General features: G+C 36.8%; 12 protein-coding genes across 19 annotated transcripts; 3 read left to right on the top strand and 9 right to left on the bottom strand.

The window, feature by feature from the left end:
• Nucleotides 1-245: 245 nt before the first annotated feature.
• synprb (synaptoporin b) lies at nt 246-7,763 on the top strand. Of its 2 annotated transcripts, XM_039689039.2 has the most exons (5): nt 252-432; nt 2,786-2,904; nt 4,710-4,908; nt 5,533-5,724; nt 6,461-7,763. In XM_039689039.2, the coding sequence occupies exons 1-5, from the start codon at nt 409-411 to the stop codon at nt 6,776-6,778; spliced, it is 852 nt and encodes a 283-aa protein (XP_039544973.2). In that variant the 5' UTR covers nt 252-408; the 3' UTR covers nt 6,779-7,763. The 2 variants fall into 2 exon arrangements, with proteins under 2 accessions (XP_088990458.1, XP_039544973.2); XM_089134332.1 differs by lacking the exon at nt 2,786-2,904 and having other exon boundaries at nt 246-432.
• A 7,433-nt stretch (nt 7,764-15,196) lies between these two features.
• LOC120491469 (green-sensitive opsin-4) lies at nt 15,197-20,686 on the bottom strand. Its single transcript, XM_039689332.2, has 5 exons — nt 16,836-20,686; nt 16,540-16,708; nt 16,076-16,241; nt 15,749-15,988; nt 15,197-15,610 (listed from the first exon to the last, which is right to left on the bottom strand). Exons 1-5 carry the CDS (start codon nt 17,194-17,196, stop codon nt 15,497-15,499), a joined length of 1,050 nt encoding a protein of 349 aa, XP_039545266.2. The 5' UTR covers nt 17,197-20,686; the 3' UTR covers nt 15,197-15,496.
• A 95-nt stretch (nt 20,687-20,781) lies between these two features.
• LOC120491271 (green-sensitive opsin-3) lies at nt 20,782-22,934 on the bottom strand. The gene is made up of 5 exons (XM_039688990.2): nt 22,559-22,934; nt 22,256-22,424; nt 21,845-22,010; nt 21,518-21,757; nt 20,782-21,393 (listed from the first exon to the last, which is right to left on the bottom strand). Exons 1-5 carry the CDS (start codon nt 22,917-22,919, stop codon nt 21,280-21,282), a joined length of 1,050 nt encoding a protein of 349 aa, XP_039544924.2. The 5' UTR covers nt 22,920-22,934; the 3' UTR covers nt 20,782-21,279.
• Nucleotides 22,935-23,410: 476 nt separating this feature from the next.
• LOC120491273 (green-sensitive opsin-2) lies at nt 23,411-26,178 on the bottom strand. The gene is made up of 5 exons (XM_089134331.1): nt 25,724-26,178; nt 25,480-25,648; nt 25,135-25,304; nt 24,805-25,040; nt 23,411-24,624 (listed from the first exon to the last, which is right to left on the bottom strand). Exons 1-5 carry the CDS (start codon nt 26,082-26,084, stop codon nt 24,514-24,516), a joined length of 1,047 nt encoding a protein of 348 aa, XP_088990457.1. The 5' UTR covers nt 26,085-26,178; the 3' UTR covers nt 23,411-24,513.
• Nucleotides 26,179-27,058: 880 nt separating this feature from the next.
• On the bottom strand, nt 27,059-29,255 carry LOC120491272 (green-sensitive opsin-1). Its single transcript, XM_039688991.2, has 5 exons — nt 28,885-29,255; nt 28,634-28,802; nt 28,385-28,550; nt 28,050-28,289; nt 27,059-27,861 (listed from the first exon to the last, which is right to left on the bottom strand). Exons 1-5 carry the CDS (start codon nt 29,243-29,245, stop codon nt 27,751-27,753), a joined length of 1,047 nt encoding a protein of 348 aa, XP_039544925.1. The 5' UTR covers nt 29,246-29,255; the 3' UTR covers nt 27,059-27,750.
• A 1,058-nt stretch (nt 29,256-30,313) lies between these two features.
• On the bottom strand, nt 30,314-40,245 carry LOC120491270 (green-sensitive opsin-2). Its single transcript, XM_039688987.2, has 5 exons — nt 31,385-40,245; nt 31,137-31,305; nt 30,838-31,003; nt 30,516-30,755; nt 30,314-30,429 (listed from the first exon to the last, which is right to left on the bottom strand). The coding sequence occupies exons 1-5, from the start codon at nt 31,743-31,745 to the stop codon at nt 30,316-30,318; spliced, it is 1,050 nt and encodes a 349-aa protein (XP_039544921.1). The 5' UTR covers nt 31,746-40,245; the 3' UTR covers nt 30,314-30,315.
• A 210-nt stretch (nt 40,246-40,455) lies between these two features.
• On the bottom strand, nt 40,456-53,345 carry slc6a22.2 (solute carrier family 6 member 22, tandem duplicate 2). Of its 2 annotated transcripts, none has more exons than XM_089134330.1 (15): nt 53,256-53,345; nt 51,656-51,849; nt 50,567-50,701; nt 50,342-50,482; nt 50,182-50,263; nt 49,899-50,031; nt 49,085-49,219; nt 48,872-48,975; nt 48,634-48,758; nt 48,318-48,430; nt 48,094-48,231; nt 47,895-47,997; nt 47,544-47,644; nt 47,125-47,295; nt 40,456-40,536 (listed from the first exon to the last, which is right to left on the bottom strand). In XM_089134330.1, the coding sequence occupies exons 1-15, from the start codon at nt 53,261-53,263 to the stop codon at nt 40,528-40,530; spliced, it is 1,692 nt and encodes a 563-aa protein (XP_088990456.1). In that variant the 5' UTR covers nt 53,264-53,345; the 3' UTR covers nt 40,456-40,527. The 2 variants fall into 2 exon arrangements, with proteins under 2 accessions (XP_088990456.1, XP_039544919.2); XM_039688985.2 differs by lacking the exon at nt 40,456-40,536 and adding an exon at nt 44,487-46,119.
• Nucleotides 53,160-57,797, bottom strand: trub2 (TruB pseudouridine (psi) synthase family member 2). The gene is made up of 8 exons (XM_039688986.2): nt 57,525-57,797; nt 57,013-57,147; nt 56,730-56,804; nt 56,587-56,648; nt 56,309-56,390; nt 55,753-55,825; nt 55,510-55,646; nt 53,160-55,407 (listed from the first exon to the last, which is right to left on the bottom strand). Exons 1-8 carry the CDS (start codon nt 57,640-57,642, stop codon nt 55,025-55,027), a joined length of 1,065 nt encoding a protein of 354 aa, XP_039544920.1. The 5' UTR covers nt 57,643-57,797; the 3' UTR covers nt 53,160-55,024.
• A 5,140-nt stretch (nt 57,798-62,937) lies between these two features.
• On the top strand, nt 62,938-71,628 carry entpd8 (ectonucleoside triphosphate diphosphohydrolase 8). Of its 2 annotated transcripts, none has more exons than XM_039688984.2 (10): nt 62,938-63,089; nt 63,374-63,501; nt 64,498-64,615; nt 64,698-64,848; nt 64,957-65,116; nt 65,775-66,005; nt 66,132-66,398; nt 69,904-70,014; nt 70,166-70,300; nt 70,574-71,628. In XM_039688984.2, the coding sequence occupies exons 2-10, from the start codon at nt 63,376-63,378 to the stop codon at nt 70,766-70,768; spliced, it is 1,494 nt and encodes a 497-aa protein (XP_039544918.2). In that variant the 5' UTR covers nt 62,938-63,089; nt 63,374-63,375; the 3' UTR covers nt 70,769-71,628. The 2 variants fall into 2 exon arrangements, with proteins under 2 accessions (XP_039544918.2, XP_088990455.1); XM_089134329.1 differs by having other exon boundaries at nt 63,367-63,501.
• Nucleotides 71,035-90,590, bottom strand: rab44 (RAB44, member RAS oncogene family). The gene is made up of 10 exons (XM_089134328.1): nt 90,120-90,590; nt 74,111-89,412; nt 73,933-74,015; nt 73,725-73,837; nt 73,519-73,632; nt 72,611-72,692; nt 72,414-72,528; nt 72,165-72,263; nt 71,977-72,053; nt 71,035-71,874 (listed from the first exon to the last, which is right to left on the bottom strand). Exons 2-10 carry the CDS (start codon nt 89,408-89,410, stop codon nt 71,790-71,792), a joined length of 16,068 nt encoding a protein of 5,355 aa, XP_088990454.1. The 5' UTR covers nt 89,411-89,412; nt 90,120-90,590; the 3' UTR covers nt 71,035-71,789.
• Nucleotides 90,591-91,091: 501 nt separating this feature from the next.
• srsf3a (serine and arginine rich splicing factor 3a) lies at nt 91,092-101,922 on the bottom strand. Of its 4 annotated transcripts, XM_039689294.2 has the most exons (8): nt 101,781-101,922; nt 100,612-100,684; nt 99,210-99,255; nt 98,844-99,054; nt 97,032-97,166; nt 91,799-91,837; nt 91,560-91,646; nt 91,092-91,474 (listed from the first exon to the last, which is right to left on the bottom strand). In XM_039689294.2, exons 3-8 carry the CDS (start codon nt 99,214-99,216, stop codon nt 91,447-91,449), a joined length of 507 nt encoding a protein of 168 aa, XP_039545228.1. In that variant the 5' UTR covers nt 99,217-99,255; nt 100,612-100,684; nt 101,781-101,922; the 3' UTR covers nt 91,092-91,446. The 4 variants fall into 4 exon arrangements, with proteins under 4 accessions (XP_039545228.1, XP_039545230.1, XP_039545227.1 ...); XM_039689296.2 differs by lacking the exon at nt 100,612-100,684; XM_039689293.2 differs by lacking the exons at nt 100,612-100,684; nt 101,781-101,922 and adding an exon at nt 99,762-99,921.
• Nucleotides 100,905-117,898, top strand: fkbp5 (FKBP prolyl isomerase 5). Of its 2 annotated transcripts, none has more exons than XM_039689292.2 (11): nt 100,905-101,012; nt 108,376-108,508; nt 108,709-108,853; nt 111,791-111,933; nt 113,421-113,535; nt 113,625-113,781; nt 113,956-114,046; nt 114,416-114,499; nt 115,514-115,699; nt 115,793-116,032; nt 116,723-117,898. In XM_039689292.2, the coding sequence occupies exons 2-11, from the start codon at nt 108,392-108,394 to the stop codon at nt 116,816-116,818; spliced, it is 1,374 nt and encodes a 457-aa protein (XP_039545226.2). In that variant the 5' UTR covers nt 100,905-101,012; nt 108,376-108,391; the 3' UTR covers nt 116,819-117,898. The 2 variants fall into 2 exon arrangements, with proteins under 2 accessions (XP_039545226.2, XP_039545225.2); XM_039689291.2 differs by lacking the exon at nt 100,905-101,012 and adding an exon at nt 105,479-105,686.
• Nucleotides 117,899-121,896: the final 3,998 nt, after the last annotated feature.

The following is a 121,896-nucleotide window of genomic DNA, read 5'->3' as shown; positions in this document are numbered from 1 at the left end:
GATTCCCCTGTAATCATTTACAATAATTAAAGACTATAGGGGGCCGTTATTGTGGCAGATTAAATTATATTCATAATTATTTATGTTCGGCATGTTAAACACAGATGTAATGGCTGTAAAATGGCCAGGATTACGTACTTATTATGCGCTTAATATTTTTCAATGATTGTGTATGTATAGAATATGTGCATGGATCTGCATTGATGCCAGGGGTTTGCGTGTGTCATTGTGTGTGTGTGTGTGTGTGTGTGTGTGTCTTTTCTCTGACACAGAGCAGGCACACACAGTTTCCCTGTAGAAGCATCTCCATGGTGTCCACTCGCTCAGTATCTCTGGGTTTTGGCTGGCAGAGGAGCTCAACACTCCTACATAGATAGACAACAGGCTGATGCTTAATCCGTTTCATCAATGTGTATGGTCATATTTGCTCCGGTAAGACCTCTTTCTCTAAAACCTTCAAGTATTGGTTCATTTTAAAGCATTAGGAATTCTATTTTAACAAGATGCACTGGCACAATTATAGCACTTATCTGAAACGTCACTAAGCTAACTTAACTAAAAAAATGTTTGTTTTATAAATTATTAAAGTATTACCAGAATAGAAATATAATATGACTATTAAATTTGTCACTATGCAATTGGATTTGCCCATAATTTGACAGTAGCAAGGACAAGTGTCTAATAAAAGTAAAGTCCTGATAAAATGTAGTGCAGTTTCTCATGGTTGAATTCTTAAAATAGCCTTTCAGGCATGCAGATACGTCTATCAAAAATCAGGTTTAATTATTAGCTGGTCTTTGGGGTCACAGCATCGGCTCCCTGTTTGTAGTCTCTCTTGCTTGAATAATTCATCTGCTCTTGTTGAAATGTGCAAAAGATCGATGCCATCTAGCTCTTTGACAGCCTTTACAATAATGAATCTGTGTTGTGATAAAAACAGCACAATTGCATATTTGTATTTGCATTGTATATGCATATATGTGTGTGTCTGTGTGTGTAAATGTAAGGTAATTAGTGTGTGTGTGTCTGTGTTTGTCTGAATGTGCTGCAACCCCTGGGTAATCTTTGCATAATTCACTGGGTCTCATTTGAGACTCATCAAAGAAGCTACCTTTTTTTTTTCTTCTTCTTTGCTTCATTTGTTCTGTCTATGCATGTTCTAAAGATATTATTTTATTTATAGGGGATGTCTGTATGTGTGATACTTTTTAAATATTCACACAGTTTTTGGTTAAGTATTTTTTAGTACACTTAGAAATAAATAACATAATACATTTTAAAAAATCTGCATTCTCTTTCTATTACTGTCTCAGTCTTCTCTTGACACACACCGACCCAAACGCTGAAGTATCCGAGACAGTATTTCATTTGTATATACACAGTAAAGGCATTAAATCTTAATTGAAAGGAGCCGCATCCTTTCATCTGCTGTAGTATCGGAAACAGAGAGAGAGAGAGAGGAAGGGATTGGGGGAAAGAGAGAATAGCAGGAGACTTGGATATATTTCTTATCTAACACCTGTGTCCACAGAGAATAAAGCCCTGGCACTTCTGCAGTAAACCCCCAGCCCTTTCATTAATTATGCCAAACACAATACAAAACCTGTGAAAAATATTCAAATTGTGTCAGACAAATGTGTTGATGCCTGGCATCCAGGTTTAAAACAACTGCAGGGGTATTAGTGCACTTAAAAATCATCTGTGTCTAATTTTGTCCAGCAGTAGGATGAGAGGTCATTTAAATTGACCTTAAATCAGAAAACTGGAGGAGAATTAAAACAGAATGTTTTAAAGGGTTAGTTCACCTTAAAATTATGTCATGAATGACTCACCCTCATGTCGTTCCAAGCCCGTAAGACCTCTGTTCATCTTCGGAACACAGTTTAAGATATTTTAGATTTCTGTCCCTCCATTGAAACTTGTCCTTGTCCGGAAAGGAAATAAAGACATCATCAAAGTAGTCCATGTGACACCAGTGAGTTAGTTAGAATGTTTTAAAGCATCGAAAATACATTTTGGTCCAAAAATAACAAAAACTACGACTTTATTCAGCATTGTATTATCTTCCAGTTCTGTTGTCAATCCACATTCAGTGACGCTGATGACGTGTTATCTGGTGTGTCCGTGTATTCGGGTTCAAATAAATATGTCTGGGCAAAAAAAATGCAAGTCATCCTCTGTATAGAAATCCGAAAAGATATGCAAAGATTGTTTTGTTTACAGCGTGCGTCTCCCCCAGACTGTAAACAAAGCTCGGGCGCACTGTTAACACGTCATCAGCGTCACTAAACGTGGATTGACAACAGAATCGGAAGACAATACAATGCTGAATAAAGTCGTAGTTTTTGTTATTTTATCGACCAAAATGTATTTTTGATGCTTCAAAACATGCTAACTAACTCACTGGTGTCACATGGACTACTTTGATGATGTCTTTATTTCCTTTCTGGACAAGGACAGTATATTGTATACATTTTTAATGGAGGGACAGAAAACTCTCGGACTAAATCTAAAATATCTTAAACTGTGTAAGGATGAATGGAGGTCTTATGGGCTTGGGACGACATGAGGGTGAGTCATTAATGACATCGTTTAAAAAAAGAAAAAAAATTAATGACATCATTTTCTTTTTTGGGTGAACCAACCCTTTAATGTTCTATGAGGTTAATTTGTCTCGACTTTGTCTGATGAAGTAAAGCTTCTGTACAGATGGGGAGTCAAGAGAGCTGATCTTATACTGCATCATCAGGGCACTTAATTAATATTTAGCTTCCCCTCCCCCCAGCTTTGTGCTGTTTTAGCATTTGCAACATGTGGGGGATATTCTGGCCAGATAATGGTTAAAGTGGAATGTTTGGACAAAATCCAAAACAACATCAGCATCAGTTTCGACTACCCATTCAGGTAAGTGTTCTTAATTACCACAATGCAATTTAAGCATTAAAATGTGTTACACTTTAATTATGTATTATCCGTTGTATTTGTTGTACTGTGTGGCGAGCAGGACAAGGTCGAGGGCTGGAGGATGTCGCGAGGCCGTGCCGTGATTAATGATGAGGTACACTTGCGCGACACACCGGTCTCGTGCCATCCTCCCACGGCCCATGGCCGTCCTGCTCGCCACATACTGGTTCAAACTCTCTTCACATCCTGATAGCAATCAATACTAGAAATGGTCTAAATATAAAAATATTTACATTCACAAAACATTTACTGTGGAAGTCTTTGGACCAAAAAAGTTTTTCCAATCATCACACGTCATCAGCGCATTCCATGAGGCAATGCAGAGTTGTAGACAGACAACAGCCGCGGTTTCATTACAGATTTAAAACTTTTGTGATATTTTCTGTCGATAAAAAACTATCGCAAAATGGCGGCGTTTCCATTATGCGATGTTATGCCACTAAAACGTCTTTTTTTCTCTCTCGCAATTAGTTGTTTCAAAATCATGGCAGTGGATGTTGATAGGTTTACATGTATCCCAGTCACCGCACTATTCATTATTTTTAATCGAATGAGACGTAGACGTGTTATCCAAGCATTAATGGCAACTTGGCAAGGAAAGCCTTTATTTTTGGAGCGGCTCATGTAAGGTGTTTCTGGGTGTTTCTCCCTAAAATATGCTTTATGGGCTTGATAAATTGCGGCATTTCTTTGCTGTTTAGAATCCAGTATTCCTGTAATTCTGTTGTCTTTTATGAGTTTAATAAAGAACTCTGTCTTGTCTTTTGTCCAAACATACCACGCTATGTCAGGTGACATGCAAAAACTGTTTCTATTGCAGTTTTGCGAAATATCACCTTTTCGATTTGCCTGAAAAACCACCTTGTGCGAGCGTTAACATTTTCTTTTGCGATAGGGGTCTTTGTGAAATTGACGTGTTTTCATTGGCCGTATTTTCAATGAGCAATTTCAATGTCAAAAGGTAATGGAAACGTAGTCACTGAGCGGTGCAAACAAACAGCAGCTACCTATTTACAGTTCCTCCTGAAGCAAAACAATGAGCTTATGCTGCGTTCACGCCGACTCGGATTTATACATTTCTATGTTAAGTCTATCAACGCTGAAATGAATCTGCAGCAGTCAGGTGTTATGAATAAGAACTCTTAAGTTGTTTACTTTCATTATTATTGTCATGGGATCATATGTGCAGTGTGTAACTCACTGGTTGTTTGTGCTAGATCTCTCAAGCTTTGATACATGGTAGCCACATCTGTCTAAATAAAACTCACTTGGATGTGTACTACACAATCACAGATTATGTGAGTTAATGTCAAAACATACCCCACTACTGGGATTTTGAATTCATATATGACCAGCCAAATGCTATTTGCTTTATCTCAGTAACCCTGAGTAATTGGCCACTTGCGCTTGATGAGAAAATTAGTCATTGCTAACTAGCAAACGTATATTTTGTCAGTAATTGAAATTGCCCGATATTGCACCAGTAGTTTTCAGTTTAAGTGCAAGGTCATACTGACAACAGAGAAATAGTGAGTGCATCTAAGGGTCAAGACAGGTAGAATTAAGTCCTTACACTATCCACAGTCAAATCTAAAGTAAACTATGAAGTGAGTCACTATTTTTAGAAGAAATTTGACACATTAGTGGCATCCCATTGGCACAGTCGACTTATGAATGATAAAAAAAAGCTATATTTGTGCTTGAAACGTGTGAAAGAGCTTAATTACTATATTTTCTCTCCCCAGACTTCAACAGGCACACTTCAGTGCTCCTCTGTGTGAAGGAACTAAGAAAGAGACTCTCTTTCTCGAAGGAGATTATGCTTCATCTGTACAGTTCTTCGTCACTGTGTCAGTCCTGGCTTTCCTCTATTCCCTTTTGGCCACAATTGTTTATTTCTTCTACCAGAACAAATACAGAGAGAAGAACAGAGGTCCAGTAGTTGTGAGTGCATTTCAAAATTTTTGTAAGAAAAAGACTGAGAGCACACTGTGCTGAAAAACGAAATATAGGTGTATATTATTTTCTTTTTTCTTTTTCGGCAGAACACATAACAGATTTGTAATGGCATTGAATAGTACCCGAGTTTTTGATGCACCAAAAAGCGCATTCATCCATCATTAAAGTAATCCATAAGACTCCAGTGGGTTAATAATTGCCTTCTGGAGCGAAGCGATGGGTTTTTGTAAGAATAACATCTATTCACAACTTTATAAACTATAATCACTGGTTTCACTATAATCACTGGTAGGACGTACATCAGGTCAGAGGGAACCCGACTCTCTCGTGAATGCTCATATAAAAGCCAGCGATTATAGTTTATCAAGTTTTAAATATGGATATTATTCTTACAAACACCCACTGGAGTTGTGTGGATTACTTTTATGATGGATGCGCTTTTTGGAACTTCAAAAAAATATTAAATTACAAAGCTGGGAAGAACCAGGATATTTTTAATGTAAAACCGATTGTTTTAAGAAGAAATTTTCATTTTTGGGTGAACTACTCCTTTAACCGAATCACCAAGACCTTCGTTCTGTTTTCTCTTCTTATTTTCAATCGTCATAGGACTTCTTGGTGACTCTAGTGTTCTCTAGCTTGTGGCTGGTAAGCTCAATTGCCTGGGCTAAAACTCTGTCTGGGGTGAAGACAGCCACTGATGTGCATCAAATCCTGCTGTTAATGTCTGCATGCAGAGCCCAGGAGAACTTATGTGAGGTCTTGCAGGAGCCCATCTGGACAAATCTCAACATGTCTGTGGTGAGTAGATTTCTTATTTAGCATCGGTATTGGAAAGAGAATATAAAGGAACTTGTTTTGCAATTGATATACACTACCATTCTAAAGTTTGGAGTCAGTTAGAAATTAATATATTTATTCAGAAAAGATGCATTAAATTGATCAAAATTGACCGTAAAGATATTTATAATGTTACAAAAGATAACTGTTTCAAAGAAATGCTGTTGTTTCTAACTTTCTATTAATTAAAGAATACTGAAAAAGAATTATCCATGTTTGCACAAAAAAATATTAAGCAACACCAGCGTTTTCAACATAGGTAATAGTTGGAAATGTTTCTTGAACTGCTTAAAACATTTAAAAATCTTACCGACCCCAAACTTTTGAACCCTTTACATGTGAATTAAAAATGTGCCTATATTAAAAAATGCATTTATAACTATTGTTTTATAATTATGCTGGCTTCACAAAATTTGGCACAGTCCTTCATCCTGTTGAATCCCTTAGTAACCAACTAGAATGCCACAACTGCTTAACAACTAGCCTAGAAGTTCCTTAGTAATCACACAACACCCTAGCAACACCCTAGCAACTACTAGTGTCTGTCAGGCCCATATAGCTCAGACTTTTAAGGTTTTTAAAAACTTTCAAGTCTTGGTAAAGGACTTGACAAACTTTCTTTTCCAATAAAAATGACCAATTTACAAGTAGACAATGTTAAATCCCATATTTCTAATTCCTCCTTGTCTGCTTGCAGGCCTTTGGTTTTTTGAACTTTTTCCTTTGGGCTGGTAATATTTGGTTTGCCTACAAAGAGACGGGTTTGCATAAGTCCACCCAGCGCCATCCCTCCAGAACTCCCTCTGAGAAACGCGGCAGCTTCAGGCAGTACAGTCAAACCAGTTTTGATCAACCTGGAGCTGGTTTTGGCCAGAGGCTCTACAACCAGGCGAGTTTTGACTTATCAAGCGGAGGCTTCAGTCTACCCCAAACTAATCTAGGACTGCCGATGCTGTACGGACAGGCGGGGAGTCCCACATCCAGAGGCCCTCTCATATTTGTCAATGAGATGTGAGAGAGACTGTGACTGTGGAGAAGAGAAAGAAATTTGAAATAAATAACAGCCGACTCTGATGTTTTCTCAGTGATAACACTGATCATTTGTCATTGTGAATTTGATATTTCTATCATGAGACGTAGAAATTGTGGTATTTTTGTAGAGATCAGTCCGCATACTGTTGTTTATTCGTTTACTGTATAATTAAGTCTTGATTCTAACTTTTACCTGCCCTTATGAAATCACAGTTCTTGTAAATGTTTAACTGTAGCATTTGGTACAGCAAGGCTGTACTTACCATTGGTGGCTCCTCATAAGGCCAGTGTTGACTTGTTTCTCTTTTTATTGACCTATAGCATTTGTTATAAAAAATAGCACCTACAAATTTAGAAATAACTATATCTACAACATGCCAGTTGGAGTCTATTGTGAAATGTATTATTATGTCACATTGAACTTAAACTTTAAGACCTTGATATAATTATCTATCTATATACATAAAACCTATTTTGCATTTGACTTTACCGTGTCGTATATGGCTGTTGATAAATTGTGATAATTCTACAGTATTTGAATGGCTTTTTGCATTGTATGCCTACATTCTAACAGTCTATGTTTGCCGTATACTTTTCAACTTCTCCAAGGTACTTTAAAGGATAACATGGTATAACTATCATGATAGTGTCAAACAGCATGGCGTTATCACGGTAGCGTGTCCAAAATACCATACTACATTATTATATGTGGGTTTTTTCAATGTTCTGCAATGAATTATGATTAATTACCAGTGGACGCCTGGAAAAAGCAAATGGTTTGAGTCAGAGATTAATCATTTTTCATTTAACCTTACACAGGTTACATGTGAAATGCATGCAAAAAGAGTGCTAAAATCCAAGTCACTCTGTTGTTCCAGTGTATTATAGGATTTAAAACTGTACAAATGTTATATGGAAACTGATTGCGTCTTAAAATTAAGTAATAAAATTATACTAATCCCTCTAAATGGCTCTTTTATGTATTTCACCATAATGAATGCTATCATTACCATTTCAGTTTGTTCCTGGAAGAACAATGAATCTGAAATTAACTATCTTGGTCGAAATGACAAAAAGGAACATTCAAACAGAAACAATCCCATTTGGAGACTCAAAAGTGAATTATCTTATATTCTATCAGTGCTTCTTTGTTTGCAGTGTCTTTTACAAAAGAGACAACATCCATATCTGAAGCTACTGTGTTTTCCCCATTAAGCCTTTTAATGAAGGGGTGTAAGGGAGCAATTAGGATCTGTTGGCCTGTCAGAGCCCTATCAGAGCCATGTGGTTAACATCTCTATATCTGCAGAGTATATCCAGCACTGCAGTGAAGCTAACTGCTTGCAGCTGCCTAGGATCCAAATTGCAGCTTTTAGGTGATCATGAGATTTTAGCCACTGGCATGTTGCGTGTGCCAAATGAAAGGTTACCACTGAGAAACTCTACAGCTGTTCAATTACAGGCCTAGGACTAAAAGAGTGCAGTGAGCGTGATTTAAAGAGCTTGATAGAAAACAGAGAGATACGATTATGCAAGGCAGTAATGCACATATAATTTTGATTAACAAGTATCAAACAAGCTTTACTGCAGTATTTTTACAACATTTAACAGTAAATTAATACTGTACTAAATTATAGTGTAAATTCACACTAACATACACTGTAAGGCTAGTTAAGAAGTGTTAAAATGGCCCTAAGAGAGCTTACGCAGTTAATTAAATAATCATCTTACATGGTGACATGATGTCGTAGTGGCACTTGTGTTTTACTCTAGGGGACAGAGTCTCAGATATTCATAGACTTACCCGAGCAAATGAAAAGACGTCATGTTGTTCGATATTAGGAGGTACAAGTGAATGTGAAGAGGAGGCTGGACTGACCCTCACTGTTCCTCTATACTGCAGTCCAATCTTTGTCATTCTGTTCATCCATCTGTCATCTCTGGCTCTTAGACAGGGTCATGGTCATAGGCTTAATGATAAAGCATGAAGCTACAGCTAAACACAATGCATGCATTTGATTGCAGCCACCATGACCTACTAACTAAAACCACAAATAAATGCTTGTCCTATTGGGGATTCATATAAATAATTATTGCGTGTCATTATACAATTCACAGACTAAATGTATGCATTAAACTTTAAAGCAACATCAAAACATTACAGAATATATTTAAAATATATAAGACAAGGCCACAGCTCCAAACACAGGTCAATATTTACTTATCTATATTTGATTTTATATTCAATTATACATTTTCTAAGGCAGCCAAATCAAATAGAAATAGTACCCACTTTTATGACCCATGTAGAAAACAGGAAACTATCAAAAACATGCACACATAATCATCAAAACATGGGGCAAATGCTGAGGGCCACAGATTACAGTGCATAGCAGGATGCTGGCATAAATGGGCATCTTTCACAGAAGGGGATGAGAAATGAAAAAAAGCTTTTTTTTCCCCTTCCCGATTCCTGCTGCTCAGCTGTGACCATGTTTCTCATCATAATAATAACCTTTATTTTCTATTGTGCATTTAAATGTACATCTCAAAAGCGCTGTATACAAAAACAATTAACCTTCAAATGGTCTTCGTTTCCTGTTTAAAATTCTGGGCTTCGGGGTCTATCCCAACAATTGATTGAGTAATTGTACAAAAAATATATACATTTTTAATCATACAAATATAATATATCATTTTTTGTTTTTTCACATTTCCCATTCATTTCAATGTGGGGTCATATTGACCCCGAAGACCAGAAGTGTAGAAGTTTACCCTCAGAACAACCTAATCAAGCCCAGTTTTTTTGTGTGTATAGATAGACAACACTATCTCACGACCAATTCGTACGAATTCGACGAATGATTAAAAAGTCTAATTCGTACTAATTCGTACGACCTCACTCGTACGAATTCGTACAATTTGTCTAAACCCACGTGATGGGTAGGTGATGGGCACTGCCACTCCGTTGAATCACCGATCTTGATGGCGAACTGAGTTTATTTATACGGCATCCCTGGTAAATTAATCTGATTCACTAAAGTGCCGGCTGAAAACAAACGTGCTACCTTGTATTATTTAAAATTTTTAATCCAGTTCTTCCTTATACTCAATTCAGTCGGGAATCCATGAAAACTTACGTAGGGTTGGCGACGTTGTTGGTTAGATTTACAAAGTGGAACAGAGCAGTGACATAGCCTTCGTCTCAGCCATTGTTGAACTGCGTCGGAAGTGGACATGCCCGGAAGCGTGATAATCCCTTATTAGCTATATAGACACTTTTTAATCACTCGTCGAATCCGTACGACTTGGTCGTGAGATCGGGTTCAGATAATGTATGAAATATACATAATGTACATATATACATACATAATGTAGGAAAAGTCACAGTAAACTTGTCCTTCTTGTCCTTTACCCAAATCCTCTTTTTGGTGCATTCCATACATTTTCATATGCATCCTTGTATTTTACTGTGGTGTTAAATTATAGCTTGCTGCTCAAATCTATCTCAAATAGAAAAATGTTTAATGATGGCTTTAAAACTGTTTATGAGAGAGAAAGTAACATATGAAAGTTATTATCTTAAAATGACAATTCTGTCATATAAAACTTTTTTTTTAAATATAAAAGGGGGTTAAAGTGAATGTTCTTGGTGTAAACTGGCCTTGCACATCATTGCATGGTGATTTTCATCCCATTACTTGGGCTAAGTAGATTATTATATTATAATTTTTATTATTATTAGAAATTAAAAAATGCAAACATTCCGGTCACAGTAGCCTACTTAGTACTTCAAACAAACTCAACATCACATATCCATTGCATGTCGTTTCCACCTGCCACCTAGAAGTGTCGCCAAAGGAACGTCAGACACACACCACTCTCTCCTCCGAAACAGGGGAGGCTGTCTGATTCAGTCAGTCAAGGTTACCTCCTGTGAAAACTCGGCTGTAGTGAGACGGGAGTTAGTTTACTAATAACAATGATGATGGACTTTAAATAAAAATCGAATCGAATGCCTGGTAACAAATACATGTATATAGGCTATATATTTTTTTCTATAATATTATTTTCACTACCCTACCTCATTCTGACCCTCTGTCTGAAATGATCAATTTTTAACCCTCTGGGCTTCCTAAATGGTTTACACTTAGCTTCCTCTCGGTCAAAAAATACTAAAAATTTAACTATTTTTTCCCCCATGCAGGAAAACCAATAAAATATATTTTTGTTCAATATTATTTTCTTATTATTATTTAGAAATTTTTAAGATTTTTTATAGACTTTGCATTAATTATATAATTTTTATGAGCTATTTTTCCATTAGAATTAACCATTTTATTATTAATATTATTATTATTTTATTATTATGATTTATTTATTTTTAATAAATTTTTTTACGCACAACATTCAACCCGAAAATAGTCATATAACCATTGCAATAACTCTGAAGCTATTCTGTTGAAGGTAAAAAAAACCTGCAGCTTCTTTAACTGTCAACAGAAGGTTCTTTGCGAACTCTCCACACTGTGCCTTGTTTACAAAACATCTGTGGTTTAACTCTCAGAATAAACATATTTCCCTGACGTGATCCAGGACGCCTCGAACATTCTTTTATGCTTTATCCACTAGGCACCCAGACAGCAACACAGTGTCGGCCCAGATCCGGGGCCACATCTGGTACATGTGGATTCCACGCGTACTAGATGTGGGCCGGATCTGGTGTGACACTCTGTTGCTGCTGGGCAGCGTCAGTGATTTATAATGCATTCTATTTGCTTTTGATGCAACGCTTGCAGAGGCTGCAGTTTCAGGACCACATTTCTAGGACCCTGACAGTGCCATCTAGACAATTTTTCTCCAATTTAGGATTAAAACTTCAAACAAAACATTCTAACATTCTTTAAAATATCTTCTTTTGTGTTTGACAGAAGAAAAAAACTTTTAAGGGTGGGTAAGTGATGACCAAATTTTCATTTTTGGGTGAACTATCCCTTTCTTTTCTGTAGCAAAAATGTTTTTGGTGATAATAAATCAATCAAGCAAAAAAAAAGTCAACAAGCAAAAAAACAAACAAACAGGAATTTGTCTACACACCAACTTTTCCATACTTTGTCTCACTTTAACAGGACTTTCCGAATTTTTTACGTGTTTATTTTTATGTATTATAGTTTTGTTAATGTTGAAAATGCACTTTTTTCTATTCACTCTTTCTGTCTCCAGAACTTGTCCTCATTTCTCCCCGCAGTCATATCGTGTAAGTGTCCAGCCAGTTCACCCTCCTCGACCTGACACAACTAACTCTAACAGGATTACGAGATCAGGCTCTGGTAGTAGGAACGTCATTAACTTATCTGTGCATGGGCACAACTCAACAAGATAAAGATCAGACAAAAGATCTGCTTAAGCTCACCTGCAATACTGTACACTAACCTGCCAGCTCTGGCTAAATGAATAATGGTTTTAAACTAATTGGTTAATCCCTCATGGTGAGAAGCATGCAGTCCATTTACATGTAGTTCCTTTCTGTATATATTTTGTACATAATAAAAACACTTTGAATGTATTACAAGACATGAACACTGTATCTAATTCCACTTGATTCCACTTAATCCTAACACACCAAAGCAACATTTTTGTATCAATTGTGAAAGAAGAAAACAGTAATTAGCCTTTTTTGAGCAGACAATTGCTTAAATATGCTTGGTCTGAAAATCATAAAAAGCTCAAATGTTTTTATGAGACTGACCATTGGGACTGACAAGAATCACACTACCTACACTGAAAAAAATAATATGCTTTATCTAATCAATAAAATTGTGGCAACATATTACAAGCAATATTATTAATTAAATTGTATGATTTAGAATTAATTAGAATGTTAATTTGATTAACTATTACTCAATTCTAATTTGTTCAATATAATAAATAATATTGCTTGTAATTTGTTGCCACAATTTTATTGATTAGGTAAAGCAGCATTTAGTCTGATAAACTGGATTAGAACGCAGCAATAAAGCAGAGAGTTTTATGAAATAAAAGACTTACAAATTACACTTGACATGATTTTGGAGCATTTCACCCTTTGTCGCTATAACAGCTTCAACTCTTCTGGGAACGTTTTCCACAAGGTTTAGGTGAGTGTTTATGGGAATTTCTGACCATTCTCCTAGAAGTGCATGTTGGAACAGGAAGGGGCCTTCCCCAAACTGTTTCCACAAAGTTGGTAGCATGAAATTGTCCAAAATGTCTTGGTATGCTGAAGCATTAAGAGTTCCTTTCACTAGAACTAAAGAGCCCAACAACAGCAACCACTAATTCTCCTAGCAACCACTAAACACAGACTCGTCCGTCTGATTGCCAGACAGAGAAGCATGATTCTTCACTCCAGAGAACACGTCACCACTGCTCTAGAGTCCAGTGGCGGTGTACTTTAAACCACTGAATCCATCGCTTTGCATTGAATTAGGTGAAGTAAGGCTTGGATTAAGCTGTTCGGCCATGGAAACCCATTCCATGAAGCTCTCTGCGCACTGTTCTTGAGCTAATCTGAAGGCCTCACAAAGTACTTTGGAGGTCTGCAACTATTAACTTTGTATAAAGTCGGCGACTTTTGTGCAAGCAAGCAAGGAAGGAGGTGGCCAGTCTGGTGTCATGGTGTGGAGACAATAATCTCATTCTCAACATGGAGAAGACGAAGGAAATAGTCGACATGAGAAAGGAGAGGAGTACGCATCAGCCACTGTTCATCTGGGAGCTTGAAGTGGAGAGGGTGAGCAATTTTAAATACTTGGGTGCCCACATTAGTGAGGACCTCACTTGGAAACCACACGTCACGCAGCTGGTTAAGAAGGCCCAACAGCGGCTGTATTTTCTGAGGAGGTTGAGGAGGTTTGGCATGTTGTCAAAGATCCTCAACAACTACTACGGCTGCGTTATCGAGAGTGTCCTGACTAATTGCATCACTGTGTGGTACGGCAGCACTACTGTCATGGACCATAAACGCCTACAGAGAGTGATAAAGACTGCACAAAAGGTCACCAGGACTCCATTGACCTCTTTAGAGAGCATATCACCATAGGATCGCCAGGAAAGCTGCTTCCATCCGACCCCTCCCATCCCCATCCCATCAATGTGTGATTCGGTCCGAATGCAATGATAGAATGTCATACCTGCCTGTCTACATATATGTATTTCCATACCTCTCCGCACCAGACATTATCAGCATGTTCTGATGCAATGCAGAGTTGTAGACAGACAGTCTGAGCTGTGTAAACAAAAACAACAGCCATCTTTTACAGTTCCTCCTGAACCAAAACAATGAGCTTATGCGGCATTCACACCATGTCATAACTTTACTTACGAGATCACAACCGTGACGTTCTACCTGAAGCTGTTCAGTTTTAGTTTCTATGTAAATACTATCAACTCTGAAATAGATCTGCAGCAGTCAGTTGGGACAAGTCAAGCTCTGTAAGATGTTTATGTTCATTATTATTGTAATGTAATTTAATGCCATCCTGTGTGATGCTTTGCAGACTCTGCTGTGTGCGCTCATGTGTTTTGGAGGAGGTGTGACTTCGTAGAGACTCTGAAGGTAGGGTGGGATCTCATGCTTTCAAAGCTAGCTTGCTATTGCTCGCCTTTCCGAAATTGCCTACCCTACCTTTAATATTAAAAATTCTTGTAGCTTGATTTACCCTCTTGAAAGTTTATTGTATATTATCTCCCCTACTGTGAATGGTTAGGTTGGGACAGAAAATTGTGCTATCAAACTGCCTAATGAGTACACTAAACTGAACAAATAATCTACTCTCTTTTATTTATATGGATTAAAATTAAATAATGATAATGCTTGCTTTTATATATATATATATATATATATATATATATATTATGAAGGTTTAAAAACTACATAGTGTTACTTTAATGGACCTCTTGCCAAGCTGACCTTGTTTATCTTTGAGAAAACACATTCCTGGAATTGTAGCCATTAATGTCTGTGCCTGGCCAATAGCCTTGTGTGTTCAGTGTTAGCACCATGGAGCCACATAAGGACATTTTGGCAGGATCAGAATAGTACAAGAAATTGGTCATCCAGCTGATCTCTCATAAAAATAGATCAATCCACAATCTACAACAATTCTAACAACAAAATAGCTGAATTACCATGTTTACTAATGTTTCCTTATTGTTCCTGGGTCTGCCATACAAAACACAATATGATTTATGGAATGTATACATTATTTGTGTATTCCATATTTTTGTGTACATTTGTAAACTTTATATTAAAGACTGAACATTATTGTAGTACTAAATGTATAGTCTATCTCTCGATTTAAAAATATGATATGTATGTTGGAGCAAACATGCACAACATTCATTAAATTCATTACAAATGGAAACTGAAACAGTATTTAATGCCAGTATTTATTTCTATGTATTTCTTTTTCATTATTTACAAAATATATGTACATTTTCGGCAGAAGATATAAATGCTAGCCTTCCGGCACATAAAAATAAAACCACAATTTCAATGTTCACTGATCACCCAATAAACCCTGAGCTCTAAATTCATTTAATAGGATAGTGAACGCAACCAGAAACTAATTCAACTGTCTTTTTTTTTTTTGTCTTTTTTTTCAGATCCCCAAAATTGGTCAATGACTAAAAGAACATAATCTGTGAGAGGTTCAAATGTCTATGCTGGAGATACAGAGGACACCTCCGTCTTGCTGGTGGACACAGTTGAGGACTCGTCATCGCCAAGAGGATTCTTTCCACAGAAAAGAGTGGTCAGCATGCAGTTCCTGAACTGAAAAAGACAGAGTTTCATTTAGAACTTTTGGGCAGGTTATATTGCTTTTTATTGATAGCCACTAGAGAGCGGAGAGGGAGAAGAGCAGGAATGTGATGTCTGGGATATCCTGGCAAAGTCTGATATATGATTTACCTGTTTGTTTAGAAGCACATAGATGACGGGGTTATATATGGCTGAGGTCTTTGAGAAAAAGGCAGGAACAGCCATGAACTGGGCACTGAAAGCAGCTCCCTTATTAAAGAAGATCCAAGCAGCAACAGTGGCATAAGGGGTCCAAGCCAACAAGAAACCAAAAACCATCAGGACTACCATTTTTGTCACTTCCCTCTCAGCCTTCTGGGTGGATGCTGAGTCCTGCTGTTGAGCTGCAGCCTAAGAGAGCAAAGCAGACAATGTTTAATACAGCTAATATTCCAATAGTTGAGAATTTGCAGCAATGTTTAAAGAGACATTTCATACCGCCTTGACGGTGCAAACAAGCCGCCCATAGGTGAAGAAGATTACGGTAACCGGAAGTATAAAATGGCAGGAGAACATGTAGAGAACGTATGATTCATTGTTGTATCCAGGACTCAGAGTGTAGTAGTCTGGTCCACATGAACACTGCATTCCCTCAGGAATATATCTATTAAAGAAAAACACTTGATGTTAAGAAAACTTAAATTAGAGTAGTCTATTGGACTTTTTTGTTGGATTTGAAAAAGACAGTACAAACTATGCTAAAAATTTGCATCAAAACTCAATGTGAGTGTTACACTGGGACAAGCCTTATTTACTTTTCTACATTGAAAGTAAGCATTCCTGTGTATTGATAAACAAATTGTGTTCAAGAAAATTGAAAATGCCCTTGTTTAACTGAAATGTATTGTTATAATCACTGCACTGGAGAACAAATTATTTGAATAATGTCTGATTAGACCAACCTGGACCAGCCAACCAGAGGGGGAGCCGCACATGCCATGGCCATTACCCATGTAAATGCGATTCCTGACAAAGCGTGGGTGCTTGAGAATTTGAAACTACCCATTGGCTTGCAAACCACAATGTATCTCTCTATGGCCAGAACCACAAGTGACCAAAGGGCAACTTCACCTGTGTGGCAAGTGAAATATACAATTAATTTACACCCTACATTTACAGCTAAACCTACTTTTAAGATTCGCCCAAGTAATTCCTTAGAGCATTCAAAGTAAAAAAAAAAAAAAAAAAAACTTCTCACCTCCAAGTGTGGCCATGAAGCCCTCAACGGCGCAGGCAGTTGGACCCAGAGCAAAGTAGCCGTGAATTGCTGTGTAGAAAGTGACCGTGAATCCAAAACAAACCATGATGGTGCCGGCCACAGCCAGGTTAACCAAAATGAAGTTGAGAGGTTGCCTGAGCTTTTTGTGTTGAGCTGTAACCAGCAAGGTAAGGACATTGATGGGAAAACCCAAGCAGATGAGGAAGAACATGTAAACAGCAAGCACTTTAAACTGCCACGGCTCAGCAAGATAATACTGTGGATATTCGAAAGGATTCCTCGCTAGCCCTGTCCTGTTGGACATGGGGATGTAGAAGTTGTTTCCCTCAGTGCCATTCATCTTTGCCAACTAGTGACCCAGACCTGGAAGAGGATGCGATCTGCTGTGTTGGATCTGCTCTTTATTTGCAAAAGTGCATCAGGTGAGTTTATATATCCCTCTGTGGTTCCTTATAAGGGATAAATCCAGGAGCGTAAGATAGGGAGGGTGTTTCAATGTGGGATTTGATTGAGAAGAGCAGACATAATCACTTTTGGGTTAATCAACTGATGAAGCTTTGGATCTTTAAGTTCTTTCACCTTTTTAGGACCTTAAATTAGGGCATGATATTGATCAACAGTACAAAGTGAGTAAAAGAAAGCTTTATTTATTTTATGGAAAATATATATCAAATGAGATCATTTTCTGATGTAGTTCAGTAGTGATAGTAACACAATAACACATTAAAATAACAAAATGTCACCTCGGATGTGCGTTTTATTTCAATATAACAATTTTAACCTGTCACATTTGTGGCCATTGTTGCTAATGGGGCTTGGGTTGGGTCGACGACGTGCATGTGTACCCCCAAAATCAAACACCCACCGCATAATGTTTTACGTCACTCTCATTTGCAGTATTAAAAACTATAGCATATAAGATGTTTATAATTTAAATGTATTTGAAATCATGCATGCTGCGATCGGTTATGCACTCGTATTTCTACAGAACCAGAGGTGCATGAGAAAGTCTTGTCTTTACCCACCCAGTTTAAATGTAAACGATATGGGCGCTGCGGAGACCCGCTTAGTGATTGGCTGAGTGAAGAACGAATTAAGGTGTCTAACACAAAGCTATAATGTGGCTTAAGAAAAAAGTGAAATAGAAGGCACGAGTCATGGTGGAGCCTAACTGTTGTGAAAGGATATAGCCTATAAACACACTCACATTTTTAATTTTTTTTTTATATATTAATTCTATTCTGTGGGAGCGAGAGAGACAGGTAGGACAGAAAGAGACGGGTGGACCACGAGGCTTTGAACTCGGATCACACGAAACAATTGCACAGCGTGACGGAGCGATGAGACTGTCGGGTCAGACACCCGTTAGCCTAAACACTTTATGGATTAGTAATGAGCAACGTGAATATATTGTCTTCCACTGAGCAAAATTATACAGGGTGAGTAGGCTAAAATAATGACAATCTGAGTGCAGTCTATTTATTAAATTTTTTATTAAAAGTATTTATAAAAGCCTCATAAAGTAAACGTTTCCATAATTTTCGAATATCAAAACGATGAAATAACACAAGCTAAAAAAAAACACAACTGGTATAGGCTAATAGGCTATGTAGGCTATTAAACAAAAATATTAAACAAATACTTGATCTTTAGCAGCTCTGCACTCTGAACATTCTCTCTCAACCAACTTCATACGTGCATCCTTGGATGATTTTTATGAATATGTAGGCAGGCTTCAAATTTTGTAACATATTTCTTTGTGAGACTGAGATAGCAGATGGCAGTTGCTTTCGTGAATGATGTGAGCTAGGTTAGGAAGAAAAATCATAAGGCTACATCAAGTCTTTTATGGGTTATTTTGCTCAAGTTAATATGAGTCTGTGACTGTTTTGTCAACCGGACCAACTGAGGCATAAATTATCTAAAATGTCAACGCAAAACATCTAAAAGAATTACAAAATATAATAATATATTTATTAATTTTGATTTTGGTGTGAAATAGAGACTGAAATAATAGGTAGACTATGAGCGCTATAGCTCCACAGCTCAAAGCGCTTTACGCAACAGTAGCTAATCAGATCAAAACAATAAACATCAAACACCTCACAATTTTCAGAAAAGTCAAAGTCGAAAGTCAAATCGCATTCCGAGTGAATATGGAGCAGCATGTGTCCGACCCAAAAGTCCAAAACAAATTCAGTAAAGATAAACTAAGAAATGCGTTGCAAAGTGGATACATTCTCGTCGACTCGCATCTCACATGCCATCGCCGAGCCAACTCCAGGACCCCAAACGGGAACACACGAGCAGCACCACCACACCGGCAAAGATGCAACCGCTCCGTCCGCAGCAAACACCAACAGGCAGTCAGGCAGGCTGGAGTCAGGTGGGCAGATGAAACAAAGCAGCAGACATGGAACGAAGCTGACCGCGAACACAAATGAAAGTTCGTCGAGATCCAAAAATGTCAGTTTTATGAGTATGAAACGTTTAAAACAGAAAATTTACAAAATACAATCACAGCTTCAAGTGGTAGCCAAACGCGCGCAGCACTCAGTGACCGGATGTTGTCCTCATACAGTTGAGCTGAAGAATTTGTCAGCCAAACTAACTGGAAACTGTATTAAGGCATATCTAAATCAAACAGCAAATTATCCGAAATTAAATTGCCCTATAAAAGATCGTGAGCATGGATTTCCCAATTGCATTCTTGTGGAATTGCTGCATGACTGATTCTCAAATTTACCTTAGAGCAATGCGATGCATAAACTGAGCCAACAAATTATTATAGGGACTATTAATAAATAATAATAAACTTTTTACCCTTCTTGGGTTCTACAAAGTAATTTGATTGACAATAACATAAACCATTGCCAAGACGCTGTTGACCTGTTTGCTCTAGCCTACTTTGCATACTTGGAGTTGTATTTGCTTATGCCTGCTCTTGTACCTGGCCAATAGTTCTTTGTCTGAGCATCATGCAGGTCACATTAAGACCTTTAGGCAGAGACTGGACTGGAGTCAGAATGGTTAGATAACGGCTGGTTTTGCAGGGTCAGATCAACCTGAATATTCTGGGTAAAGTTTGTGGGTAACATACTTTAGTTTAGGCTTCAATTCTCACTATCAGTCCGTTGGTTATTAACATATGATATTGGCTGTTTATTAGTCCTTATAAAGCATATTAATTCCTTATTCTGCACCACCATGTTCTAAATCTCTTAATCCTATACCCAATATCTAAACTTAACACCTACCTTAGCTATCAGTAGTTTGTTAAGGCAAATGTTGTAGCCTATTTAATAGTGATAATTGGACCCGAAAACAAAAAAATTGTTTTAATCAACAGCATTTGTGGCATAACATTGATTACCCAAAAGAAATCTTCTTTCTTTTCATAAAAAGTATATTCTGAAATTATGACTAGACGTTTGCTTTGACCAAACCCCATTCTTACTTGACACTATAGCAAAATGTACATAAGTAGGTCTACTAATTACTGCTTCACACTTTGTCTGCCATACAAAACACAATATAGTCAAGGAAATATACATTTTCTATATTACAAAGTTTTGGAAACTTATATAAAATACTCAATTAGCCAATAAATGGTTGATTAAACATTGGAGACTTTAAAAGAGCTCAGTCTCTACAATATATTCCAAACATATATCTGGCCTTAATGAGAGGATTGTTAAGCTCAATGTAGGGTGGATTGGATTGGATATTAACACTATGTGGGTTGTATGTTTAAAACAGTGTGTACTAGCTATATTAATGCTAAATTATGGTAAACTAATTTCAGTTTCAGTATCATACAAAATGTGCAAACAACCCAAAATGAAATCAATTGATAAATAATGGAAACGAAGACATCTCTTTTAATGCCAGAATTAATTTCTATCCTTTTTTATTATTTACAAAATATGTACACATTTCAGGACAAAGATATAAATGTTAGCCTTCCAGTTAATAAAAAATAACCACTGATAACCCATTAAATCCCATTAAAGGGTTATTCACCCAAAAAGGAAAATTATCCCACAATTTACTCACACTCAAGCCATCCTAGGTGTAGGCCTACAGTATATGAGTTTTTTTCTTTTTTCTATATTAAAAAATATCCTGCCTTTTCCAAGCTATATAATGGAAGCGAGTATCGCCAGATATTTTTAAGATTAATCCATGGCTCCAGGGGGTTAATAAAGGCCTTCTGTATGATGAAATATACCTGATTGTGTTGGCTGAAAGAAGAATATACACCTAGGATGGCTTGAGGGAGAGTCAATTATGGGATATAATTTTCATTTTTTGAACTATCCCTTTAAGCCTTTTACTTATTTGTGAACACAACCTTATGAGACGCAGACGCATCACCTAATTCAGCTTGTTTTTTTTTCTTTTCTTTTTTTTTATTTTAAGTCTATGCTGGAGATACAGAGGACACCTCCGTCTTGCTGGTGGACACAGTTGAGGACTCGTCATCACCAAGAGGATTCTTTCCACAGAAAAGAGTGGTCAGCATGCAGTTCCTGAACTGAAAAAGACAGAGTTTCGTTCAGTACACTTTTGTGGACATGTTTAATAACTGAGGGAGTAGATAGGGAATGGGGTGTGTAGGATGTTAATTTCCATTGAAGCTAGTCTGATATATGATTTACCTGTTTGTTTAGTAGCACATAAATTATAGGATTAAATATGGCTGAGCTCTTTGAGAAAAAGGCGGGAACAGCCATGAACTGGGCACTGAAAGCAGCTCCCCTATTAAAGAAGATCCAAGCAGCAACAGAGGCATAAGGGGTCCAAGCCACCAGGAAACCCAAAACCATCAGGACTACCATTTTTGTCACTTCCCTCTCAGCCTTCTGGGTGGATGCTGAGTCCTGCTGTTGAGCTGCAGCCTAAGAGAGCAAAGCAGACAATGTTTAATACAGCTAATATTCCAATAGTTGAGAATTTGCAGCAATGTTTAAAGAGACATTTCATACCGCCTTGACGGTGCAAACAAGCCGCCCATAGGTGAAGAAGATTACGGTAACCGGTGTTATAAAATGGCAGGTGAACATGTAGAAAACGTATGATTCATTGTTGTATTCAGGACTCAGAGTGTAGTAGTCTGGTCCACATGAACACTGCATTCCCTCAGGAATATATCTGTTAAAGAAAGTCACTTGAAATTTAGATTACCCTCTTCTTGTTTAAAATGTCAAGAGAATGTCATTTATGCCAAAATGTGTTGAGTTGGGAAAAGTACATTTCACCTCTTAAAAGTAAGCTAAAATTCTTGTATATTAATAAAATGAAATAAAAAGTCTCATATTCAGCTGAAATGTTTGTTGTTCTCACTTCTACAAGACAATGGAGAACTAATTAATTGCATAATGTCTGATTAGACCAACCTGGACCAGCCAACCAGAGGGGGAGCCGCACATGTCATAGCCATTACCCATGTAAATCCAATTCCTGACAAAGCGTGGGTGGTTGAGAATTTGAAACTACCCATTGGCTTGCAAACCACAATGTATCTCTCGATGGCCAGCACCACAAGTGACCAAAGGGCAACTTGTCCTGTGTAGCAAATAAAAAATAACAATCAATTGCACCCAAAATACAATATAGCTAACTATACCTAGTGACCAAAACAATCCAAAAACATTTTCTATAATAATTTCATAATTAATTTAATAATTATTTTCTCTCACCTCCAAGTGTGGCCATGAAGCCCTCAATGGCGCAGGCAGTTGGTCCCAGAGCAAAGTAGCCGTGAATTGCTGTGTAGAAAGTGACCGTGAATCCAAAACAAACCATGATGGTGCCGGCCACAGCCAGGTTAACCAAAATGAAGTTGAGAGGTTGCCTGAGCTTTTTGTGTTGAGCTGTAACCAGCAAGGTAAGGACATTGATGGGAAAACCCAAGCAGATGAGGAAGAACATGTAAACAGCAAGCAGTTTAAATTGCCACGGCTCAGCAAGATAATACTGTGGATATTCGAAAGGACTCCTCGCTAGCCCTGTCCTGTTGGACATGGGGATGTAGAAGTTGTTTCCCTCAGTGCCATTCATCTTTGCCAACTAGTGACCCAGACCTGGAAGAGGATGCGATCTGCTTTTGAATCTGCTCTTTATTTGCAAAGGTGCATCAGGTGAGTTTATATATCCCTCTGTGGTTCCTTATAAGGGATAAATCCAGGAGCGTAAGATAGGGAGGGTGTTACATTGTGGGATTTGGATGATAAGAGCAGACATAATCACTGTTGTGTTAATCACCCGGTGAGCTTTTGGATCTTGACTCTATTTTGATGTTTGAGATTCTTGTATTAAAAACAATATATTGTTTGTCAGTACAGAGTGAGTATACACAACACTGTATTTAATTTTTAAAAAAATGTGATTGTTGTATGAAGTTTGTTATTTATTATACACAATATACACTTGTTTCCTTATTAGGGACAATAACACACTTAAAGGGGATTTCCTGTCAGATTAAGATATTTATTAAGATAAAATCCCATAATTTTATGTTAGTTTATCGTGAAGGTTAGAGTCCTAAAGGTCTAATAGTTTTGCTAAGCACTTGTTCTGTGGCATCTTGTATTACAAAGTTCACGACAATGAGGTTGATGGACGATTAATTCAAAGATTACTTGGATTAATTTCAATTAAAAGTCACTCCAATGTATCCTTTTTTTCTCAAAATGTTGGAATAAATACTATTAAAAAGGTAATTGTTTCAAATAAGATGAAGGGTTTACAAACAATGGAGAATGTAGTTTTCATTTATTTTCTTGAATATATATATATATTATTCTTATATTTTTTCATTCATTTCGGATTTCACATTTCACACATCTGAGGTCATCATTTAGCATATGCATTTCATTCAAATCGCAAAACAGAATATAAATCATTAAATGAATCGCAAGCTCCACATCTAATCCAGTTGAATTTAATGCCATGTTTTAGATTTAGTTCGAGTTCATGTCAATGTGCAGCTTTATGTTTGTAGATCTTAACATGGTTACCATCAGTCATCAAATAGACACACACAAATCACCAAAAACAATGTTTGCATGCATGTATTTATTATTCTACTTTTCAATATGTATAACATTTAGAAAATATATACACAAAAAGCTGACAAATCAGCCAAAAATAATGAAATGAATAGAATAGTGCATCGTGTCATTGACTTCTGTATATGTATATCCTGTATATACTGTTATGCTTCTCACTTAACCTTGGTTTAACCAGTTCTGGCCATGACCCTCTGATGTGATAATGTCCAGAAAAGAGGCTTATGCTAAGATTTAGTGGTGACCTATACTTTGTGTTGAAGCATTGGTTGAGAGACATGAGATAACCCATAAGTTGGTGCAAACTAATCTACCCATGCTCTTTTTATTGAAGAGAATAGAGGCTAAATGTGGCATTTATCTAGTCCGCATTGACAAAGTAGGGTCAGGTTAAAAGTCTTCTTTAAACTAAAATGTTCCAAGGCAGAGAGAGAGAGAGAAGAGGTACATGGCCCAATAGGATTATAAGTACAGAGATTTTCAAAGCATTACAGAAACTGATCCATGGAGGCTTATGCTTGTTGAAGACAGTGGACTCAAAAACATTAAAAGAATCATCGAGAAAATGTAGTTGGCAAATAATCCTATGCCGGAGACACTGAGGACACCTCTGTTTTGCTCGTCGACACCGAGGACTCCTCATCACCAAGAGGGCTCTTGCCACAGAAAAGGGTGTTCAGCATGCAGCTACGGAACTGAGGATTAGAAAGAGGAATAATGCTAGAATTGAAATAGCCATTTCATTCCATTTACGTCTTCATAGTGCAGGCATACTATCTCATGGTTAACACAATGGTCTCAGGCTAAAATAATGGTTTGTCATTTATTCATTTATGGATAAAAGCATGCCTACTTAAAAGTCCAATGTCGCTCACCTGTTTGTTGAGAAGCACATATATGATGGGGTTAAACAAGGCCGAGGACTTAGAAAAAAAGGCAGGAATAGCCATAGATTGTGCTGAGAAGGCAGCCCCCCTGTTCAAAAAGATCCAGGCAGCAAAGCTAGCATAGGGAACCCAAGCAAACAAGAAGCCCAAAACCATCAGGACGACCATACGTGTCACTTCCTTCTCAGCTTTCTGGGTGGACGCTGAGTCCTGCTGTTGAGCTGCTGCCTGAAAGAATAATATTTGAAATTTTTTTAAATTATTTCAATGTATTTAAAAGTCAATACATATTGCAAGGATGTGTGGTGTGATGTGCACTCGCCGCTTTGACTGTGCAAACAAGGTTTCCATAAGTGAAAAAGATGGTTGTAACTGGAATGCAAAAATGACAGCTGAACATGTAAATGACATAGGATTCATTGTTGAATTCTGGGTTCAGGGTGTAATAATCCGGTCCACAGGAAATTTGCATTCCCTCTGGGATGTATCTGTATTGAAACAATGATTTACAAATAATTTAGTTGACATCAATCAAATGGTTAAACATTATATATACTGTTTGTTAATAACTATGAAAGTTAATGTAAGAATTGTTGTATTACTATTTGAGCCTTAATCTCCTTTCCACTGATTACAAGTCTCTAATGAGCATGAGCGACTTACCTGGACCAGCCCAAGAGTGGGGGCACTGCACAGCTACTGGCCATGACCCATGTGAAAACGATGCCTGTTATTGCATGGTTTGAGGAGAATTTGAAGCTCCCCATTGGCTTGCAGACCACGATGTACCTTTCAACTGCAAGCACCACCAGAGACCAAAGAGAAACCTGGCCTGTATCCAAAAAGAAAACGAGTCAAACATGGAATCCCAAGCAACAAACCATATTGATCAATGCTGAAATCTTACCCCCGATTGTAGCAAAGAAGCCTTCAATAGCACAACCTGTGGGACCCAGAGCCATGTAACCAGCCATGGAGCAGTAGAATGTAACCGTGAATCCAAAAAGGGCCATAATTGTTCCAGCTAAAGCCAGGTTTACCAAAATAAAATTTAGAGGTTGCCTCAACTTTTTGTGCTGGGCTGTGACCAACAGCGTCAGCACATTGATCGGTAGCCCAAAGCAAATCAGCAAAAACATATAAAAACCAAGTGCCTTAAATTGCCATGGATCTGCCAGGTAATACTGCGTATATTCATAAGGATTCCTCACTAGCCCTGTCCTGTTGGACATGGGAATGTAAAAGTTGTTTCCCTCAGTGCCGTTCATCCTGCTGCGGAGGAGCCGAGAGCAGAGGTGTTGCAAGTTTGCCAAGAGGACACCAGCAAAAGTGTACTCCACAAATACTTCCAGACACCTGCTTTTATACCTTTAGCAGAGTTCCCATTTAAAAGAGGTGTCACCATTAAGAAGATTTGGCGGACACTAGACTTCATAACCAACTGGAAGGCATCTACTTGGCTCATTACCAGGAGTGATATGATATCCATCCCCTCTCCTGAGGATTAGGTTTCAAATCTTTGACCGTGTAATCTTTCTCGTAAGTAGGAGGCTGACAGGGATTATCTGTGGGCTGCATACAGCACTCAGATTTTCACATGCCCCTATATGCACACCACTCGAATCCTGGACGTCTTTGAACACCACAGTCAAGAGTAAACAGGAATAACAACTATTGACATTGGAAAGAATTGACTATGACAATGAAGAATCAAACAATTGATCTATGACTGCAGTGATGCTTAGAGGATAGTCTTTATTTTTGAAATAACTGACTGGATTTTGTTTCTGAATTACTAAACGAGGGAGAACTAAGTATTAATCTACTTGCATTTATTTTATACCTATGCATAAGTTGTGGAAACTGTTTTAAAGCAGTTTATGAGCAAGTGCACAAATAGCATGAAGCTTATTCTTCATGAAAACTCTATTAGGAAAATATCTATGTATTTAGTAAATATTAAGGAAAGAAAAAGGAAGCAAACTGTAAGTACATATATATATATATATATATATATATATATATATATATATATATATGAAGAGCTTGTATATATCAAGCTAGTATATTTAAGTTAAATTACAATTAATACGTAATCTTCATTGCCATTTAAGTGAAATTACTGAACTTAAATATACAAGCTTGATAAAAAATGATCATTATAGAAGAAAATTTCAAATGGCACTTCAAATGCATCTGAACTCTTCATATATATATATATATATATATATATACTCTTTCATGAAGAACCTTTAACATCCGTGGAATCTTTCTATTGCACAAAAGTTTTTTTTATAGTGGAAAAGAGGTTAAATGTGCTTCACAATTAGAAAAATATTGAACTGATCACTGAAAGGTTGATATATCTTCATTATAAAGGACAGAATATATATTTTCTTTTAATATATGAGTTCTTTTAAAAAAAAAGTAACCAGTTAAAACAAGGACAATAAACAATAACACAAATTTTGAATGCATGCTTTTATTTAAATATACTAATCAGTTTATAAAATATTTACAGAAACTGACCTGATCAAGCCAGAAAAGTTCATGAAGTACAGACAATAGAATGACAATATATATATATATATATATAGAATTATGACCTCATTCAGAACACAGAACAGAAATGATATTGGTACATGGGTAGACAGGATATTGTGCAAAACACTTTGCATGCGAGTTCAAATATGTTTTATTGAAAGAAAATCCACCAAATTAGAGGAGTAGATTAATCCATCCATCCAGTAAATAACATTTTTCTTTAACTTTAGAACCAGTCATTCTTGAATGATATTGATTAAATGCCATAAAATGGATGTGTATGGTCTTGAAAATTGCCCATTTAGCCATTTGGTCAGCGATACGCTGCATGTCTGTGAACTCATTCCATTTGTATGATGGTGCGCAGAGTGAGCAGATAGGAGGATTAATCTATGCCGGAGACACTGAAGACACCTCTGTTTTGCTTGTCGACACCGAGGACTCCTCATCACCAAGAGGGCTCTTGCCACAGAAAAGGGTGTTCAGCATGCAGCTACGGAACTGTGAATGAGAAGGGAAAGTGAATTCATTCCATATTTAAAGTGCAAAGGGAATCCTTACGTCATACATTACACAACATCAACATATTTTAATACTTTAAACTTCTTTTTACTTTTTAAATGTGGAATATGCTGTGAAAACATATGTAAAATAACTTTAGAAACATGTTGTAAAATAACATTACTCGCCTGTTTATTGAGAAGCACATATATGATGGGGTTAAACAAGGCTGAAGTCTTGGAGAAAAAGGCAGGAACAGCCATAGCTTGGGCCGAGAAGGCAGCCCCCCTGTTGAAAAAGATCCAGGCAGCAAAGCTAGCATAGGGAACCCAAGCTAACAAGAAGCCCAAAACCATCATGATGACCATACGCGTCACTTCCTTCTCAGCTTTCTGGGTGGACGCTGAGTCCTGCTGTTGAGCTGCTGCCTGAAATTTTTGAAGAACCAGTTAGGGATGTAGTGTGACCATCTAGTATATGTGGAAACTATTTTTAAGCATTGATGATTTAAACGTATACATACAGCCTTGACTGTGCAGACCAGATTGCCATAGGTAAAGAAAATTGTGGTTACAGGTATACAAAAATGGCAGCTGAACATGTACAAGACGTAAGATTCATTGTTGTATTCAGGATTCAACGTGTAGTAATCTGGTCCACATGAAGTCTGCATCCCCTCTGGAATATACCTGAAAGAACAGCACTGATACTAAGCAACAGTAAGCAGATCAAAGTGTCAAAGTCATTCTGCAAACTGTTTCAGTGCAATTACCTGGACCAGCCCAAGAGTGGGGGCACTGCACAGCTACTGGCCATAATCCACGTGAAAGCAATGCCTGCTACCGCATGGTTTGAAGAAAATTTGAAACTCCCCATTGGCTTGCACACCACGATGTACCTTTCAACTGCAAGCACCACCAGAGACCAAAGAGAGACTTGACCTATTGACAGGAATTAGAAGTTAGTCCACTGGAATGCACCGTTTTAAAAAGGAATCCAAATGGATTGTCAGTCATCCCTTACCTCCAATTGTTGCGAAAAAACCCTCCATTACGCAGCCAAGCGGACCTAGAGCCATGTAGCCCACAAATGAGCAGTAGAAAGAAACTGTAAATCCAAAGATGGCCATAATTGTGCCGGCAAAAGCCAAGTTGACCAAAATGTAGTTGAGTGGCTGCCGAAGTTTCTTGTGTTGAGCTGTAACCACCAAGGTTAGAACATTGATGGGTAATCCAAAAATGATCAGTAGAAACATGTAGAAAGACAGAGCCTTGTATTTCCATGGTTCTGCTAAATAGTACTGGGTGTACTCAAAAGGATTTCTCACAAGCCCAGTCCTATTGGACATGGGAATGTAGAAATTACTCCCTTCTGTCCCATTCATTCTGCCCTTGTTTAAATTAGATCTAAAGTTAAGATATGAACAGCAGCTAACTCAAGAGATGGTCAGCCCCAAGTGGACAGCAACAGGCATGCTTATATACTCTTCCAAGGAGGCCAAAACTGGAACCGGGTGTTACCAAAAAGATTTATTTGGCTGAGCTCAAAGTTCATAACAACCTCAGATTGAACCTCGGGGCTTGTCCCTCCCTTTAAGCATGATATCCATCTCTTCCTACAAGGATTAGTTTTTAGCTTTGCACAACTCTTAAGCAGCATCTTAAGCCAGGTAAGCTGAAAGTCCAAGTGTGCTCACAATTCTTCATCTCAATCCTGTGACCTTGTCACCTCAAGCATTCATACACTACAAGTTCCTTGAATGCCTTTAAGAATGGCTTCATGAACTGACATGTAAATTGATTTATTAATTAATAGTTTGTTTGCCAACATGCAATTATCCAGTTGGGAAAATAAGTATAAGAGGATTTTAGAGAAGATAGAATTGCAGGCATTATTTTTTGGTCTTCTTTGAAGCCAACTAAAACCAAATTACTGTGTATGCTATCTTAAAATATTAAGAGAAAGAAAACAAGAGTTCAATGTTCTTTTTGCAAGCATGCATTTATTTATTTATACAGCTATTTAATACAAGTATCCAAAGAATATTTACATAACAATGTGTGTATGTGATAAATGTGCATATGAACAGAAAAATAAAACTTTTTTAAGATCCATCAGAATAAAGTTGTGGAGTTCTAGAATTGGGAACGGATGTTTGCTTTTAAAACTGTAAAAATTCTTAAAAAATATGAATACATGCAAATAAATCAATCTATATATTTGACAAAATGTTTGGTGGTTTTTATAATTGCTTTTTTTTTTTTTGTTAAGATGGGGAAAAATAATCCAACCAAGCCGTTGATTCCAACAATGATGAGCAGAGTTGGTGAGTTTAAGTTTGAAATTCATTGAAGAGAACGAACAGATAAATATCCACATGCTTCATAAATACAACTTGACAAGACCAATCTTCATTGTTTCAGCAGGACTTTTTGCAGAGGCAGAGAGGCGCGTTTATGCTGGAGAAACTGAGGACACTTCTGTTTTACTGGTGGACACGGTTGAAGACTCCTCATCTCCAAGAGGATTCTTTCCACAAAAGAGGGTGGTTAACATGCAGCTACGGAACTGAAAAGAAACATAGAATCATTCATGAGCACATGAACATAAAATGATTCCAGGCTTCAGCTAAGACATAATTTAAGAGCATGTACCTGTTTGTTGAGCAGCACGTATATGATGGGATTAAACAATGCAGAGCTTTTGGAAAAAAAGGAAGGAATTGCAAAGCCTTGTGCCGAGAAGGCAGCGCCTCGGTTTAAAAAGATCCAGCCAGCAAAGCTAGCATAGGGAACCCAAGCAACCAAGAAGCCTAAAACCATCATGATGACCATACGTGTCACTTCCTTCTCAGCTTTCTGGGTGGACGCTGAGTCCTGCTGTTGAGCTGCGGCCTAAAGATTGGATGAAAACACGAATAGTGATACATTAATGTTCATGACAGAATTGAAATGTAAATGGACTAAGCAAACTTACAGCTTTGACCGTGCAGACAAGACTTCCATAGCTGAAGAAGATTGTAGTGACAGGTATACAAAAATGGCAAGTGAACATGTAGATGAGATATGATTCATTATTGTACAATGGATTAAGGGTGTAGTAATCTGGTCCACATGATGTCTGGATACCTTCAGGGATATATCTGCGTTAAAAAAAAAATGTTAGAAGATTTTAGCTCATTTACGTTTCCCAAAGTAATCACAATATTAACTCCCATTAGTAATCACAATAAGAAACCTCCTGTGGGTTACAATAGTTGGATTAAAGAGATTTACCTGGACCAGCCTAAAAGTGGGGGCACAGCACAACTGCTGGCCATGATCCATGTGAAAATAATGCCCGCCAAAGCGTGGTTTGAAGAAAACTTGAAGCTTCCCATTGGCTTACACACAACAATGTACCTCTCAACAGCGAGCACCACCAGAGACCAAAGAGAGACTTGACCTGTTAGTACAGGACGAGAGAGTAAATTTAACAGTATATCACAGTTCTTGGGACCAAATTGGTTTTCTTTGCTTCTTACCGCCAAGAGTTGCAAAAAATCCCTCTACCATGCAACCAATGGGCCCGACTGCCATATAGCCAACGCATGAGGAGTAGAAAGAAACCGTGAATCCAAAAAGGCCCATAATTGTGCCGGCAAGAGCCAAGTTGACCAAAATGTAGTTGAGCGGCTGTCTGAGTTTCTTGTGTTGAGCTGTAACCAGCAATGTGAGCCCGTTGATAGGTAAACCGAAAATGATCAGTAAAAACATGTAGAAACCCAAAGCCTTGAATTTCCATGGTTCTGCTAAATAGTACTGGGTGTACTCAAAAGGATTCCTGACGAGCCCAGTCCTATTGGACATTGGGATGTAAAAACTATCACCCTCTGTGCCATTCATCCTCAAACTTGATCCTCAAGTTTAAACTTGAACCAGAAGAGTCCAGTATGACAAGTTAAGCTACAACACTCATCTGCGTCCTTATATACTTTTCCCAGGTGAAACATTTGGCTATGAGGAGGGCTTTCCAGTGGCCAATAAGGAGATTTGTCTACCTTCTTAAAAAAAGTTATGACCTTACCTCCTGTTAAACCTTCTTTTTTAATATGATATCTATCACCTCCTGCTCAGATTAGTTGGAAGGATTAGAAAGATTCTAAGTGGCCCTCTGACCAAGCATAGCATACTCATCTGATAATACGCTGTCTTATGTCATGATCCTGTTCAAGACCAAACACAGTTCAGTTCAACCTAATGATTGATTTTAAATGTTTTCTTCTCTTTCCAAAAAGTTGAAAATGTTACTATTTCACAGAAAAATAATTGTATCACACAGCCGTTCAAAGAAATTCATCACTGTTCTTTATACCACTCTTTGCGGCACCATTTTTTGAATGAGGTACCACTTTGTTTTAACAGTTTCTCTGCACAAAACGACATGCCGAATATATAAAGTTTGGGTCTATAAAAACGGCTTAAGGTGCCTATGTCTAAACCACAAACCTGCTTGATTTGCATTTTGAAATCCTAAAATCAAAACGTAGCTTAGAAGCTACGCCCACACAATTTTTGCTTTACGTCCACACTGAGACAGTGTGTTTTTTAAAGAAGCTCTCCTAAGCGGATGAAAAATTGAAAACACTGTTTTCCCGTTGACTGTGAAAACTAGGGTTTTCGAAAACACACATTAAGGCTGTATCAAAATAGCTATACAAATAAATCATTACAGACTTAAAAATTCAAGCAAATTAACAATCATTTACAAGCTCTACCTCTCATTTCAACCAGATGATCCCACACTAGCTGTATGGATCACAAGCTGTCTGGTAGACATCTCGGCATGGATGAAGGAATATCACCTGCAGCTCAACCTGGCTAAGACTGAGCTTCTCATCTTGCCTGCCAATTCATCTCTACAGCACGACTTCACTATCCAGCTAGATTCTTCCTCAATTACCCCATCAAGGTCAGTCAGAAATCAGCTGACCTTCACAGACCACATTACAAAGACAGTTCGATCATGCAGGTTTGTTATGCACAACATCAGGAAGATCAGGCCTTTTCAAACTGAGCATGCAACACAACTTCTCGTCCAGGCCCATCTAAAGTTTGCCAATCACCATCTGGATTATCCAGAGGAGCAATGGAGACGGCCATGTGGTCTGATGAGACAAAAATACAGCTTTTTGGTCTAAACTCCACTCGCCGTGTTTGGAGGAAGAAGGATTAGTAAAACCCCAAGAACCATCCCAACCGTGAAGCATGGAGGTGGAAACATCATTCTTTGGGGAAGCTTTTCTGCAAAGGGCAGACTGCACCATATTGAGGGGAGGATGGATGGGGCCATGTATCCTGAGATCTTGGTCAACAACCTCCTTCCCTCAGTTAGAGATTTGAAGATGGGTCGTGGCTGGGTCTTCCAGCATTGACACCAACCCAAAACACACAGCCAGGGCTACTAAGGAGTGGCTCGGTAAGAAGCATTTCGAGGTCCTGGAGTGGCCTAGCCATTCTCCAGACCTGAACCCAATAGGTAATGTTTGGAGGGAGTTGAAAGTCCAAATTGCCCAGAGACAGCCCCAAAACGAGAAGGTCTGTATGGAGAAGTGGGCCAAAACCACTGCAGTTTGTGCTGGTAAAGAACTACAGGAAACGAATGATCTCTGTAATTGCAAACAAAGGTTTCTGTACCAAATATTTATGTCTGCTTTTCTGATGTCTCAAATACTTATGTCATGCAATGAAATGCAAATTAATTACTTTAAATTATACAATGTGATTTTCAGGATTTTTTGTTTTAGATTCTGTCACTCACAGTTGAAGAGTACCTATGATAAAAATGACCGACTTCTACATGCTTTGTAAGTGGAAAAACCTGCAAAATCGGCAGTGTATCAAATGCTTGTTCTCTTCAAATTCATCAATAAAATAAGTTCTTGGTGTGCATTGTTATTTTAATCTTCAGCCTACTTAACTTTATTGAACTACTTCATTTGCTGGTTAATAGTAGTTTTACTAATCAGGCACCCATTGGAAAAGGGATGATAGCAGGTTTGATTTGTTCAGGGGATGTTTGAGTGTTTGTTTAGCCTGCAAGCTCTGCGGCAAACAAATGCTGAAAATTAGGTAATAGGTTTAGAGTCTTGTTTGGGATTCTGCTCACTAGGGATGCACAAAGATTAGCCAGTCCTTCTGAACTTGCACTTGCCACCCTGAGTTAACCATAGAGTGTGAATACAAACTCTAGTCCCAAAGCCAATGGTAGTCTTGACCGATCGGCTGGATGACAGACTGGCTAAATAGCAAATTAGACTGAATACATAAATTTAGTACTATCTAAAGCTATGTCCACATTAAATTTGAAAATGCACATTTTATCTGCATTTTGGCCTTCTGTCTACACAGAGACACCATTTGTGACCAGCTTTTTAAAATCACTTTCCCAAGTGAATATATTTGAAAACACTGTACACATTATAATGTGGACTGGAAGGTGTTTGATATTCAAAAATTAATCATCTAACACAAACATGTAATCCATTCAACCCAAACAGTGAGCTGGCAGCCCATGTTGTATTCCCATTTCTTGTTGTGTTGTTAAAGGTAAATGTTACTTTGTACAATCTTCATATTATATTCCTGCAAATCTGCCTGACAAAAACTAGGGGATGACCGAAGGAGATGAGGTGGAGAGCCAGTGGAAACTAACGACATCGCTGGTACTGTAGACCGTGGTGACGATTATCGAATGCAGTGTGAGAAAACTCCTGCTGAGTAAGTTTGAACACCAGCTTTGCTAATTTCTGAGACCATTTCCCTTGGAGTTCTAGGGTCACCTGCATTTCCATTTGCTTTGTTTCAGTGTCTCTACCTCTATGGAACCCACCCCCTTTTGAAATGTATAAGAATAGTTCTGTATTTCAGTTTGTTAGACTATTTTTGAGAAGGCTACAGCGACGAAATAAAGAACTTCTGCGTAAAAAATTCCTCAAAGTCTCCTGGTCTGTTGCGTGGAAGAAAAATTTCACTACAGGGGCATCTCACCTTCAATTGCAGCCAAAACAAAGGACATGCTCATTGATTTTAAGAAAATTCCAAACACAAGAAATTACATCAATCAATCAAAGGTCAAACTGTTAAATGTGTGCAATCATATAAATCCTGGATGTTAATAGACTCAAAACTTTCAGTCTGAACCAGGAACTTTTGGAAAACTACTTAAAACTGTAGTGTGAACAGAGAGCATGCATTTCGTAATAAAAATGCTATGTTTTAAAATATATCAGGATTAAAGGGATAGTTCACTTTGAAAGTAATTTTTGATATGTTTTAGCTTGCCTCAAGGGCATCCAAGATGTAGGTGTCTTTGTTGCACAGTATTTTCAATTCTGAAATTTTTCGGTCAAACCGTTCTTGTCTGTCAGTTATATAATGCAGGTTTAGGGGGCCCACCTCAAAGAGCATGCACAGAGAAGTCAAAATTAAACATGATTTAATGACTCGTGAATGTAAGTATACACTGATGGCCTAAGACACGAAACGAGCGGTTTGTGTGAGAAAACGAACAGTATTTATGTAGTTTTTACCTCTTGTAGCTAAAAAGCTATGTCGAACTGATCTGAATCAGATGTCCAACCGTGACTGAACCGTGTCCAACGTTATGGCAGAAGTGATCTCTCGTCTACGTCATGAATTGTTTACACAGCGATTTCCGAAGTTTTACCTTTCACTAAACATATTTAGATATATACCGAAATCGTCTTCCATTGCGATTTCCCGTAATATGATTCAAAACATGAGGGCATTTATTCACTTATAGCCTGGTTTCAGTCAAGTTCAAGTTGACTTAATCTTTACTATAGTCTAATTTAAGAAAGTTTGCTTCTTTTTGTAAGCCTGTAGTAGCTTGACCATGCTACACTTCTGAAGTAGCTCCCCAACACTGGTTTCAAGCCAGGTGGTAATAAGTTTAAGCATCCTTGTTAAGACTGCTGGCAGTAGATAGAGTTAAGCCAAGTACACCAATGTCTACAGTCCTTCATGGCAGTAAATGATTTATCCATACACATCTTTTTTTTTTTTTTAATTCATGTGCCCTCATAATCTTTAATAAAAACAACTTTCCCTCCCACTTCCCACTTTACGCTTTTTCTTTGAGAAGCCGTTTCACTTTACATAATGATAGGGAAGAAACTACTATCACAACTTTGGTATTATGCTGACTTTATGGCCTCTACCAAACAGCACAAACCTTTAGTCTGTTGTTCTAACCAATCAGACTGCTGACTAGCAACATTTCCAAAAAATCTCATAGGCTCCCATTGAAAATTGCTAATTGTAGTGTCCAATTTTTATAAATCCTATCCAACCATTAGTGCTGCATAAGCATACACATTTGAATATTAAAATATTCAGATTACATTATACCTCTTCAAAGATTTTTAAGATGTTAAAATACATGCACTTTTAAAGCTCAGTTTCCACACTTACATTTTTGCTTTTGCACTTAGCAATATAGTTTTCCACATACACGTATAAGTAAACTTGAGAAGTTTCTTCACTTAACATACAGCCTTGTTGAATTTTACAGGTATCTTTTGTCTATACAACACCATGTTGTAAACTCTTAATCAGGATACTCCAGACTTGGCAAATGCCCTGGCATGCTATAACACTGGGACAAGCAATCCTATGTAGAAACTGTACCTACCTACTTGAACTCTAGTTGAACTTTTGTAGCTGGCATCACATAGGTTCCCATGAAAGTTGAGACTACATTGAGACTTTTCATATACAGTACATTTTGCCATTGAAGTATTACACATGTAACATGTATCCTTGATTTACTTTATTCGCTAACCCTGTTAGTGTAACTTGGGGGCTGTTTACACCTGGCCAGTTCATGCGTTCTCAGATCGGATAGCTATCTGATTTACCAAAACAATTCCAGTTACTATACAACTGGTCACATAAATGTGTTTTTGCAAAACAGATATAAGTCCGATCTTCAATTCCCGTGCTATATGCAGATTTAATGGAGTGCACGTCACCGAAAGCAAAATATGTTGCTGCAGTTTATTGATCATCGGCTAATTTCAAATTCAAAGATGCCAATAAGAGAGAGCTTTAAAGGGTCATTCCACCTCTGGAAAGATGAATGTGTATTTAAAATGGGTAATTTATGTAGAAGAAATGTGAAATTATTTTTGAATTTAATAATGATTGACGATTTCACATTTGCCTTTCTAATGATCTAATCCAATCTAATTTGTGCTCCTGTTACTGGCTAAGAATATTCTCAATTTAAAAGCTGAAAGCTACCAGATTATGAGGCCAAAGGGTCTATGAGGTCTCACCAAAGTCATATGGAAACACTATGAAGCCAAATAAGCTGTTTTTCTGTTGACTTCTTTCTTGAAATGCAAACAATGCACATTATAAAATAAGAAATAAAATTAATGTTAGTGAGGTTTATACTTTTTACAACTATTTACAAATAAATATTCAATGGATAAAGATAACACACAAAATATACTTATGTATATAGTATACAAAATATATAGTTTCCTTTTCCTTTTTAAATAAAAGCTTCCCCATATATTCCCAAATATATCAATGTAAAAACTTGATTAGTTTTGACTGAGATTGTTTTATCATGAAATGTAATTGTCTGCAGCTTTTAGCAAACTTATTCTTGAAAGAAAAACATGCTATGTGCTTGTAATTTGTTGAGGCAAAAATTCAATAAACAGACATCACTGCATAAGAGACACCGAGTCAAATTAATAAAAGGAAAAGAGGTTTATTATTCTTGCAAGAACAATAAGGCTCAGTCACCAACACAGATTACTGTGAAGTGAAATGACGTGCAGAACACAGGCCGGAGTTCATTCTTATATCTCTCTCAAGGTTATTTACTTCAGGCCCAGACTTCTCCGTAAAATTCCAAAAGCCATAGGACTCATTAGCTGGGTTAGATTTACTGCTAACCCCCTCTATCCTCCCCAGTCTAAGATGACCTCTGACCCGGCCGGTTCTCTGATGCCTCACTCCACTAAAGAAAAGACAAATTACTTCCTTCACGGATAGCTAAACCATAAGACATTCCTCCGTTATTACATATAGGAGGTGAACAGATAATATAAAATAGAAAAACATAAGACCCATTAGTTATAATGTGAGATTAAAAATTCCCCCAACAACTTACTACAGCAACACCTAGAAACGTAATGTCAAATATCACTCTAAAATATTTTCAGTTAAATATTAAGTTAATTGATGCTGTTTTAACAATATTTTTCCTGCATCAAAACAAACTATTATATAATAATTAAGAATGGGGTTTGTCCTGGAATGAAGCCCTTTTTTCCTTTGTACTTTTTGATTTGCGTGCTGCCAAATATGTCCTATCAAAAGACAACAAGAATGAAAACTGTGCAGATTTAAAACATATAAGGCCATTTCAGTGTAGTAGTGCTAATTCCCTTACCTTGAGACTTCTGGCAAAAGAACAGTCTTTGGCAAGAATAATAGCTTAGATCTAATTATCTCCTTTAGGAGAACTTTATTGAGAGTGAATTGTTTTAACACACTTATCTTCCTTTCTCAAATCTTTGCCAAAAATCAGCCATGCCTCAACCATTCCCAGACAAATAGAGAGGATGTAGTGAGGTGCGGCTGAGGGTTTCTGAGTTTGTGAGAAATACATACATACTGTATAAGTTTTTGACTAAAAAAAACGGAATACTCTTTTTCGAGGAGAATAATTTGAAAAATGCTCTTCACAAATCAAGATTACCGTATTGGGTAAGGTCTGTGCACGTGCCACCGATGACTTTAACTTTCTGGACTGTTAATATTATTATGAATGTCTTATTGTAAAAGACATTTCATTCTTATACAGATATTGGTGAAGATTATGTGTTATTTGTATTGACTTGCAGATGAATTGATCCCTCAGCTTATATCGTCAGCAATAAGACTTTGTGGTGACTGAGCTAATGTAATTAATTGATGATGTCTGGCTGAGGAACAATTCCCAAGCGGAGTTAATTAATAGATCTTATTATCCAATTCCAGTTAATTTTCCCACCCACTCCCTTCACTCGCTCTTTTGTAGCCAATCACCTGTTGCTTGAGAAATGACATGTCTTCTGGGTAAAAGAGCAAAGGGCTTGATGTTGTTTTCCAGTTAGTGCTCAATGTCAGTCAAGAGTTTATTGATTTAGCCTAAGCCTCCTTATCCAAATCAATGCTTCTTTAATGCATATTTCTGCAAAAAAGGTACGAATTGGTTAGCCCTTCTAAATATTATTTGCTGATGTCATAGAAATCAATTGTTTCCCATTTTTTGTGATATATCAATATTATCAAAACAATTTGTTTATTAAACCATAACTCACTTTGAGTGGCTAAAGTAAAAAAAAAAACTAAAACAAAATCTGATGTCTCCAATGTCTAAAGTAAAAGATTAATATTAACCCAAAAATATAATTAAAAGTCTTATTTGATGCAGATGTGTGGAGGTTTCGTAATTTGTGATCATTGATTTGGCTGACAAATTGTAGTCAGTATAGCAGCTTAGTCCATGTTGGCAACACCTTCATATTCCTTTGCCCTCTTCCCTGACCAAACTCTTGGGATGTGTTTTAACTATAATCCAATTCAACCTGTTACAGCCCTTTACAAAGGCCTAATGCCATTACAAATTACATTTGCTCCTCAAATGTTGAGTGCCTTTATTGTATTACCAATACCTTCGCTAAAATGTACTCCTTTAACCAACATTTTTGATAATTAGGTAATTAGATAATGCTGAATTGGTTGATAATCACCTAGACAGATTAAACCATTCATTCATTCATTCATTCACCATCCATCCTATCCATTCAAGAGCCCGATCTCATGAAAGTTCGTATCTATATCACGAATGTCATTTCTCGTTCAATTTATACACCAAAAATAGTTTTTGCGTGTATATGGTATGTGTTTTTCAAGTGCATATGATACGCACTTTATGGAGTATAATACGCACGAACTCCCCACTCCCCCCTAAACCTACCCAAGGGGTTTTCAGTGCACGCAAAAAACATATTTGGCGTAACAATGGCACGAGAAATGACATTCGTGGTGACATTCATGCACTTTCATGAGGCTGTGTTGCCATTCAACCACTTGTCCTTATAGGATCACAGGGATGCTTGAGCCTATCCCAGCATCTCAGGGGTGAAGGAGGAGGAAAAACCTAACAAACAAGTGCTGGGACACACACTCCACACCAAAGGGGTTTTTAATTCTGTTATCTTATTTTTTGAACCATCAACACATCGAATGAGGTTCGCATCGAGTGAGGTTCACCTATAAAAGGATCAGTTGACCGTAGTATAGGTGATGTGTGCTTTTACATATTGAAATCTTAAAATGACGTATTTAGCATTTTTTATAGTAGTTATTTGAAATAACAACTGCAACAATTAATAATTAATTGTTAACATTAACACAGTTCTATGTTTTACATTTTTGGTGCCAGTGTTTATTCTGCATTTAAAATATTATATATTGTGTGTAGATAGAGAAACAGACAGAGAGAGAGAGATTATTGTCAATATCTACCTTTTCTGATGCTCTTGATGCACATAAAATGCAACACTTTCGTGTATGATAAGCATCATGCTCTTCGTCATCAGTTTACCTGAGGGCATCCCAAAAAACAAACATTAATACATTACATTGTTAACCGTTATAACAGACTTAATCAGTTACAAAATTTGATCAGTAAATTAAACATGTCTTAAATGTACAAAAAAGCCACAAGAGCGCCTCTGTTAACACTGACTGTGTGTGCAGTGTGTCAGTAAGGTTTGTAGGAGAATTTAAACAAAAGAACAAGTAAATGGAGGAGTGATGTCATTACAGTGATGGAATTACAGAGGCTCTTCTGTTAGTGCCAAAACATCCATCACTTTACCTAGCAAAATTGTCTTCCTAATTAGTAAAGTCAATTACTGAATTAAACACTTAGTAGAGATGGCTGCCGTACTGATAAATGTTGACCCAAGGATTTTAAAATAATGTCTAAAACTTTTGCAAGAGTATGATTTGTTTTGATAACCCTTGCAAATTAGCAGGTTTCGTGCCTGTGAGCTTGATATAGAATCCAATAAACACACCCAGCTCACGCGTGTAGCTCCAGAAATGTATTGTTTTTGCAATTGCTATTGTGAAACCATGAAATCTTGTATAATCAAAACATTACACATTTTTTAACATTTGAAATATGCATTGAATGTTCTTAAATGAGACATGCACACTCCCCATGTATTGCATGATTAGCTAAATCATGACAAACTTCAACTTGAGTATGTTTTTAAATAGTAAACCTCCATGTTTTACAATTATACATTTTCTACAAATCAAGAATCCCACAATATTGACCTCATTCCCTGACTTTTGAATGGCTTTTTAAAGGTCAAAGCTAAAGAAAATGAGTTTCAAGCTTAAGCAGGACATTGAGTGTGAACAAACAGGAAGGAGCCTGTCCCATCTGTCAGATTAGCATCTCTGAAGTGTGTCAACACCTTCAAGGAGGATTTCCAGCCACAAGTAGCTTGTGATTATCCCATTACAGGCACTAAAAGGCCCTGACAAGCTGTTAACACCATGGCTGTTTGCATCCTCTCTTAATGCTTCAATCCTGCCTGATTGGATTCACACCTTCTACGCAAGTGCAAAGCCATGTTGAAGGACCAGAGCCAAACCAAAGCATGAACATGCATGGCATCTGTTCCCCTTGACTGAAGCAATGTCCTCTAGAACACACACACACACACACACACACACATCCACAATCCTTCACTTGAAGAAAGATTTTTTTTTATAAATATATATTATTATAACATTAATATATTTTGCAATTAAAATGAAAGCAAACAACAAGAATTATTTGCCGTAACCAAAAGCATGTTTCTAAAATAAAAATGGCCCCTCTTTAACCCAGGAATGTTGACCTAGATGTTAATTGCATGGTCCTTCACTGGTTTGCGGGTGATTATTTTCCAAATAATGATATATATATATATATATATATATATATATATCAATTTAACATAACTTATCTAATCATATGGAGTTGGGAGATAAAGTTGTAAATAAAACAAAGATTATCGGAGCACAAGAGTACTATTTCAGTCTTCCTAGATCAAAATTTCATGTTTAATTCAATGTGTTACTTGCCATTTCATTTTGATTAATTGTGAAATTTACTGGCAATTTCTGAGTGAAAACTGTATACACCAAAAATTCAGTTATAATCTCATGTCATTTACTGTACAACTTTTATGTCCGCTATATATTTTTCTGAATTGCTCTGTTGAATATTGGGATCTACATATAAAAAGACAAACTCATTTTAAGGCATTTAGGTCATTGTTGGTAGATGTTATGATGTTTATGTATAAAGCATTTTTAGATGCATCCAAAACCATTTTTTTATTTATCATGATGATAAAGTCTTGGTTCCATAATTTAGTCACACTGTCCCCCAAAATACCCCTTATACCACACCAAATAAATCAGCAAACATTGTGCTGAAAAGAACAATTTTTGTATTATTCCAAACTTAGCATAGACTAGCTTTCAAAAGATTCTTTAATGTTTTTAAATGAAATTCTTCATTGAAATGAAATGATGTTCATCCGGGCTGCATTTATTTGATCAAATATACAGTACACTCTAAAAAAAATGTTGGGTTATTTTAACCCAATTTTGGGTCAAATATGGACACTGGGTTACATTTTTAAATTACATTTTTTAACCCAATGTTTGAATTCATCCCTATTTAACCCAAAATTGGGTTAAAAAAAACAGCATTTTTTAGAGTGTACAAACACTATTGTTAAATTATTACAATTTAAAATAAAAGTTTTCTATATCCATATATTTTTTTAATGAATTTATTCCTGAATTTTCAGCATCATACTCCAGTCTTCAGTGTCACATGATCCTTCAAAAACCATTTTAACATGCTGATTTGGATCTAAAGTAAGATTTCCTATTATCATGCGGCTCAATATGAAATTGTTTAGTTTTTTTGTAGCAATATAAATGTCTTTACTTTTGCTTTTATTAATGTGAACTAGCTAACTGAAACTATAACACAGTGGTGTATATTGAATGTTTTTTCACCTTGGTGTAAATGAGATTGGGAATGAGCTTAGCAGAACCGTAAGAAAAGGATAGTTAGGTAGGCGTGGAGGGAGTGTGAGGTTAGAGGCGTGAAGAGAATGTAAAAAGTCACACGTCACTTAATAAGGATTAGCCTCTAAACAGTGTGTTTGGCATCTTAGCGCCAAAGGGCTTATCACAGATCCGGCACTGGCTTGAAAAGAGACTGTGGAAGAAAGCCACCATCATGGACAGGAAGTTTTCCTGGCCCCTACACAAAGGTCAGTGTCTATATGGCAAGATATGCAATTACCCTAATGGCCCAGTTGAATGTGCAGACATCATGTGCCTGTTTGATGATGAAACTGTAAACTGACACATGTACACATATTATAAATGGATATTTCAGCCAAAAATGAAAATTCATCTTTTATTTACCCTTGAGTTGTCACAGACTTGCTTCACGGAAGAAAGAAAGTCATACAGGTTTGGAACGACATGAGGTGAGGTCATTTTTGGGTCAACTGTTCCTTTAAATGTGAAACTTTGTTCAAATGTATTTTGAAATGCTATAGTACATAAACATACACTGAGAAAATCAAACCTTCCTAGACTATTTACAGCGGTTTAAAAAAGTATTTGGATATTTAATTCACACGCACATGCATCAATATGAATGTCATTACATTTGATAAAATATCAAAGTAGGTGGCATTTATTTAAAAGAAAGATAGTAAAAGTTTGTTAGGTTTGAAATGATAAAACAATCATACTGTTGAAAAAAATTGTAAAAATATATATTTTGCCAGAAGCCACTTGGATTGATGTTTTGTTATCTACTATATATTTTTAAACTATGTCTTAAGTGCCCAAATACTTTTAGTGTCATCTATATATTGCAAAAAACCACAATGTTAAAAAAAACTGTTAACATAAAAAAGTAAGTTACCTGGTTTCCTTTTGAAAATTTACTTAATTAAAATTCATTAAACATTTGAGTTAATACAATGAGGGGGTTATATTAAAATAATGTTATCTGAACCACATTAATTGTCTAAATTGATTTGACAAAAGATAAAAAGTTAAAAATATTTTTTACAATGTACTAACTATTTTTTTTCTTTTTTAAATTATCGTATGTCAGTAGTCTTATTATTTGAGAAAAGCTGAGAGAAAATGCAGATTCAGGAAAAGTCTGTTAATCTCAGATTGATTTGTGGCCGTCTGCATCACCCTGTTTAGTCACCTTCACAGAAGTATGGACGAGCTTTCCCTGATCTCATTACCCCCTATAGCCGTGTATCAGAACGAAAGGACTTTCAGCCCCTGTTGCAATTGTAATTTAGGAGAATTGTTTTCTTGCTCTTTGAAATATTTCCTTCCTATTGCCATACTTGGGTCGAATAACAGGGCAGTAAAGGCTGCATTAATTTTGTCCAAAAAAAATAATATTTTTGTGGAAACACTGCATGATAAAAAAAATACGATTCTTTGATAAACAGAAAGAATTTAATTTATTTGAAATAGATTTTTTTTTTTAACAATTTAAGTCTTTCCTCTCAATTTTTGGACAATTTATTACATACTTGCTGAATAAAAGTATTGATTGAAAAGTATTGAAAACATCAAACCTTTGAATGGTAGTGTACAACTGCAAATATACAAACAATTCTATTTCATATTGCCTTGGGCTAGGAAAAACATTGAATTCCTTTAAAGAAATGTACGAACTTAGACTTGACAAGAGAATTATCAACAAATAATCGGGTTTATGCCATTGTTCATTTTAGCATATGCAGTGTACCTGTCCCTTGTATTTGCAGGGATCAAATGCAACAATCGCTCCTTTAAAACTCAAATCGTTCAACCCATATAGACAGTGGTTCAATCACTAATCTGAATATTGCTATGTTGGTTGCAGACCTGGGTCTACAAGTGTCCAGTAGATGGCGCTATCCAACAAAGCCCTGCATAGCAAGAGGATAAAGTAATGCACTTGCATGAAGAAAGAAATACATTTCTAATGTCCAGCAGGTGGCGCATTCATTTATATATTTCTTAATTCTTTACATTTCTTTGACATCAAGTGCTCAAAATGTCAGTGTTAACTGCATATTTATTATGGCACAGGAAAATTCATTCCATTCCATTAAAAAAGAATCTTTTGTCCAACCAAACCATAACAGAAAAAATGATCCCATAAACGTAATTGGGAAAAAAATAATCTTGTAAAAAAAAAAGGTGGGCACACAGAAATAACAATTTTGTACAGTTGTATACTCTAACTTACAATTTTCACATTTTATACATTTTTGTTTCACATGTCAGACAAACACACTCCACTCTTAAAGGGGAATCTGAGAGGTTCCATGGTTGCCAATCCGCGGAATTGGCCTACTTTTAAAGTTTTTACATATTTTGTCATTTATTTTTGACTGAAATGCTTGTATTGCAACATTTGATATGCTACCAATGATAATACTGTACTAGATGTTAAGTTTTGTGAAGGAGGGACATTGGTAGGGAGGTTTTGAGCTGTGTGTGTAATGATCTCTATGATGTAACGGTTTTCAATTTGCATAATAGTGACTGTAAAATATGTATTTAAGGTAAGGGAGAGGCATATTTTGAGTTTTGATGTTTGTGATATATGGTCATAGGGTAACTTTTGTGCTATTTTTGATTGGCCATTGGCCAATAAGTTTTGTTATGCAGACCTGGCAATCCTGGGCTTCAAGACCCCTTTTAAAGTAACACTTAAAATCATTTATAAAAAGCAAACAAGCCTTGTCCTTGTCCAGTCTTGATTGAACTGTATAAAAAAATGTAAAAAAAAAAATGCTTTGATAAACATTACTACTTAACCATCATATGATGTTCAGAATCAGCCCACTTAAATGACAATGGGTCAAAAATGTTTGTCAGAGGCTAAAAACAAAGCAGAAATGGTGAACAGTCAGACAATGTCTCTGAGAGGTAATGAGTTGGGTGTGTGAACAGTTCGTAAAGTCAATAGGTCTGTGAAGGTCTCAAAAGTAACTGTGTTTAGCTTCGGTTTTGGACGTTTAGGATCTGGCAGGTCTTCAGCAGCAGTGCACAAGACTTTTACTCTCTGATTTGAAAAATGTAAAAAAAAAAAATCCACAGTGTTAATTATTTTGATAATATATTATAAAAATTAAGATTTGTATACAGTATATATAATAATAATAATTGATTGACTGCCAACCTCAGTGAAATAATGCAATAGCTGTGTTTCAGTCACGCAATTATGATGACGCGCAAAATTCAGATGGAGTGCAAGAAGTGAAGAGCGCAATGGACGAGATGGAGGAAAGTACGTATTGTACTACTTTACACGCTATTACAAGAGAAATATGTAAACAAACATATGTTGGACGTGATCCTTACGTTATGAAGAGGAGCGATTTTTCAACCGAATTGAAAGATTTTCCAGCCATCGAGGCGGTAGAAATCAGCAACTATGAACTACCTCGTCTTGCAGACATAACTTACTTTGACTTAACAAATTTCGGAAAAATTACACATTACACAAACACAGCCACTTGAATTGTTGTATTAACTCACCTTGGACGAAGTCATCACTGCACACACGGCCATTTTCCCATTCAGCTCCTCTCGACCGCAGACGTAAAAGTTAGGTTTGCAAGCATTTTTCCGGAGTTTTTCGTTCAATTTCTAGCATTTCCCCCCTTGTAAACAACAACTTTAGGTACACGATAAACATTCCCCGTGGTTTGATCGATTTAAGTAACGATAAACGACGATTTTGAGTCTGTTACAGTTCTTTCTAAACAGAGCAAAAGCAAATCACTCCCTACCCTACATTTGCATTTCGCGCCATTGGCAAGGCAACACAGTGGCGTGACGTCATGTGAAAACATCGACTGTGATGCTTTACCCGTTTACTGTTTATTTTTTTTTTGGTTTATTTTTTTCTCTTTTCTTTTCTTCTTTATTTTGTTTATGAAAGAATTAATCTACTTGTTCAATATATACATTGTTGGAAATGATCCAGATGTTTAAGAGGTGCATGTTTGCACTATTGTAAAACAATTATTGAATAAAAAAAAGAAAAAAAAAGAACTGTCTTTACCTGGCGCATAGACCCTGGAGTGGTGCCAACCAAATAAATCATCCACAGTGGAACAAGTAGGGTGGAGGAAAGGGTGAGGAAGCCACCAATCGCATAGCCCCACCAGGGGTATTCATACACATTGTTGAACTTCAGAGGGGTGTATTTAACCAAAGAAAAGATAAACGTTCCCTAAATAGAAAAGAAAGGGAATGCTGAGCAGTGGGAATCCGTCAGTCAGTCCGATATGCTTTGTCACATTGAGTCAATGCTTTCTTGTGTTTTGAAGTGCTATCGGTTTAAAGACAGACACGGATGACAGGTGTCAAACGCAGACTCACAGGTGGCTAAATTTGTGGAGTGTGGAAATACAGAATGAAGCATATTCTGATTTTAAAAAGCCTTGGAAAAAGAATTCAAGCAATTTAAATTATACTCACTGTGCAAATAGCTGGTGTTAGATATTTCCAGCAGCACTTCATGAAGGGCCAAGGCCGATATCCAATCATATCCTCAATGCTATCATAGAGACGGTCTGCACCTAAAATAACATTTTTAAAAAATGTAAAACTCGGAAACACACTGTAATCCATTTTATCACGTTACTTTATTTTGTTACTTTGCTTTTAATTGGCTAAGAATTGAATATACCTTTGACTTGGATTAATTGCACAGTTAAGAAGTTGTTCTCTAAATATTTCAACAGAGGTCGCCAGAGTTGCAAATGCAAACATGCACCATGCTTCCAGTATTTAAACAGCAAATTTTGCAAGTCAAATAAATGAATTTACCATATACCCATCCAACACAGATAGACTGAAGGATGGCAAAAGTAAGAAGAGCCATTCCACTACATGCGTAATAGTCAAAAAGCTGGAAGACATACAGGCCGCCCTAAAAGTAAAACAGATAAAATTGCAGACATAAAATAAAGGTACTGCAGGTGTGGATTTTGCCAATCATCTTTGTGTTCTAATGTGTGAGACTCACCTCTGTTACCATCAGCAGACCTAAAAGGAAGCTGACAGTACATATGAAGAGGAGAAGAAATTTACGCCGATGTCCAATTTGGAAGAAGGAGGGATACATATCCGAGATAGCCGTTACCAGGGCTTCATGATACACAAACTGATACATCAATAGAAAAAGCTTTAGGGTATCCGTTCTATGAATTAAATTGAGAAAGATAAGTCTGTATATCTGCCTGTATTTACCTCACTATCCAGTCCCAAGAATATGATCATGATAAAGAAGAAGATTGCCCATAACTGAGGCAGGGGCATCAAAGCCACAGCCCGGGGATAAGCAATGAACGCCAATCCAGGACCTGCCACAAACAAAAGTTATCAGACAAATCCTCCCCCACTTTGAAAACTCTTGACACACACAACCCAATTGCACATAATGTGAATGGAGTGATTAATAAAGCAAAAAAAAAAAAAAATACAAATGTATCACCAAGACCAATTGCTTCATACATGAAACCTTCCAAATGACAAACTTTTGCAGTTAATAAATCCAGCCTTTTACCTGACTCTGCTACCATTGAAATATCCATTCCCTGTTCATCTGCCATGAAGCCCAGGACCGAAAATATAGCTAAACCAGCCACAAAACTAGTTAAGCTGTTGAGCAGACATAAGTACACACAGTCTCTGAAAGACAAATAGCAAAAGACAACATGCGTTGCAAGTGAAATTTGGAATGAAAGGCGAAGAAAACAGACTCACGTCACAAAATGTTGCATTAGATCATCTAAAGTAGTTACCTGTAGCAGTTGTTGTCATATTTGTTGTAGCTTCCCAAAGCAGTCAGTACTCCTGTACACACTCCATATGAGTAAAATATCTGACTGCCTGCATCCATCCACACCTAAAACATCAATTATTATTTTAAAATACAGTAATTCAAAATTCAACAACACATCAACTTTGGGTTTCAACATTACAACATTTCTGGGCAAAAGAGAATAGCTATGTGCCTGTGGGTCTGTGAGACGTGTTGGATCAGGGTAAAGGTAGTATATGATGCCATTCTTCGCTCCAGGAAGAGTAAGTCCACGGACCAGCAGCACGGCCAACATTAAATAGGGAAAAGTAGCAGTGAGGTATACCACCTGAAAACAGGAAGAGAGAGACTGTTTCAGTGTGGTGCTTGCAATGATCATGAGTTTGATTCCCATAGTGCACACATACTGATAACTGTATACCTCGAATAAAAAAATACATAATTCTATGTAGAATTAAGAAGATGTGGGTTCAACCACGTGAAGAATTTTTTAAAAACTAAATCCATTAAATTTTTTAAATTTAACTTTTCAACTTTAAAATATTTTTTTATTAAATGCATTTATTTGTTTGTTTGTTTATTTTTTATAAATTCATTACATTTATTTATTTATTTTTAGTTTACCTTTTAAAAAAAACTTTTATTCTTTTAAAATATTTTTCAGTTTATTTATTTATAATCTTCATTTATATTTATATAAATATATATATATATATATATATATAAATAAATTAAATGTTTATTTTTTAATACATTTTACAATTATATAAAATTATTTTAATTTTATTGCATATTAGTTCTATATTTAGCCAACGGATGCAAACTTGATGTGTGAGTAATTTGAAAGTCACTGTAAAATTGTTTCATTTTGTCAAAAAATATGGGGTTAAATAAAGTTAAATAAAACTTTATGCACATTCCACTTTCCCGCTCATGGGTAAATCTATCTTGCCACTCATTTTGTGCTACATTGGTTTCATTGTTAAAAAGTTTAGTAAATGTCTCACCTTGCCTGTGGACTTCACTCCCTTCCACACACAGAAGTAGCAGATGATCCAGGCCAACAGGAGACAGAGCGCCAAGTCCCATCTCACATTACCAATCTGTTCTATTCCTTCAGACAATCCCAAAATTCTTCTCCTGTAGGCATAAAATATGGGATCTTTCGGTTTTACATCCTTTATTGTGATTCTTTTTAATTATCTGGATGCATTTTGTTTTCATGTGTTGCCTTATGCAAAATTCTTAACACAAACTGGTTTTAATAGGGTGCTATTTCCAACAACTTACTCCCAAAACTCAATAACAGGGGATGTGCTTGTCTCTGAAGAATATTCAGTAATGTTGCTCTTGCTGAACTCTTTGCAGTTGTCTAAATAAAGAAAGGCAGTGGTTATTTAAATGGCATAACCCAGTGTTATAATAATTCACACTGTTCTGTATGGGATACCTGTGTTCCAGTAGTTTTTGCAGCTAGCCCACGGCAGCTCTGAACTGAAGGACGAGAAGAGGTAAAGGAAAGCCCAAGCTAGAATTATGATGTAATAGACTCCAGCATAGAAGACACCGACTTGGCTACCATAACCGAGGCCTGTGGGTGAAAAAAATGCAAGTGAAGTAAAAAGCAGTAATGCAATGATATTGAAAAGTCACTGTATATGAGATCATTGCTCACCTTCAAACAGTGGACAGATCTTCCTCCAGCACGTGATTCCACCCTGACTGGTGAACTGACCCAGTGACATCTCCAAAAAGAAAAGTGGAATCCCACAGGTGAAGAGAAACAGCACATATGGCACAAAAAATGCCCCTATATGACAAATTGAACAAGTCAGATTTATCAACACACAATATACACATCAATACTGTTCTTAAGAAAAGATTTTACTTAGTCGGTTTTAACTCGCACCCTTATAAAAAGGGTTTAATAAAATGAAATGATCTAAAATGGTGGTCCACAAATTAATGTTTGATTTATATGACAACATGTGTCAAACTAAAATACAATATTAAGTTAACTTTAACCAATACAAAAGCAATCATGCAAGTAATAAGCAATAATGATTTTAAGCATGATGAAGTGCTCACCAAGGCTGCATTTATTTGATCAATAATAAACAATAATACTGAGAAACATTGGTACAATTTAAAATATCTGTTTTCTATTTTAATGTTTTTAATGTACTTTATTCCTGTAATGGCAAAGCTGAATTTTCAGCATCATTACTCCAGTCTTCAGTGTTGCATGATCCTGCACAATCAATGATTATTTGGTGCTCAATAAACATTATTTATATCAATGATGAAAATAGTTGTGCTGTTTAATATTTTTGTGGAAACCGTGATTATTTCTTATTTAATAAATAGAAAGTTCAACAGCATTTATTTGAAACAGAAATAAACACTTTTAGTGAAATAAGCATCCTTGCTGGATAAAAGTATTCATTTCTTTCTCCCAAAAAAACTTGACTGCAAAATTTAGAAGAATAGTGTACATCAACACCATATTTTAAGCCAGAATTAAAATGCATCCCATAAACCTTTTGTTATAATAAAAACAAAACTCACTTCTTGTGCATGTATTCATACCACTGTTTGCGTGGTTATTATTATGCCAATAACAGAATAACAGAGAGACTTTTTGTATCTGAGAGTTTTTCTTTAAAGATTTTTTATGCTATATTGAGTACATATGATTACTAAAAAAAACCACCTTTCAATATTAATGATTATATTAATCATTAAATTTCAATATTGCACTCACCTCCCCCATTCTTGTAGCACAAATACGGAAACCTCCACACATTTCCCAGGCCAATGATGTGTCCTGCGACTGCCAAGAGAAACTCCAGCTTATTGGCCCACTGCTCTCTCTCCTGGGTTTTAGGTCTGGCCTTCACTAGGGCACCATTCATGAGGTCCAACTTCACCTCTGGCCTTGAGCTATGCTCCATGATGCTAATGATGGGATGAAAAAACAAACACACAAAAAATAAATGAATTTTTAATAAATTTTAATATGTACAACTCTAACCCTATTTTTGTCTACAGTTGTCTACATCTCTAATATACATATTTTTATAATACTACATCAGTGATTTTGACTACATGCCTTAAGCACAAGATGTATTTAATAAGATGCATAATTAATACCATATAACTTTCACAAATGTAGAGTAGTTGTTATGAAACATATTTCTGGTGTTATGAAGAATGGGGCCCACATGTGTTTAGGGGAGATGTGGCCTCATCTGTTGGAAATGATAGCATCAATGGACTCTGCAAACAGATGCACGTGTTTCTTTCACGTGCTTTTACCTCTTACAAAAGCTAATGATAGACCAGTCATTGACTATTGGAATATTCAGTATGTCCACATTGGTGTACTATACATATGTAACTTCTATATAGTATAATAGTACATTTTATAATTTTACTGTAACACTATACAATAAGGATCATTAGTTAACATCAGTTAATCTTAGTTAACATGAACAAAGAATGACCAACAGCATTTATTTATCATAGTTAATATGAATTTCAACATTTACTAAAACTTTATTCAAATCATAGGGTGTATTTGTTAACAATTAGTTGATGCACTGTGAACTAACATGAACAATGAACAACTGGATTTGTATTAACTTACCTTACATTAACAAAGATTAATACTATAACAAATGTACTCATTACTGTAATTAATGTGCTCATTAGTTCATGTTAGTTAATACATTAACTAAAATAAAGTTAATGTTAGTTAATACATTAACTAATGAACCTTATTGTAAAGTTTTACAATTTTATATGCCATGCCTATAATTATCATGCAATGTTTTGTTTTTTGTTTCCTCTTTAATACTCACGAGTCTTAGAACTATGCATTTCACCTTGCAAATTCGATTGCATAAAATTGAACTTAAGTCAGTTATTAAAGGTAAATTATGTTCAAGCATTTTTTTTTTCATATATAAATACAGCCCTAATATTGCCATTGCCAGAGGCATCCAAGATCATTTCAACATCTCACCACAAACAGCTAAAAACAAAAAACAGGTTTTTTAGACACCCACGGAAAGAGTATTTTTATGTTATGCCACCCTCACATGTGTATAGTGATATTAGCGTATATAGCGTATAAAGATATTCAGCTCACCTTAAATTAGATTGCATAACAATTGATTCTTAAAAAATAATTGTTTAAAAATGAACAAGAAAGGTGCTTACCTGTTGTGGGCCTGGTTTTGCTTATCATACATGCCGAAACCATGCCTGATTTATTTAATTATTTATTTTTTTACCACAGCACAGAGTGTCACAACAATAAAGTGTAATGTAATAATGCAACAAAATAGTAATCAGAATACCTGTGCATTGTGATGAATCCGTTTTGTATGTCCCCTTAATGCAGTGCTTGCTAGGTTAGCAGTTCAAAACAATGTCCTCAAAGAAAATGGCTGAGGAGTGGCCAAACCTGCTTCATGAGCTCCTGAACAAGGACTGACCAGGTTTATTATTCTCTGCTTTACAAGTAAATACAACCATGTCCATGTGTGTGACAACAACATGTGTGTGTGTGTCCCCTGGTCTGTTTTATGGTATGTTTTCTTAGAGATAAAACAGAAATGTCTTATCAGTGAAGTAACTGGCATCTAATTGGTTTCTTTCTCTCCCCCAACTCTCTCTGGCATTTTCTACATCTTTCTCCATCGTTAAGCCTGTCTAAAAATATAGCAATAGCCTGAAAAAATACTTTCTACTTTCAGCAGTTCTCCCTCAAGCTGAATTAGAAGTAACCGGACACCTTTCTGTGTGCATTGTCAAATGCTTTCAGAAATGAAAGAATGCTGAAATACCTGAATCGAATGTGTTCTGAATGTTCTCCATTAAGAAACCAGTAATTGCTGCACATTTCATGGCAAATGCCATTTTCCCATCAGTCCTCAGGATAGGCCTATAAAACTTTGTGGGAGATGGAACATGGAAGAGTATAAATTCTGAAACTAATCACATTCAGGTCATTTTTTACAGTTGTTCTTTCATTTCAGGAGTGATCATGGGACAACTGCTGGTTAACATATGGCATTATTTAGCCTATTTCAGTAGCCTATCACTCCGTACTTTCAAAACATTGTAGCCTAGAAGGGTTGCGGAAACACCATGCTCAACAGGGTCCGTGTCCTCTGAGATCTGACTTTTTCTATCAAAACTAGTCTCTAAATGTGACTGACTTGTAGCAACACTTTAAATGTAAACATTGCCGTCATAACACGCATTTATTAATGTTGTCTCTTGTCTTGTTTGCAGAAGATTTCTGAATCCTTTTGAACGACACTGTAAACAAAAAGACACGCTGATATTAAACTCGCGGACTGGCCGTCGGACTGAGGGCTGTTTTAGTCCGCCCTTATTTATCAACTTAATGTGATGAAAAAGCGATCTTTTTTATTAGCAGAACTCAGCCACATGGGCGTTGCGCCCTCCTGCAGTGCAGCTGTGCGAGGGTGCGCGCGCTATAACTTTTGGATGTCAAACGTTCATCACACGCGACTCGCATGCACACACATCAACACAGCGTTCAGTCATTTCGTGAGAGTGCGAGGCCGATATAAAAAAAAAATAATCTTCATGATTAAAGGACACGGTGTAGCAGGGCTGCCTATCTCACGTCATATCACAACTATCTCTCCAGAGTTAATTCTCTGTATTAATAAAAATCGATCATGCTATGAAAGAAAGCAGGAGATGCGTTTGTGGGAATAATCTGGAAAATAAAGACATGTAGGCCTATACTTGTTTCAGGTGGAGCTAAGATAGTATTAGTACAAGCACATTTTAAGCCCCATTGTCAACTTTAATCATATGAAATGTAATTTTCCAACAACAAAAATGTGGCTAGAAAAATATGCTTTTTTGAAAAATCACTAGCCACATTGGCTAGACATTGATTGCATGAGAGGTTTGTCTGTATGAGTTTGTTAATGGCAGCCTGTGCCCTTTTGTAGTGTAGGCTTTATAGGCTATTTCTCATCAAACTGTGTTAACTGTGACTGATTTCAGTAAGTCTGCCATATATTGCCACCCCTCAAAAATGCCTGCCCCCCTCTCGCCTCCCCATAAACATTTTTCTAGATCTTCACCCAGTCTCAGTTGTCAGTCTGTCTAGAATTCTATCAGAAGTAGGGCTTGTGAGTTCAACATGCTCTTGACTTATTTGATCAGATTGTCCAGTTTGACTTCTGGTTTGCTCTTGGATCTTTGTGCTCGAGTTCAACTGGCCAGCAGTCAGCCTGAACATTCCAGATTTCCTGATTTTGCGGGTAGTCTTGCGAAAGTGAGCAATGGCTTGTATAATGCAGTCAGCAGTCCAGTGTTGTCGAGTGAGAGCATTCTCTGCTTTGAAGGGACCGTCTCGTGTACGACGCACTCCGGAACAGACAGCAGAAGTCCGCAGCTCTAGTCCTACCTCATGAATCAATTTACGCAGATACTTCTGAGTCTCATTCACACACTGGACCTCTTTTTGTGTAGAAAAGAACAAATTTGTGGTTACTGGCCTTACAAGTAAAGCAAACCTATACTAATGTATATGTACAGAATATATTATTCAAATGTACTAACCCAATGTGAAATGTGGCGGATTGAAATGTATGCATCGCAGACCAGTCAGTATAGGTGGACTTTTACCATGAGGATACAACAAACCCTTCACTGCAAGTTCATAAGCTTCTTGAGTACGCAGGTCCATCTGAGAATACCTGCAGAGAGACATAATAACATACTCAGAAACACACTATGCATGAAACAAATGTATATAGACATAGTCTGACAGTATGAAATGTAATATGTAAAATAATGACTCACATGATTAAGGCTTTCTGATTGGCTCCCTGTATCATGGCAAGGACTCTCTCTAGCTTATCCTGAGTAACATGGTCTAAAAGACAGAACAATAAAGACAAAGTTTACAACAAAATGTTAGCCTGTATTCCATACATAAAAATATGTTTGTAATTTATTATAGCAGTTTCTTGATATTAAAGTTCCCATGAAACCAAAATGTACAATTATTGTTGTTTTTATGGACATAATTATTAAATTCATTTGTCTTTATGATCTTTAACCAAAATGACCTCCCCTTCCCACTCTTCTCTGATGTAAATCTCTTCTCTGATGACATGTCTTTTTGCACAAGAGCGGGACACAGTCTGTCACTCAGTCACATGACATCACAGCATTAGAAAACCACAACCATCCAATCAATTCCCGATGGACAAAATTAAGTACCACCCTAAATTTTTTTCTAGTCTGAGAAGCCATTTCACTCAGATATACGGCACAATATAGAAGAAAAGATTATGGCAACTTCAATTTCATGCAGAGTCTAAGGTTATTATAATTATTGTAATGTACAAATTACCATATGTGGTTTTCTCTATGACTCGGCTTGTGTGAGAGAAATCATCGGTGGCTCTTCCAAACTCCCCCTCAAGCGTGTAGTCCTTCAGATAGAAAACAAACAGAAAAGTCGGCGTAAAATTGTCATTATTACTATTAATGCATGTCTCCTAACAGTTCTGATTTGATCATCACTTCAGAATCAATTAGGCAGGCAGATATAAAATAAAGAAAAACAGTAAATAATTCAAATGTGAGACAAACGGTTACATTAAATATAGGCAGAGCCTAATTCTTTACCCTGGTTACATGTGATCTGCACAGATGCTCCAGCACTCCATTTCCTTTCCCAACACCTAAAACTGAGATAGAAACATGAGAGAGTTATTGAGCACAGAACACATTAAATCACTTTAAAACTCAGGGTTTCAATTGTCAGTCACCTAACACTCCAGAGGAAAAAGCATCCAAGCGATGACCAACTCCGACATGAACCTTGTGAAACTGCGGCCCTGTCACTGTAACAGAGGAAAAGTAAATAGCAAAATATACGTACATTACGGTAGTATTTGTTGCACTGCCTTTAATGCATGAAAAAAATTGTAATTGAGTAATTCTTAATGGTCAAGAAAATAATTCAAAGCAAAAATATGTAACATATGCTGTTTTTTTTTCTTTTGATTTTGTGTTTACCTTGACATGTTTTTGTAAAGTCTACCAACTAACCTAGAGGATGGTCTGCCAGAGAAGGAACCATAGAGGGGGACAATATGAGATCTTTGGAGCCGTTGTTCTCTCCACTGGACAGAAGCTGGAACTTCACTGCAAGTTGAGGAGCTGGTGGAGGACAGGAGTTCAGATCTGAAGAGAGAAAGATGGAGATTTCAGTTGCATTGAAAATCATGTATCACAATAAAAATAAATCAATCATAATTTATCACAAGAAAAGTATACTCGTGATCTAAGACCATTTTGCAAGATGTAAACAACACTGGTCCAGAAACACTTCCTGTTTCAGTTTGTAACGGTTTTCTTTATTTCACATGTAAAGAAAACATCTTAAAGACGTTGTTTAACTTCTTGATTCAGCTTTACATGTTCTGTTGGTTGTATTTTATCCCAGCTTTTATGTAGTGTTAAAAAACTGAAACAGGAAGTGCTTTTTGGACCAGTGTTGTTTACATCTTGCGAAATGGTCTATACGCATTTATGTACTGTGCACGTGAAGTAGATACGACCTTTCAGTAAATTGGACTCTATGGTGTCACGAACAAGTTTCCAGTGAACTCCTTGCGGTTTGTACACAGCAAACAGACCATCCATTCTACGGAAAAGACGTACGGCCTGTGTGGTCATTTTCGTCCAGAAATAAACGTAACAAGCATCAGTCAAATATAAACAAGAAGTAAATGACCGGAATGACGACAGGTAGGGAAGCAGCAAATTCACACGCTGGCTGCTGCTATGTTGAAAATCTGGCGTCACGTGACCGTCTTCTTCTACTGGTGTTACAGAATCACAGTGACAGTAGCGCCCTTTACTGGATGAAATACTTCAGTTCATGCATAACATTGTCGTCTTCCCATCATACATTGGAGTCTGGGGGCTAGTTTTCAAACGGGGGAAAAAGATACCTCACAAGGTCTATTTTTACTAGCATTTTTCTCTAGCAATTACTCAATTGAAAGGTGGAAATATATGTCAACACAACCAATGGACAACAATTTAACGTTATTTCATAAATGTCAGTTGGATGAAAAAAAACGCTTTGATATTTTACTACGCAAAATAAGGTTTCCCCATAATTTCAATATCATTTTCCATCCATTAACATTAAGGAACTACTAGCATTCCTTTTGGTGGGAAAATAGCACAAACATTTTGATATACATTTTATGATATTAATAAAGTAGACATTTTGTGCAGGCCTATTAGTTGATTTATCTAATAATAAGACATTCAGTCTGTTATGATTATATCAACATTTCAAAAATGGTTAAACAATATCTTAACTTATTTAACTTTTACTGCTGCGATGTTTGGCTTTAGTATTGGAAGGCAAGTGTAACATGACCAAAAAGTTGCAAAGCAAAACATTACACACAGAAGACATTCCTCCGCCCAGGCGAGCAACCAGGGGTGTTAAAACCAATTCTCTCCGGACAACAGGAAGCGGCTAGGGACTGGAAAATGCTGGCTGATCTTGATCTACGGCTTATTTTTCCACCTGAGATTGCCACCACTAATCTATGATATTGTTTTGTGGTCTGGATCAGCAGGCATTGTTCAACTGATAGAGTTAACAGTGCCATGGGAGGATGCTGATGAAGAAACTGCGGTATGCTCATCTGGCCACTGAAGCAGAACAGCAAGGATGGAGAGTTGGAATAATGGCAGGATGCATCATTTCTCCACTGGCTTTTACCATGGCAATGGAAGTAATCATTAGGGCATCAAGATGGGTAGTAGGAGGAGAGCACTTGGCTTCTATAGGATAAAGTGACTGCCACCAATCATCAGAGCATATATGGATGACATGACAACCAGGACTACAACAGTAGCCTGCACTAATCAGTTATTGGGGAAGTTAACAGATAATATTGAATGGGCGTGAATGCAATTTAAGCCCTCAAATCAAGGAGCATCTCGATAGTTAAAGGAAAGATAGTGGATAAAAACATTCTTCATCAATGTTGAGGCAATACCAACAGTTTCTGAGAAGCCAGTGAAGAGTCTTGGGAGATGGTACGATGGGGATCTAAAAGACACAGTTAGAGTGGGAAAAGTTAGACAAGCAAGTTACAGTTCAAAGCTACGTCTTAGTTTGTGCTTATCTTGGCGAAAGCTGAGTACAAATCAGCATGAAGTTTCTAATGGAAATCAGGAAATCATAACTTGTACTAACATTATTATGTTTGTTTGGTTTAACTAAGAGGTTTTCTTAAAATGTATTTTACACTAATGTTTTTTCCCCTGGTGGTGTTGGATTCTATACTGCCTAATTGAAATTCAAAATACTCTTCAATTATAGACCAATTTTGAGAATTTATATCCAAACTTAAATGTTAGTATAAACAAAAAGTCTTGGGGTTTGGCATAATGGTGAACAATAAAACCACACTGATATAAACACAAATCAGCTGATGAGATAAGTGTAAAACTAAGCAGTTGTCAAGTGTTGCTTAAAGGTATTGTGAAAGATAGGCCTAATTAGTTACATCACTGACACCACCCGCTGCAGGTGTGGCTTACATGACAAAAAAACAGGCTGCACAAAATTGTAAGATTAAATATACGGATTACACAAACAGTGTTCCCAAAACATTGTATTATGTAATAAAATCGTTTGAGCAGGTAAACAAAGTAATTAAACAAATAACATAAAGTGGTCCATGAAGGACTATTTTAAAAAGTCTTCTCCATTGTTAAAATTGAAAGCTATGCATAAAATGAAGCTTTGACCTTTACTTTTGTTTATGGAATAATTTTACTGTCAGTCACAGTTTACCCTTTAAAGACAACAAAATGCTGATATCTCTGTTCACTTTATTGGTTTAATGTTAAAGTTCTATGCATTATGAATAATGAGTGCTGATAAAGATAGATGTGTAATGGGGTAACAAGCAGAAATATTAGTGTGACTCAAAACTTTACATGTCCCCAATAACAACACAGTTTATTATATGCACATGTTATTGTTTTTTATGCATAATTGCTATAAGATGTCTTTATTTATGTCTTTTTACACTATTATGTAATTGACAGTAAAATAAAAAATGATCAAAAGTAAAAGTACAGCTATGAACATAAAATAATATTAGCAAGTGTCCTCTGTAACCGTAGCAATCCTGTAGTTTTCCACTGAGGAAAATGATTTGTTAAAAAAGCATTTAAACAAATGTATGGAATTAAATGGAAATGAAGCTTTTGAACTTTTATTTAGCTGAAATGGAAAATGAAAATGTATTTAAATATATTCAAATATTTCATGATAAAGTTTTTTCCTCACCCTATGTATTTTGCAAGCACTTGATCCATTAATACTAACACTTTCTCTTCTCTTCTATTCTATATATAATTAAAAAATACAATTTATTTATTTTTAATTATTTTTTTATTATTTTTTTACACATACTGCGTTAGACTAAAAGGGTTATAGAACTTACATATTGTTGTCCTATTGTTAGTTTGACTGCTACTGTTTTCCTTATTTATCTAAGTCGCTTTGGATAAAAAATGTCTGCTAAATGATTAAACGTAAAGTTATTTTTGAAAAGCACTATACAAATAAAACTGAATTGAATTCATTGAATTGAAAATGAATATGCTCTATGTCATATGATGTAATACTTATGTACACATATACACTTTGTACTTACACCCATATTGTTTAACCTTTTCTTAATTCTCCTTCTAACCTTCTCTGTCTCACCAAACAGAGAGCACAGGAGAATATGTATCACAAGAAACTGTTTCAAAATGCCCTTTTGCAGTCAATTGTGCATTGACACAGAATTCTATAGAGCACAAAAAGAGGTACGTCATTGTTTTCTCCCCATTTTTTGGGTATCTATAAGTAGCTGTCACCAACCAAAATCACAAGGATATGATACAGTACAAAGACCTTTATGCCTCATTATTTGCATAATCACTTCACTGCTTAATATGTCATGTTAGGGTGGAGATATTTTTCAGGTCAAATCTGTAACATTGCTGAATGCGACCAATCAAGACCTAAATGACAAAAGGTTTTCTACTCGTCACAGAAGAATTCACTTCTCAGTGAGTTTTAAATCTGTTTTAAGACAATGTCTCAAACAGACATTTATATGGCACCTGCATGCCATTGTTATTACTCATCTCTATTGTACAGGCTTAAATGTTCAAATCATGAATGTCAGAAGAACATAAGGTGGTGAGCGACAGGTGTGATCGCGTGATTGAGAACAACAGCTTAGGACAGCAGAAGGTATTCTTTGAAGATTTAAGTGGTGATTTACGATATGCCCCGACCGAACCATGTCTTTTCTCTCGCTAATTTAAAATTGAGCGTGACCGTGAACAATTTGTTTTCTTTGTGTTGAAGCTTAGCTGCAAATCCCTATATCAGGATGCTGAGGTGATTAAACCAAACGGTGTTTGTCACACGTGTTCCAAATCTAATTGTCCATTTCCATAGCACAGGAATGCACAGAAAGAGTCTGTTTACGCTAGCAATGTGTTATCCATATAAAAGATTATGGTAACACTTTACAGGTTCATTTATTAAACATTATAATGTATTAACTAACATGAACTAACCATTTGTTACTGTATTTGTTATTCTTTGTTAACGTTAGTTAATACAAATCTAGCTGTTAGTTGTTCACGTTCGCAGTGCATTAACTAATGTTAACAAGATTTTTAAAAAGTAGTAAATGTTGAAATTAACATTTATCAAAGATTAACAAATGATGAAGAAGTATTGTTCATTCTTTGTTAATGTTAACTATTGTAGTTAACTAATGAACCTTATTGTAAAGTTTTACCAAGATTATCAGTTTTTCTTGTCGTTTACAGTATCTAAGAGGTAACTTTATTGAGTAAATGAGTTTGCTCATGAGTCTGTGAAGGAAATATCCATTCAACCAACTACTGCTGAGTTTTGAATCATTTATTTATTATTTATTGTTAATTAAGGGAAAAAGAACAATCAGAAGCTATTAATGCTGCTGTTGAAGGTTGCAAATTCTTGGTGGACAAAAAGTTCATATAGGATGTATTTTAGAAGTCTGATATTTGTAACTTAAAGATATTTTGAAGAATGTTTCAACATTGACCCTATTGACAAGACAAAAACATGACATTTTTCAAAATATTAACTTTTATGCTTCCCAAGACAATATTCACAATGGATAACCCGAACTGTGTCTTTGTTAGAAATACCGGCTTTCGTATCACTGAAATGCAAGGATGCTGAGTCATTTTGCTTTGACTTCACTGAATGGTGTTCAACTCTCCTGTTTTTTTGTTGTTGTTTTTTCAATTCCCGACCTATACATTTTTCAAAGAAAAGGTATATAGAACATTAACAAGTTCTGTCAGGTGCTTCATTTCGGGGTTCCCATCATGGGATCATTTTATGGATTTAGTTTTAATTAATTATAAACATTTTTAATTAAGCATCTTGTAAACATAATTTTTCATAACATTACATTTAGAAACCCATTAAATATACAATTATATATTTTTGCTAATTTTTTAAAGAATTTCTGCTACAAATAGTAAAAGAGTCCATCTGTGTAAATTTGTGTTGTGCCACAATGTTAAACCAAGGACGTTAACACAGCAGAGTCCCAGAAAGATTAGTTATTAAGTAACAGTTGTTATTGGATGAGATTAGCGTATGGTATCGGTTTTATTCAGATAAAGTTGTTTATCAATTCCCACATATCAAAGGACGTCCTGTTAAATTCTTTAAGAAAACTTTAATTCAACTTTTGACATTAAACATGAAAAATAAGAGAAGGTATGCGGTTCAATGAAGCATTGAGCTTGTAATCCAGGGAGTGTGGTCAAATTAATGTGTAGCACCTGTGTGTGTGTGTGTGTGTGTGTAAAGAGGAAAAGTTAGTGAGCGTGTTATGTGTGTGTAATGAGCTGAAGATATACCGAGGAAGTGGGAGTATAACGTCAGTTCCCAGAGGCCCCAGCTGGAGTAAAGGTCTGGAGGTGTCAACATTGTACATACCTGTCTTCATTATCTGGCCACGTCTCATACGTGTGTTCATAGAAAGTTCAACAGGTAAAGCAGAGGAAAAAGGGTAAGACTCTTGCTTTTTCTCTCATCTGTTATGTTATAGGTCTCGACCTGCAATCAGCTTTTAAAAATAACAAAGATCAGTGAAAGGTTTGGTTAAACATTCACTCTCTTAAACATGTTCACTTGTAGAGTTGAATGGGCATGTGAAGTATAAACAAAGCTATGATAATGAATGTGTCTAATCAGCATTTGACAGTGGCATGTCATGAAATGAACTTTCCATATTTGTGAATGAACCTGTCGTACCTGTGGTGCTTAATTGTTTTGTTCCTGGACAGATTGCAGATATGAGATTTCAGATGAAAGCTATATTGTTGGGCTCGGCAATGGCAGCCGTAGCTTGTACAACCATCATCGCTTTGGTTCTCTCTCTCGCTAATCATCAGACTTTGGATCAGCCATACTCAACACAGGTGCAAAGCAAACACGCTCAACTGTCAGTTATGATGTGGTTTTGTATATATTTAGATTAGGAGTAAGTCAACCCAAGTTATTTTTCATGTGTGACAACGCCTGTTGTTTATTTAATGTAGATCACCTGAATCAGTTGAATCATTAGTTGCTTTATATAGGATACTATTATTATAAATGTGTTGAGGATATTTGTAAGTATGACAACTCTGGTAATTCCTGCAATTCAATGGCTTTAAAATATTTTAAAAGATCCTTTTCATGATCAACTTTTCACTGCTTTAAAAAAAAATTATTCATCACCCTTTTTGTAGAGGACAAAAAAGAGAAAGTGGAGGGAGAAAGAAGCGAAATGGGATCGGGGCATGACATCCCTGTAAACACATGCAGTCATATTTAAATGAACACATTATATTTATACTTTCTTTAAAACGTACTGTTTAGAGTTAAGATATTCATTGGTAGAATTTAGTTTCTTAAGGACACATTTAACCTCTATTTTGAATCATGCGATAATAAACAAATGATTATCGTAAAACTAGGACTAACAAAAAGATGTACAAAACCTTCTAAAAAACAGACACTTTTCAGCTATACAAGATAACATAGCCCAAGCTGAAATGTTAATATTCAAGCATATTTAAAATCAACATTAAGCTAAATTAAAGTCATTCTGTTGAAGTATTGTTCATTATTTGTTCATGATACCAACATTAACTAATGGAAACAAATGGAAACTTATTATAAAGCATGAAAAATGCATAGCATGTCCTAACCCTAAGACCACAAGCATGAAAAAGCAAACAAATTCTAATTTCTCACTGCAAACTATAATAGTGACGCACGGTTTTATTAATCCTGTGGAATAACATCAATATGATATAGCTATTGTCAAAAGAATTCTCTCAGGGTGTGTTTGTTCATCTCAGGAAAGTAATCACACCCAAATAAATCAAGTTTGGCTCAAATTTATGGAACTTTTTGTCTGACTTCCTCAGTATGGGATTGTGTTTGATGCCGGCTCCACTCACACGGCCCTCTTCCTGTATCAGTGGCAGGGGAACAAAGAGAACAACACTGGAATAGTCTCTCAGAAACAGAGCTGTGATGTGGAAGGTGAGGACAGCACTGGAAACTTAGACAGCTTTTTGTTCTGTTATGCTTAAGTACATAAGTGTTTATTTATTTATTTTAATAGGTGATGGCATATCAAGCTATGTCGAGAACCCTCAGGCAGCCGGAGAAAGTCTTAAGAAATGCTTGGATATTGCCAAAGCAGTAATACCAGAAGGACAGCGGAAGGCTACACCTGTGTACCTTGGTGCCACTGCTGGCATGCGGCTTCTTAGGTGAATCAACTGATCAACATCTAGTTGATTTATCATAAAAATGTCAAATTAATAAAAGAATATATGAATTTATATTTGCATAAATGATCAGTGTCATCGGTTTCACAGATTACAGAACCAAAGTCTAGCAGACAGCATCCTCGTAGAAGTCGCCAAAACAATCCAAAGTTATCCATTTGATTTCCGAGGGTCCAGAATACTCTCTGGCATGGAGGAGGGGGCTTATGGCTGGATCACCATCAACTACCTCTTGGAGGGCTTAATTAAGGTGACTAATGGCTTTCCAGTACTGATGGAAAACTTGCAGCATTTTTACTTTTTCAAAAAACATCACTTAATCCGATTTATAAGCTGTTTTCTTCATGGGGACCAAAAGATGTCTCCACAAGCACAAGGATTTCGGATATTGCCATCTTTTGGGGGACATTTTGTCCCCATTATTTAGGGTTTAACAGGACCACACAGACACACACATAAACAACGCACAAAAACATACACACACATGCACAGACAGAATTTCGTATTTAGTAATTAGATTCAAATGTATACACTTATTTATGTGTTAAGATTAATAGTTCATTAATTAAAAAGAAAGTTGAACAACCAGCATAAATGCAAAACAGGGTAGGCACCCTTTAGCGTCAGTTAGATGACGCATGGTCAAAAGCATTACATGACGCCTTGGGGTGAAACTATAATTACCTTATGATCTAGTATATTTTCATTTGCCATTGGTACGAAAGGCCATTGAACATTTAGTACAAAGGGAGTTGCAGTACGGTATTCATTCTTGCTTTTCAAGTTGTTTTGCCAACCCAACACTGAATCAAACCAATGAATAAACAGTAGAAATTATTTTAATGACTCTTAATTACTTCTCTTTTGTTAGTTAGAACATCCAGTACCTTTTAATGGTTTCCTTGCAGCATACTTTTGAGGGCCTTTGGATCCACCCTAAAGCAGGAAAGATCCTTGGAGCTCTAGATCTCGGTGGTTCATCAACACAGATCTCATTCACCCCAAAAGACCCTGTGAGATTACCAGAATCAGCTTTTAATCTCCAGCTCTATGGGTACAAGTATGAGTTGTACACACACAGCTACTTGTGCTATGGCAAGGACCAGGCTTTGAAGAAACTTCAGGAATACCTTCACAAGGTTGGTTTTAAAGGCTTCACGAATATGTGCCATACCAGTTTTAGCACTGTGATGAAGGTTTAGAAAGAAAGTGTCTTAAACTATGGATACATTAAATATCTGATATGGTGTTTTTGCTTCATCCAGACTGCTGGACCAACATCTGTTGTCAGTCACCCATGCTACCACAAAGGATATAACGTCAATGTCACTTTGGCCGAACTTTACAACTCTCCTTGTGTGGTCAAACCAAACAATTTTAACCCGACGGCTATAGTCACTTTCTCAGGAACGGGAAATTCATCCCTCTGTCTTTCTCTAATGGAGAATATTGTCAACCTCACCGGCTGTGCCTTATCACCAGACTGTGGTTTCAATGGTGCCTATCAACCTCCTGTCAATGGCGAATTCTTTGTGAGTGTTGCATTCCTTATCAGATCAACTTCAATATAGCATTATATTTCAGTTTGCAGTTTTATTTGTAAGGAAGGAAATGAAAGCACAATTACTGTGGGAAGATATAAACACAACTTATTTGCTAACAAGGTTCATTCGTTAACATTAGTTAACATGAACTAAGAATGAACAATACTTCTACGGCATTTTTTATTTAATATTAGTTTCAACATTTACTAATACTTTATTAGGTTGTATTTGGTAACATTAATGCACTGCAAACTAACATGAACAAACAATGAACAGCTGGATTTGTATTAACTAACATTAACAAATGTTAATAAATACTGTAACAAATGTATTGCTCAATGTTGGTTCATGTTAGTTATTACATTAACTAATGTTAAATAATGAACCTTATTGTAAAGTGTTACCACTTATTTTATATTGAATGTATTTTACATTACCTTACATGGACATGCAAAAACACAAAAAGTTATACAATATTTGATTAAGTCTATTTGCAGTGTTTCCTGCCACAGCAAAGGAAATAATATTTGACTTGAGTTAAAAGTGTATCTCTAAATAATGTCAAGAAACGAGTTTCCCTAGCGGACTGCACATGAAAACAACATTGGCTTCTATGCAACAAGTTTATAATGAACGATTGAGCCGGCTCTTTTAATGAACAGTTGCTAGTATTTTATTATATGTATCTGGATTACGTGATCAGATTCCAAAAATTAAGTACTAATATTACGGTATATCCTACTCATAAGAAGTGTTTTCTGCTAAATGCAGAACATTGTAATCTTTGCATATCTTATCAGATCCTTGCCATCACATTAATTATTGTTTGAATTATCACTATCATTATTAGTGATCCATTTAACTACGAATACCGTCTTTGGAAAGCAAACCACAGTCAAACTCATAATGTACAGTCAAATGTTCAAATAATCGTCATTACCTAATTAAATGCAATCCAGGGATTCCCCAACTTTTGTGTCAGCTGAACCTTTTTTTTTACCAATATACTTGAAGTAAGTTAATAAGTAAGGTTCTCTGATGTTGGTTACATGACATGCAGGTAAACAAATAAAATATTCCGGTAACTCTTTATTTTACAGTGTCCTTGTTACATGTTACATTTTAGAGGAATTGCTAATTGTGCATAATTACAAGCAACAAACCCCAAACGACACCCTAACTCTAATCCTAACCCTTTAATATATATTGCTTATAACACTGTAACACGGATACCTTAAAATAAAGTGTAATCAAAATTTCATCTTTTTTAGAAAGTGCTTTTTTATTTATTAATTTAAATTTTATTATATATTTTATAATTATTTTTATATATTTTTTATTTTATATATTTTATTTTTGTTTTATTTTATTTTATAATTGTATAATTATATTATATTTTATTATATAATTAATAGCTTTTCATTAAACTCACAAACCGGGAAACCCTGATGTAATGTTAGATCAAACAAACCTAATGTAAGTTACGTCAAAAGTTATCTAAAAGTAATCCAAAAGTAGTCAAATTATATTACCTTAAATGTGTAATGTAATTGATAATGTTACTAACTATTATACCATGGTCTGGGTGAATACTCGATTCTGATTGGCTGCAGGGTGTCCGTTAAAAAGTGATAGAGGACACCTAGTAAAGTAGTTCTGGTGAAACTGCCTGTTTACCATTCGAAATGAATAAATAAATGCGCTGCCTACAACGGCTGTGAGTAACCATAGCAACAGGCAGTCACATGCTCTATCATCTAACGTTAGATATTATAGCCTAATACAACAATGAGCGACTTCGTGCTATTTCTTTTAACATTTATGGAGAATATGGCAACTTTGACGACTGGTATGCTGCTGAAGAAATAAAAAATGTAAATAAAACGGAGAAAATTACACCGCTGCTGCTCTGCTCCATTGAACTCTGTTGGTAACGACGTAACTTGCGACCATAGTTGGATAACGATGCTTTCGGGAAACGCACCCCTGAATGAGACCCTGCGAGAGTTTTACGCAGCTGTCCAGACAACCAAGGCAGGAGAAGGCTGAACGTTACAGCGTTTCAAGCCTAAGGAGCCTGAATTACCCTCTCTTTGATCTGATTAATTTATTGCCCTCTAGCCTATAACGTTAAGCGCAAATCGCTGGAGATCAGAGCTAATTGTTTTCTTATTGTTGTTTGATTAATTGTTTTATGTGTAATAAAAAAAAAAAAACTATGCCTACCTTTGTGTTTCATGAAAAAAAAATGCCTTTGTGAACCTGAAGGGATACGAGCTAAGCGGACTATATCTCCGGTTGCTAAATAAACAGTCAGGCAGGCAAGGCAAGTTATTATTTGTAAAAACTAGATTTAGCCTAATTAAAATATAAACTAATGTTTTATTTGGCAAGTGACCATGGTATAAGCGGGTTAATGCCCTCCGAGGTGTCCATTGTCAGGTTTTAATGGACTTCGGCGGAGGCAACCGTCCTCCGCTGCGCGTCGGCCGGTTTACGCCTCGCCGTCGTCCATTAAAACCTGACAATGGACACCTCGTCGGGCATTAACCCTTACGTAACCGACTACGATTTGTAAGTATTCTTCCCGGCACTGTTCACTCCGATGAGTCCTTCACTGAACTTAGTCCATTAGACTTTTTTTTTTTTTTTTACACATTTTTACACATTTTTTTTGCATTAAAGGTTCTCAAAGCGATCCTGGGTGATGACGTTCGAATATTTTCAAACAAATCGGAGCTAGACCCTCCCTCCTCCGCATCTCATCTCCTCCCCCTCCCTTCCGTGCTTCCTGAAATAATTGTGAACGTGCATAGTTCTAGCTAATTATATCCTTGTGTGGGTTTGGCGAACATAAGCGTCAATTTAGAAGAAAAAAATAATAATTTAACGTTACCCACCTGTCAAGCAAAAACAGAGCAACCTGAATGTCGGACTGGAAGCCCTTCTGCCGCCGGAGTTCTCGCCATCGTTCAAAAGCTTTGCTACCGATGTATATTCGGAATTTCGCACATTCTTTATCCGACTCCTTCTTCTTTTTAATTTGTTCCTCAGAACGACGTCTCTTTGGTCGTGTGTCGGTAATTTTTCAAACTTCCCTCTGATGCTTCGCTGCTCTCCTTCACACACACACACACACACACACACACACACACACACACACACACACACACACACACACACACACACACACCCTTCATGTGCACGCGTCGCGCACTAACCCCCCAGACCCACCCTCAAATACTTCTGGCCAGTGATTGGCTGGAACACTGTTTGTTAGGTTTCGTGGTCCGGGCAAGACATGATGTTTTGTTGCCGTTTGTGGAGCCTGTGGTGTCTACAGAGACCGCGTTTTTTACAGTGTGTTTAGGGGACAGGCAGCTAGCCGATAGTGAGGAGACGTTTAATGTATGTGACAAAAAATGTTTTGGCCCAGCATCGCTTAGAGAACCTTTAATTCGTATTTTCCATGTCTTAAAATGTTTCATTGCAGGCTTTTTCAGCATACTTCTACACCTTTGACTTCCTTGGTCTCGCCCCAAAAGCTCCACTGACACGGGTTCTTTCCACTATTGAGACTCACTGCAACAAAAACTGGACCACTGTGAGTCCACAGATACTATCACAATACATTGTAATCCTACATTTTGTAGTAAAAAGCCTGGTCAGATGCGTAGTGATCACATATGATGAAATGTTCAGTATATTGGATAATGCTGATCCTAAATTTCATGGACCGTTATTCCTTTCTGCAGCTTACTGCTGAAAATCCAGCCATTAAGGCGAAATTTCTGAGAGATTATTGTGCTTCAGCTCATTATATTATGACTATTCTACTGAAAGGATACAAGTTCAATAGCACCTGGGATCAACTCTCTTTTGAGAAACAGGTAAGGAATACAGTTTCATTATTAGTTCTCATGTATTGCAATGCAGCTTTTCATAAATCAGATATGGGACTGTAATGTAATCTGCATTGCTAAAAAGCACAATGACAGTAGCTCATAAACTGATGTCATATGTGTCTCAATCAAAATACCAGATGACCTCTGCTCCAACAGTATAAAAAAGCCCTTTGAGGAATCATCCTTTTTATGGCATCTTTCACGTTTTATCAGTGTAATATGGGGATTTGTACTCATTTGGCCTTATGATGGTTACAGGTAGCAGACACAGATATTGGTTGGACTTTGGGCTACATGCTGAACCTGACCAACATGATTCCCTCTGAACGCTCCAGAGCGGTGACAGGGGTGGCGCACAGTCAATGGGCAGCTCAGATATTCTTCATCGTTTTTGCTCTCTTCCTCAGTCTGCTTATTATAGGCATCCTGTTTGTCTGTGATCCAAAAAACTAAGTTATTTGTGTCATGAGTGAATGTGTATGTTTACATTCTCTGTTCGCTTATATTTCAGATATGAAGATCTGACTACTGTTTAAGATGTTTGCTTTACCAAGAAAGAATCTATACATTTTGACATTATGATAAAAATGAGATGACTTGCCAAAAATATTGCTTTTTGTGAGTTTAAGTTATTTAAAGTATTGTCTTGTTTTGAAGGTTGACTAATTATTGCTCAAAGATTTAGTCTGTGCTAGCTAATAGTTAAATGAAATTTGTCATCATTTATAAAATCTGAATCATAATAGTTTTTTTTTTATTTGTTTGTACTAATTTTCACCTCCACTCAGCATTTACTTAAAGCATTTAACAGACATCAAATACATTTATAGTTACATTATTATATATGCTATTATAAAAATTAAACCATTATTGGTAACGCTTCCTTTTACAGTCCAGTTACCCATGTAAATACTATGTACTTATTTTAGTAACTACAATTACTGGGTAATAACTAGTACAAACCCTGAACCTACCCCTGTTCCATGTACTTACCTTATATTAGCCAGTACTTTCTGGGTAAGTGCACTGTAAGTACTGTACTGTAAAAGGAAGCGGTACCCCATTATGTTGCTTTGTACATATTTATAAAACACTGAAATTATATTTCCCTTAAACCTCGATATGAAAGCAGTTTATATTTTGCCTTTGCTTTTTGAAAAGTGTTTGTACACTACCTTCAAAGGTTTGGAGTCAATAAGATTTAATATATATTTTTAAAGTGTAAATAATTCCAGTCTTCAGTGTCACAGGATCCTTCAGATATCATTCTAATATGCTGATTTGGTGCCCAATAAACATTTCTCAATCATCAAGTTTGAAAATGGTTGTTCTTATTAAAATGCCTGTGGAAGTTGTGATACATTTTTTTCAGGATCCTTGTTGAATAAAAGTATTAATTAATTTTTTTTTTTTTTTAAATGTACTGACTAAAACTTTTGAATCGTAGTGCATCTCCATGTGTGGGAGTGTGTTTTTAACAGCAACCAGATTTCTTTGGTGGTGGTTCTCTTCTTAATGTTGTGTGTTTCTCTTTTCGTTTCTTGCGCTCCACTAACAACCTAGTAACAATAAGAAATGAGTCATTATGCATGGATAGAAACCACACGCATATTAAACGAGTAATAATTAGTGTAATGGGTTTTATTTGTTTTGAGTCTTACTCTGCAAGTGTCCTCAAGGATTCTGATGCATTATCCCCAGTTGCAGCACTGCACTCCATGAAATGTATTTTATACTCCTAATGAAGGGAAAAATACAACCAACCTTTTATAAAGGTTTATAGATGTAGAAGAAATGTATTTGTGCAAAACAACTAGACAGTACTGTTGAAGTCCCAATGAACTCTTACTCTGGCCAGATCCTCCCCTTCCTGAATCTGGACTTTCCGCTCAACAGAATCATTCTTGTTTCCGAGCAATATCATGATGGCATCATCAGGAGCCCTTTCCTGTGTGACATAGTCATAATACAATTAAGGGAAGGAAACAGATATAGCCTAGTTTATCAGCAAAATCACAATTTAGATTTACTAGAAAATATAAGGTCTTATGATTTGACAAAAATATAATGGAATTTAAGTAATGAAAACAATGTCTACCCGAGCTTGGGAGATCCAATCTCGTACAGAAATAAAACTCTTTGAACATGTGATTTCATACATGAACAGAAGCCCATCAGCCTTGTGGAACACTTGTGTGGTGATGCTGTGAAACCTTACAAAAAAAATTGGGGGTTAAATCACACATCAAACCTCTTTTTTCATCATATTTTGTTTGTACTGATGTGATGTCTTACCTCTCTTGACCTGCTGTGTCCCATATCTGCAGTTTAACAGTTCTGTCAGGCAGCTCAACAGTTTGCATACAGGTATCAACACCTAGGTGCAAAACATTATTAATCTGATATATGCAAGTTAAAAAAAATAGCTTAAAAAGTTATTCTCATGAATGAATTTATATATTTATCATTTAGGGTTTCTTTGTGCATTTTTTCCTCATCAAAATTTAACTCATCAAAATAGGTTAAGCAAATTTTCAACTAATTTTTAGAAAACATGGCCCAGGAAAGTGCTTCGATCTCCAGTGAGGAAGACATCCAAGGCACCAAAGAGCTTCCCCCTCTCAGAGGCCAGTATGGTACGGCACAGTTACAAGATCCCACTCTGACAAATGCCTTAAGATATGTGCATGTGTTAGAGGGAGTAGTGCTGGGGGATAAGACAAGCCCTACATACCCCCATTTCGCAGTAAGCCGGGGTAAGTGTATCAGGTTGTAAAGAAAAATAATGGGGTGGTGATGGCGCAGTGTATAAGACACATGCCTTTGGTGTGAAAGACCCGGGTTTGAATCCAATGTGAGACACCAATGTGTCTCTTACCAAGACAGTTAACCCCTAGTTGCCATGGTCAGCAGTACAGATTGAAGTAAGGTTGAAAAAGACTGTTTACTTTCCTGAGGGAAACTGATTTCACCATCAGAAGAGGTATCATTTAGGTTTTGACCTGATCCTTAGTTACACTTTTGTGTTTGTACGCTGTTTCTGCTAATTCCCAAGAAAGAACTGTAATAAAATCCTTGTTTACATTTGAACTAGCACTACTTGAACTGTCCCGCTGAGGTATGGGTTGATTGTACTTAATTTAAGGCAGAAACATTTTTTACTTCAGTATTCGATTATCCCTCCTTTCTATCACAACACTCACCAATAGTAGAACGGTAATCCTGAGTGAACTGGCCTTCATGGATGCGTCTTATAAAGGAAGTCTTCCCCACACAGCTGTTTCCCACCATAACAACGTTAAATGGTAATTCACTATCTGAAATTATATGACAGAGTTTGTTGACATGAGTATTAGATATTAAACTATAAGTATTAATATCCAGGACAATGTTTTATGACTTTGCTCACTCCTGTTCTTTAAATGTATTGTCTGTCTAGTTCCAGTGCTTCTATCATGTTTTATGATCTGGTCCAAACAAACAATACCAGCACCAGTGCCTTTTGTAGCAGCTTCTTCATTTCTAGAACAAAAGAAAGTGAAAAACATATGTATTATTTTATTTTTTTAGACATAAAAGAGATTTGGGATGTACTCTTTTACAGCTCTCTGTCATACCTGGCGTCCATGTTGCTCTGCTCAGAGATTGGTTGGAAAATTGGCTGATTCTCTGGTTGTAAGCAGAGATGCGTATCACAAATCTAAACAAAACAGAAATTAGTGTTTTAAAACAAATACAATTTCCATAAAAGATTGAAGTACAAAATCTACGGACATTAAACGAAGTTCAACATACCGGTAAGTCATTGCGAAGATTGTCATCAACATCATCTCCTAATTCGCTCTTACAATCAGAGGCGTCCAGCCTACCAAGGCCTTGTTTGCCCTTATTAGTGCGTCTGGACCCAAACTTCCTTTTAGTTGAAGGCGACGACCTTTCTTGGACAATAGAGTTACTGCTTTCTTCTAGCTGACTGCTACTTGTGTGTGCACTGGGGACATCAAGGTACTCTTTATTCAGTTTATTTTCAGGGATATTATGCACTACAGACGTCGCAACTATTTCAAGGTTCTTCATTTCTTGCTTATTTGCCTCTAAGTTGCCTTCCATCTCCCCATCCTCTTTGTCTTCATCCTCCCTTTCTGCTTTGATCTCCTGTCTGGGATTCTTGCGAGTTGAGCCCATTTTTCTTCTTCGTCTTTCTGGTGAGTTGGGTTCACTGTGAGTTTCGGAGCTCTGTGATGGTTTCGGCTGAAGAGATTTGATTTCTGAGTTTTCTGGCTTGTTGAGATGAGAAGTACTCACTAAGTCATCTGAGTTTGGCACAATCAATTCATAAATTGATGAACTTTGAGAAGTATTATTTAAAGCTCTCTCTATCTCACTAAGAAGTGAACCTTCTGACTGATCAGAGTAATTGTGAATTGTTTGTTCTCCTACAGCTTTTCCTACTAGGCTCATTTCAGAGTCCTGAGACATCTGCAGATGTGTTTCTGCAGTCTCCGTGTCCTCATATACATCTCTCTTCCCCCGTATTCTTCCTTCTCTGACATTTTTCCGAGTCGAGCCCATCTTCCTTCTTTTCTCAACTGGAACAGTCTTTGGCTGTAGATGTTTGGTAACATCAACACTTACTAACTGATCTTCAGTATTTTCAGGTGTTTCATGTCCAGTTGTTCTAGTTGGGTCAGAATTGTTCTGATAATCATTTTCACCTCCTTTTAAATCACTAACTAATATTTCTGATTCAATATCTATGGCACTGACAGCTTCTGGGGACATTTCCTTGGGCTGACTCATGTTTGATGCTAAAGGCATATCATCCAAATCATTCTCTGCTTTTTTAGCTCCTCCATCCATTGCCATACCATGTATATCATACTGGTCACCCATATTTTTCCCATGCATTACTCGAGGATTTTTCCGAGTGGAGCTGATCTTTCGTCTCTTTTCTTGGGTAGATGGTATTTTTTGAGAGCTGTTTTCATGAACAACATCATCTTGAATGTTTTTTAGTACTTGTGTTGGAAAAACTTGGCATATGGTTTCAGTTTGTTCAGGCTCGGATTCTCCATGAACATGCTGATCAGGGTAATCTGCAGACATGGTCTGATGAATATATTCACAACTGACTGTCAAGTCAAATTTGTCCATTGTCCCCCCATAGAGATTGATTGCCTCAGTCAGACTATTACTGTCATTTACAGTATTCTCCATTCCCTTTTCCTCACTCACCTCAGATGAGTCATGGATATTGAGAGAAACTTCCTTCACTCCATCTTCTGATTCAGAAAACATGTTTGAAATAGATGCTTGATGAGAAAATTCAACAGGGAAGTTTTGTTCATCCAGTTTACATTTATTTTCTCCTTTACTGACTGCTAAATGTGGGTCTGTGTCCTGCTCCTTTGCCATTCCTTTACACTCTGCATCCATTGTTTTGGATTCTACTTCTCCTCTTTGCCCTTTGTTTCCTCTGAGTGTTTTACGTGTTGACCCCATTTTTCGTTTTTTAACATCTGTAATCGAGTTTGATTGTGTATCTTTTCTGTGAAACTCTTCAGGAAGGATGCTTGTGATTTTACTTTGTTCAGGAACTGAGTATGTCTCAACATCTCCCAAAGGAAGGTCTAAAACAATGTCAGCAGCTTGATTTTGATTATTTTGTTCAGAGTTTTCTGTCTGCACGTCTGATTTACTAGCAACATCCTGAATGTCATGGCTTTCTTTACCAGCAGATGAACCAAATGTATGCTGATGTACAAGAGATCCTGTCATGGATTCTTCAAGAATTAATTTCTCCTCAGACTTTGTGGTACCATCATCAGTTGTTGTATTTTGAGCTTGTCCCTCCTTCTCTTCTTCAACATCTTCATTTACCATCCCCTTCCCTCTCTTCCGAGTTGATCCCATTTTTCTCTTCTGCAAAGATCTGTTGGAGACTGAAGGCATTTCAACTACCTCTGCTGGAGATACACGAGTGTCACTCTTGAAAACATTCTCAGATGACACATGAATTTGAGTCTCCTCCATAAGCAGGGCATCAGACAAGACAAGATCAGAATGACTTGTAAGGCCGTCTCTAGCAAAATCTGCAGTTTTCTCTGGGACATCTAATAAATGTGAGCCGGTATCATCCTGTACTGGACCAGTTTGTGTTTGAGATACAACTGATATTTGCTCTTGCTTTAAATCATCTGAGAGTGTTTCTGTTTCTTCTTCTCCTGACACTTCTACTCTCACTTTCATTTGTCCTTTGTTCCCTCTGAGAGGTCTTCGAGTTGAGCCCATTTTTTGCTTGTGAACAACTGGACTAAATTTTGTGTGTACCTCCTCTCTGTGAGAGTCTTCAGGAATGAAGTTGATGTCCCTTGGCTCAGTAATTGTTTTTGTTTCTCTTGAAACTTTATTCTCAACATTTTCATGTTTCACTCTTTCAGCATCCCCAGTTGTTACCTGGGACTCTTCATACATTTCTGTCAGGGTTTGTGATTCTGTGATGTGAGAGATGGTTACTGCAGTGGATTCCTCAGACACTGAATCTAAACTAAATGACGACTGATCGAGAGCAGATTCAGTCCCTTCAACAGAACCAACATCATTCTTCTCACACATTTCCATCTCCTGTTCTTTAGCTCCATCTTTTGAGCTTTGAGATGTAGATTTATCTGGACTGGGTTCATCCTTCAAGCTGAATGTTTCTTTCTCTACATTCATCGTAGCTTCACTGTCAAGTGTCTCATCTTCATCATGATATTTCATTCCCTTTCTTTGTCCTTTATTCCCTTTGAGAGGCCTTCGAGTTGAGCCCATTTTTCGCTTGTGAACAATTGGACTCGATTTTGAGTGTGCCTCCTCTCTGTGAGTATCTTCAGGAATGGTTTTGGTGTCACTTTGATCAGGAATTGTGTTTGTCTTTCCTGATCCTTCAGTGACATCACCTTGAACAAGAAGACCAGTATCAGTCACAGAAGAAACAGTTTCGATATTTTCTGATACTTTAAATGTTTCCATATTTACAACAGTGACAGTGTCATTTTGAAGCAGATCAGACTTATTACTCTCCACTGTAACTGAATCTACAATAAACTCAACTTCTTCAACTAAAACAGTAGCTTCAGAGATGTTTTCTTCTGTTCTTTCTTCTGCCGATGTTGTTAAGTCTGTCGGTTTGGTTTCTGTTTGAATTTCTGAGTGTGATTCTGTACCTCCCTCTGCTGGCCCTCTTTCAGCGTCTCCAGTATTTTCCTGGGACTGTACATTAATTTCTGTCAGGGTTTGTGATTCTGTGATGTGAGAGATAGTTACTGCAGTGGATTCCTCAGACACTGAATCTAAACTAAATGACGACTGTTCGAGAGCAGATTCAGACCCTTCAACAGAACCAACATCATTCTTCTCACATATTTCCATCTCTTGTTCTTTAGCTCCATCTTTTGAGCTTTGTGATGTAGATTTATCTGGACTGGGTTCATTCTCCAAGCTGAATGTTTCTTGCTCTACATTCATCGTAGCTTCACTGTCAAGTGTCTCATTTTCATCATGATATTTCGTACCCTTTCTTTGTCCTTTATTCCCTTTGAGAGGTCTTCGAGTTGAGCCCATTTTTCGCCTCTGAACAATTGGACTTGGTTTTGAGTGTGCCTCCTCTCTGTGAGTATCTTCAGGAATGGTGTTGGTGTCACTTTGATCAGGAATTGTGTTTGTCTCTCCTGATGTTTCAGTGGCATCACCTTGCACAAGAAGACCAGTATCAGTCACAAAAGAAACATTCTCAATATTTTCAGATACTTTAAATGTTTCCAGATTTTCAACAGTGACAGTATCATTTTGAAGCAGATCAGACTTATTACCCTCCACTGTAACTGAATCTACAATAAACTCAACTTCTTCAACTAAAACAGTAGCATGACGGATGCTGTCTTCTGTTCTTTCTGCTTCAGATGTTGTTAAGTCTGTCGATTTGATTTCTGTTTGAATTTCTGAGTGTGATTCTGTACCTCCCTCTGCTGTCCCTCTTTCAGCGTCTTCAACATTTTCCTGGGACTGTACATTAATTTCTGTCAGGGTTTGTGATTCTGTGATGTGAGAGATAGTTACTGCAGTGGATTCCTCAGACACTGAATCTAAACTAAATGACGACTGTTCGAGAGCAGATTCAGACCCTTCAACAGAACCAACATCATTCTTCTCACATATTTCCATCTCTTGTTCTTTAGCTCCATCTTTTGAGCTTTGTGATGTAGATTTATCTGGACTGGGTTCATTCTCCAAGCTGAATGTTTCTTGCTCTACATTCATCGTAGCTTCACTGTCAAGTGTCTCATTTTCATCATGATATTTCGTACCCTTTCTTTGTCCTTTATTCCCTTTGAGAGGTCTTCGAGTTGAGCCCATTTTTCGCCTCTGAACAATTGGACTTGGTTTTGAGTGTGCCTCCTCTCTGTGAGTATCTTCAGGAATGGTGTTGGTGTCACTTTGATCAGGAATTGTGTTTGTCTCTCCTGATCCTTCAGTGGCATCATCTTGCACAAGAAGACCAGTATCAGTCACAAAAGAAACATTCTCAATATTTTCAGATACTTTAAATGTTTCCAGATTTTCAACAGTGACAGTATCATTTTGAAGCAGATCAGACTTATTACCCTCCACTGTAACTGAATCTACAATAAACTCAACTTCTTCAACTAAAACAGTAGCATGACGGATGCTGTCTTCTGTTCTTTCTGCTTCAGATGTTGTTAAGTCTGTCGATTTGGTTTCTGTTTGAATTTCTGAGTGTGATTCTGTACCTCCCTCTGCTGTCCCTCTTTCAGCGTCTTCAACATTTTCCTGGGACTGTACATTAATTTCTGTCAGGGTTTGTGATTCTGTGATGTGAGAGATAGTTACTGCAGTGGATTCCTCAGACACTGAATCTAAACTAAATGACGACTGTTCGAGAGCAGATTCAGACCCTTCAACAGAAACAACATCATTCTTCTCACATATTTCCATCTCTTGTTCTTTAGCTCCATCTTTTGAGCTTTGAGATGTAGATTTATCTGGGCTGGGTTCATCCTCCAAACTGAATGTTTCTTTCTCTACATTCATCGTAGCTTCACTGTCAAGTGTCTCATTTTCATCATGATATTTCATTCCCTTTCTTTGTCCTTTATTCCCTTTGAGAGGCCTTCGAGTTGAGCCCATTTTTCGCTTGTGAACAATTGGACTCGATTTTGAGTGTGCCTCCTCTCTGTGAGTATCTTCAGGAATGGTGTTGGTGTCACTTTGATCAGGAATTGTGTTTGTCTTTCCTGATCCTTCAGTGACATCACCTTGAACAAGAAGCCCAGTATCAGTCACAGAAGAAACAATTTCGATATTTTCAGATACTTTAAATGTTTCCATATTTACAACAGTGACAGTGTCATTTTGAAGCAGATCAGACTTATTACTCAACACTGTAACTGAATCTACAATAAACTCAACTTCTTCAACTAAAACAGTAGCTTCACAGATGTTTTCTTCTGTTCTTTCTTCTGCAGATGTTGTTAAGTCTGTCGATTTGTTTTCTGTTAGAATTTCTGAGTGTGATTCTGTACCTCCCTCTGCTGTCCCTCTTTCAGCGTCTCCAGTATTTTCCTGGGACTGTACATTAATTTCTGTCAGGGTTTGTGATTCTGTGATGTGAGAGATAGTTACTGCAGTGGATTCCTCAGACACTGAATCTAAACTAAATGACGACTGTTCGAGAGCAGATTCAGACCCTTCAACAGAACCAACATCATTCTTCTCACATATTTCCATCTCTTGTTCTTTAGCTCCATCTTTTGAGCTTTGAGATGTAGATTTATCTGGACTGGGTTCATCCTCCAAGTTGAATGTTTCTTTCTCTACATTCATCGTAGCTTCACTGTCAAGTGTCTCATCTTCATCATGATATTTCATTCCCTTTCTTTGTCCTTTATTCCCTTTGAGAGGTCTTCGAGTTGAGCCCATTTTTCTCCTCTGAACAATTAGACTCGATTTTGAGTGTGCCTCCTCTCTGTGAGTATCTTCAGGAATGGTGTTGGTGTCACTTTGATCAGGAATTGTGTTTGTCTCTCCTGATGTTTCGGTGGCATCATCTTGCACAAGAAGACCAGTATCAGTCACAGAAGAAACATTTTCGATATTTTCTGATACTTTAAATGTTTCCATATTTACAACAGTGACAGTGTCATTTTGAAGCAGATCAGACTTATTACTCTCCACTGTAACTGAATCTACAATAAACTCAACTTCTTCAACTAAAACAGTAGCTTCAGAGATGTTTTCTTCTGTTCTTTCTTCTGCCGATGTTGTTAAGTCTGTCGGTTTGGTTTCTGTTTGAATTTCTGAGTGTGATTCTGTACCTCCCTCTGCTGGCCCTCTTTCAGCGTCTCCAGTATTTTCCTGGGACTGTACATTAATTTCTGTCAGGGTTTGTGATTCTGTGATGTGAGAGATAGTTACTGCAGTGGATTCCTCAGACACTGAATCTAAACTAAATGACGACTGTTCGAGAGCAGATTCAGACCCTTCAACAGAACCAACATCATTCTTCTCACATATTTCCATCTCCTGTTCTTTAGCTCCATCTTTTGAGCTTTGAGATGTAGATATATCTGGGCTGGGTTCATCCTCCAAGTTGAATGTTTCTTTCTCTACATTCATCGTAGCTTCACTGTCAAGTGTCTCATCTTCATCATGATATTTCATACCCTTTCTTTGTCCTTTATTCCCTTTGAGAGGTCTTCGAGTTGAGCCCATTTTTCGCTTGTGAACAATTGGACTCGATTTTGAGTGTGCCTCCTCTCTGTGAGTATCTTCAGGAATGGTATTGGTGTCACTTTGATCAGGAATTGTGTTTGTCTTTCCTGATCCTTCAGTGACATCACCTTGAACAAGAAGACCAGTATCAGTCACAGAAGAAACATTCTCAATATTTTCAGATACTTTAAATGTTTCCATATTTACAACAGTGACAGTGTCATTTTGAAGCAGATCAGACTTATTACTCTCCACTGTAACTGAATCTACAATAAACTCAACTTCTTCAACTAAAACAGTAGCTTCACAGATGTTTTCTTCTGTTCTTTCTTCTGCAGATGTTGTTAAGTCTGTCGATTTGTTTTCTGTTAGAATTTCTGAGTGTGATTCTGTACCTCCCTCTGCTGGCCCTCTTTCAGCATCTCCAGTATTTTCCTGGGACACTATATTAATTTCTGTCAGGGTTTGTGATTCTGTGATGTGAGAGATAGTTACTGCAGTGGATTCCTCAGACACTGAATCTAAACTAAATGACGACTGTTCGAGAGCAGATTCAGACCCTTCAACAGAACCAACATCATTCTTCTCACATATTTCCATCTCTTGTTCTTTAGCTCCATCTTTTGAGCTTTGTGATGTAGATTTATCTGGACTGGGTTCATCCTCCAAGTTGAATGTTTCTTTCTCTACATTCATCGTAGCTTCACTGTCAAGTGTCTCATCTTCATCATGATATTTCATTCCCTTTCTTTGTCCTTTATTCCCTTTGAGAGGTCTTCGAGTTGAGCCCATTTTTCTCCTCTGAACAATTAGACTCGATTTTGAGTGTGCCTCCTCTCTGTGAGTATCTTCAGGAATGGTGTTGGTGTCACTTTGATCAGGAATTGTGTTTGTCTCTCCTGATGTTTCGGTGGCATCATCTTGCACAAGAAGACCAGTATCAGTCACAGAAGAAACAATTTCGATATTTTCAGATACTTTAAATGTTTCCATATTTACAACAGTGACAGTGTCATTTTGAAGCAGATCAGACTTATTACTCTCCACTGTAACTGAATCTACAATAAACTCAACTTCTTCAACTAAAACAGTAGCTTCAGAGATGTTTTCTTCTGTTCTTTCTTCTGCCGATGTTGTTAAGTCTGTCGGTTTGGTTTCTGTTTGAATTTCTGAGTGTGATTCTGTACCTCCCTCTGCTGGCCCTCTTTCAGCATCTCCAGTATTTTCCTGGGACTCTACATTAATTTCTGTCAGGGTTTGTGATTCTGTGATGTGAGAGATAGTTACTGCAGTGGATTCCTCAGACACTGAATCTAAACTAAATGACGACTGTATGAGAGCAGATTCAGTCCCTTCAACAGAACCAACATCATTCTTCTCACATATTTCCATCTCTTGTTCTTTAGCTCCATCTTTTGAGCTTTGAGATGTAGATTTATCTGGACTGGGTTCATCCTCCAAGCTGAATGTTTCTTTCTCTACATTCATTGTAGCTTCACTGTCAAGTGTCTCATTTTCATCATGATATTTCATTCCCTTTCTTTGTCCTTTATTCCCTTTGAGAGGCCTTCGAGTTGAGCCCATTTTTCTCCTCTGAACAATTGGACTTGATTTTGAGTGTGCCTCCTCTCTGTGAGTATCTTCAGGAATGGTATTGGTGTCACTTTGATCAGGAATTGTGTTTGTCTCTCCTGATCCTTCAGTGGCATCATCTTGCACAAGAAGCCTGGTATCAGTCACAAAAGAAACATTCTCAATATTTTCAGACACTTTACATGTTTCCATATTTACAACAGTGACAGTGTCATTTTGAAGCAGATCAGACTTATTACTCTCCACTGTAACTGAATCTACAATAAACTCAACTTCTTCAACTAAAACAGTAGCATGACAGATACCGTCTTCTGTTCTTTCTTCTACCGATGTTGTTAAGTCTGTTGGTTTGGTTTCTGTTTGAATTTCTGAGTGTGATTCTGTACCTCCCTCTGCTGTCCCTCTTTCAGCATCTCCAGTATTTTCCTGGGACTCTACATTAATTTCTGTCAGGGTTTGTGATTCTGTGATGTGAGAGATAGTTACTGCAGTGGATTCCTCAGACACTGAATCTAAACTAAATGACGACTGTTCGAGAGCAGATTCAGACCCTTCAACAGAACCAACATCATTCTTCTCACATATTTCCATCTCTTGTTCTTTAGCTCCATCTTTTGAGCTTTGAGATGTAGATTTATCTGGACTGGGTTCATCCTCCAAGTTGAATGTTTCTTTCTCTACATTCATCGTAGCTTCACTGTCAAGTGTCTCATCTTCATCATGATATTTCATTCCCTTTCTTTGTCCTTTATTCCCTTTGAGAGGTCTTCGAGTTGAGCCCATTTTTCTCCTCTGAACAATTGGACTTGGTTTTGAGTGTGCCTCCTCTCTGTGAGTATCTTCAGGAATGGTGTTGGTGTCACTTTGATCAGGAATTGTGTTTGTCTCTCCTGATGTTTCAGTGGCATCACCTTGCACAAGAAGACCAGTATCAGTCACAGAAGAAACATTTTCGATATTTTCTGATACTTTAAATGTTTCCATATTTACAACAGTGACAGTGTCATTTTGAAGCAGATCAGACTTATTACTCTCCACTGTAACTGAATCTACAATAAACTCAACTTCTTCAACTAAAACAGTAGCTTCAGAGATGTTTTCTTCTGTTCTTTCTGCTGCTGATGTCGTTAAGTCTGTCGGTTTGATTTCTGAGTGTGATTCTCTACCTCCCTCTGCTGGCCCTCTTTCAGCATCTCCAGTATTTTCCTGGGACTCTACATTAATTTCTGTCAGGGTTTGTGATTCTGTGATGTGAGAGATAGTTACTGCAGTGGATTCCTCAGACACTGAATCTAAACTAAATGACGACTGTTCGAGAGCAGATTCAGACCCTTCAACAGAAACAACATCATTCTTCTCACATATTTCCATCTCCTGTTCTTTAGCTCCATCTTTTGAGCTTTGAGATGTAGATTTATCTGGACTGGGTTCATCCTCCAAGTTGAATGTTTCTTTCTCTACATTCATCGTAGCTTCACTGTCAAGTGTCTCATCTTCATCATGATATTTCATACCCTTTCTTTGTCCTTTATTCCCTTTGAGAGGTCTTCGAGTTGAGCCCATTTTTCGCCTCTGAACAATTGGACTTGGTTTTGAGTGTGCCTCCTCTCTGTGAGTATCTTCAGGAATGGTATTGGTGTCACTTTGATCAGGAATTGTGTTTGTCTCTCCTGATGTTTCAGTGGCATCATCTTGCACAAGAAGACCAGTATCAGTCACAAAAGAAACATTCTCAATATTTTCAGACACTTTACATGTTTCCATATTTACAACAGTGACAGTATCATTTTGAAGCAGATCAGACTTATTACTCTCCACTGTAACTGAATCTACAATAAACTCAACTTCTTCAACTAAAACAGTAGCTTCAGAGATGTTTTCTTCTGTTCTTTCTTCTGCAGATGTTGTTAAGTCTGTTGGTTTGGTTTCTGTTTGAATTTCTGAGTGTGATTCTGTACCTCCCTCTGCTGGCCCTCTTTCAGCATCTCCAGTATTTTCCTGGGACTCTACATTAATTTCTGTCAGGGTTTGTGATTCTGTGATGTGAGAGATAGTTACAGCAGTGGATTCCTCAGATACTGAATCTAAACTAAATGACGACTGTATGAGAGCAGATTCAGACCCTTCAACAGAAACAACATCATTCTTCTCACATATTTCCATCTCCTGTTCTTTAGCTCCATCTTTTGAGCTTTGAGATGTAGATTTATCTGGGCTGGGTTCATCCTTCAAGCTGAATGTTTCTTTCTCTACATTCATCGTAGCTTCACTGTCAAGTGTCTCATCTTCATCATGATATTTCATTCCCTTTCTTTGTCCTTTATTCCCTTTGAGAGGCCTTCGAGTTGAGCCCATTTTTCGCCTCTGAACAATTGGACTTGGTTTTGAGTGTGCCTCCTCTCTGTGAGTATCTTCAGGAATGGTATTGGTGTCACTTTGATCAGGAATTGTGTTTGTCTCTCCTGATGTTTCAGTGGCATCATCTTGCACAAGAAGACCAGTATCAGTCACAGAAGAAACATTTTCGATATTTTCTGATACTTTAAATGTTTCCATATTTACAACAGTGACAGTGTCATTTTGAAGCAGATCAGACTTATTACTCTCCACTGTAACTGAATCTACAATAAACTCAACTTCTTCAACTAAAACAGTAGCTTCAGAGATGTTTTCTTCTGTTCTTTCTGCTGCTGATGTCGTTAAGTCTGTCGGTTTGGTTTCTGAGTGTGATTCTGTACCTCCCTCTGCTGGCCCTCTTTCAGCATCTCCAGTATTTTCCTGGGACTCTACATTAATTTCTGTCAGGGTTTGTGATTCTGTGATGTGAGAGATAGTTACAGCAGTGGATTCCTCAGACACTGAATCTAAACTAAATGACGAACGTTCGAGAGCAGATTCAGACCCTTCAACAGAAACAACATCATTCTTCTCACACATTTCCATCTGTTGTTCTTTAGCTCCATCTTTTGAGCTTTGAGATGTAGATTTATCTGGACTGGGTTCATCCTCCAAGTTGAATGTTTCTTTCTCTACATTCATTGTAGCTTCACTGTCAAGTGTCTCATTTTCATCATGATATTTAATTCCCTTTCTTTGTCCTTTATTCCCTTTGAGAGGCCTTCGAGTTGAGCCCATTTTTCTCCTCTGAACAATTGGACTTGATTTTGAGTGTGCCTCCTCTCTGTGAGTATCTTCAGGAATGGTATTGGTGTCACTTTGATCAGGAATTGTGTTTGTCTCTCCTGATGTTTCAGTGGCATCACCTTGCACAAGAAGACCAGTATCAGTCAAAAAAGAAACATTCTCAATATTTTCAGATACTTTCAATGTTTCCAGATTTTCAACAGTGACAGTATCATTTTGAAGCAGATCAGACTTATTACTCTCCACTGTAACTGTATCTACAATAAACTCAACTTCTTCAACTAAAACAGTAGCTTTACAGACGTTTTCTTTTGTTCTTTCTGCTGCTGATGTTGTTAAGTCTGTCGGTTTGATTTCTGAGTGTGATTCTGTACCTCCCTCTGCTGGCCCTCTTTCAGCATCTCCAGTATTTTCCTGGGACTCTACATTAATTTCTGTCAGGGTTTGTGATTCTGTGATGTGAGAGATAGTTACTGCAGTGGATTCCTCAGACACTGAATCTAAACTAAATGACGACTGTTCGAGAGCAGATTCAGACCCTTCAACAGAACCAACATCATTCTTCTCACATATTTCCATCTCCTGTTCTTTAGCTCCATCTTTTGAGCTTTGTGATGTAGATTTATCTGGACTGGGTTCATCCTCCAAGCTGAATGTTTCTTTCTCTACATTCATCGTAGCTTCACTGTCAAGTGTCTCATCTTCATCATGATATTTCATTCCCTTTCTTTGTCCTTTATTCCCTTTGAGAGGCCTTCGAGTTGAGCCCATTTTTCTCTTATAAACAACTGGGCTTGATTGTGTGTGTACCTCCCCTCTGTGAGTATCTTCAAGGATGTTGATTTCACTTGAAACCTCATTCTCAGGACTTTCAGATACTTTCAGTGCTTCAGAAGAGGTTTGAATAGAATTCCTGTTACTCTTCCCTGTTACTGTGTCTCCATCAACCTCAAATTCTCTAACTTTCTCTTCTGTTCTTACAGCTTCACTGGTTGATGAGTAAAAAGTTTTGCTCTGTGTTTGAATTTCTAAGTCTGTGTCTCCCCCTACTGGCAGTATGTCAGTATCTCCTTCATTTTCCTGGGTCTCTGAATGAAATGTTGGAAGCTTGTAAGAATCTTGAGAATCTTCAGGAATGACAGGGCTGATATCACTTTCTTCATTAACAGAGTCTGTCTCTTCTGAACTCACAGCTACTTGCAAGATGACACTAGAATCAACCTCAGTACAAATCTTATCTGATATTTGAAATGCTTCCAGGTTTATATCAGGGGAAGCATCATTTTGCTCTTCTGTTAATATTTTGTTTTGCTCTGGATTTTCTATTTGTAAATCTGATTTGCTATCATTAAACACTGTGCAAACATTGGTTAGAGTTTTTTTCAACTCTAATATCAGGACTGCTGCATCCATCCCCTCAATTCCTTCTGTCTCTTCACTTCTTCCAACACTTTTATCAAAAGCTGCATTCTCTGATTCGGCACTGAAAAATGTTACTTGCTTTTCAGTTTCCTCAGATCCACTTTCACTTAAATCATATTTAGCATGAGACTGCATAAACAGTTGTTGGTTTTCATGAGATCCTGTCTCTGTTGCTGAGTCTTCAAAACTAAGCATTTCCTCTGACTTTGAGGTCACATCATTAATTACAGTAGTCCCAGTCTCTTCTTTATCTTCTCTAACCTCCTCATTTTCTAGCATCTTCCCAGCATTATCTTGTGGTGGACCACTTTGTGTTCGAGATATAGTTGATGAATAGTCTTGTTCTTGTTCTCTATGGAACACCTCTTTTGCAGTTGAATCTTCACACGGTTTCTGATTTGAAATCAAAATTGCCTCAGTGCTCTCTCCTCCGTCTTCTTTAATATTTGTTACTTCCATTATTATTTGTGTTACAATGTGATCTCTTGCATCACCCTGGACTGGACCTCTTTCATCACACTCTAACTCAGTAAGAGAATCACATGTCATTGAAGCAACATCACTAACATCATTTTCATGTTTCATTTCCACATAAATCTTATGGCTTTGTTCAACAGCATCACTCATCTCATGTGGTGAGTTGGTGGTTGTGAGTTTAGCATGGCTAATATTAGACGCAGGCACATCAAAACTGCTATTTCCTCCATCTATACGTTGAGCAGTAGAATGGTCAAAGTTATCATTTTGGCTTAGTAAAGGCGATTTCTCAGAATTTAACACAAGTTCCTCTAAATGTGCATCCTGTCCTGGTGATAAACTACTCATTTTATTGTTTGTAGATGGTTCCTCTTTCTGCTTTAGAACCTCCTCGCCTTCTACTGTGTTTACATCTCTACAGTTGTGAGATGTGTTTGTATAATTTCTTGTATCAGTTACATGTTGATTGTCATCACTTAAATTACTTCCTGCTTCTTCCAAAACTTTGTTTGGAACATCAAAATCCTCAGTGTTTGAACCAAATTTAAAATCCAATCCCTTGTTGAGTAATAGAGTACCATGGTGGCTAGATGTTTCAGGTAGGGACTTTTCTGGATCAACAAGGGGAAAAACAACTGATTGATTCATAGTTTCAGTTCCAACTGAAACATCAGGCTTGTTCAGCTCAGCTCTCTTAGCCAAGAGAGACTGATTTGAAACCAAAGATGATTCTGTGTAGGACGATGGATCATCTCTTGCCACATCATCCCACATTTGCACCATCTCTTCTGACATGCTGAACTTTGCTTCGTCTATGACTTCTGCTTTCCTTTCATTCTCTGTCATGCTTCTCGAATGTTCTTGCAAACCTACATTTTCACTGTTTTTCCCACCGAGAGGCCTCCGAGTTGATCCAATCTTTCTTTTTTGACCAGAGGTGCAGGCTGATGGGGTTTCTTGGCGACTCAATGTCTTTAGTTCATTAAACATGACTGAATCCTCCTGCAACAAATCACGTTCAGCTACTGTAGCAGCTGCAGAATTGACAGATTCCCCCATTGCCTTGTCTATAGGCGTATCACTAACTACCTCATATGAATGAGACGTTATTTCTTGATGGTGTATTGCATCTTCTTCTTCATTTTCTGAAACCACAACCTTAACAGATGCTCGAGGCTCCCCTCCCAACCCAGAACTTTCAGCTTGAAGGGATAAATTAGAAGAAAAACTTGATGAACTTGATTGCTCATCTTCTGTGAGAGATGGATTTTGCTCTTCAGAGGCTGATGTGTTTGATTGAGTTACATATTCATCTAAATCTTCAGTGGTCCTCACCTCAAGTTTCCTCTCAACTTTAAACCCACCAGCACTCTTGCGAGTTGATCCCATTTTTCTTTTCCGTTCTGGCAGTTCAGTCTCAATGACCGAATCATTTTGACTCCTTGCATGTGGAGGACATTCTAACACAGATGTTTGTTGTTCAATACTTGAGCTTGGTGGAAGATCAAACTGGGCTGAATGGTAATCAGTGAGGGTGTGAAATTCATTTTGCCCATCACCACTCTCTGCAATCTGCTGAAACCCATCATCTTCCTCATCATCTTTCTCAATTTTTCTGTTAAGACCTTTAGGACCTCGCCGAGATGAACCAAGTCTCTGGTTCTTCTTGGATCTCCTACCGGACATGGCTGTTCATATGTTCATTCAATGAGACAAACAATGGGGATAAGTCATTTCTAAACATCTTCAACACTTTTACAACAACACGACTAAAAAAGGAAACCATAGAGCATAAGTGATGCGTCATATGTATGACTCATAACAAATGTCACGCATGTGCTCTCAATGCACCCTAACACACTAGAATAAATACTAGATAAATAAATACACCTTATAAATACAAGATGAATATAAGGTCTAGAGTTATATTTTCAATAAAAACAACTGTGTCAAAAAAACCACATTTGTCATCATCCAACATCTTGCCACTATGCTCTACAACTACGGTCGTCATTAAAGGCATTCTCCTTTCATTCAGCATGTGCATCATTTTACCGTTTTATTTTACAGTTTTAGCAACAATATATAACAACTTATGAAGCATCTCACAACCTAAATGGAAAACAAATGAGTAATGATGAAATACTTTTCCAATTATTGTAATCATCTAAATCCAACAGAGAAATAAAAAAAACTTTATATGTAAATGCCACGACACACACCAACAAACTACTCAGACGGCAATGTGAAAACACATTCCACTAATAACTAAAACTAAGTAACATGATAAAGTATAAAACTTAATAATTTTCATAAAACTTTGCATTTCCAAATGCAAATGACAGCCCCCTAAAACTTGTGATGCTAGGAAAGTACCATGATAAACTGATGTTACCTTCTGGTAATCCTTCAAGAATCCATCTACTTAGCAGTCTTGGGGTTTTTAGCAGAGCACACAGCTGAACACTTTAAGCCGCTCAAGTTTCTCTTTTGTAGCTTCCTTTTCGCTGCTACCCTCAACTTCCTGTATTGTTGACACAAATTGCATCGCATGTTAAGTGTGAACGGTAAGCATACATTTCATGAAGAGAGTTGCTGATTAATCTTCAAGTGCATCTCAGACAAGTTTTTGTCCTTCAAAATTTGATTTGCCAGCACATATTTTAAAGCTCACTAATGCAAACCATTGGCCTAACAATTTTAAACTCTAAATACAGATACATTAAAAGGAAAATATTCATATTAAGCTACATTTTATTTTTTACCTTGATATACCCATCTGGGTTGTTCTGCAATAAGGTTCAATTTATTAACATTAATGCATTGCATAAGAACTATCATTGCAGAATTATACACAATTGTAGGTTAGTGTTGATTCATAAATCTATTATTCATTGTATCCATTTGAACATACAGAAATTATAATAACCTAAATTAATACATGCTGTAAAAATATAATAGCTAATTCATGATTCCTAATGCAATAACGAATAGGGCTGTGAAACGATTAATTGTGATTAATCGCATCCAAAATAAAAGTTTGTGTTTACATAATATATGCGTGTAGTGTGTTTCCTATAATTATTTGGTATATATAAATACACACATATATTTAACAAAAATGTATTCTTACTATTAATATTAATTTTGTATAAATGTATATAAAGTATATACATGCAAATATTTATTAAATATATACATGCATGTGTGTATTTATATATACAAAATAATTATACACACTACACACACATATATTATGTAAACACAAACTTTTATTTTGGATGCGATTAATCGTTTTACAGCCCTAATAACTAACGTCATTGCTAATCAGAGTGAATTGTTGAGCAAAGAGGAGTCATACAGTGAATTCATAAGGAAGTTTTTTTTAATGGAAGTACAAACAAAAAAAGCATACAAAATTGGTTTCAAATGATCAACAGACATGAGTTACTCCTTTCAGAACCTTTCACTGCCCAAACAGCATAAAATTACATTCCCGGCATTTAGGCAGGATGAAACCATTGCTACCCATAAAGCACAGATATCTTAAGTAAAAAAAGGATCCTCAGAATGCTATAGGGAAAACACATTTTAAAAAGACTTTGGGGCCAAAAAAAAAAAAAACTAAAACAAAAAAAAAAATCCATTATTTCCCATCATCTTGGTCTGTTGAGGAGGAACGCACAGACATGCTTTCTGACAATGCTGGACTTGAACAATTCTCATTTCCGACCATTGGATCGTGAACGACTGAAAAGAAAAGAAACAAGACAAATTCAATGAGCGTAATACTCCAGCTGTGTTAATACACAACTACTTAAAAGTATAAATTTACCTGCGTGATCTTGAGAAAGACCTTGAAGGTTTATAGTTTCTATCATTAGATAAAGACCTCTCTCTTCTCCTCTCTCTGGAAAGGGACCTATAAAAGTAAATGCAATTAAATGAGTGTTCGACATAATTACTCACATTGCTAAGGAATTTAAAGTTACAGAGCAATATCCATAAGAATAGCCATAAATATAAGTGATGTCAATACTTTTGTATGATTTTGAAAACATTTAAGTAGCTCACCTGCTCCGACTACGGCTAAAGCTCTGCCTCCTGGGAGACCTAGACAGAGATGCAAGATATACTGACAAGTCAGGGGTCAATATGGTCAAGAATATTCATGACATATGAAGCGCCACGCAATGACAATTGTAGTTTTTTTTTCCAGAACAGATAATAATCTGCCTTCAGTGAAGGTTTTAGGAAACCCATAATGGGTGAACCAATTTTTAAATCAACCAACTATCAGAAGCAGCAGTTCCATATCAGCCTTTTATTTGCCAAACCTCTGTGAACTGATCAAAAAAAGTTTCAGTGAGAAAACTACTGAAACAGAGGGTTATAAATGTATTGATTTGAAGGGGAGATACTCACTCTTTGGATATTGTAAAACAAGTTACCATAACAAAAAAAAAAAAGGTCATACCTCAAAACCACCAAATAAACAATTCAATGTCATTAAGCGGGAGGAAAAGGCATTAACTTACTATTCTGTTTTCAACAAGCTAGTTATGATGCAGTGAAGCTGAATGCTGATCAGGAGGGCGTAATTTGCGGGGAGATTTTGCCAGATGGTTGCTAGATGTTAACAGCTATACAGTAGTGGCTGAAGATGTCAGTTAGATGAGGACTGCTGAGGATATGTTGTCATGTAGACATTTGGGGAGGGGCATAAGACCCGTTGATTGGTAGTAAGTGTGGCGTGGTTGGCTTTGCCGATCAGGTTAACGTTGGAGGAGGTGAAGGAGCCTGAGAGAGGCATGCTCAGGAACCAATGGGCTGGTGGCCATGCTTGGAACATGTGAGCTGATTGGTGTACGCTGGTCACATGATGTTGAAAGGGCTAGTTGACTGACTCAGAGGTAGATGAGTAGAGGCTTGGTGATGTCTCTGAAAGGGGGGTGGGGTGGTCAACTTCATTAATATAAATAGAAAAATGACATAAAACCCAAACAATGAGAAGATTCTTTGGAAATAAGTCATGTGATCAGCTAAAGACAAAAAAAAAGGAACAGCTGGGCCCGGTTGCATGAAACCTCTTAATGGTTTGACTTACAAGGGGAAAACAAATCCCTGAAGCAAGGGATTTCTTTTAAGTGCGTTGCAACTAACGTCTTAAGGCCTGGGTATACTTCATTTTCCACATTCTACTTTTGAGTCATGCACAATTGAGTGTGGGAGCTTTTTAAAGTATACTCTTTTGGCCGTAAGTGTAGAAAGAGTGCGAGAGCCAAACTTTGATAGTGGACTGTCGTAGACGCACTGTCCATGCGGACACAAACATTGGGCAGCACGTTGACAGTGTGCGTGGCTGTCCCTCCTGATGACAAAAAACATGTCACATGGAGACTGTGGAACGTGGACGGCCAGTGTATACTTTGGGCTTTAACCATCATCCTTCCCTAAGTGCTTATTTTAAGCATTTTGCGATGGCATTTTTCTGGCAAAACAGGGCAATGGAGAAGCAGTTGCTATAGTTAAATCTTGCTCTATAATATATATATATATATATATATATTATAATGTGTAAAATCAAAATCTTCCACTATAAACAGAACAAAACAGACAACTGTCTTTTTATCATTTAATAAACTATACAGCTACAATTACAACTAAAATGTTACGGAGATTATTAAAGAGGGTCTGACAGACAACATAGAGCATCCTAAAATTCAAGCACATTTTTTCGATGAGTGTACGCACACAGGCAGTGTCCAGCTACATTACTGGTGGATGCTCTAAATCCTGCCGTGCAAATCACAGTTTTCCATTTAATTACATTATATTTGTCCACCTCCTTGTTACTTTACCCACGCATCGACGCCACTTTGTCTGTAGAGTTATTAAATTGACTTATTTTGCCGCCTTGAACTGAAGCATGAAAGTACAGAATGATGCGTCCAGTGTCTTAGCCGTGGCACACTCTGTGCCTAGTCCTGTGTGTTAACCGCTTTAAAGAGCACCTATCATGGATTTTTGAAAATGACTGTTCATGTAGTGTGGAATATAGCTCTAAGGGAATGAAAACATCCTGCAAAGATTTATATCTGAAAGTGCACCGTATAGACCATTTTGCAAGATGTAAACAACACTGGTCCACAAACACTTCCTGTTTCAGTTTGCAACCGTTTTCTTTATTTCACATGTAAAGAAAAAATCTTAAAGATGTTTGTTTAACGTTTTGATTCAGTTTTATATGTTCTGTTGGTTGTATTTTATCCCAGCTTTATGTAGTGTTAAAAAACTGAAACAGGAAGTGCTTCTGGACCAGTTTTGTTTACATCTTGCAAAATGGTCTATATAAAGTTATTGTCTTTCAAAAGTGAGAGTCGACTCTGAGTCTATGACATGAATTGTTTTTGAAACGAGTCATTAGCTGTTACATCGTGATGTAGACAGGTCATTGGCCGCTACCAACAACTGCGCGCGCATACGGAAGTGTAAACTTGAAGTGACGTTTAGAACACATTCAAATATGTTCTAGGTTGTTTCTGAAGGAGGGCTCAGTATCCAGTGTATATGGATCAGGTTCGTCCTCCTCCGAATCACAATCTGTAAGTAATGTTAATAATGTTTGCTGTAGCATGCACAATATAGTTATATTGTGTTGTGTGTGTTGTGTACACTCCGCGCAGCTTCTAAGCGGGGTAAAGTTAGTTTTGTTTTTGATATTCACCAGACATTCATTGAAAAATGGCAATTACCTCCTAAACGACTTAGCCAAATATGACTTCGGTCTATATAATAAGCACTGCCCTGCAAAAGCCGCTGCAATGTGAGTTTCGCCGGGAAAGCTTGCTCTAGACGGAGACGCGAGTAAGGGACCGTGTGGAAAGTGCACTTTTTCTGACACGTTTGTTCAAACACTATATACAATTTTCAACACTTGACAAGCTATCCTGGTTATGGGCGTTCCGTTGCCGAGAGTCTCTGCCTACGGTTTACCATTAACAACTGACTGGGTCATTTGACCAATCGCCGCAGATTCGCGTCACTCAAAGGAGGTGTTTGGGAAAATGAATCGTCGAACGAATCATTTGGGAGTCGTTGAGCAAATCAGTTAAAAATAAATGCATATTATAAGACAAATAGTGTTTATCCTTGCATGCACATTAAACTGTTTTTGGGAACTCCTAAAACAAAAATAGGAACATTTCAAATGCTATGATAGGGGCTCTTTAAAGTTCTAGTAAGAAGAAATCTAAACCAAAATGGACAAAAGACAAAAAAGCTATCCTGTTTTGGTCCCTTAATTTTAAGGTGAAATTATCAATAAGGACTTTGTTGCAATGCACAAAATAATTTTAAGGTGAAATTATCACTAAGGACTTTGTTGCAATGCATAACAGAACTTAAGGGAACACTTAAGTAATTAAGGGAAATAATACTTTATGACAGCCTTAATGTTCCTTAAGTGGACCCTTATTTTTTTTCTGCAACCCATGTTTCACTAATGGTACCCTTAACCTTATAAATTTGGGCTTTCTTAACTTAAGGGATTTCATGCAACCGGGCCCTGACCCCCACAGCAATTATTATTATAATTTTTTTTCAAATTAAAGAAATCTTACTATTGCACTGTAAAATAAAAATAAAAACATTTATTAATAATAATATTATTATAGTACAATATATAAATAAATTAATACAATTATTATTATATTTTACAGCACAACAGAAAAATACTAACATTTATGGTGGTCCTAATTTTTTGGCTTTCAAACATTAAACCACTGAGCTTTTATTTTGAAGGAAAACCACAGGAAGACCTAGACAACAGATTTATAAACGATTCTCATTACGAATTTGAGAAGACAGTTGGTGCATGTTGCCTTAAATTGCAGAAAAGCATTTAGCGCGAATTCGAAAAATGAACAGTGCCGTGCTTTGGCTTTACTCTGAAACATGCAGCACAAATGTTGTGATTTGATGATCGCATTAGGCCATATCACATTCTCACAGCCATGCACTGTCAAAATTCATTAAAAAAAAGGTTACCAGGCAACAGCCAAGTAAAATTTCAATGCTTAATTTCACTTGCATTCTCGCAGATGGTGCCGCCAGCTTGTGCAGCGCTGTCAGAATCAATTTGTGCATTTTATAAATGGGGTTAGAAAATGTGACATTTTGCAGTTTATTTAATATTTGTTTAAGGCTATTTCACAATTCCAATCATCAATGTAACCAGCCACATTTTTTAATCCCTCAGATTTATACAATTCACGTGGGTCCTACTTTTCAGGACGGAAAATCTAATAAATAGGGGGAAATAATACTCCAGGAAATCCGTGACTACAATTTAAGTAAATGAATATCCCTGATCAAACTTAATGCAGTCATTTAGAATAATGGACATCAGTTAGGGGGAATGAAGCTTGGTTAACCAAAACAACCATTGAAAACTTATCAGGGCAAGCATAGCGAGGGGAAGTTTTCGAATAACTTTCCCAAATTTATGAAAAGATGCTGGTTTGTCAGTCTCCACACCTAGACTCATGATTCTGCCTAAAGACTCCTTTTGCGCCGACGTCACAGTTACGTCACATCGCTAGCTGGAGGCAAAACAAAGTGAAAACTGGAGGCGGCCAATACAAAACAGCACAGAATCGGCTACATAATAAGGAGCTTAAATTACTTATTGTTATTAAATATAATCTTATTGTGTTGTTTGGTGCAAGAATTGATGAAAAATGAATATACTGTATCTGGACTTTTTATTTCTAGAAAATATTCACATGATTAAAATCGCACCGTAATAAATTGTCGTCTTCTCTGCCCTGGCTAGGCAGAACTGCGGATCGTACACAAAAGTCTTGTACAGGACCATTCAGCACATAGTTATAGGCATCTATATGCCCTCAGTCTCTCTTTACGATCAGTTTCTCTGGTAGGTGTAGAAGTCAGGCCACTCAACCGTGGTAACGTAACGTTAATCCTGTCAGATCATCCATGCATTTAGTGAGCGTGTGAAGGCTATGGGTCGGCCAATCTGGTTTCGTCTTGGACAGTGAATGACCTTACACATTAAGATAAAATCTGGATTCTCTTCAGTCATTGTTAAAAAAACAAGCAAATAAAACTTGCTAACTAGCATTAGTGAAGCGGCCAGAGGGATCGTTCTGCCTCCACCTAAGCTCCGCCCACAAAAAAACGTCACCATGTTTACCAACTGAAAAGGGGTCTATAACTGAATGGGTTTAAAATATAATGGGTCAAAAGTAGCTCAAGGTGATCAAGACAAAAATCAAAACTGTACCGGCGTCTAGCGGGTGGGCTGCGGCGTCTAGAATCATCACGTGGGCGGCGATTCCAAGAAGGGGGTGGTCCTCGATACCTTGATCGTTTTTCACCACTGGACATTTCAACTCGCACCCGACAACCACATAGTGTTCTGAAGACGACAAACAAAGGGTTATAAAAAATACTTTGTGGACAAAGCATGCCACATATTTCAAGATCATGCAGTCCAACCACTGAGAAAACAAAGCAATAAATACCAATTAGCTGTTATATTGGTGAAATTGTCAACATTTAATACTCTGTTTTTTCAGTATCAGTAATAAATAAAATCTGATTAAAAATATTAAAACAATAATTGTTTGTATATATTTTATACACATTTTTCATTTTAGTTTAAGTAATTGTGTTGTACTTTTATCATTTTTAATGTTTTCATATACAGTGGGTATGGAAAGTATTCAGACCCCCTTAAATTTTTCATTCTGAAATCATTTAAGTTGTGTTTTTATTGTTTATTTTTTCCCTCATTATTGTACACACAGCACCCCATATTGACAGAAAACACAGAATTGTTGACATTTTTGCACATTTATTAAAAAAGAAAAACTGAAATATCACATGGTCCTAAGTATTCAGACCCTTTGCTGTGACACTCATTTAATTAACTCAGGTGCTGTCTATTTCTTCTGATCATCCTTGAGATGGTTCTACACCTTCATTTGACTCCAGCTGTGTTTGATTATACTGATTGGACTTATGAAAGCCACACACCTGTCTATATAAGACCTTACAGCTCACAGTGCATGTTAGAGCAAATGAGAATCATGAGGTCAAAGGAACTGCCTGAAGAGCTCAGAGACAGAATTGTGGCAAGGCACAGATCTGGCCAAGGTTACAAAAAAATTTCTGCTGCACTTAAGGTTCCTAAGAGCATAGTGGCCTCCATAATCCTTAAATGGAAGACGTTTGGGATGACCAGAACCCTTCCTAGAGCTGTGTGTGTGTGTGTGTGTGTGTGACAATTGTAGGTTACAGTGTGACAAAAGCACAATGTAGTGTTTTATTGCAAGTATAAGCCTACAGAAATATAAGTAAACACTTTGCAGACTAAATGTTGTCCTGTATGAACAAAATGGTGGAGTATGTTTTTATGTCTCCACTGTTCAATCATGCCTGCGTGTCTCTCTCTCGAACACACATCGATCATGCCCGTGCCTCTCTTCTCTCGCGCGCACCGCCCTCCAAAAAAACTTCATGTAAATTACCCAATTGACCAAGAAAACAGCGATTGTCGCCGAAAAGCATCAAGTTTGCAGGTCTGGCGGTGACTGACAGCATCACAGTCTCCTAAAACATTGTGTTCATACGCACTGTGGTGTGTCGAAGGTGTTGAAGTACAACTCACGTAAAGTTCAATTGCAGATTTCATACAGAGATCGTGACAAAGAGGAAAAACAGCAGACAGCAGCTTTGAAGGGTTAGATCACCCAAAAATGAAAATTGTCATTTACTCACCATCATGCCATCCAAATCTGTATAAGTTTCTTTCTATTGTTAAACACAACAGATAGAATTTTAAAGAATGTTGGTAAACAGACAGTTTGGTAGCCATTGACTTCCATTTTTTTTTTACCACTATGAAAGTCAATGGCTATCATTAACTGTCTGTTTACCAGCATTCTTTAAAAAAATTTGTGTTGGACAGAAGAAAGAAACTCATAAGTGATCAAATTTTAATTTTTGGTTGAACTACCCCTTTGATCAGTATAATCTAATCTTTTCTCTGTTCTAAAGGACTTTGTTCCCGAATTTTAACAGATGTTCTTACCTTCCATCAAGTTCCCTCACAGCATCAGCCGCATCTCTGGCGTCCTCAAACTCCACAAAAGCAAAGCCGGGTGGATTTCTGGCCACCCATACGCTCCTCAGTGGACCATAGTAGCCAAATGCTCTCTCCAACTCAGTCTTGTTACCAGTGTTGCCCAAATTACCAACGTAGACCTTACAATCCAGTGGACAGTCGCGGCTTAGGGAAGGGTCTACGAGAGGGAAAAAGGTTTAGACAAGTAATTTCTATGTTCTGTATTATTAGTTGTCATACGTCTATCCCACCTTTTGTTAAGAAAAAAATGGCAATAAAATGGCACATAAATAGGGTGGATTTTAGTAAAAATGTAATAAAGACGTAAGTTACCTCCCATGTCTTCACCAATTCCGAACTAAACTCCACACCTAAAAAACTGCAAGAAATAAGACCATAGCGCCGATATTATAAATACGCAATCAAAACTGGTTGATAAAAGTATTAACTATTACCTTTAATGTGTAACTTAGCACAATCAAAATTGTAACTACTTAGAGGCTATATACATTTGGAAACAATGAAAACGCTAGCAGCTAGCATGCAACACTGGATCACTCACAGGAGTTCTGGAGCTAATTAAAATGTATATTTATAAGAAAAATAAAATACAAACATACAAACGATATTAAAATTGTTTGAAGGGAGCCAGTGTTTTAACATTCAAAGTCTAACTCAATTTAAAGCAAGCAGATTGTTACACAATACATTCATGTAGCTACCAAGCTAAAAGGCTAAAGCGTTTACAGGCCTACACGACACGGCATTAAAGCAATAACAGCATATCATACTGCTTAAATGAGCAAACCCGTCTACATTAATAAGTTATACGCGCATTATGCATTTACTCGAGGTAACTTAATAACTAAGGTTTCGTTTTCTTACCGGTAAATCAGCTTTGTTTCCGTTAACGAAATCGAAAACGCAGCACAGCTACTAAACACCTCGTTGCTAACGCGCGCTAAGTAACCACGACAGGCCCTCGCTCGCGAGCTAATCTACATGTAGCACTTCCGGTTCTCTTCATCAACACGGACGTCAAATGAAAAGCTCTCATGCCTAAACAATATAGGATGTGCGCTACATTTCTTCTCTTTAAACCGCCATCACACACCTGAGATAACAATATTTAAATGCGACATGGAAGTGTCTAATGATGATAGGTCAAGTATAGTTATAAATAGCCTACCACACCGTACATTTGTCTACTCGGCAGAATATTCAACATTGTTTTTATTAGTTAGAAATAATTTACTAATAATTTTAATATTTTTGTTCATAAATACATTTGTGTAGCCTATGTATATGCCTACTGTTTATATATATATATATATATATATATATATATATTCTAGGCTACATTGTTTATATGATACACACACATATTATTATTAGTAGTAGTAGTATTTTGTTATTTTGGTGGTATGAGCTATAATTGATATTATGACCCTTTAATTGGCAAAATATGGGGTCATACTTGTGTCAGATCCTCAATAACTCATTTAGGCGAAATCTAGGGGCCAAAAGTTCAGCCTTTGTTTTGGATTAAGTAAACACCAGGGGAGTTATGTAACACGGCTGCCTCGTATTCAAATAAAGAGCATTACGCTGCCTGCCTTTATTTTTGTCTCACTAGGCACAGGCAGGGTATGCATGTAGCCTATGTTTACATACCTCACCCTTTATACTCCATCTCTTCTGGGGTTTTGTCATTTATATTTATTGTAATACTCACGTAATTTTGAAACAGCATCCCATTGAGAAACCAACATATATTTTCCTCATTCTTATGTTCCATGTATATTTGTCTGCAAGACAATGTGAATTGATCTGTTACCACACACGGCACAGAATGGGTTTTTTTTGCCCAGATTAGTACTGCACATTCTGTTCTGTTTTTCTTCCTGATGACTGGTTAGCCTCTCATGAACCCTCCCTCTCACTCTCCAATAAAAGCAAGATATACAAAGAACAGACACACACACACACACACACACACACACACACACACCTTTGGTTTGACATTGTTGATAAATACTTGCACTCACATACAATGAAATTACACTGATAATAAATTTCATGGATTTAATGGAAATCTTATTTTTCAAACATTTCATCAAAAAATTCATCTTACAGGTAGAGAATACTTCTATATTATGTTTCATTAGAGCATGTAAGAGCACCATGACAAGAAGACCTTGGAATGCAGACTGTCAATGGGAAGAACCACAAGAAAGGGTTCACTCTTCTTCTTTAGACATGGTTTAATACAATTCATGATCTTACATAGACTTCCTATCCAACAAAAGCTGTTTTCTTCTGTGAACTAGTTGTACCCCCTAAATGTATCATTATTTGTATTAAAATATTTTTTGTTTGCATTTGAAGGGATATTATTGCACATTTATTATTGCAAAGTGAATTTGGTTGGAATTTGTGTTTGTGCCAAAGTCAAAAACTTAAAGAGAATGTTCTAAATGAAAAGATAAAGAGAAGACAAGAAACGTTGTCACGACAACAGAAAAAGCTGCATCATTTAATTGACAGAACCATATAGTGAAAAAAGAAACACAAGCTTGCATAAAACTATAATTCTTAAACTGCCAAGGATAAGCAAATGCATAGGCTATTTCATCTTTTTTATTATTATTATACTTTTTTTATTACCCAACCTCTTAATGAAATACATCATATACAAACATTTCCTGTTTTTGTCAAAGTTGCTTTATAGAATGCATGTATATAGAAGGTTATAAAAGACTATTACCTCTCGCTTTTTCCTATATACATTCAGGCGAATAAAAACAGTAATCCAAAACGTTTGTATTAAATGTAGTGGTTGTAGGCTGAAAACAGACGACGCGTTTGTCAACCAGGTTTGTCAAGTTCAGTACGATTTCTTACCTCCGTTGCGCAGATGAGTCAATTTTCCACCAGAGTCTCCACCGCACGTGCCACTGTGAACTAGAACATTTAGTTCTTGACGCACGGACCTATTGATCTGAGAATCCAGTGGATAAGCGAACAGGACTATTCTCTTGACTGTTACCAAAAACAAACAAAACAAAAAAAATCGACATTATTTGACGACCAGGTGAAGCTCCTATCACTCCTTATTGCATGCAGTTCTTTAATTCGCTTTGCACAATCCCCAGTATCATTAAATGTTGTTTAATTTATCATTGACGTGCATGGAGCCATGCAGCTGTAACTGCTAAAAGTATACAGCCAAATTTTGTTAAATTTGGTCATATCTTCCGTAAGATTGTATAGCCTACAAAAATAGGAATTATTTGAAAAAACTTTCATTTGTGCCATTATAATGTCTTTTATTTATACATTGATTTAAATAATCATGGGACCTCTTGAGTGTTTTGCATCACAGTGCAGATTATTGATAGTCTCACACATCTAAATCAGCGTGGTGTAATAGGCTACACTGCACGTGCCCTTCAGCAAGGGGTGGAAAAAGAACAGAGAAGTTGTACTTATGAAAGTAGCCTATATGGGTTTGTGAAAGTGTGATGCTCAATTTAAAGTCAGAGTCTAACCAAAAATGAGCCAAGATTAATTGCAGGCCTGCTTGAATATTTAAAAGTTAAAAAAATTGTATTATTATTTTAGTTTAAATCGCACCCTAGAACACACCAGATGCTTATTTAAACCCTAAGACCTGTCACTTTACATGTTTGTCTTAATTATAACAAAAATGTGCTCTGCAGATAATGGACAAGTGTAGTATAGCCATGTATAGAACAGTATACATTTTTGGACATATACCACTTAAATTGTGGAGGTATCTGATTTTACAACATTACGACATTGATTTGTTTGACGCACTAATTATTTATAAGCTAATTTAAACTCACACAATTCCCCTGTCCTTGTTCATGAACTTTTATTTTGATATTCTTTTGTCTTGAATTGCCTGTGTTCAGTTCCTGTGTGTTTAGCTCCTGTTTCCTTGGTTACCTTAGTTATTCATTCATTAGTGTCTTACCTGTTCCTCATCATGTGTATTTACTCATTTATCTTCTGTTCTTTGTTTTGTGTTGACATTTGGTTCATGATATTTCTTAAATGTGATTTAATCGTTCATATGCATCAAGCCTCTTTGAATCTGGATTATAAATTCAAGCCAGCACGTAACACACACATACAAAATAGGATATGATATGCTAATTAGTTATTCAATTTTTAATCTCCAATTTTTCAACTATGCTAATAAATTAAATCTGATTAATGCAAACATACCAGAAATTAAGTGACTGGTTGTGATGGGCCAGCACTATTCATTCATTCATTCATTCATTCCTTAATTGCTCTGCAAATGTGGGGATGTGTCAAAATTATATTCAGTGGTTAACCACAAGCAGAGGTTTTAGATCTAAATCTCTACCTAAAATATTGCTTAAATTAGTTTATATAGTGTAGTAACACTTTAAGAGTAAATACATTTTTCCTGAATGAAATTTGCAAACTATTTTCATTTCATTTTTTTTCTGCAAATGAAACCACAACGGGCTGTTTACCTCTGACAGAAGAAAACCTTAATCATATTCTGAATCACAACAAAGCCTTTAGTCAAGGATGTCATTTTTTTAATCACCAAATGCCAGTAGGCCTATATTGAAAACATGACCACAAATGTTTTTTTTTAACATTTAATTTCCATGTCAGAATCGTGGAGGAAAAAATGCTGATGATGAATTAAATTATTATAGAGAGCGATTTTGATCTGCTAGATGAACACGAACAGGAAAAAAGGTCAAACAAGTTTACATGGATGGAGTGTCCCCACTTGGACCTTGTTAGCAGCGTGACATCCTGATCTGAATCCTTATCCTTGAAAACCCCCCACTTGTTTTCTTGTGCCATCAGTACTGAGCAGTTTCACATTAAAAGCTCTGTCGCAGATCCCTGCTGCTAAGATACCAAACGGAGGAAGCAATCTACTCTTTTCCATGCAATAGCCTACTTTAATAATCATATAAGCTAAAGGTCTGCTGACATAACATTAGAGATATGTGACTTTAATTCAGTACTTTTTGGCACATTTGACTATGTATGTATTCTAAATATGTCAATATTACAAATCAATCAAATAATAATAAAAAAGAGCTAAATAGCGTTTCTCTGGAATGGATTAACATATCTGCAGAGAATCTTTAATAAACAGAGCCCATCTGTTCTGACACACATACTCTTGATTAACTATCCATCTGAAATGATTATTAAAAAAAACAGGCTTGAAAAGGGAAACCAATCCCTTTAAATGAAGATAATCATATGCCATTGTGTTCCTGCTGACACCTCTTGTTGCTCTGGTGAATGAATCGGGAACATTTTGTTACAGTTCCAGTCTGAGAGGTTTTTGAGGCAGGTAACATGTTGCCCAGTGCTGCTGTTATTCAACATTTGGCATACTAACTTTAAAGGTTGGATTTGAATATGAATTTAATAATTTATTAATTATAATTTATATTAAATCATTCTGTGTAAATAAAATCCAAATACAATTTATTGAAAATTCTGCATAGCTTTAAATGTCGAATGTTACAACTGTCTGGCATCATCTTCAAACAGAAAAAAAAAAAATCTTTACACACTTCAAAAATTAGTTTTGACTTTAAACGGAAATGATTACAAATAGGCTATTCTTTAATTAAAAACGGTTAAATGGTTACAATACAAAGTGAAATATATTTATTTAGCAGACAATAAATGTAATTTTACTGTAAAAAAACTATAATGTATGGAAGTCAAAAGTAGGCATATTACTTAATGATTTGAAAATGACATTGGAAATGTGAAAATATGATGTGAAAATCTATATTACATTCAACAAAACAATAGATGTAGGTTACAGTGTGTTTCAAAAGAAACAAAAAAGTTTCCATAAAAAGCCAAGAGAAAGGACAGAGACCATGGGGCATAACATTTGATTATATTTGATTCAAATAATAAAGTTTGATTTTGGTAACCAGTTAAACAGATTAAAGCTATTAATATTTAATAACTATTAATATTTAATATTTATTATAGACATGATTAATGGAAGCTTTCTGATGAACATTAATTCATCATGTGTTTTTTCATCATCACCTAGGCCTATAATATTATGGTAAGTGTAAAATATGTGGAAATGCATCCATTAATTACCATGTGTATTTTCTCCATGTATTTTATTCATGTATTCTTATCCATGTATTTTACCAGTCCATTTCTTTCAGCTTTCAATTTTACCGTAATTATTAGGCTATTATTTATTTATTTCGCAATGCATCATATCACTTTAAACCTACACGTTTTTAAAAATAATATAGTCGTGTTGTTCTTTCCGCGTATCGCTGTGCTCTGACTGTGTGGTTGTACATGCTGTTCCCAACTTGAGCTGTTCAGTCAGCACACAACGGGTTACGGGTCAGGGTGTCTACTAGGACACTGTGTTCTCATCAGCGCGAGCTACAGTACAGCCGGAACATTGTGTTACTTTGTGGACAGTTTCCAAGGCCTGCCCTTAATTTTTACACTACATTGCCCTCCCCCCGCGTTTACTCCTCCTCCTGTAGTTTCATTTCATTTCCCCTGTCCAAATGTCTCGTAGAGGCGTATCGTGTTGATGATTACTGGTGTGGAGAAGTGTAAAACACTGTCGGTAGAACATCTAGTACTCTCGCGCTGAGAGGGCGGGCTTATTCCTCTTTAAGCCGCTAGGCACAGGTTGTATTCGCCGGTAAGACTGAAGTTGTAAACGGACGGATATATGGTCAAACACATGAGAGGGACGGGCAACAAAAGGGAAATATTGTAAGTCTAGATTTGATGCTTGTTTTGTTTCTATATCCATCACATTTACTACCTTAAGACAGCTTTCTATGGTGATTATAATAGAAAAAGCCTGTTTTCTCATTGTGCTATGTATTTTCTCCTAAAACCAAGTCAAATATCGCCTTGTGACCTTTTATTGTAAAAATAAAATGAATGGATAAATCCTAATGCTGGAAAGAATTTAATTTGCATATTGCAATGTGTTTAGCAGCCTGTAGTTGCGTCTGAGATGTCTGAGATGTATGGAGCTAACTGAGAGGAAACGAATCGATAGAACGAAAGAACTCATTGAATTTATATTTCTTTACTTTGTATAGCCTACACAGTTTTCCTTACTATTTCACAGAGCCTCTTTCTCATGAATCCATCAAAGGCACAAAGACAAGAAAATGAGAAATAGGCTTATGTTTCTACATTTCCCTTTTAACTTTGAGATGTGACTCCTCAGGTTTTCATATTTTTGTAAAGGATGTCACTTCATGTCCCCTACTTGCCGTTATACCTACTATCACTGACCAGATACGGCTCAGAACTTTACGCTTCTCTGCTTCAACCATATTTTCATAGATTCTGTTTAACTGTGTAACTTGTTTTTTTATTGTAAATGGAAAGTTGATTCTTGTGACTTTAACAAGCACAGACAATCCCTTTTTGTTGTGGCATAACCACGTATTTAGGTCTGGGACGGCCGAATATGATGATTTCAGAATTTAACATTATCCAGAATGAACGTTAACCATCATCTGAATATTGGGGTTTGATTGATTTCCTTCATTGTCTACTTGAGTCACACCCTTGATTTCAGTGGCAGAGACTGAAAACCCACCATTCTCTACAGATAATTACATTTTGATGTTTACCATTTACGACAGTGTGTGTGTCATCAGTGTAGAAAGAGTTTGGGTGTCTGACAAGGTGATTAGCTAGGAATCTGTGAGTGCACGGTGTGCTTGAATGCGGACGGTATGTTCAAGGATGGAATGAGTCAACTGTCTCTGAAAGCTCATCTTTGTAACAGGAATGCCTGTTGCAATCTCCCCACACTGCGGACATCTGAGACGGAGCTCCAATAAGAGCTTAGAGAAGTCACACCACCTTTAATGAGTCGATCACTGGAGAGAAAGTCTTAAGGACAGTTGGCTGGAAAAGCATGAAGAGATAGCCTGGCATAGAGCCAAACAGACAATGACAGACCAGTATGAATTGAGATATAGACAGATGAGTTATCAAATGAGTGGTCAGTGAATAAAACAGACACGCAAAGTTAATAAATGCAACAATTAGTGAAGTACAGTACACAATTTCAGGCTTTTTATGCAAGTGCACATAATCTTTACGTTTTATGGCTGACTTTTAAGTAAGATCTATTAGAGGAACTTCATAAAATTTGATTCCAAGATTGATTTTTTTTAGAAGCACTCAGTTGTTAGAATTTAGGATCAGAATTGAGTTAAATTTGTTAACGTGCAAAGCAGAAAAACACACTAACAACACCAGAGACGTTTTTACTTAGCATTTTTTGTAGTTAATGTTTAACAACATCAAATTTGTTTCAATTACAGTGAAAAGGCTTCCAAAGCTGTTTCAAATTGCAATTGTTTTTGTGGCTCTCGTTGACTTACATGTTCACGGCCTTCATCTTAGGTTTTTAGACTAACTCGTGCTCAAAGAATGATACATTTCCACAGCAATGCTGTTAGCTAGGACGGTAGCAGACTATTTCTGTAGATGCGTCACATAGTCTGGACTCTTAATTTTCACTCTGATATATTCCCTTTCCAAGACATAAACCATAAACTCACATCAGTAAGGTGAATATTTGTGACGAATATATTATACTTTCAATGCAAAAATATATGTTAGGTACAATGATCAGTTTGGCACAGAGCTGTCTGCTTTCAAGTTAAGTCCCTGAAACAATAGACATGGATATTTCTGTTGTTGTCTTTATTTAGGCATGTGCTCTTATGGATTAATATAACTTTTCTCGAAATGTATACATTTCCTGTAACCTTCTGTGTTTTGTGTATTGAAACAAAAGGAAGGTCTTGGATTGAGAGCCTTGAGTCATTGTAATATCTCATCGCCTCAAGTAACGTGGACCGGACTGAATGTTCCCTTCTCTGTTCTGTTTTCTTCCCGTGCCTTTTTAGTTTTACTAGGTTTACTGACATAAATCTCACTAGACATCCTTCTCTAGAATCTGAACTTGTTCCAGGAACATAGAATAAAAGGAACATAGTGTTTCGTCGCACACGTACACAAGATTTAGTGTACACACACACACACACACACACAGGGACCAACTAACAATTTTTCTAGGAAGAAAAACAAAACAGTTAAGGCAATCTTGTGAAAAATGTTACAAACACAACGATACAATCATATGTGTAGAGTCACATTTGATTTGAATGGATAGTATTTAAGCTCGTGCTATATTTAACCTTTGAGATGTTATTATTATGTCTAAATAGATTTTTTTAGGTTTGATATAAAAGGACAAAAACATGCCAGTATCACATAAGAAGGATTACAACATATTTTTGTATGAAAATACCCCATATGAGGAAATTTAACTACAAACATTTGCATTTGTCTGAAGATAGCAGTGCCTTATAATATTTGTTTAAGATAAAAAAGTCAAATATTGTTTGTATGTTGTTTTTAGGGGATCACGGGTATGTATGAGTGGCGAGATGTCATCTTTAGAGGATATCTTTTCCACTAACCAGTGCCCAACTGCTGTCTTTACCTCCCAAGGCACAGATGTCACTACAAACGGTGACCGTGGAGTATGCAAGGTAACCCAGTCATTACTAACTATGTATCACAGCTGTTAGTTTACAATTTCTGTATAGTTGTAGCCATGAATGATACAGTGGGGCCAAAATGTCTGCAACCACTAGTAAAAAAACAACAACAAAAAACCCAACCCTTTCATTTAAAATAAATATGAGGTATAGTGTAAGGATGGATTGTTCACTTTTTTCTCCCTCTACAGATTGTGAAACAGCATGGTGTGGAGGGGGAAAGGCCGATGATTGGGGACAAGGTGTTTGTCCACTACACTGGCAGACTACTCAATGGAAAGAAGTTTGACTCTAGTCTAGACCGCAAGGAGCCTTTTGTTTTCAATGTGGGAAAAGGTAATAGATTTTATAGATTTATTTTACATATTTAATTTTGTATTTTTTTGTATTTAATTTTTTCAATTAAAAATGAAACATTTTTATCGAAACAAATACTGTGTTGCAAGAGAGAAATGTATTCTTTAATGAAAGTAATCCACTGTGACAAATGGATAGACAGATAAATCATTATATGTGCAATGCTATTATATGTAGATTAGCATATACATTAATTATAAATTTATTGGCCACTGTTTAGCATACAATTATTTGGCTCAACTTAATGCAGTTGTGGACAGTTCCACACATTGAATTTTGATAGATTTGTTAACTTAAATTAAACTGCCAACTCTACTCAAATACCTGAAGTAGAAACCCAAGCTTAACAGAGTAAGCCTTAATAAAATTTTAGACTAAAAAAGACTTTAGTCGTAAGACTTTAGATTAAAAGACTTTAGTCACATTACCCCCCCCACACACACACACATAATATACTTTATTTAAACATTTGCATTATGCAAAGCATCTTGAATAATCTGCCAGTTACAGTAACAAAACATACAGTATATAAATTATTAATGTAGTCCCACACAAATAAGTAAGCTTTTATTTTGCACTTTAAATCAACTACAACTACAAATTAAGTTCAAGAATTGGGCTGTATTAGTTCATTTTTAAGTAAATTAAGAAAGCGCCAAATCAAATATAATTTGTACGTTTTGTAATAGATGACATGTTTATTAAAAAAGAAAACATCATCTAAATGTCAATATTTCATTAGTACTCCGTCATAAGTGTTTGTTAAATGGAACAGTCATGGAATCTGACAATTTCATTCAACATTTCTCACTTAAAGGGTCACTTCACCCATTTGCATTAAGCGTTGTATCTTTAGAATATACAAATATTTTATATAATATTAGTATATTTTATTTATAGTGTACAAATATTAGTCATATTTTTGAATGGTCATGGTTTATTCCCTTATTTTCCCCTGAGATGGGAGAAATAAGGATTTAAGTGTTTTACTTCCTGCTTATCACGACATAAAAATCGTCATTTTGCGTCACAATAAGCAGGAAGTCATATTTCGTTAAAATCTGTATAGACTACAAACATTAGCTCATTATTATTCAAGGGTGTGGGACCAACTCACCCTACAGGCCTATTACAGATCAGTGGGTGGGGCTTCACTTATACTGAATCAATATCCGGCATCTTGTTTGGAAGCTAAGCTAACAAGCGCTGTGGAGATAGGAAGTATGATAATGATGGAAGAAACTAAACATGATATGGAAGAAGAGGATTTTGAAAGTCTGCTACTCAAATCCGATGTTCGTGGCTATATTTACGAGTCGCAGTGTAGTGAAGAGCAGCTGAGGCTGATGGAGGAACAGGAGGCGGCTGCCTGTCGCGGTCGAGGAGCCCGGACTGGGTCGAGCTGGGCGGATTGCTGTTGCCTGTACTCTTGCTGCGTGCTACGGCCTACGGACACAGAGTCCATCTGCTGCAGAGAATTTCAACAATGGCAATTTCTCCTGGAGGAAATCCCTGAATCAGAAGAGCACGGACGTTTGTGTTGTGATAGTTTCGCCTGACAGAACATCCAGGTATCATGCAGTAATTGACCATATAGAAATAAATACAAACGAGGAGTAATTCACTAATGAGTTTGCCAATGTAATGTGTACGGGGTTTGTTGTTGTGGGAAGGAGGCGGCAGGAACCGGCGAACATTTAAACATTTTAATAGTATAATGAACAAATACAAAACAAAAGTATGAGCCAGCAGCCCCTCATTGACGACTGCTGTAACGTTACACACAACAGAAACAAAACAACATAAAATCAGGCCTGTTTCTCTCTCGATCTGCCGTCGTCGCTGCTCATTTTATGCATTCACTCCTCCGTGAGAGACGCGAGACCGGCACGCCCCTCACAGGTATCTTTCATTATCACTTATGACACCGGCCTCGCGCGGCGCGACGTCCTCTTACTTCCCTCGCTCTCGATCATCCTGCTTGCCACAGCCAACTAGACATTTTGTGTGAAATGAATTTCAAACTCTGGTGACAGCTAACGTTAGCCTTGTAGACGAGTGTACTCTCTGTTTGCGCTGTTCTGGATTAGTGGGTGTGGCTTGCGGAGCTGTGCAATGCGGTACATTGTGGGACTTGTAGTCTTTTTTTATACAAATGCGCCCCTTGGTTACTTTCTGTCTTTTCTCGGTCAAGAGGGCACCAAATTAAAAAAAAACTTTTACATTTCGACTACATATATGATCCACTTTCAATAAAGATTAATGTTGCAATGGGTGAAATGCTCCTTTAAGGGCAGGGCTGAAAATCCTGTTTAATGATGTTTGTGGTTTAAGAGGTGTAATTACTGGTGTTGTTTAGACTTGTGGTGCCTCCCTTATTATCTGCTTTTTCTTTCCCAAAGAGGCAATTTGTCATAAATATGTTAACAGAAATGATTTGCTATGAAAATGAGCCACAAACAATTTTTTTGTTTTGTTTTTGAAATTAAAATACTGCACTATTCAGTGTTTTTCAGTATTTGTGGAGAATTTACTATTAAATATTTATTTATAATAAGTACTTTAAATAAAACAGATATATAAAAATAAGAAGTATTTACAGTTTAAGGTGTCTGTGTTACAGTGTAAGTATACATTTAAGTACTGAGTAATAATAATAAACTACTGTATTTACAATAATAAATAATAAACTAGTGTATTTACTAGGGTTAGGGTTAGGATTTGATTTAGGGATACTTGCATTCTGTATAATTTATAGTTATTACAACTGTAACTACATGTAACGTGTAACAAGGACACTGTAAAATAAAGTGTTACCGCATTTTACTGATAAAGTTATTTAAGTTACTTACATTTATCTTATAATGGCAAAACATTCACAATAGTATTGAATTCATAAGTAGTGTCTTCACACAGGTCAGGTCATCAAGGCGTGGGATATTGCTGTGTGTTCCATGCAGAAAGGAGAGGTGTGCCTGATGCTCTGTAAGCCTGAATATGCGTACGGTTCAGCTGGCAGCCCACCAAAGGTTCCTCCCAATGCCACACTTGTGTTTGAGGTAGGAACATCAAGCACTTAAAGTGTAACTTCAACGATTTTTTAACCCGCTTTGTTTTGTCGAGGTCAGCAGGGTGTTATTAACAGAACAGTTATCAAGGCTAGGTTTATAACTGAAAAATGTGTCACAGTTTGTCTACTTTTTAAAGGTCCCGTTTTATGCCCCTTTTCACAAGATGTAAAATAAGTCTCTGATGTCCCTAGAATGTTTATGTGAAGTTTCAGCTCAAAATACCCAACAGATCATTTTTACAGCATGTTTAAATTGTCATTTTTGGGGGCTGTTTTAGTATGTGCCCTTTAAATGCAAATTTAAAGCGACAAAAAAGCGACTAGCGACAATTTTAGCCACTTTTTGGACAAACCTCAATAACCTAATGTTGCCAGTACAGTCTTTCTCTGTCGTCACTCTCTCAAGCTGCATCTCCCCTGTTCAGTTAATGGCTGAGAGGAGCACACGGCTGCTGACAGAGGCGAATAAGCAGTGTTTTTCCACGGACTTATCACTTATCTGCTTTTCTTTTGTTTGATATTTAAAGAATTTAGTTTGAACATTTTCATTTTATTTCTATTCTTGTGCTTGTTATTACCCTAACACACTATCACAGAGCTTAGTTCATCCTGTTCTCTAACTCTCTCAATTCAGATAATGTTCCACATAGGTCTATAAAAAAATTAATCAGTATATTATAGTTACTCATTCTATTGTCTGACAAAAAAAAAGATAGGAAATGAAAACAGCTTTATTTGACATCCGCCTATATTAATAGAGCATTAATTTATAGAGAAAATACAGTAGGCTGACAGAACGCAAGTACGGCGTGATGGCGTCATTAATATGCTAATTAGTGTATGATGTCATCTAGCGACGTTTAGCGACTTTAAGGGAAGGCCTTAGCTACTTTCACTCCCGCTAAACATTTACTCTTTGTATACTTGCATCCGGGTACAATACAACAATATTATGACCAAAAGTTTACTGAGAGGTATTTCCTACTAAAGCAAGGCAGTATTTGATTTTGCGTGTCCAACAGCAGACTGGTGGGAGTGGCCTTGTGCATTATGGGTGTTGAAAATGTTCTAACTATTTGGCAAAAGGGAAGACAACAGCTTTTTGTCTGTTTTCTCTAGTCAGATAGCACTGATTTGACACTTTTTAAATTTTTGCCTTTCTACTGCATTGGCGACAGTGAAGTACCCCTGTAAATAAACGTTGGTTTTCATGGATTAGCTTTGAAAATATCTTGAAGAGTTTGTAGAGAATATGTTATTGGTGTTTCTTCTTTAGCCCTGGATACTCCTGGCTCTGTGGACATTTAGAAAGTGTTTTTTTATGTGACTTTAATATAACAAAAAGTTGAAATCTGGTATTTCTTAAAAATCATCCCCTGGGACATAAAAGTGCCTGACATTGAAGAAACACATGGTTATATTTGTCTCAAAGTTGTTACATTTAAAAGTACAAATGGTTTTGCTTCCCACTATTAGATAGAGCTGCTGAGCTTCAGAGGGGAGAAGATTACAGAAGATGGTGGGATCATGAAGAGAATAAAGGTCAAAGGTGAAGGTTATAACAGTCCAAATGAAGGGGCCACTGTCCATGGTAAGTCTGAGAATTATTAATATTCGTAATATGTTGCAAATCTTTGACAATGCGTTTGGATACAAATCTGTTTGGTTTCTGTGCCTTAGTACACTTGGACGGGTGGTGTGGAGGTCGGTTATTTGAGTCTCGGGATGTCACCTTTGTTGTGGGTGAATCAGAGGACATGGGGGTTCCTTTTGGAGTGGACAGGGCCATGGAGAAAATCCAAAAGGGCGAATGCTGTTTATTATACTTAAAGCCCCGGTAAGAATTGCCATTCTGTTCAGGTTTTTAAATATTTACCTAAATATTTAATTTTTATTAAGAGCTGGATTATTTGTTTGGTATATACTGTTCGGGAAAAAAAAACAGTTTATATAATAAAATATAATATGACTATCGCCATCTTAACTCAGTTAAGGTGTGTTATGCTTTCAGGTACGGTTATGGCAAAGAGGGTAAAAAAGAATATGACATTGGATCAAATGCAGAACTAGTTTATGAAGTGACACTGAAGGACTTTGAAAAGGTGAGATATTTCATTTTAGACCCATATTATTTAGTAAAAGCTTTCTGAATGCTCCCAAAGCTCAATGAAAGATAGAATGATCATTCAGTAGGGCCGCGCAAAAAAAATCAGAAGCTGCGTTAATTGCATTTTATATTTTTTATGCATTAAACTGTAAAACAAATGTATGTATGAAGTATATACAATATAAATAATAAGAAAGTATTTAATCATTGTTTTATTGATTTAAAAATTAAGTTTTCAAGCATGCCTATCTTTGAAAAAGGAGTGGAAAATACCAGAATACAGTTAAAGTGAGCCCTCTAATGTTCATAGAAAGAACTGACAGAAAACCTAAAAATACAACATTGACAATTCTTCATGTTTCAGGCCAAAGAATCCTGGGAAATGGACCTTAATGAGAAATTGGAACGCGTTGTTTTAGTCAAACAAAAAGGGACGCAGTATTTCAAGGTTTGTCAACACTTTTGTCTTTACTATATGGTTAGTGGTTACATGCCTATTTTTGCCTACTAAGTTGTTTTTATATTATAGACATTTAGTAGTTACTTTTATAATACTAAATATATAAAACTAATAATAAATGTTATTAGTAAGATTAATATATGCAGTGCTGGTCAGGATTATTAATACAATCAAAGATGGCTGTAAAAATTAAATGCTTTTTGCGACCTCCTTTTTCCTAGATAACAATAGAGATTTATTTTTGACAGCCATCTTTGATTATTTGATCATCATTACCAAGGGGGCAAATAATTATATATATGTATATATATAAATGTACAACATGTTGAATTTATAGTGTTTATAATAATATTGGTTATTTAGAATAATATATTATTCTATTTTTACACATAAATATACACATATACATATATATTGTCATAGTCTGTCTTGTCTCTGCCTGTTCACTACACTTCCCAGCATCCCTTGTCTACACATCTGATTGTCATCATCCTTGTCACCTGTGTTTTTGTATGATCATCATATGTGTCACCTGGTTTTGTTAATGTCATGTCTATGTTTAGAGTATTCGTTTGTACCGTGAGTTATCCTGCCTGTTTGTACCTGCCTGAAGTTTCTTTATTAGTAAAAGTACATTCTAAAAATGCTGGGTTGTTTTAACCCAACTTTGGGTCAAATACGGACAAACCCAAACGTTGGGTTAAAAATGTAATTGGAAAATTTAACCCTTTTTCTAGGGGTTAAATTAAAAATTGTCCCTTTTCTGCCTGCACCATGCTGTGACATATATATATATATATATATATATATATACAAACATGCATATATATACATACACACACATACATATATATATAGTATTCTAAATAACAATATTATTATAAATAAACACTATAAATTCAAGATGTTGTACATTTTTTATTTGAGCTCAAATCATCTTATGTTCTTGTTTTGATGGCAGCAGTCAGGTAATTGACATCCTTCTTTATACTGTGCATTCAGACTGGACTGTACAACCATGCTGTAATTCAGTACCAGCAGATTGTAAACTGGTTAGAGATGGAATGTGGTACAGATAAGGAGCATCTACAAGCCATCCAGTCTTTCCTCATAGTGGCCCATCTGAATCTGGCTTTGTGCTATCTGCGGTTGCGAGAGTATTCTCAAACAGTGGATAACTGCAACAAGGTAGAGTAAGATAACAGTGAACAAAAAAAATCATCTACAGTATGCGTCTCAATAGTTTTTTCCTTACCGTGTCATACTGGTTTTCATTACTAGGTAATGGAGTTGGACCCAGAAAATGAGAAAGCTCTATATCGGAGAGGTGAAGCGCGTCTATTGCGCAACGAGTTCAGCCTGGCCCTGGTGGACTTCAGGAAAGTTTTGCAAGTCAACTCCTTCAACCGCGCTGCCCGCAGCCAGATTGCCATCTGTCAGCGCAAGATTCGTGAGCATCATGAGCGTGACAAGAAGATCTATGCAAACATGTTCCAGAGGTTTGCTGAACACGATGCTAAGGTATTACACTAGCCTGAAGGAAAAGTTGATTCTTGACAAATTCATTCATGTTGCTGTTTTATGAATGCAGCATTAGAAATGTCTTGATTCTTTACTTGAATAAACAATGCCCTTGGTTGTACTCAACAAAGCTAATCTCATTAAAACAAATAACAATGCAGAGAGACTCAGACATAATCTTGGGGTAAAGCTTCTTGACATTTGGCAAAGTATTAGCCAAGTTAACGAATAAAATAAGTGCGTTTCATGTTGACTTCAAGCAAAATGAATGCAGTATGACTTTTGTGCTATATACTAAGTCTGCCAAAGCCCTGGAATATTTTTGTGTTAGGTAAAGACAAAAATTGTATATATCCCCCATTTCTGTAGATCTATAAATTAGTGTTTCAAATCAAGTGTCATTTTATTAGTTTTTTTATTTTATTTTGATATAGCTATTAATTTTTTTATTTATTTCAGTTTTTTTTTTTTTTTCAGTTAATAATTGTAGTACTTCAACTTTCGGTTTATTTCCAAGGCAGCATTTACAATTTATGTTTAAGTTAATTAACTAATACATATTTCAGCTTTATATTTCAATTAACATAAATGTTTTTAATAGTTTTAAAAACAGTAGTTTTAAAAAAAATAGTTTGGCCAAAAATCATAACTATTACTTAACCATCTAAAAAATGTTGTCTCTGTTTGTAGGTGGGCCGAATAAAAAGGAAAAAAGAAGAGAGTGGAATTTCAGATCAGAATAAACCGGGACTGAAGAGACCACGTCTCAGTCAGGACAGCTCCTAAAACTCCAGATGCTATTCAGGGGGCCCAAGTAAGGAAGGACAGGCTGTGGGGATGGCTGGCTCGTCCTAGACTACGTCATAAGAGAGGCAATGGGTTCGGGGGCTGGACGAGTCCTCTGTAAGCCTTGACCTCTGACCTCATCATCTCCCAGACTGGAAACATATGCTGGGACATATTCTAATAATTAGGTTTAAGGATATTGAGGAGCTGCAAACCTTAATGCCATTCCTACAAGAACACAAAACAAACAACAACAAAAACCAAAGCGCATAATTTAATGACCACCTGTAAACCTCTGCGGTGCACGCCTCAGCTCTCAGAAAGGCATTCATCTGCTGCATTAATGCGAAAGCATATGGTTTAATATTATATTGCATTATAGACTTGAATACAACCTAGTACCTTACCATGTACTGTAATTGTGCAGTATTCAGTGTAATTGCATCGACTTTGTGCATTATCAGATTAGGAGTTTACGTTTGCAGTGGTGGGGTGTGCACTGGAGGCTTGATGTTTTTTGTATTATAATTGTATAAGTGTGTATGATATTTAGATGCAAGTGACCATAGTGGATAGCTGGACCTAAAAGTGCAATCCTCCCTTTGGAGAAAACCTATTTTGTGAGTCTCCCAGCTGTATTCACAGGAGTCACAGCAGGCCCACATTCACAAACACACTTTTGATACTTCTGTGGGACTTGTGCATGCTTCTTTACTGCCTCCTGGGAACGTCCTAGATTTGGAACTATATTTACAGGTCAGTTTCAACCTAAAACCCGGTAGATATACTGGTTTGAAGTTCAATAGCTATATTTTTGAGCTGAGTTTCCATTACAGTTTGAAGTTCAAATGGTTTTTAGGGAAATCTTTTGACAAGATAGGAATATTTCAAATAACTGTTCTCTTAAAACCTACTTGTTCATTTGATCAAATATTAACTTGTGTGTTTTGCATGTTTTTCAGTATGTTCCCCATGTTTCAGACAGTTTTAATAATATTAATAATAAACAGTTTGTTAACTTTTTCTGTTTACCGTTTGATGCAGTACAGCAGGCCTGTCAATAAATCTTTGTTAAAGATGTATGTGCATTAATGTAGTTGTTTGTCAACATCTAATCCTCAACCTCATTCAGAAGGTTTGTAAGCAGGTAACTTCATGACAGCTTCAGTTCCCAAGCCTTGATTTATTCCAATAAATCCAAAAGTATTTTTTTTACATATAGGGTATGAGTGTGGTTTCTGAAATAAATGAATAACAATTGATAAATTAAACTTATTTATACAATACATATTTAAAATAAAATATTTAACTACAATGCTGGCAAATGTATATTACAATAATAAAGCGACACTGACTTTGGGAATTGCAGTATTAAATAAAATTAAACTAATGACCCCTAGGGGACTCCTCGTGACTGATAGGCCTACATCACTCTAACAACACCCTCAAACTGTAAATAGAATACTAAATGATAACAAAAATATTTCAGCGATAAATATCAGCATGGATAATATATGCATTTGCAAACAAACACAGAACATGATTGTCTTTTTGTACGTCTGTTAATCAAAACACTTCTCAGCAAAATAATGTCCATAAATATCACCACAAACAACAATATCGCATTGACTAAACATACACATGTCTACTTTTACACATACACTTCAGACTGTCAGCTGCAATATCGCTTTACTATAAAGTCCCACTTGAGGCACTGCGGAACTCCCAACCATTTCCTGATGTATGAACTTATTAACACTTCTAGCTTATCCACTGTTGTCAAAGAAACCTCGTACACAATCAGTGGTCACAACAACCTTGGCAATAGACCAAACTGAAAGCACCAGAGTTTTAGTTTGCCTGGTAGAGCACAGTTGTTTATGCTCTTCAACCCCTTCCACTGCTTGCCGTCTAACTTCTCCCACTCAAGCTGTCTTTTAGATCCCCATCGTACCATATCCCAAGACTCTTCAATGGCTTCTCAGAAACTGTTGGTATTGCCTCACCATTAATGAAGAATGTTTTATCTACAACCTTTCCTACCGAGATTCTCCTTGATTTGAGGGCTTAAATTGCATTCGTGCCCATTCAATATAATCTGTTAACTCCAATAACTGATTAGTGCAGGCTACTGTTCAAGTCATGGTTGTCATTTCATCAATGTATGCTCTGATTAGTGGTTGTCGCACCCTAGAAGCCAAGTGCTCTCCTCCTACAAACCATGTTGATGCCCTAATGATGACTTCCATTGCCATGGTAAAAGCCAGTGGAGAAATGGTGCATCCTGCCATTATTCCAACCTCTAAGCATTGCCATGTAGTGCTGAATTGGAACATGGAGCTTCTTCCTTCTCCTTTTTAGCAGACTAAATTTGTTGCCAGATAACATTGAACAGTGTTCTAAACATCCTGAGAACCCTGGAATGCCCGGAGTGTCAATGAAGCCATTCTTTAATACCAGTAGGTGGCCAAGCAATAATGCTGAAGAAAATCTTACCTTCAAAGTTTAATAGTGAAATAGGACGAAACTGACTGATGCTCGTCTTTTTTTTTTCGGTATGAAGACTTCACCTGCTCTGCATGCTCTGCACTCTCAGAAAAGAAGGTACAAAATCTGTCATGTTCAAATCTGTCATAGCACCTACATTTCAGGTGCTAATATGTACATTTTAGGTGCTAATATGTCTATTTCAGGAGCCAATATGTACATTTTAGGTGCTAATATGTCTATTTCAGGAGCCAATATGTACATTTTAGGTGCTAATATGTCTATTTCAGGAGCCAATATGTACATTTTAGGTGCTAATATGTACATTTCAGGTGCTAATATGTACATTTTAGGTGCTCATATGTACATTTTAGGTGCTAATATGTACATTTCAGGTGCTAATATGTACATTTTAGGTGCTAATATGTACCACTAAGGTACTAATATGCAGCCTTTGTTACAAAAGTGTACCTTTTGAAAAGGTACAGCCCCAGTGACAGCTTTTGTACCTTTTTTTCTGAGAGTGTAGGTACAACCTGTTTTTCCCATGCCACCAATTTCCACAGAATTCCTGAAGCACTCTTGTACACTCGGAACTCCATGAGGCCTTGGAGACGATGAAGCCCTTGCCTTTCTCACAGCCTGCTCTACCTCTACCACTTTCCACAGGTGCACAGACCTCCATTTGGTATTCTGGTAGATGGATGGGTAGAATGTCTGATGGAATTGACATTGGCTCATGCCTTTTTGCATCTGTATGCGTTTCCTCCAAATATCTCTCTAGCTCAACCCCAGATGCTTTTAAAATGCCATTCTTCTCACTGGTGAATATTTACAATTTTGAATGGGTCTTTATAGAAAATAGCCCTCACACGTTCCTTCTTTTTGTAGTGATTCCGTCGGCGCTCAGCTCCTTTTTTTCCAGAGCGAACCTCTCACTTCCATATGTGTAAATGATTTTTCAAATTTATCCAGGTCCTTTTCAACTGTACCAGTTTATCTTTCTAATGCAAAGCATAGATCTCTCTTTACCATGTCCCATGCAGTTTTCTCACAAGCTCTTGGCCATCTAACTCTAGGCCTATATGCCCATTGAGGTTCTTTTCTCTTTTATGCTGGTTAGCCTGCCCGGGTTCACAAGTATCAGTATATTCATCACTGACTGTCTGTGCAAGCCCTCCTCTCCTCTATGACAGGGGTGCTGATATCCTGCAAGCTGTGGTTCGCTTCCTGTTGCTGGATTTCATTCAACTGACTTCGTGAGAAGTACTGATCAATGAGAGGCCCTTGACCCTTCTCTCTCAAGCACTTCATTTTCCCTTGATGAACCTTCAAACCGTTTTCACCTTGCTCCAGCCACAGACACAAACTTGGAGTTCGATGACTTTACTAACTGCTGATCTTCAACTAGTCTTACTCCCCATACTCATATCCGTTTCCATTCTTAAGTCGTTAACCATGTTGTCCAACATTGAGTCATTTTCCGCCCCCGCTCTCGCAGACTCTAGGGGTATTTTTCTCTTTAATTTCTCAGAAGCCTTGGGCGGGTGTCTCCAGCATCCTGTAAACACGGACACTGCCGACAAGGGTAGCTAACCCTTTCCAGCCCCATTGGGGTCTCTTTCCTACGGTCAGCTGTCTCTCCAGGGCAGGCTGTCACAAGCTCTTTCCACCACAGTCACTGGACGTATCCAGATCTTCAGGAATTCCATTACACGAGAGTAGATGTTAAATCTTCATGCTGATTTGTACTCGGCCTTCGCCAAGATAAGTTTGAGCAGGCCTATTTGTAGACGTTTAAAAGAGGTTGATGTGTCAACATTGATTTATTGCAATATTGAGGTGTTCAGTTTTATTTTGTTTTTAGAAAATAAACTTCTCACAGACCAACTATTTCTTGTTTTCATTGGCATGCCATTTAGGCGTTGAAGAAAGGTGCAGTGAGATACTTTTAATTCAAGTGGAATTGGAATTTATTTCTTATTTTTTAAAGGGCACCTATTATGGCATTTAAAATGTTCCTAATATTGTTCTGGGAGTCCCCAACAACAGTTTTACATGAATGTAATGATGTCTTATAATATGCATTTATTTTTACCTGACTTGCTCACCGACTCCCAAATGATTCGTACAACGACTCATTTTACCAAACCACTCCTTTGCGTGACGCTAATCGGCGGTGATAGGTCAGATGACCCAGTCAGTTATTGTTTGTTAGCATAACGCATAAACATATTGATAAAGCACTGCAGTACAACAAGACGCTCTATTCTTTATGACAGTGTTTCCCAACCCTGTTCCTGGCGGCACACCAACACTGCGTGTTTTCTTTGTCTCCCTAATCAAACACACCCGATTCAACTCATCAGCTCATTAACCCACCTGATTATGAGCTGATGGGTTGAGTCAGGTGTGTTTGATAAGGGTTACAAAGAATACACGCAGTGTTGGTGTGCCGCCAGGAACAGGGTTGGGAAACACTGCTTTATGAAAACTCCAATAACAGCGACAAAAAAATTCACATATTTTAAAAAATTTACACTGGAGACCTAGAAGCTGCGCTGAGCGTAACTTACACACACACACACATA

Source organism: Pimephales promelas, chromosome 8 (genome assembly GCF_988280905.1).
Source record: "Pimephales promelas chromosome 8, fPimPro1.hap1.1, whole genome shotgun sequence".
Lineage (NCBI taxonomy): Eukaryota > Metazoa > Chordata > Actinopteri > Cypriniformes > Leuciscidae > Pimephales > Pimephales promelas.
This window is presented reverse-complemented; position numbering and strand designations above follow the sequence as displayed.

Excerpts from the sequence above, each read along its gene's own strand:
- synprb (XM_039689039.2), top strand. The coding sequence starts at position 409 with ATGTGTATGGTCATATTTGCTCCG. Across the intron at positions 2,905-4,709 it reads AGTTTCGACTACCCATTCAG|ACTTCAACAGGCACACTTCA; the intron begins GTAAGTGTTCTT and ends TTCTCTCCCCAG. Across the intron at positions 5,725-6,460 it reads CAAATCTCAACATGTCTGTG|GCCTTTGGTTTTTTGAACTT; the intron begins GTGAGTAGATTT and ends GTCTGCTTGCAG.
- LOC120491469 (XM_039689332.2), bottom strand. The coding sequence starts at position 17,196 with ATGAATGGCACTGAGGGAAACAACTTCTACATCCCCATGTCCAACAGG. Across the intron at positions 15,989-16,075 it reads TTGTTTGCACCGTCAAGGCG|GCTGCAGCTCAACAGCAGGA; the intron begins GTATGAAATGTC and ends TTGCTCTCTTAG. Across the intron at positions 15,611-15,748 it reads ATGTGCTTCTAAACAAACAG|TTCAGGAACTGCATGCTGAC; the intron begins GTAAATCATATA and ends TGTCTTTTTCAG.
- LOC120491271 (XM_039688990.2), bottom strand. The coding sequence starts at position 22,919 with ATGAATGGCACTGAGGGAAACAACTTCTACATCCCCATGTCCAACAGG. Across the intron at positions 22,425-22,558 it reads CTTCATGGCCACACTTGGAG|GACAAGTTGCCCTTTGGTCA; the intron begins GTGAGAGAAAAT and ends TTTGCTACACAG. Across the intron at positions 21,758-21,844 it reads TTGTTTGCACCGTCAAGGCG|GCTGCAGCTCAACAGCAGGA; the intron begins GTATGAAATGTC and ends TTGCTCTCTTAG.
- LOC120491273 (XM_089134331.1), bottom strand. The coding sequence starts at position 26,084 with ATGAACGGCACTGAGGGAAACAACTTTTACATTCCCATGTCCAACAGG. Across the intron at positions 25,649-25,723 it reads CTTCTTTGCTACAATCGGGG|GCCAGGTTTCTCTTTGGTCT; the intron begins GTAAGATTTCAG and ends TTTTGGATACAG. Across the intron at positions 24,625-24,804 it reads ATGTGCTTCTCAACAAACAG|TTCCGTAGCTGCATGCTGAA; the intron begins GTGAGCGACATT and ends TCTAATCCTCAG.
- LOC120491272 (XM_039688991.2), bottom strand. The coding sequence starts at position 29,245 with ATGAATGGGACAGAAGGGAGTAATTTCTACATTCCCATGTCCAATAGG. Across the intron at positions 28,803-28,884 it reads TTTTTTCGCAACAATTGGAG|GTCAAGTCTCTCTTTGGTCT; the intron begins GTAAGGGATGAC and ends TCCTGTCAATAG. Across the intron at positions 28,551-28,633 it reads CCACTCTTGGGCTGGTCCAG|GTATATTCCAGAGGGGATGC; the intron begins GTAATTGCACTG and ends CTGTTCTTTCAG.
- LOC120491270 (XM_039688987.2), bottom strand. The coding sequence starts at position 31,745 with ATGAATGGCACAGAGGGTGATAGTTTTTACATCCCAATGTCCAATAGG. Across the intron at positions 31,306-31,384 it reads ATTTTTTGCAACTCTTGGCG|GTCAAGTCTCTCTTTGGTCT; the intron begins GTAAGAAGCAAA and ends CTGTACTAACAG. Across the intron at positions 30,430-30,515 it reads ACGTGCTGCTCAACAAACAG|TTCCGTAGCTGCATGTTAAC; the intron begins GTACATGCTCTT and ends GTTTCTTTTCAG.
- slc6a22.2 (XM_039688985.2), bottom strand. Across the intron at positions 47,645-47,894 it reads CTGTGTTGGATGGGTATATG|GTGCAGACCGTCTCTATGAT; the intron begins GTAAATTCATTT and ends ATGTTATTTTAG. Across the intron at positions 46,120-47,124 it reads CTCCAGGGTCTATGCGCCAG|AGAGTAAAAGTCTTGTGCAC; the intron begins GTAAAGACAGTT and ends TTTTCAAATCAG.
- trub2 (XM_039688986.2), bottom strand. The coding sequence starts at position 57,642 with ATGACCACACAGGCCGTACGTCTTTTCCGTAGAATGGATGGTCTGTTT. Across the intron at positions 57,148-57,524 it reads AGAGTCCAATTTACTGAAAG|ATCTGAACTCCTGTCCTCCA; the intron begins GTCGTATCTACT and ends TTCTCTCTTCAG. Across the intron at positions 56,391-56,586 it reads GCAGATCACATGTAACCAGG|GACTACACGCTTGAGGGGGA; the intron begins GTAAAGAATTAG and ends TTCTATCTGAAG.
- entpd8 (XM_039688984.2), top strand. The coding sequence starts at position 63,376 with ATGAGATTTCAGATGAAAGCTATATTGTTGGGCTCGGCAATGGCAGCC. Across the intron at positions 63,502-64,497 it reads ATCAGCCATACTCAACACAG|TATGGGATTGTGTTTGATGC; the intron begins GTGCAAAGCAAA and ends TGACTTCCTCAG. Across the intron at positions 70,015-70,165 it reads GCAACAAAAACTGGACCACT|CTTACTGCTGAAAATCCAGC; the intron begins GTGAGTCCACAG and ends TCCTTTCTGCAG.
- rab44 (XM_089134328.1), bottom strand. The coding sequence starts at position 89,410 with ATGTCCGGTAGGAGATCCAAGAAGAACCAGAGACTTGGTTCATCTCGG. Across the intron at positions 72,693-73,518 it reads GGATTACCGTTCTACTATTG|GTGTTGATACCTGTATGCAA; the intron begins GTGAGTGTTGTG and ends TTTTGCACCTAG. Across the intron at positions 72,529-72,610 it reads GACACAGCAGGTCAAGAGAG|GTTTCACAGCATCACCACAC; the intron begins GTAAGACATCAC and ends TTTTTTTGTAAG.
- srsf3a (XM_039689294.2), bottom strand. Across the intron at positions 97,167-98,843 it reads GTGAGGGAACTTGATGGAAG|AACACTATGTGGTTGTCGGG; the intron begins GTAAGAACATCT and ends TGTCGTCTTCAG. Across the intron at positions 91,475-91,559 it reads TCTTTCTCAAGATCACGCAG|TCGTTCACGATCCAATGGTC; the intron begins GTAAATTTATAC and ends TTTTCTTTTCAG.
- fkbp5 (XM_039689291.2), top strand. The coding sequence starts at position 105,643 with ATGGTCAAACACATGAGAGGGACGGGCAACAAAAGGGAAATATT. Across the intron at positions 105,687-108,375 it reads GGCAACAAAAGGGAAATATT|GGGATCACGGGTATGTATGA; the intron begins GTAAGTCTAGAT and ends TGTTGTTTTTAG. Across the intron at positions 114,047-114,415 it reads CACTGAAGGACTTTGAAAAG|GCCAAAGAATCCTGGGAAAT; the intron begins GTGAGATATTTC and ends TTCATGTTTCAG.